This window comes from Lampetra planeri, chromosome 34 (genome assembly GCF_965212315.1).
Source record: "Lampetra planeri chromosome 34, kcLamPlan1.2.h2, whole genome shotgun sequence".
NCBI classification, from domain to species: Eukaryota; Metazoa; Chordata; class Hyperoartia; order Petromyzontiformes; family Petromyzontidae; genus Lampetra; species Lampetra planeri.
In genome coordinates, this window is record NC_136140.1 from 10,640,165 (window position 1) to 10,762,060 (window position 121,896).

Here is a 121,896-nt window from a genome sequence, read left to right on the forward strand (position 1 = left end):
GGTTGGACCTTGCACGGGAGGCTGATTGGGAATAGACGGTGCTGTAGAGTTGGGGCCAGATGCGGGGGGTGACCAGAAGATTCAAGCGTAGCCATGCGTTCCCAAATATATCTGCGTGTGTAAAGCAGAGAGAGTGGTGGGTTTATTGCGGGGTTTCCGCGGATTCCTCCCCACAATAAACAAATCAAATTATTATTGGGATTGGACAAAACATCCCAAACTTAGCAGGATCCTCATTGAGGCGTTGCTATTATTGCGTTGTGCTTAACACGCGAAGGCGATATCGTTATTCTTAGTGAGTGTTGTCAATCTAGAATTATTGAATGAAGTCTGCCTCACACGATGTGGGTCATGGGTGTTGTTTGACCATACTTCACCAAGCTGAGTAGTCCAAGTCTGGTGAATGCGGTCCTTTCCCTTTGACCCCGCGGGATATTTGCCAGGTTTGGGGTTTCGCGCCCTCGTGACCTATGCACGGTGGTGACGCGAAAACTATGAACATTATTTCTTCATACTCTTTGGTTCTTTCGGTAAAGTCACGTAGGTATGAAATAAAATAAAAACGTTTCGGGCGTAACACAAGCGTCCGTCATCAGGACGCTAAAATAAAATAAAAATAGTATAAAATAAAATAAATCACGACGTTTCGGGCGCAACACAAGCGTCCTGATGACGGACGTGATTTATTGTATTTTCTACCTACGTGACTTTACCGAAAGAAGCAAAGAGTATGGATTCCTGCAGTCACGCAAGCTTCAAATCAAGATAATTTCTTCTTTTGACCTGGAGTAAGGCCGACTGAGCTATACGGCTCTTTTTTCAGAGCGCGGCCTGGCTATCACAAATGAAACAGCTTATCATCATCACGTGGAAATGTATAGCAGCAGCCAAAGACTCTAAATTCGTGATGTTGATTCTCAATGTGGAGGGGGAAAAACCGAGGATCCCGAGAGAATCCACGCGGCCAGGGAGAGAAGAGATACGTCAACTCCAAATATACAACACGTGTCGGGTCGGGGTCGAACCCACGACCTCCTTTTATGAAAAATAAGAATAGGTGTTACCCTTTCTGGCGATACAAAAGGTGTTAAGATGTTCAAACACCAAATAGATACATTTTGCAAGGCATTGCGTCTACATTAACCACACGTACTTGTGACAAGATATGCAAACAAAGTGCTCTGATAATAAATGCATTGTCTTTGAAATTGACTGGCCTCCACCAAAGACATCCTTCCGTGTGGCCTTGTCTGACCAGCAGTGTCAGCCCAGAGAACCCCTGAAGGCGAACAAGTACAAAAGACAATGAAAGCATCAGAACACGTAAAGCTCCGGTCGAGCTGTTATATTAATAGGATACCTTTTTTTTGCCAGAATCTAAAATTATGAAAAATAAATATGCTCTCTGTGTCGGGGCGCCGCAACGGGGGCTGCCGCTTGCCGACAGAGCGAGGTGTCACCGTGCAGCACCTGTCACGGAACAGACGACGCCACCGCCAGAGCAGATGCAGCCAGGGACGCGCGCGTGCACGTGCGCGTGGAACAATCAGAGCGGCCGGGAAGGGCGAGTTCAACGGCCGAGGGAGAGTTTAATGTTTCTGTTGCTCGATGCTATTTATGTTTGTTCGCGACCACGTGGAGCGTGCGACCAACGCTTGAATCGACGAACAGGTGGTCGAACGATTCGGGAGCGAACGACAGTGACGTAGTCTCAGAGTGGCTGACGGTGGCAACGACAGTCTCAGAGTGGCTGATGGCAACGACAGTCTCAGAGTGACTGATGGTGGCAACAGTCTCAGCTGCTCGTTCGTGCCGCGCTGCTACTTGGCAGGGACACGTAGCAACCCGCGCCACCACCACCATCAGCAGCAGCAGCAACAGCAGCATCCTCCCCCGGGGCGCCCAGCCAGTCGCGCTCCCTGCTTCGTTCTCCATCACCACCACCATCACCACCATCACCACCACCATCACCACCGCCGCTTTCTTTGCCCCCCCCGTCCGGCTCCACGGCGCTCGCAGCAACGCGCCCCCCCCCCGTCCTCCCTTTCGCCGTGCCCACCCTCGTTTTGCCGCTCGACCCGCGGCTCTTCTCTCGTCGCTCGGTATTTTTCCACTGCCCGACGTCACGGCGTAATCTGCGAGCGCGGGGATAAAAGCGGCGGCGGAGCAGCGCCTGCGCACTCGGCGCTGCGTCTGCTCGAGAGCAGGAGGAGAGAGGAGCGAGCGAGCGAGCGGCATTTCTTCGTTGCGCGCGTGTCCCTCCGCCTCCTCCTCCTCGCTCCCGCGACTCACTTCGCGTCGTCGGCTCGAACGATCTCGTCCCTCCGTCAACATGGCGTGCGGCGAGGGCAAGGCGTGCCCCGACGGTGGTGGCCTTGCCCCTCCGTCAAGCTGCCCCGCGTCGTGTTCCCCAGCTCCGACGTCTGTTCCGCACTGCCCTGGAGTCCCGTCCGCCGGACCCACCGCAGCAGCCGTCGTCCTGCTCCCCCGCGAGAAGTGGGGGAGCCGCGTGGAGTTTATGCTGTCCGTGGCCGGAGGTTTCATCGGCCTGGGGAACGTGTGGCGCTTTCCCTACCTGTGCTACAAGAACGGAGGCGGTGAGCGGCACCTTGCCATTCTCGCCCTCTCACGCAATCCGCTTTCTACTCTCGCCTTAATCCGCTCCAGTCTCGCCCCCCACCTCCTCTATCTCGCCACTCGCTTCTGTCCACCTCTGCCCCCCCTCCCCAATGGAAGCCTTTTGGCAGCTATGCTCACGAAGTGCTCGACGTCGTTCCACCTGGCATTTAGCGGGGAGGCGGTCACCGGGCACCCGATTTTATTGTTTTGCTTCAACAAGTGCCGCTTATTCGACCCCCCAAATAAAAAAAAAAAGATTTCAGAAAATGCCTAAGTCAGATTTAAACAAATGAAGTAATTGCACCTCTTTTGAAACGTATCGAAATCAGAACACTCACGTGACCTTATAAACGAACGTGCTTTGACAATGCAGTTGACCATCGATCGGAAGGACACTTTTATTCGTGCGTGAAATCAACGGCGCCTGTTCCAATTCGTAAACCCAGGCGCAGTGTGGCGTGGCCGCGCTGCGACTAACCAGCCTCGCGCTCGCACCTGCTCTCTCAATCACATTACTCCCTCGCTCGCTCTGCCATAGTGGGGGGGGGGGGGGGGTCCAGAGACGATCGCCGCCGTCGTCTCTCTCCGTGCGCGCCCGCCGATGGGTCGTGGAGATGCCAAAGTAGCGGCTGTCACCGGCTGCGCGGCGACGATGCCAATACTTAACTTTCTAGGAAATCTCGCGAGCTCTGCTTACATTTCACGCTCCAAGGGGGTCGCCTCGTTCGTCGTTCCTCGCCACGAGGGCGCGCGCTGACGCGTGCGGGGCGATTGGCGGTGAACGAGACGCGCAGCTGCTGCAGCTGCTTCTGCAGCTGCTGCTGCTGTGCGGGTGGTGATCCACGACGGAGAGTAACACGGAGGAGCAACGTTGTGCCCTAGTTTAGAATCAGAATAGATGTTTTTTAGAATAAATGTTTTACACTGGAGGAACCCGATGAGCTATAAAGCTCTTTTTCACAGATGTCGCGTCGGTTACTGTGGATCACTCACCACTTGGGTGGGGGGGGGGTTTATTGATCTCGCGATTTAAGAATCGGTTACTTATCGTCATGGTGGCTCATTAAGAATGTAGTCGCATGCGATGATTCGTGTGTCTTGTCTCGTCTGCCCTGCCTCTTTCACCCCGACCTTGACCCTTCTCCACTGTCCCCTGCCTCTCACGCTCACGCAAAGTCCGCGAGTGTTCGCATGGAATGTATCGTATCGTCGCTGGCAGTAGCGGGGGCAGTAGGAACAGCAGCCGCGGGGTCCTCGCTCGAGCCGCGATCCCCGAGTCTCCCTCCTGTTCCTGTCGACAAGTTCGCGTTGACGGGGAAGACGAGGGGCTCCCTCCGCCACACTGACAGCGCTCCGATTGTGTCGCAATCACACGTTCGGAATTACATTTCCCGCAATGGATGCTCTGCCGGGCATCGCTCTGCTCGTTTCATTTTAATTCGCAGTTTTCGTCCGGCCACTTTTTATTCGCTCCATATATATAATCACGCGCGTGTATAGTTCTAATTTCACTTGCACGTAATTTACATGCATCGCAAATAACAGACCATCACCGCATGTGTGCAATCAGTTGTAAACTACGTATCGCTACGTGCTGGTTAAACATCGTTACAAAGGACTGTGACTGCGCTGGAAAGTCCAGTGCTTGCCACGAAGTGTAAAGGATACGCCAAGCTTAAAACCGCGAGGCGCTTGGCAGCATCCGTCTCTTAGCAACGGGCCCAGGAGGTCTTGTTGTCCGTTGCATATATCCTGATGGACTGTAAACAACAACAACAACAACAATTAGAAACGAGTGCATAATGCGAAACGTCCATTCATGAATACATCACCGAGTGAGCGTTGCGCGTGTTTGGTTCATTTGGCAGCGTGGCCACTCTGAGGCTCCGTGCTCGTTCCCGAGTGACAAAAGCACTCGGAATTCCTGTCGGGAGGTGGCCACGTGTCCCCCCCCCTCCTCCCAGCATCCTTTCGGTGCTTGGCATTTTAACAAACGCACGCGGTTGTGATGGCTGCGTCGCTAGTGGTGCATAGGTACGCGTGGTTTAATACAATCGGCCACGTCTCACGGTTATTGCAACTTGCACGATATCATGGGACCTTTTTGCCAGTATCAAAGTATGAAAAATAAGAAGAGGTTTTACTCTTTCTGACAACTTGCGCGAGAATAATGACCTCCGGCACTGATTACACGGATATAATAACCTTCGGTGGAATAATTTTTCGGGGAAATTAAACTTGTCCGTGAAGAGAAAATGCTTCTTTTGTTGTTGAAGGAGGTTGCCTCGTTTGTTGTGTTTAGTTTGTTGTGCTTCCCCCGCACCTCTAATTAGCACGGTTGGATACGGTGCAGAAGAAGTTCAACCTTTCATACGTACGTAGGCCAATCAGTTTCAAAGGCAGCGTATATTTATCAGAGCATTTTTGTTTGCATGTTTGACCACAAGCATGGGTGGTCAATGCAGACTTGATCATGCTATGAAACAGGTGTGTGTCCATTTGGTGTTTGAACATCTTCACACAACTCATGTGGTATTGCCAGAAAGGGTAAAATCAATTCTTATTTTTTCTTTATAATTTTAATATATTCATTTCTTATTCACTCAATCTCTCTGGCCTCTCTATGGGCTCTGGATAAAAGTCATTGCCCCGGTGGCTAGATGTTAACTACCTCGCCTGGTGTGCAGGAGGTCGTGGGTTCGTTCCCGACCCTGACGCCTGCTGCTGTATATTTGGAGTTTGCGTGTCTCTCTCCACGTGGTCGCGTGGATTTTTTCCCGCGTCATCCAGTTTTTCCCTCCACATTTAGAAACTTGCGTTTTAGAGTGTGTGGCTGCTATAAATGTCCACATCATGATAATGCACTTGGTTTATCTGTCATTTTTGATAGCCAGGTCGCTTCTGAAAAGAGATATATTGCTCAGTTGGGCCTTAACTGCTAAAATAAAAAAAATATATTTTTAGTTTTAATTCAATATGAAGTGGAGCCATCCAGGACTTCAACAACAAAAAACATCTAACCGGACGCGCAGGATCTGGAGGAAATGCACTGCGATGAGAACGGCGCGCATCTACTCCAGAGGAGGCGCAATCGGAACCAACGTGGCCTCTTAAGGAAACGGCAAGGATAGTGATTAAATATCACAGCAGAGAGGCAACAGCATCATGGGACAGCCGTAGAGATGGAACGCAACCGGTGCGCACGTGGGAAGGAGACGCATTGCATCAGCAGTGGAAAGAGACACCCTGGCAACTGAGCATCGAGTAGTTTTTTATTTAAACCAATTTCTCAGCAAAGGCCCCAAAAACGCCAAGGGTTCGGCAACAAACAGCGCTATCGCAGGTTGTAAAAGGCTAGAGATAACACGTGCCTTGAATTGAGCAAGGTTATTCTAAGCGCTTGTGAAAAATATACAATGGGGGGAGGGAGAATATTTTTTTCTAACGTGGAGCAGTGCCAGGGAAAAAGCAGAGAGAGGAAGAATTGTCGTGACTTGCAGGGCAGGTGTGTGTGCAAAGCGTCCTCAAACAATCGTTCTCAGGGCGCTGGGAGACCGATTCCTCCACATGCAAAGAGGAATCGACGAGTAACGTTCACCGCAACAGTCACCACGATAGAAGCGATAGAAGAATGATAGGGAGACGACTGACCCGCGACGAGACGGTGGACTCGGGCGGGTCATCAATCAGCCCGCCCACTGCTCTCCGTTGATCGCGGGGGGGGGGGGACGCGAGGTTGGGAATTTGCGTTGAGTAGCGGCGCCATGCGCTTAGCGCGGGCGTGTGCCAGCCCCCAGTTCCCCACGCCGTGACCTCGCCGACTCGCCCCCACGCCTCTAGCCGCGGCTCGACCGCTAATCTCCCGAGCACCAGGCGAGTGTTTACTGCCCCGAGCAGCACGCAGACTAAATGGGAACAGCAGCGATTAGCAATGTTCCCGCGGAGGGATGCCGCGCACATTTTCGAAGCTTTCCATAATCTTCGCATCTCTCCCCTGTGCGAAGACGCGTGGACTACGAAGGAGTTATTGACAAACATATGGGTCACGTCTGTGTATTACTGTGTTTGAGTATCCGTTGTCCGAATTAGCGCGCGTCTACTGCAGTCACAGGTGTCCCACACGCGCCGGTTCCCCTCTTACAGGTCTCATCCCAGTCCCACCGACACATCCCAGTCCCACCGACACATCCCCCCCTGTGGTGGCCGAGTGCTAGTCTCTCCTCGCAACGGTGGTCCGAGCCTTGCACGCCCAGGGACAGATTTGGCCAACGCGCAAAGAACTGCAGACTCCAGACAACGAGACCTATATTACATAACGGTCCATATGTTTATCCGGCCAGGTTGGTCATCGGTGGAGTTGGTGGCTCGCGATTGGATAGTCTCGTGTTCAAATTCCTGGTTCGGTGGGGGTGGGGGGGGGTCACTTAGCCCACCATGACTCTGAGGTCGATAAAATAAAAAAAACACTTCTGGGGAATTGAACGTTGGTTGCCCTCGCCATAGAAAAGTGGAATTTCCACCAGCGGCTCATGGATATAAATCGGATCTGTTCATTTGAGCAGGAAATCGCCTTGTGATTTATGGAAAATGTATGCATTTAAATGAGATAGCAACAAGATTAGTCATACAACATGACTAAAACAGTACACGTGTGTTTTTCTAATGGGTCTGTTCGTATTGAAGTGTCCATTCAACTTAAGAATGGTAACCCATTTGATAAGGGCAATGCATGCAAATACCTTGGCATTTTCATTGACGAGAAGCGACATTTTTAGCCTCATTGAACACATTCATCTTAAGTTGAGGCCAGCATCTTGGCTTTTGGTACAGAGAACGACGAGTTGGTCACGGCTCGTGCAGGGAGGAGGAGGCATCGTCTACTCAAGGCAGTGACACTCACAGTCCTTGACGATTGCGATATATTATATCAATGCGCCTCAGTCAGGGCCTTGGAGAGTTTAAATGTTGTTACTTTTTGTTCTTTCCTCCGTTTTTATCTCCGATGCCAGCTACTTCACTCGACGAAGCATCCGAATAAACGCGCTCAATGACATTTACTAGACACAGATCGAAGGAAAATGAACTCTCTTCTGTTCATACACAAGATTTTCTTAAATGTAAAAAAAATTGTTGTATATTCTGAAGGGACAATTTACCTTCAGTATTCTCGCCCACATCGATGGCGTACAGGCCACTTGGGCTGCTGTTAAATTAGAAACATCATTCAGCTGGTTCTCACCGTGTTTTAAATAAAATTGTAAAATAAGATCAGCCGTATTGGGCATTGCAACATCAGCGCCCCGCCTATTCTGAGGACCATTGATGAGATTTTAAGTGGGAAAATTGATTTATTATGTAATGGTATGTATGTTTATATTATGTATGTTGTTTGTCTCTTAACTGTGATTATTATATGTGTTATTGTTAGTGTTTAATGTCATGTTAGAAACACTGAGTTTGTACGGCTCTAAAATTACCTGGGTAAAAAGTGGTGGGCTAAATGTTTGCCCACTCCTGGCCAGATGGCTCAACAACTTAATGTCTGTGTAGTGGATTTGTACCCACCACAGAAGCTTATCATGGGATACCTTTTTTGGCAGTTTCAAAGTATGAAAAATAAGAATAGGTTTAACCTTTCTGGCAATACAACAGGTGCTCACATTTTCAAACACCAAATGGATACCTACAAACAGACATGCTCTTATTTTATATGGAATTGTCTTTGAAACTGATTGGCCTACAACAGAGACAGCCTTCTTTATGACCTATTCTCATAAGTGTCAGATCAGAAAACGCCAAAAGACGAATTGTTCATATTTCCATTAATTAATGATGTATATTGAACTTCTTTCGCACCGTACGTAACCAACCGTGGCTAATGGTAGATGCATGAATAAAATACAATACAAATATCCATCAAAATAGATAGGCGAGATTATTCATAATCCTGACTTTAACTTAGAGGAAATACTGTGCATACATTTATGATAAATACGAAAGACATCATAGTCCGGTCAATGTATTCAGATAAAATCGAAACGATAGAGGAGAGATGAATAGAATAACAATATCATCCTACAAGATATGAGGAGAGATAAAATCTGGATAAAATCAACAAAATAGATACATCATTGACAGAACAGAGACGCACGCAGAGTGGATGCGGGGATAGAGCGAGGGGATGAGGCCAGGGCAGTGAGGGCAGCCCGCGCCAGGCCCCCTCGCTGGCCCCCCGTGCTCAAGGTCCCCCCCCCACATCCTCCCCACCCCCCCGTGCGTCTCCCCCACTCGGCACCACCCCTACGCGTTGCCTATATCCTTCCACATTTGTTGAAAGTCATTTCGTTAGCGTAAATAATTTAGTCTGATCGCTGGCAAAAGGGCCTTTCTCAACAATAGCTGTAATCATGCCGGGAGCCGAATCAAATTAACTTGTGAACCACGTGTGTGACAGCACTGCTCGGACACATCCCTGACATATCACTGGAACACGCATCACTGACGCATCTCTCTGGAATATCCTCGTCCCTCCGACACATTTCTCCACCGTGCTCTTTACCCTCCCACGCGTCTTAAGGGACACAGGCGATCGCGCGCCCCCCTGTGCTTTGAGTAAATAGACCAGAGCCATGAGCTTGTATTCGATGAGACGACTGCATGCAGGCTACGCGTCCCGTCCCTTGCTCTCCGGGGGCCCCTCGGAGCCGTTTCGTCACCTCGTCGCTGGCGAACGTCTGCCTAATATCCAGCCGCGTTGCCTGGACACCGCCTGTTTACCGCCAACTCTGTTGAAATAGGGACGATGGTGAGCGAGCGTACACGTTGTGCGGCCGCAGAACAATGTTTCTCGTCGGCTTGGACATTTGCAGCGTTGTGCCCAGTAACATGTGGAATGGTGAGCCAAAGTTGTAGTCAACCGGTTCCAAACGCATGCCAACGTCGAGGACAACGTTGCATGTGTACTGGGTGTGGTGTGTTAGTGGTCAAATTCAGTTTGTTCATTCAGTTTAACCAGGTGAGAACGCAAGAGGCCAGGGTAGTTACGTTGGCCGTCAAGTGGATCCGCTGTGCTTGTTGTGATCACGAAGTTTCCTGCGTGGATGCGATCATGCGGAATGATTCACTGCGTGGTCTCGAGTAATGTCCGCTCCACACAAAGGCGACTCAAATGAGTCATGTTCTGACACACAAACAAACCGCGTTTCTGATTTTTCTAATTGTCTCATGCTTCACGGTACTCCCCACTTGTGAGTTTCACAACATAGTTAATTGCAGAGTAATTGAATCAAAAATAATAATTTAACTTTGCCTATCAGCTGTAACTTAGGTGAAAGAAATTCGTAGACGAGTGGGTCCCAATGCTTTTGGAACTGTGAATCAATTGTCAATCCTCAATATATATTTTCTCCACCAACATTTTTTTAAATGAATTAAAAGTAATCTAATTCGTGTTCTTTTTATCTAGAATAAAAAAAAAGCCATGCCAAACGATTAACGTTTTTTTTATTGATTTAAATGCATGAGATAGCTGGTCGTCCTTCAAGCGACTATTGCTTCGAGATAAATCAAAGTACACGCCATAGTTTCGCGGGCGATCCGTGGTCCGCCGACCCCACGCTTCGCGAACCACAGAGCTCGAGGTGAACGCGAGTTTGCTCCGCCCGTGCCGCAGCCTCTGGGAGAGCGGGGACCTGACCGCACATTCTGGCACCAGGGCAACTTCTCATTTGGTGTCCTCCTTTTTAGGACCCCCCCCCTCCCCAGTGGAAATTTCCAGGACCAGAGTGAGCCGCTTGCAGTTAAGCCTGCAGTGACACGGAGCGGCGGCGCGGGGGGCAATGACATATATGCAGTGGATTTAATACCTGCTGCTGTCAGCCACATCGCTGCTAATCCACCAAATGCGCTATTCTAGGGATCGGCCACCCGCGACTTGCGAGCTGCGTGCGGTGGCTTCCACCTCCGTCTTGAGGTTCTTCGGCTGCCTCCTATGCGGGGCAGCCGATTTTTTTTTAATAGAAAAAAACCCCTTACATTTTGTAACGTAACTTAACGTAAATATAATGAGCAATTATATTTAATTGATACGGCAGGGAATGAGTCACCATTGGATGTCTTGGTGAAGACAAAATGTACAACAGTCAAAGTGTAGTGTTCAAGAATAACTCTGGGGAAAAACAAAATAAACGCAATTTATTCCATCGCCTATTTTGTTTATTTAAGTCTGAATGTGTCGTTGTTGTCATCTGCTGTATACCCGCTGCTGTGTGTTTGTGTACTCTGTGTGTGATGCGGCTCTCGAACAATTTTAATCAAGGCAAAAGCCGCAACGAATTTTTTTTATTTTATTCATTGAAAGGTTGCCGACCATCTGCGCTATTCTATAAGCCCAGCAACGACCCAGTGGGCAAAGCAAGGCTGAAGTGTGGCACATGCGCGCGCTGTAATTCACGTGGGGAGTGGGTGGGGGTGGAGATTTCCCCTGCCCCTGGCTCGTGCCCTGAAACATTGCAGGAGGGAGTGGCTGCAAGGTCCATCGCGAGACGTCACACGACGATGGCGGCGGCGGCGCTCGAGTCGGCGGCGTCCTGAGCGGAGCGCTGGCCGACACTGTCCCCCTCCTCTGTACGCGACATCCCCCCTCTCAGATTCGTGCCGCTGGCTCTGGCCGCCAAATGAGCCACGCCGCGTGTGTTGTGAACGCGCTGCCAGGAGCATTCCTGATCCCCTACTTCATGTTCCTGTTCGGAGGGGGCCTGCCCATCTTCTTCATGGAGGTGGCACTCGGGCAGTTCACGTCGGAGGGTGGCATCACCAGCTGGCAGAAGCTGTGCCCGCTCTTCACCGGTATGCGCATCTCTGCGGCCGGGGGGGGGGGGGCATTGGTTGTGGTGATAACTGTGTTTTGTCGCATTTAAATTGTTCCATTCAGAGTGGCGTCTGTATGCACCAGGAATTATATGCGCCGCTGGGCCAATGCTCAGAAGCGCAAGACGGTTGTTAACTTAATGATTGCTCTTAGGTTGTGTATTCCTTCACAGACTAAACATGTGAATTGAATCTTGATTTCAAGCTTTCGTGACTGCAGGAATCCATACTCGGTGGTTCTTTCGGTAAAGGCACATAGTTCAAAATAAAAAAAAACGTCGTGATTTGTTTTATTTCATTTTATTTATGACTACGTGACTTTACCAAAAGAACCAACGAGTATGTGAATAACAAGTAACCAAAAATACTTTCATGCTAATGTTGGAGGTCGACTTCTTATTTTGCATGGTCACAGTGACATTTGTAACGTTTTTTGTGTGGGTGTCAAGTTGATTAGGTCATTCGATAGCCCCTGTGGAAATCTGACGTTCAGTGTGTTGCCCTGCTTCTCTGTGTTTAGTGTGCTGCCCTTCCCCGCTCCTCCCGATTAGCACAGTTGGCTATGTAGGCTGCGAAAGACGTTCAACATACATACACATACATTGTCGGTGATATTGCACGCAGTCACATTGGGGACTTCTTCATTATCACTTGATGAAGGAGGTGACCGCATGCGCCATGCCCTGTTCTGTAAGGGTTTAGGGCTGACCACTGTGTGTCCTGGGTTAGGGGTCGAACCCTGGGGAGTTTTCGGGTGGGGTCGATCGCAAGCTCCTGGTCCGTGATACGGTGGCGGAGTGGCGGGGGGGGGGTGAGAGCCTCCGAAAGGATCGGTAGCTCCGGGTACATTCCGGCAGGTCTCGGCTAGACAATCACCTTCAATGCTCGTGCTGACGAACGAGATAAATGCCTTGACACCAGAAGAACACATGCATCTTGCAGTGCAGCACGTGTAGACACGCCTGTTTGACTTTCTCCTCCACAATAGCAGGCTGGCTCACGTGGCATACAACTATATATATAGCATCACATTTAATAGCGCACACGTACTTAACTCAACTAACCGCGCGGTGATTTTACTCCAACAGTAACTCTGGTCTTCGGTCCAAAAATTCATAACAAACGTGAACTCTCCTCTAGAGTAAACACGCGAACAGGTGCACCCTCGCTCGGGCCGCAGAGCTGCTTCAGCGTGAGCGGCGCAGTGGAGGCTACGCACGAGGCCGGCTGTAATTCAGCACGGCTTGGAGGTCGGCGAGTGGGTTGGTGGCTCGAACAAAATAACTAAAAAACGTTGTGAAGCTCCAGTCCCGTGGGCATCGAGGAGGCGCCATAGCCCAGGGCTTTCCAGCAGAACGGAGTACGGCAAAAATGTGGACTGATTTCCGTCCGTCCCATCTGTTAGGGATCGAGTGTTGCCCCCTCGCACGCGTGGGTTTTATCCCGATGCTCTTGATTCATCCCACGTGTAGAGAAGCTCACTAATTGGCTGAAAACAACTCAATATGTAGAGAATTACAGAGTAATTGTCGGTGTCGGCTGACCGCCTGGCAGCCTTCCAGCTCGGTCTCTGGTTCCTACTCAGCGACTGTGAGAGATGACGTTTTCACGAACTGTGACGCTCTCATGAACGTCATCGTTAGATTGTAGTTTTGTTTAGCGGAACGGTCTCCGAGGTTTACCGAAACGTGTCGCCAGGCATATTTCAGCAAATAACTCACTGGGCAGAACATCTGCAGCTGTTACGGCTGGAGAATAGCCCATGCGAACTGGTGGTGGTGTACACATTAGAATTATTCACGCATATATATATTGGTGTGTGTTCACAAATTATCCAAGGCGCTTTACACAGAATGTAACATTAGTACTACGTGTGGATGTAGCGGTGGAGATGAGGTGAATGAAATGGATGAGAGGAAGCGACCGGGGGAAAATCTGTAATGATCCTTGAAATCGGTGAGAGCGAAATTGATGACAATAAATGATGATGATGATGATGAATGGATCGAATTAATGGGGTTAATGAGTGATAGCCATACAAGGAGAATACGAAGAGGGAGAAGTAACGGTGGCGGTTATGAGGGGAGATGAAGGGCGGGAGGGGGGGGGGTGAGCTTGGGAACAATGAGTGAGTTTTGAGTGCGGAGGGGAAATTAGTGAGCGTTTGTGTACGCGTCATTTACGCGTTTACTATATCCGCCCGTGTGTGAGTGAGTGAGTGGGTAGGTATGAGTGAGTGTATGTATGTGGGTGAGTGTGCATGGGTGGGTGAGTGTATGTATGAGAATGTGGGTGAGTGTGAAGGGGTGGTTGAGTGTATGTATGTGGGTGAGTGTGAAGGGGTGGTTGAGTGTATGTATGTGGGTGAGTGTGCATGAGTGGGTGAGTGTATGTATGAGTATGTGGGTGAGTGTGAAGGGGTGGTTGAGTGTATGTATGTGGGTGAGTGTGAAGGGGTGGTTGAGTGTATGTATGTGGGTGAGTGTGAATGGGTGGGTGAGTGTATGTATGTGGGTGAGTGTGAATGAGTGAGTGAGTGTATGTGCGAGTAGGTGGGTGACTGTATCCTTGCGATGAGACCTATTTCCATCTCGAGTCATTGTCCAAACGAATGAATTTTAATAATAAAAAATGAAGACACCGCTGTGCCGAGCCGGGTGGGTAGGGACGCCGTGCTGTGGCGTGGCGCTGTGTGCGCTCTGCGATGTGTAGGCATCGGCTACGCGTCCGTGGTCATCGTGTCGCTGCTCAACATTTACTACATCGTCATCCTGGCGTGGGGCCTCTACTACCTGGGGTACGCCCTCACGGGAACGGTGCCGTGGGCGACCTGCGGGCACGAGTGGAACTCGGACTTGTGCGTGGAGGACGGCCTGCGCAGGAACCTCACGGCTGCCGCGGCCGCCGACAACGCGAGCGGCACTCCCGGGGTCACTTTCACGTCGCCCGTCACGGAGTTCTGGGAGTAGGTCCCCCCCACCTCATGCCCCCCTCCATGCCCCCCCCCCCCATGTCTCTCTTCTATGCCCTTCCCCCCTCCATGCCCCCCCCCACGCCCCCCCTCATGCCACCCCCATGTCCCCCATGACTCCCCCATGCCCCCTTCAATGCTCCCCCATACCCTCCTCCATGCCTCCCCCCCATGATTGAGGTAATAACAATGGGAACGGGTATTCATTCTGCAGGGTGTGCCGCGGTGATCAGCTCGACTGTTGCTGCTGTATAGAGGGGCTGCATAAGCCAGAGAGAAAGACAGGAATGGGTGGCTGCGTGTTGCTGTCACTGATGATGCTGCTGCTGCTGTTGATTGCATGGATACTGCGGCTGATGTTATTGATGGTGCTAGGTGCGGGGATGATGGCGATGTTGTTGCGAAACGTGCGCAATTGACGATCTGCTTTTGGAAACTGTTTGTTCATGAAAAACGGTGGCTGTGGTCTGGTGTTTGGGGGCCGCTGTCAAAACGGTCGCAGTGGATTCCTGCTCCACATTGAGGCAGTCCTCCTCGTCTCTTCGCAGACCCGAGTCAGTGGTGTGAATTCCACATTCCTATGGGGGGGGAGGGAAGGTCCCAGAGTCACTTTTAATCCTAGATTTGAAGCTTTCGTGACTGCAAGGATTCATATTCTTAGGTTTTTTCGGTAAAGTCACGTAGGTAAAAAATTAAAATTTATAAAATTAAAATGAAAAATAAAATAAAAATCACAACGTTTCGGAGGCAACACAAGCTTCCGTCTTCAGGTGGAATCGTCACAGCACGATTGCTGTATCAAGTAAGAGAAATTCAAAGAAAACCGTCCTTATATATAAGATGGTAGAGGGTGGGAGGAGCCAAGGCAAGCCCCTGGATATTATTATTATTGTGAAGTTGGTGCAGCTAAAGCTTTTAATCTACAACATGTGATGCACATATTCGTGGTTCTTTCGGTAAAGTCACGTAGATAGAAAATAAATTACATGAAAATTTACAAATTATAAATAAAAATAATAATCTTGACTTAAAGCTTTCGTGACTGCAGGAATTCATATTCTTTGGGTCTTTCGGCAAAGCCACGTAGATAACAAAAACATACAAATATCACGACGTTTCGATCGCAAGACAAGCAATCGTCATCAGGTGAACAAATATAGCGGGAGAGCTACTGAGGCAGGTAAAAATATAGCGGGAGAGCTGCTGAGGCAGGATGTTATAAAGGTTTGAGATGGGTGTATCCCAATAGTCATAAGCGAAGTGGGCGGGGCTAGAGATGAAATTTGCATGTAAATGTAAGATCGGAGAGCTGGGATACCTCCACGACGACGAAGCTGTGGAGGTGGCCATTGTATTGTGAGAGATTTGCATGTCAATGTAAGAGAATCGAGAGCCACCGCCACATCGAGGAAAACGAGCAACGGTGGCTGTGTTAGTGAGACATTTGAATTTTATTGTACTATTTTTATTTTTTATTGTGGTTTTTTGTTTTTATTATTTTCTATTTATTATTTTTATTTGTTTATTTTTTATTTTAAAAAATATTCAAAATGTTTGTTTTCTATTTACGTGACTTAACCGAAAGAACCAAGAATATGAATTCCTGCAGTCACGAAAGTTTTAAGTCAAAATGTGAGGCACACACAATCTCGCGAGATCTGTGGACCTCGAGCGCTAATCCTCGTGGCCCAGTCGGCTCCCAATGGTGTACCGACCAACGGGACACACACACTCAGACACAAGCGACTCCTTTGTTTGTCATTGAAAGCGCTCAGACTCTCTGTTCATAAAAGCTGAGCCCACGGACAACGATTGGGCTGCACGGTTTGACCTCGGCTTCGAGATAATCATTTCCAGTTCAGAAATCTGCATTTGCTGCCGGTTAATCAGTGAGGAGTCAATTGGAAAAAGCACAACCGCAACTCAATAACTACAGTAGTGTGTGTGTAGTTACGCATTGGTTTAAACCAGGGGTCGGCAAACTGCGGCTCCGTGTCTTCCCCCCTTTGCGAGCAAACACAACTTAATGCAAAGACAATCAACAATGTATTACAAATGACAAGGAATGGGTCACTGTTGAATGCTCTTGGTGATGACAAAATGTACGACAGTCAAACTGTCGTGTTAAAGAATAACCAAGGATAACAAAAACGAAATAGGCGCAGTTTATTCCATCACCTGCAGTATTTTGTTGATTTAAGTCAGACTTTGTTATCTGCTGTATACCCGCTGCTCTGTGTTGTGTACAAGTGGCTCTGCGTGTGATGCCGGTCTCGGAATATTTTGGTCGAAGATAAAAGCCTCCCCAAAATGTCTCTTCTTTGAAAGGTTTCTGACCCCTGGTCTCAACGTAAATGTAGAAGCGTCACTACGAACCCCATTAGTGCTGCAGTTTATGCTCGCTGCCGGTTTCTCTATGCGGAATCATCATGGCAAGAGGACCCTCTCTGTAAAGTGTCCGTTTCTAAAAAGGTGCTGGTGTGGGCTAACCGTCCTATAACGTCCCATTTCCAGCGCTGTATTATATCGTGTATGGTACAAGATGTTCTGCAGTTGACCAATTCCTTTCCAGTTAAGATTTTGTTTACGAGATGGAATGAAGTAATTCAGAAGTGGGATTTAAAATGAAGCCTCAGAAAAAAAACCTCCGATGTTAGCCGGAATACGAGAAGCCAGAGTGGCAGCAGTGGCTGTGTTAACAACTGACTTGGAAAACATCTCAACAAATGTTGTTTTGGCTGCGACACGAACTGCGCGTCACCACGAAGTGACTCGCGGACTTTTGTGGTTTGCTGTGGTGGGACAGACGCAAGGTGCTGGGGCTGTCGAGTGGCATCCAAGAGCTGGGCGCGCTCAAGTGGGACCTCACGCTCTGTCTCTTTGCCGTCTGGGTCATTTGCTTCTTCTGTATCTGGAAGGGAGTCAAGTCCACAGGCAAGGTGTGTGTGTGTGCGCGCGCGCGTGCGGTACTCAGAGAGGCGGTGCAGTGGTGAGCGCGCTGCACTGACGAACCCCAACCACCCGAGTTCGATTCCCGCTCACGGCCAACATCAGTGACGATTATCTGAACCGTTAGGTCTGAGTGGGTGAGTGTGAGTGTATGGGTGAGTGTGAATGTATGATTGAGTCGGTGTGTGGGTAAGTGTGAGTTGGGTGCGATGTGTGAGCATCGCCACTAAGGAGACAAAGGCGGCCGGGCGTGGTGTTGGCCACCCACCTACTCGTGTCCCGTGCCCACCTTCATAAGTGCTCGCTAACAGCACTTGTCCCAACAGTCGGTTAAGGCTATATGGGGGATCTTTGCCTTTGTTGGGTGGGTGAATGTGAGTGTATGAGTGGGTGAGTGAGTGTGTGTGTATGAGTGTGTGGGTTTGTGAGTATTAGTGTGTGGGTGGGTGAGTGAGTGTATGAGTGGGTGGGTGAGTTGGTCAGTGGGTGATTGTGAGTGGGTGGGTGAGTGCGAGTGTATGAGTGGGTGAGTGTGAGTGGGTGGGGTGGTGAGTGTATGAGTGGGTGAGTATGAGTGTATAAGTGGGTGGGTGAGTATATGAGTGGGTGAGTGAGTGTGAGTATATGAGTGGGTGAGTGAGTGCGAGTGTATTAGTGGGTGGGTGTGAGTAGTCAGGCAAAAACAACCTCCTACCTACTCGTTGGTGCCGGACGGCATCGCTGTGGTGAGCAGTGCTGTGGGGGGAGGGCCAATTTAGATTGGCCATTCCCCTCACAGCATTTATAACCACCACAGCGGCCAAATGGGGGCTCTGGATGGGTGCAAGGGGTGGTAACCCATCCACCTTCAATGAATTACCACTAAACCACGATTTAAAACTTTAATTAAGCTTATGCCGGAGGCCCCGGGGGGACAGGCGTCTATGACGTCTCCTGTCCAAACCCCATTTGGCAGAGCCAGGAGACTAAATCCTTACCCTCGGGGCTCCTCCAGATACAACAAAAAGCCACTTCGTATGGCCACGTGGAATTTTCGAATGCTTACTGCGGAGGAGAGGCTGCCACTCCTCTGCCGAGAGCTGGATCGGTACCGCCCGGATCTCTGTAGTATTCAGGAGGTCCGGTGGACCGGCTCTGGCTCCTCCCACCATGAGGGGGGGACAGTCCTCTACTCGGGGCAGGAGACTGTCAAACAACAGGGAGTGGCTCTTCTCCTGAACAAAATAATGAAGGGGGCGTGGGAGTGTGGCGTTGAGGTGTGGGAAGCTGTAACCCCCAGGCTACTTTTGGCTCGCATTTCCATCAACCATAGGCGAGGAGTGGTGGTCATGTTTACTTATGCCCCCACCGAAGACGAACGTCCGTGGAGGGATGCAGGCAAGGCCGATGAGTCAGATGCCTTCTATGACCTCCAGTCACAGGTGCTGGCTAAAGTGAACCCTCGGGATAAAGTCATCTTGTTGTGTGACTTAAATGCCCGAGTTGGTCATGGTGCTAGCACATGGTCTGGAGTGATTGGAAGACACGGACCAGATCAGCTCAATAACAATGGTAGGAGGCTGCTATATTTTTTGTGCAGCCCATGGGCTTGTAATTACAAATACGCTGTTCCGGCATCGGCGCATCCACACAACATCATGGATGCATGCTGGGTCGAAGCAAGAACATCTGCTGGACTACATAGTGACGGAACAGCGAATGTGGGCCCATGTCCTTGAAACATGGACCTACCGTGGAGCTGATATGCCCACTGACCATCGACTTGTCATCTCTAAGATGCGCCTGCCATTCTTCCACTCCGGTGGTGGGTGTACACCTAGGGCCCCATTCAAATCCATAGTGGCATGGTGTCGGCTAGCTGATTAAAGTTGCAAGCGAGAATTTCACCATCACTTGCAGCTGGGGTTGGCATCGTCCCCCACTCCTCCTGATGTCGAGGGGAAATGGGCGAGGCTTAGGACTGTTGCTCATGCAGCTGCAATTGCTGCTCTGGGTACACGATCCAGACCTCCTCAGAGACCCTGGCTGACAGAGGAGGTGTTCAGGCTGGCAGGAAAACAGCGACAGGCCCACTCTCATCGTCTACAGCATCCCACGTCAGAGAATGAGGAGGCTTACCGCAGCTTTCGCTCGGAGGTTCGGAGAGCTGTGAGGCGCTGCAAGGATGGTTGGTGGTCGCGGGTTGCTGAGGAGATGGAGTCTGCCTCAATGGCCCGCGATCACAAATCGCTCTTTAATTCCATCCAAAAGATAACCTGCATCGCCACACCTATTACCATCATTAGGGGAAAGAACGGTGATCCAATCTCCGACCCCCAGGAACAGGTTTACAGATTTGCTGAGCATTTCTGTGAGGTCCTGGGGGAGGGTAAACCCCTCAGCCTGGAAAACATCGTGGGGACAAAGTGGGGGTGACCCTGCTGAGGCTGCGGTGCCTCAAATATTGGAAGGAGTCACCTCCTGTGAATGGCTGGGTGAGGTGCCATCTGTTGAAGAAGTACTGAAGGTGATCCAGAGTCTGAGACCAGTCAAGGCACCAGGCAGAGATGATCTCCCAAACGACATCATAACAACATTCTGGACCACTGTACGGGTTCTGCACGATTGTAAGGATGCCCTGGTGGTCCCCCTCTTTAAGAAGGTGGACCGCACAGACTGTAACAACTACAGGGGCATCTCACTCCTCAGTGTGCCGGAAAAGGTTCTGGCAAGGATTATTCAACATTGCCTTGCCAGACACGCTGAGGAGAAGCTTGCGGAGCCCCAATGCGGTTTAAGGAAAGGGCGGTCCGGCACAGATGCCCTATTTTCTGTCCGTCTGCTACAGCAGAGGTGTAGGGAATTCCAACAAGACCTACATCTCTGCTTTGTTGACCTGGTCAAGGCCTATGATACCATCAGTAGGCCTGCGCTCTGGGTTGTTCTCATGCTTTCGGATTCCCTGACCCGCTGCTCACGATGATTAAGGACCTTCATGATGGTGAGCGGGCCCAGGTAAAACTACGTTGCCGGGAGTCTGAGCCATTCCCTGTTAAATTTGGGGTGCGACAAAGATGTCCTCTAGCTCCGACATTATTTCACATCTATTTCGACATAGTTCGTGAAGCCTTCAATAGCTGCACCGGAGGAATTTTCCATCTGGTACAGATGCAATGGGAGACTGATCGATGTCCGGGTGCAGTCAAGGGATGGCTCCCTATTGCTCAATGATGTTATGTATGCCGATGATCTGGTAATTGCTGCTCAGTCAGAGGAGGAGTTGGAGGCGCTGCTGATGAATCTGGAGCTTGCTACTAAGAGGTGGGGATTTACCATCAGCACCACCAAAACTAAGCACCTGCCTCGGTATTTTGTGCCATCAGAGACTCCACCCCCACAACTCCCATTTGGTGATAGGGCAGTTGTGGAGAGAGTGGAGAGCTTCCCATACCTAGGCAGTGTGCTCATGATTGGCTCCGGTTTGACAGCAGAGGTCTCACTCTGAATCAATCGAGCGGCACTATCTTTTCATCGGTTGCGTAACGCTGTGTGGAAACTACCTGGTCTGTCACTCTGCACGAAGCTTCAGGTCTTCTCGGCCACAGTCATTCCCTCCCTTCTCTACACTTGCGAAACGTGGACCCCCCCTAATGGAACATCTTCGCTGGTTAGAAACATTTAGGCTGGCCTGCCTAGGTCCATCTTGGGTTTAACCAGGCTAGATTGTGTGAGGAGCTCACATATCCTTAAAAGATCTGGACAAAGTTCCATCGGTGAGCTCCTCCAGCAGGCAAGGCTGTGTTGGCTGGGTCATGTAGCCCGTATGCCCAGCCACTGCGTGCCTAAACAGCTTTTGTTCGGCCGGATCGAGGGGCTAAGCGGGCACACGGTACGGGCTAGAGAAGAGATGGAGTGATGTGGTACAGGAAGATGTGGAACTGAGTGGACTTGCTAATAACTGGTACCAGCGATATCAAGATTGGCCTCTATGGAGGAGGCTCGTGAAGGACGCTACGGGGCAGTTGGAGGCAGTTTCCCTCCAATGACAACGGAGGGCGGAGGAGAGATGCTCACAATAACGAGCAGAGCGCCGGGTGGCTAAAGCACAGCAAGTTGGCACAGTAGCGGGCACAGGTGGTGCATCAGCCAGTCATCTCAGTCAGTCGACCCGTGGCACCTGGGTCTGCCGCGTGACCTCCTGCCAGCGGGCGTTCGACACTTCATGTGGACTCAAGGTGCACATAGCCTGCCACAAGCGTCGTGGTGACGTCACTGCCACTTAGTGGCGAATGGCGGTTGTTGCTGTAGTTGGGTGTGAGTATATCAGTGGGTGGGTGAGTGTATGAATGGGTGAGTGGGTGGGCGAGAGTATGAATGGGTGGGTGTGAGTATATGAGTGGGTGGGTCAATGTGTGACTGTATACATGGGTGAGTGTGAGCTGGTGAGTGTGAGTGAGTGGGTGAGTGAGTGTATGAGTGGGTGGGTGAGTGTTTGAGTGAGTGGATGGGTGTGGTGTGTTGTGACCTGCATTGTGGTTGTAGAACACAGTGTGGATGAGACGTAACAGTCTGGTCGTTGATATATGAACCGGCCAACTTGGCCTCGAATGGGTTCATGGCGCAGTGTGTAAACACAACTGCCCTTGGGAGACAAAGGCGGCCGGGTATGGTTTCCACCCACATCACCCCCGCATGTTGTGCCATGGCCTTAATAGGTGCTCAGTAACAGCACGTGTAAGTGCTTGCATCATGATCATCGCTGTGGTAATTTTAATTATCGGAACAGCGTGTGCAGATTGTGCAAGGGGGTATTTGTGTGTATGTGCCTATGCCAATGTTTCATGCGTACGGTCTCAGTGGTGAACACTGTTTGTGTGAACCACACAAGTTTTACGTAAGTCAGGTGCCACGGCCAAAGAGACATTTACTTCTGGCACACAACAAATACAATTGAAGCTCAATTCAAACGGCAAGGGTTTAAGTTGTCGTGAATAGATCGGGTAACCTTAGTCGCAATGCCTTGCCAACTTCGAGCAGCATGAATCTCTCCGTATCGATGGGGAGGGAAGGTAGCCAGCCCCAATATCATCCATAATATAAGTTGTTTGGGTTAGATCGCGTAAATATATAAATGTGTCGTTAAAACCCGCCACCACCCGACACAGCTAACTAGTAAGGGTTGTCACGTAAACAGAATGTGGCCAATTCGTCACGAGTACAGCACTAACCGGTATGTTGGAGAGCCAAGCCACAACATTTACAATCCGAGTACAACGTTTCGCCAGTAATTACAACTAGCTTCATCAGGCGACAGCCAGATTTGTGGAGAAGTCTAACTGTTTTGTTCCTTATATAGAGGCGTAGATGTGGTGACCACCCTTATACGCTCTTGTGCCAAGTGGCGGGGGGGGGGGTGTTACTTGGCGCAAGAGCGCAGATGTGTGGTCACCACATCTACGCCTCTATATAAGTGTAATAAAGGTCGTGGAAGCGACTTCTGGAATCCGGTCTTTATTTGTCTTTCGTTCACAACACTCCTATCTTACTCCTTCACGCTGCTGACAGACAGCGTGAGAGGGAGAGAGAGAGACACGCGCGGCCACGTGGCAGCCTGGACCCCGCTCCAGCGTGGCCTCACCCTCCGTTCGTTCAAGATCTGACCACGTGTTGTCTGTCTCTACTCCTTTTAATATCCGGGTCATGTGGTACCTTTCCACCAATCCTGGTTAACCTCTGTAAAATCTTCTAGACTCCATTGTAAGTTCCCAGGACCGCGCCCCTGACTCGTCCCCCCATTGGCTGTGGCTAAAGCCAGCAGAACCAATCCTCTACTTACAGATGTCACCTTCCCATTACGTCAGGGCCATGCCCCTAGACTTCCCCCCATTGGCTATGGGCCAGGACCGGTAGAGCCAATCATCGTAACGAGGTGTGATCCATCAGCAACCCGGATATATCCTCACATTACATAAGGAACAAAACAATTAGGCTTCTCCACAAATCTGGCTGTCGCCTGATCAAGCTAGTTCTAATTACTGGCGAAACGTCATACTCAGATTGTAAATGGTGTGGCTTTGCTCTCCCAACACACCGGTGTGATGTACTAGTGATGAATTGGCATGTTCTGTTTACGTGACAACCTTTACTAGTTGGCTGTGTCGGGTGGTGGTGGTTTTAACGACATATGTTTTTATTTACGCGATCTAACCCAAAAAACCGCTATTATGGATGATATTGGTTGCAAAAGCCTACTTGTTAAAGCCCCAATCTTGCCTTCGCGACGGCAGGGAGCAGCATATTTTGCCAAGAATGTGCCCATTGCGTGCGAGCACACAGCCGCGATGCGAGGCATCCACGGGACAGCGTGACGCGGTGAGACTTGGCGTGGCGCGGTGAGAATTGGCGTGGTGCAGGGTGGTGGGCATTGGCGTGGCGCGGTGAGACTTGGTGTGGCGTGGTGAGACTTGGCGTGGCGCGGTGAGAATTGGCGTGGCGTGGGGTGGTGGGGCATTGGCGTGGCGCGGTGAGACTTGGCGTGGCGCGGTGAGACTTGGCGTGGCGCGGTGAGACTTGGCGTGGCGCGGGGTGGTGAGGCATTGGCGTGGCGCTGTGAGACGTGGCGTAGCGCGGTGAGACTTGGCGTAGCGCGGTAAGGCTTGGTGCGGGGCGGTGAAGCCTGGCGTGTGCCGGTGGGGGTGCTGCCAGGTGGTGTACTTCACGGCCACCTTCCCCTTCGCCATGCTGATCGTGCTGCTGGTGCGTGGGGTCACTCTACCCGGCGCTGCTGACGGCATCGCCTTTTACCTCTACCCGGACCTCACGCGGCTCACCGACCCACAGGTACCCGCTCTGGTCTCTTCATCTAACGCCTTACACTCGTTGAGCCCGAGGCCCGAAAACGCCCGGCGGCCATCAACAAACAGCACTCAACGTCACATTGAGAGCAGTGGCGTGGGGAAGCGGTGCCAAAGAGAAGCGTCCGGTGGCCTGCAGTCTGGCGACTGAACGCCGCGTGGTCTCCCTCAGTGCTTGGCACCACTGCGATGAGAACGCGGGTCCGTGACACCTTCACCTGCATGCGCTCGGCACTCCCGTGGCTTCTCGTGCGATGTCACAGGCAGAGACAGCGAGCACTTTCCTGCCCGCAGGGGCATTGAGGGAGGTGCTCATCAGCTAATGCACCGCCCCTGAGCCAGTGGTGGGAAATTCTACGTGAATATGCCGGGGCCGAGCCTGTGGCACGCTACTCATTACTACGACCCCAGAGGAATGATGGCGCTGTGCCTACCCTCAACCAGGATTTGAACTCGCATCCTTCGAGGCCACCTGACAGGACCGCTCCTTAGCCATGTGCTCGTCTGCTAATCTACACGAGGCAGGGCTGAGATTCAGTTGAACGCAGCACTAGCCACGCCCTCATGCTCACACACACACACACACACCTGTGTGCCTCCCTGAACCCTGAACTTCGTGCCCAGGTGTGGATCGACGCAGGGACACAGATCTTCTTTTCCTACGCCATCTGCATAGGCGCCATGACATCCCTGGGCAGCTATAACCACTACAAGTACAACTGCTACAGGTAAGCGGCATATGGAATGTTCCCTCCTCCCTCGATGCAAGCCTCGTGGGAGAATGCCGGTGCTGAATGGGCCGCGTGAGTGGCGCTTTGGTTGTTCTTTCGAACGTCGTATCTCTCTCTCTCACACATACGGCCAGCTCTGTCGTGCACTTCGAGTGAGGTTGGGTGGATGAAGCGGTGCCTCGTAGCGAGACGGAATTGTTGCGTGCTGCCGTGGCGTGAGTCGCGGGAGCGATGCTGCGACAGGGTTCATCGGAGGGGGGGGGGCATGGTTGCGTGACAGCACCGTCAGGTTTGTTCATTTATTTTTTTCGAGCGAATGCTTTGCACAGCGAGGGCACTGGGCACGCAAGGGGTAAATGAATAAGTAACGCACACGCATGTCGATGTTTATTGTCAGCGCGACGTAGCCACAGCACCATGCGACGGCCTTCTGCTCCAGCACGTGCAGGGCAACGACTACAACCAGTACCGCCCTGACGGACTTCAGAGCCGGAGACGATGTCTGTGCGCCACGGTTTCTTGGCACCCGCATTCACACAGCGGGGCTGACGCGTAGTAGGAGTAGTCGTACGATGCCACGTCGATGTTCGGAAGCGGCACACACAAACACACACCCTATCCCACGTCACACTGCGAGCGGTTCAACGGAACCCAACTGGCGCCTAGGGAGGTCGAAGCGAGTGGGCAATCCGGACAGACAGGTCCTTATTAGGCAACGTCCACGCCTCTCCATGACTAGCCCCAGGCAGTGCGGGTTATCCCGCAAACTCGGAGTCTTTGGGCTGTGGTGGTGCTGGGCGAGCTTGCGATCATCTTCGGTCGGTCACAGGACGGGCTCAGCGCATTCCTTGCCCCAGCCTAGTCCGTCTCTTCCCCATCGCAGCCCACAACCACATCCACAGAGGGGGCTGCTTCGTTCGTCCAGCGTGGGCTGCTGTTGCTCATTCAGAGGCTCGAGTTAAAGGGGAGCCGGCGAGCCGGCGGGCGTTTCGCCTTCGCGTCTGCAGCTCCGCGCGCTGTCGAGTGCACTCGCCTCCCCGATCCGCATTCGCCAAGTCCTTTCCACTAATTAATGTGCCATCTAAACACCTGGTTGTTTCATAACCTGGTTGTTTCTCTACATCGGTGCTTGTGTGCCTTGCGAGGTGCAATATTCTTGCTTTTTATTTTATTTTGTTTTCATTTCTGTTCTGTCTTATACAGCCGTTGTCAGATGCAGTTTTGCATGAGCAACGCCATATACGCATCGTTATTAGTATTAACTCCACGCACACCCGTGTGATAAAGCGCTTTCTAAATAAAGGAATCATATTTTTGGCAACGCCGCTGCTGCTGCTGCTTCTGCTTCTTTGCCAACGGTGCATAAATAACGAAACTCAACACATTCGTCAATAACACCGTGGCCTTAAAAATAAAAATAACAAACATATAACTGGGTAAGGCTCACTGAACTGTGTTGCTCTCTTTCAGAAGCGACCTGGTCACAAATGGTAGGTCAACGAAGTGGCTTATCACGTGGAAATTTATAGCAGCCAAGTATTCAAAACGCATGTTTCTAAATGTGGAGGGAAAAACCGGAGGACACGGGAGAGACACCGCAAACTCCAAATATACAGCAGCAGGCGTCAGGGTCGGGAACGAACACACGACCTCCTGTATACCAGGCGAGGTAGTTAACATCTCTCCACCATAGCACGTTTCGGGCAATGACTCTTATCCAGAGCCCATAGAGAGACCAGAGCGATTGAGCGAATAAGAGATGGAGGCTTCCCTATTCTATCTATTGGACATTTGTTTTGCCAGTATTAAAATTATATATGTAAAAAAATAAGAATTGGTTTTACCCTTTCTGGCAATACCACAGGAGTTGTGTTAAGATGTTCAAACACCAAATGGACACACACCTGTTTCATAGCATTATCAAGTCTGCATTGACCACCCATGCTTGTGGTCAAACATGTAAACAAAAATGTTCTGATAAATATACGCAGCCTTTGAAACTGATTGGCCTACGTACGTGTAATAAAGGACTCGATCCTGGGTCTGTCTCCGTTGTCCTTTATTCGGGTTCTTACACTTTTCCCACACGGCCCTCGCTCAGAGCTCTCCCCTTGGCAGCTCCATAGCTGCCCTCGCTCCCGTAGCCTCCACACCTCTGCAGCTCCGCTGCAGATCCCCTGTGCAGTCCTCCGGCTGCCCTCACTGCAGCTCCACCGCTGCCCTCACTGCAGCTCCACCGCTGCCGTCGTTTCCCCGCGCTTGGTCACCGCTGGCCGACGGTGCCAAGTCTTACTCTCGTGTGTGTGTGGCGATCTCGCCACTCCTCGACCTCCGCCCTGCGTGGCCTCACTCTAACTCTATCTCCCACACTCTCCCGTCTCTTCCGGTATCTCTCCCTTAAGACCTCACCCCTCTCTCACACGTGACCTAACTCCTCCCCCCCATGACGTCATATCCGCGAAGCCGTTTACGCCCGCATTACACCACCCTCCCCCGTAGAGAAAATCCAGCCGACCTCGGCTGAACAATAACGAGACAAGTAATGCGAGCGAACACAACCATCACACATTCAAGGACAACGAAGCATACAATAAATATAACAACAACAACAAAACACAACAGTAGAATTCAATGAAATGGAAGGGACTTTGAGCACGTTCGGGTCGCCGGTCTGTCCCGGACGGGCGGCGGCCCTCCTGCAGACCGGGAACGTGACGGGGTTTTAGGAGCGACAGGATGAAGTCCTCCTGTCACTATTGGAGGCCCGTCAACGTCCCGGTCCCGTGTCCCTGAAGGCCCAGCGTCTGCGACGGGGTCGGAAGGGCGGCGGGGCTCGGAGTCCCCGCAGCCGTGGTAGGCACACCCCGAGCAGAGTCTCCTGTCTCCAGCAATGTCACGGCCGGCTTGTCTGTAAAAGGCACGACAGGCGCTCTTGCAAGGTCAACAGGCACAGGCAAGGATGAGTCGGCAGCCACAGACCCCGGCAAGGCAACATCGGGAGATGACGCATCGTCTCGAGGGGCCACATATGGTTTCAAGCGCGACGTGTGAACGAACCAACGCCGAGATTCAAACCGAACACGTGCAGACTGTGGGTTGGGAACTTCGATGAGGCGGACCGGCCCTTGCCATGGTTTGTGTAATTTAGGAGAGGTACCTGGCCGCACCTGCGGGCAATGGAGCCAGGCCATGTCCCCCACCTTCCAGGGGCACTCCCCCTTCGAGCGTCGAGCACACCGCTCGTTCCGGGCCTGGGCTTTGGCAGTAGCCATGCGGGCCCCCTCCCGTGCCTCAGTAACCCGGCGAACGGTATCCCGAATGTAATCAGGAAGAGGCTTAGCAGGTCCCCTCACTCCAATTCCCAACTGCACATCCATTGGCGGCACGTTCTCGCGATCGTACATAAGGAAAAACGGTGAATATCCTGTAGCCGCATGCAGCGTCATTCGGTATGCCGAAAGTACCCCAGGGATATGCAAATCCCAATCCGATTGTTTTTCACTCACGGTGTGACACAACATGGCGGACAATGTCCGATTTAGCCGTTCGACCATACCATCCGTTTGTGGATGGTAGGGAGATGTCCGTATCTTTTTAGTTCCAAGAGCCGCGCACACCTCCCCCAACAATTTAGAAGAAAAATTACGGCCTTGGTCTGTGAGGAGCCTCTCCGGCGCCCCCTTGTCCATAACGTACCCGAATAGAAAGGCGTCTGTGATAGACGCCGCTGACTGGTCAGGCAAAGGCCAGGCCATCGGCCAGCGGGAGAGGTACTCCACCCCAACTAGCAAGTATTTATTTCCCTTAGCGGATGGTGGGAAGGGTCCCAAAATGTCCAACGCCACCAATTCGTTAACTCTAGACACCTGAATAGACTGTATGGGCGGCACATATGGTTGTTTAGGTGGTTTTCGCCGGGCACAATCGGGACACGCGCGAACGTGACCGACGACATCCGTTGTCATGCCGTGCCAAAAATAGTCTCACTGCAGCGTCAATAGGGTCTTCTGCACCCCCAGATGTAAAAGCGTGTCCCCATGCAGAGTCCTAATCAACTCGTACCGCAAGGATGCCGGTACAACCAGACGCCAGCGTTCCTGTAACCCTTCCCTCCACATCAGCAGACCATCGCGGAGAGCGGTTTCTGGCAGTCCCCCACTCTTCTTCGCAGTCCGATTCCGTAACGAGACCAATGAACCATCCAACATTTGTTCCCGAATCCACACAGCCCTTGGAAGATTCAGAATCCCATCAGCCGGTCCCGGCTGCTTTGGAGCTTCAGGCATGTCGACCGCCAACGCAACAGGCTGAGGGGGTTGCTGAATTGGCGCACATCTATGCGTCCCCGACGCGCACGCGCAAGGGGATCGCTGCGGCAACCTAGAAAGCGCGTCCGCATTCACGTGACGCACACCCTTCCAATGGTGAATTTGGAAGGAAAATTCTTGCAGCGTGTCCAACCACCGCGTCAACTGGCCGGATGGTTGGTCCATCTTAAGAGCATACTGCAAGGCCGCATGATCCGTGCGAACAATAAACGAACGACCATAGAGATACGGTCGAAATTGGCGGAGAAAGAAAACAATAGCCAAAAGTTCCCTGCGTGTGACGCAGTAGCGAGTTTCTACGGGAGACAAAACCCGGCTACCATACGCCACCACGCGTTCCACACCACCTTTTGATTGAGACAACACGGCCCCAATGCCCGTGTCACTCGCATCTGTATCCAGAATGAAGGGGTGATCGAAATCAGGATAATCTAACGTCGGTGCCATAGCCAGTCGATCGCGCAGGCCCTGAAACGCCGCCTCTTCCGGTGGTCCCCAAGCAAATTTCCTTCCTTTACCCGTAAGGAGGTGCAAGGGCCTCGCGATCGTCGCGAAATCCAGAACAAACCTCCGATAGTATGAGGCAAACCCCAAAAAGCGACGTACATGCCCCACCGTGGCCGGGGTTGGCCAGTCACTGACGCATGCTGTCTTGTCCGGATCCGTGGCCACCCCGTCCGCACTTACGATATGCCCCAAATAGCGCACGGACCGTTGCAGTAGGTGACATTTCTTAGGCTTAAATTTCAAATTTGCGGAACGCATCCTGGCGAACACCGCCTCCAACCGCAGTAAATGCTCATCAAATGTGCGGCTGAAGACGATAATATCATCTAAATATATCAGACATGTCTCCCACTGCAACCCCGTTAACACCAACTCCATCAACCTTTGAAATGTAGCAAGGGCAGCATCCAGCCCCATCGGAAGACAATTAAATTGGAATAACCCCTGCGGCGTACGGAAAGCAGTCTTCTCCCGCGAGGGCTCGTCAAGGGGAAGCTGCCAGAATCCGAAGAGAGATCTAGCGTTGAAAAGAACTTCGCCCCCGACAAGGCATCGAGGGAGTCGTCCATACGCGGCAGGGGGTACGCATCTGCCACAGACACTTTATTCAATTTCCGAAAGTCGACACAAAATCGCAATTTGCCATCCTTTTTTTTAACCAAAACAACAGGCGCGCCCCATGGGCTGTTAGATGGAGATATTATGTCCGCAGCCAACATGTCATCCACTGCCCCTCGAACCTGATCTCGCTCTGCCGGACTCATCCGATGCGAGTTCAACCGAATAGGGGCAGCGTCCCCTGTGTCAATATGATGGTAAAGCAACGAGGTGCGTCCCAAGTCCAAATCGTCAGAGCTAAACACATCAGAATAACTCAACAATAATTTACGAAGCGCACAACGTTGTTCACCGGAAAGGGAAGAATTTTCCCCACACAATTCGGCGATCCAGCGATCATCAGCGGCACCAGGACCTGAAACACCACCAACCACGACCTGGCTGCCCAGATGATCTTGTGCCGTAAACGCCGTAGTGGCATGTGCCACAACCGTACCAGCCGGCACACACACATTTTAGGTACTTGCATTAAGCACCTGCAGAAACGGCTGCTGGTCAGGCCGGATAATAGTTTGCGCCCCAACGAGCGCCGTTCCGCCCGTTATAGTGGCGGACGGCGACAGCAAAATCCCAATTGCACCCTGACGACCAGGTACAGGCTTCCGATATCGCAAGGGGATAAGCATCTGTGAGCCAGGTGGAATATCAACAGATACCTCGGACAGCGCCTGCACCTGAGCGACCGGGGCAGGTCGCCCCCAGGGCGACGGTAGAAATGTAATTTTTCGCCCACCCGGTAATTCAATGCAGTTTTGATTAATTCGAATTAGAATGGGCATCTTGGCCAGGAAGTCAGTTCCCAACAAGCAAGGAACCGCGAGGGACCTCGAAATTAACACAATTCCCGAGGCCGACACACCCCCGATAGATATTGTAGCGTCCACCTGGCCCACAATGCCCATGCTACTCCCGTTGGCAGCGACGCAGGAATCGTAAACCGGACGCACGGCCTCAGGTGGGATGTTCAACAGATGGAAAATGACATCCGATATAATGGTCGCGGACGCCCTTGAATCCACTAACACACGTACGTCCACCCCTTGTATAGAACCAGGTACAGTGGACGAACCAGTAGCGGCCGCGACGACCCGCCGTGCCAATTTACGCCACTGCGTTACTGAGCGACGTGGCCCAGTCGATGGCCTCCCCCCATTATTAACAACACCGGGATCGCACGACAACGGTGATGAGTGAGGTGTCAAGCCTTGCCGGGTGTCTGGTACGCACCGACTTGCCTGTCCTGGAGGATCCTTCCGTGGCACGTCCGCTGACAAGGCCTCCTGCTGGGGCGGACCCGGGACGTGGGCCCAGCAGTTCCTGGCGTAATGGCCTTTACGGCCGCAGCGGAAGCAGTCGATGTTGTTGCGCCGCGCCGCAGGCACCCCGTCCCGACGCTCCCGTGGCGGTGGCGCAGATCGCGGCCCCGGCGTACTGCGGGCCGACCACTGAGCAGAGGCGGCTGTCAGCTCCTGCGGGCCCCCCCCGTCAGGAACGTACACCGCCTTCTTGGGATCCCATCCCGCGGCACCTCCATCGACGATGGGCCCCCCCGTCCACGCCGTGACTTGCTTCCAACGGCGCAGGTTGAACTGGGCATCAAGACATTTAGCGGCCGCCCGGGACGTAAGCTTTTCGTGGCCACACACCGGCATAGGAATCCCCAAATCCTGGGACAGCTCGAGCATCTTACCCAAGATGAGAGGTTCGAGCAGGTCAGGCTCCGTCTCCGGGTATGCAGCCATGGCCAACTCCAATACCGCACTCCTGTATGCCACCGGCGACTCCTCGGGTGCTCGCTGACGTTGAACAAACCGGCGATGAGCATCATCCGGTGGCTCATATGCATCTGCAATCTCGTCGAAAACTCCTCTCAATGTTTTCTTCTTCTCGGCCTTTATGGAGCAGAAGAATCTCACCGACTCGTCATCGAGAAGAGTGGTAAAACCTCCAATACCTCAGCGTCTGTCCACCTTGCTGAGCGTACCGCCGCCAGAAATCTGCAGGCGAAAGCACTCCAATCGCCGCCCATGGAGAATTCTTTGACGGTCGTGAGATGACGACTGCGACTCCTTGTTGCACCGTCCTCAGCCGATGACTCACCAGGCGGCATATTCAAAATGGCGTCGCATCGCAACGTGTTCAAGATGGCGGCCTCTCGCCATGGAGAGCGCAAGATGGCGGCTTCCCGCCGTTCTTCTCCTGCCACGCCCAAGATGGCGTCTTCTTGCCGCGTGGCCAATGGCGCCGACAGCGAAGGCAAGGCAGCGACCTGCGGACCTCCATCGGCTCTCTCCAACGCCGTCCTCGAAGTGACGAGCTCGCACAATTGCGCGAGCACGATTTTCAGTGTCTCCAGCTGCGCCGCCATCTGCCTCCATCGCCAATCCGCGTCCTCTGGTGCAGACAGGTCCACCGACGTGGCGACATCTTGGACTCCCGGACCCGCACTTGTTCCCGCACGGATCTCCTCCTCCATCGCAGGCAGGTCGACCGCCCGAGGAAGGTCGTCGTCGTCGGATGATGTAGCGGATGATGGCGCAGGAATATTCTTTCTTCTGAGCTGTTTTGACATGCCGTTTCACTTCTGACACCAGTGTAATAAAGGACTCGATCCTGGGTCTGTCTCCGTTGTCCTTTATTCGGGTTCTTACACTTTTCCCACACAGCCCTCGCTCAGAGCTCTCCCCTTGGCAGCTCCATAGCTGCCCTCGCTCCCGTAGCCTCCACACCTCTGCAGCTCCGCTGCAGATCCCCTGTGCAGTCCTCCGGCTGCCCTCACTGCAGCTCCACCGCTGCCCTCACTGCAGCTCCACCGCTGCCGTCGTTTCCCCGCGCTTGGTCACCGCTGGCCGACGGTGCCAAGTCTTACTCTCGTGTGTGTGTGGCGATCTCGCCACTCCTCGACCTCCGCCCTGCGTGGCCTCACTCTAACTCTATCTCCCAAACTCTCCCGTCTCTTCCGGTATCTCTCCCTTAAGACCTCACCCCTCTCTCACACGTGACCTAACTCCTCCCCCCCATGACGTCATATCCGCGAAGCCGTTTACGCCCGCATTACATACGTATGAAAGGTTGAACTTCTTCTGCACCGTAGCCAACCGTGCTAATTGGAGGTGCGGGGGAAGCACAACCAACTAAACACAACAAACGAGACAACCTCCTTTAAGGCCTTCCCTCTGATAAAAAAAAGTCTGAAGTGGCCGTAACAACGGGTAGCCACGATTGGCTTCCGAGGAGGAGATGCACCGTACGCGAAAGTTGTGTGCACACTTATCCGAGAACGGCTGACACATTGCGTCCGTGTCGCAGTTTGGCGTTTGTGTCTTTTTTGGAACGAGCTGTTTGAAGCGCCTAATTATCGACGCATCCTCTCGCGTAGATTCGACGACGGGGGGTTAAATGACAAGGCACGAAAGGGATGCTCCTGATGCGTTGTTCACAGCGCACTTCAGGCTGCCGACAAAGCTCAACGTTTTTATTGGTGGCCGTTAATGCATTGCAGAGGCCGAGCTGGTAAGATGACCCAGCGAGCTTAACGCGGGTGTCACGCAGAGGGTTCGTGTCTTTGTGATGCGGCAGGGTTTAATTGGTGGTGGCGGGGGTGGGGTGTGGGGGGGGGTCTCTGGGGCAGACACGGGGCGGTGTGGGGCGAGCGTCGTCTGCTTGGGTCGTATTGGAGCGGGCCCACGTGGTCGGGTACACGGGAGGACCTGCTGACGCCAGCTGAGTGAACGTTATCCCCCCCTCACTCCACTGGTGTCTGGGTGGCATTGAGATCGGCGGCCTCTTTGTGGAAGGGGACTCAGGAAAGGATGCTACCTGGCAGTCACTGGCAGCCGACTTGCACGAGCAGTGGGCGAAGAGGAGACGCGGTTGATCACAGCACTGAGGAGGGCGTTCGGTGCCTAGAAACACCTCGGTGAGCTGTCACAGGTGGCGGCTCTGCTGCTCTCCCTCGTGTATGAACCCGTGGGCATGTGTATCAAGGTGCACCCAGGATGGCATTATAGGCGAGGTCACTGCCCCTTCATGAGAAGTGTTGGTTGGGGTTGTGTTGGTGGTGGTGGTGTGTGGACAGGACACGGCCTCAAATGATTACCCTGGTGCGGTGTGTAAAATAATCGCCACTGGGGAGACAAAGGCGGTCGGGCGTGGTGCGGGCCACCCCACCCCTTCGTGTATTGTCCGGGCCGTCAGAGGCGCTCGCCAACAGCACTTTCCCCAACAGTCTGTTCCAGGCTATACGGGGACAGAGGGTCCTTTGTCTTTGTGAACAGCACCGTCCTCAACAGCGCCTGTGGCGGCTATCAAGAGGATATCTGTGTCTGTGTGTGCCCGTGTGTGTCTGTGTGTGTGCCCGTGTGTGTGCCCGTGTGTGTGCACGGTAGGGACTGCCTCATTCTGGGCTGCCTCAACAGCGGCACGAGCTTCATCTCCGGCTTCGCCATCTTTTCGGTGCTGGGCTTCATGGCGCAGGAGCAAGGCCTCCCCATCGCAGACGTGGCTGAGTCAGGTGCCGACACGGCCACACGGCACGCACGGCCAAAGTGGCACACGGCCAGATTCACTTGTAATCGCGTAATTACAAATGTGTCGTTAACCCCTCCACCACCCGACACAGCCAATTACAGGGACTCCTCTGCTTACGAAGATTCAACTGACGAATTTTCAGAGATACGAACGAACCTGTCCCCATGTCCAGTTGCTGTTTGGGCTGAGAGTCGTAAGTTCAACTGCTACGCAATAGATGGCAGTGATGGCATCTACATCTGTAGAACATGAAGAACCAGTGGCATCTACATCTGCAGAACGTGAAGAACCAGTGGCATTTACATCTGCAGAACGTGAAGAACCAGTGGCATCTACATCTGCAGAACGTGAAGAACCAGTGGCATCTACATCTGTAGAACATGAAGAACCAGTGGCATCTGCATCTATGGGAGATTATACAACTTTTAAAGCCATTACAACACGTTTAGAATCGACAGGAGTAAAGTTGAACTTACGAACAAATCGACTTACGAACAGACCTCTGAAACCTAACTCGTTCAGAAGGAGAGGAGTCCCTGTATAGTAACGTCTGTCACAGAAACACAAAACGTGCCTATTAGTGTTTTACTTCAACACACGAGCTGCGTGTTGGGAGCGTAAACCCGCAGCGTTTACAATCTGAGTACCATGACGTTTCCGCTGGTGGTTTATGACGACCGCCTACATGGGGCGACTTGTCAGAATCATGTAGCGGTTGCTGGGCTGCAGTTCCATGCTGACGGCTTGTAAACGACCACGATGATGACGACGACGACAATGACGACGACAACGACGGTGGGTCTGGCGGTGCTGACGTCGATGGCGCTTGCGCTCTTTCTCTCGTGTGCGCAGGCCCCGGGCTGGCGTTCATCGCCTACCCAAAGGCTGTCTCCATGATGCCTTTCCCCACCTTCTGGGCCGTGCTCTTTTTCGTGATGCTCATCCTCCTCGGCCTCGATAGCCAGGTCAGAGTCCCGGTCACGGGGTTCACCGTGCGGCTCCAACGGCACAATTGTGGGGGGGGGGGGGGGGTGTCTCCGATTACTTCGTTCGGTGCTTTACATAGCGTGTTTAGAAATGTGCCGTTTGTCTTCTGCACGCGTTCACGTGGGGGGCTGGGCTAACGCGTAGCCGTGCGTTCCCGTGTAGTTTGTCGAGGTTGAGGGCCAGGTGACGTCACTGGTCGACCTCAATCCGGCGTTCCTCCGCCGGGGCCATCGCCGGGAAATATTCATCGCCCTCATCTGCTTTGCCAGCTTCCTGCTTGGCCTGCCAATGGTCACAGAGGTGAAGGCGCCGGGGGTTTTATAATATCGTTTTGTTGTTGTTGTTGGGTGAGATGGCGTAAATATGAATGTGTTGTTAAACCCGCCACCACCCGACACAGCCAATTAGTAAGGTTTGTCACGTACACAGAATATGCCAATTTGTTACTAGTACAGCACACCGGTGTGTTGGAGAGCCAAGCCACAACATTTACAATCTGAGTACTTTGGCGTTCACTTGACACTGCACACCCGCTTGCTGCGCACGACCACGGCGTTTCATTGAAGGCGGCACGCCGGGCGCGGTTCTACTCTGACACGCGTCCTTGCTGCCCTCGTCCTAGGGGGGCATGTACGTGTTCCAGCTCTTCGATTACTATGCGGCGAGCGGCGTGTGTCTGCTCTGGGTGGCCTTCTTCGAATGTGCAGCTGTGGCCTGGGTCTACGGTGCGGCTGCCCTCACGCATCATCACGCACTACACACACCACCACGACCCACACGCACAAACACGCACCACACACACTACACGCACCGCATGCTCCACCACGCACCACTACGACCCACACGCACAAACACGCACCACACACACTACACGGACCGCATGCACCACACACACCACCACGACCCACACGCACAAACACGCACCACACACACTGCACGGACCGCATACACCACACACACCACCACGACCCACACGCACCACACACACCGCATGCACCACCACGCACCACACACACAACACACAAACAACACGCACTGCATGCACCACCACGTACCACACACACAAGACGCACCCACACACACAACACGCACCGCATGCACCACCACGCACCACACATACAACACGAACCACACACACAACACGTACTGCATGCGCCATACACACCACCACGTACCAGACGCACCACACACACAACACGCACCACACACACGAGACGCGAGTGCGTTGGCACACGCGCCACGCCTGCGTGGCACTGAACACACCAAGACGGAGCGTGCGGGGTTAAGGATACCCACCCAGCACACGACGGTACCTCTAAACACATCACCAAAGTAGTTAGAAGTATATATTTTTTTACCAGGTAAGGCCCATTGAGCTATGTAGCTCTTTTTCAGATGCGACGTGGCCACAAATGATATCTCAACAAAGTGTCTTATCACGTGGACATTTTTAGCAGCCAAATACTCTGAACGTGTGTTTTTACATGTGGAGGGAAAACCGCAGGACCCGGAGAAATATCCACGCGACCACAGGAAGAGAGACAGCGGCAATTCCCAAAACAATTGACAACAGGCGGGCAGGGATGGGATCGAACCTACGACCTCCTGTATATCAGGCGAGGTAGTTAACATCTCCTAGCGACGGGGAGAAGGAGACGCAGACTGCACATATACAGTAGCAGGCATTGTCAGGGTCGGGATCGAACCCACGACCTTCTGTATACCAGGAGAGGTAGTTAACATCTCCTAGCCACGGCGAGAGAGAGACGCAGACTGCACATATACAGTAGCAGGCATTGTCAGGGTCGGGAATGAACCCACGACCTCCTGTATACCAGGCGAGGTAGTTAACATCTCCTAGCCAACCGTGGCGATATATCGATGGGCAAATGTGCTTGAAATCAACAGCGCAAGAGCGACAGTTTCCCAGAACTCGTTGGGAGACGCTTCTTCGCATCAATGGAGCAATGCAGTGCCTCTCCATCGTCGTGATAATGGCAGCCCCCCCCCCCTGTCCCCCAACCCCAAACACACAACGAAGGAGGGTTACTCAGGCTGCACGCAACGCGTGGAGAAAACAACCCAAACCACTCGTCCAACCTTGAGTCAACGCGGCGCTCATAAGGCATTCGAACCAAGTTGTGCATTGGTGTGTGTCTTGCGTGAGTAAGCCATCTGCTTCACATTATGTATCGGTGCAGTTTGTGTTGGTAAGGCAAGTGTTTCACATTGTGTAATGTCTTAGGTAAGGCATTCGTTCCACGTGGTCTATCAGTGTGGTTTATGTAAGGCACGTCGCGTTTAACATTGCGTATGAGTGTAACGTCACTGCCAAATTTGTAATATTATCTGCAGACTACACAATATGGGATTACACGCAGCAGCAGCATCGCCCCTCCGGCCACGGCCGGATCACGGTTCTTGTAGGCCCGAGGCACTTCTGTTTCGTCGGCCTTCAGCGATAACTTATCAACAGTTGGGACTGCTGCTGCTGCTGCCCCGTGTCACTAGTGCCGCCGCTGTCACTCCGCTTGTCTCACGCGGTACTTCGTCCAGCCGCTGGGCAGATGTCGTTACTCCTGATGCGTTCATTGTTCAGCCTGTGCCCTCAACCGATGGGAGCGCGCTGTGTGCCGCAGATAGGCTGATTTAATTTCAAACACTGTGCCCATCCTTGCTATATATGAATACATTTATTCAAGAATATATCTTGGTTACAATTTTTTCAAATCATGCAAAAAAAAAACACGGTCAAATTTAGTTTTCGTTTGCCCTCGGCACTGTGCCTATTGGATAATAGGGCCCTGCGCCCGGTGACACCACTGCAGACCGTGCCTGTGCCACACAGCAGCGCCTTTGCGGCGACAGCACCCGCGCTCGCTATGAAAAAAGCGCAAATGTGAAGCGTGTCATTCATCCCGAATTGCACGCGCGCGCGTTCATGCGTCGTGGACTCAAGTCGCCTCGGGTCCGCGCGTGCGTCTGCGCGTTGCGCGCAGGTGCCGACCGCTTCTACGACGTGGTGGAGGACATGATCGGGTACCGGCCGAACCCGTGGATGCGGATCAGCTGGTCCGTCATCACGCCCATCCTGTGCGTGGTGAGGTTCCCGCACGCTCGCTCGCTCGCGGGGCCCCAGCGCCTCGTGTAGCATGTCCACGAGCGCCTCCCGGGAACTCCGCAGGCGAATCGTAAACATTCGTGAAAGTCTGCAGCCAAAACATTGGCGACGCCATCTCCTGGCTTGCCCAGGGTATGGCAATTCAGCGAGGAAGTTCATATCCACCGGTGTTGTATCTCTTTGCGATTGATTGTTACCCCTCCTCCTTACACGAGTGCCCAGTGCCGAGCGGCGACTTCGCCGATCCAGACGCAACGGCCGCGCGGATCTCTGTGCGCCTGAAATGAGTACCTGGTGCGGTGTGTAAACATCGCCACTGGGGATACAAAGGCGGTCGGGCGTGGTGCTGGCCACCCACCCCCTCGTGTACCGTTCCGGCCTTCATAGGTGCTCGCTAACAGCACTTACCCCAACAGTCTGTTACGGCTATACGTGGGGATCTTTGTGTGCGTGTGTGTGCCTGTGTGCGCATGTGTGTGCGCGTCTGTGTGCGTGTGTGTGCGCGCCTGTGTGTGTGTGCATGTGTGTGCGTGCCTGTGTACGTGCGTGTGCGTCTGTGTGTGTGCGTGCCTGTGTGTGGGTAAGCGGTAGTGTAGCAGCTAGCGCGCTGAACCCGGTGTCCCTGGTTCGATTCCTGCTCACGACTAACACCGGTGACGATTATCCGAACCGGTCCTGGGCATCCGCTAGGTCGACTCAGACTCAAATGAGTTTCTGGTACGGTGTGCAAACATCGCCACTGGGGAGACAAAGCCGGCTGGGCGTGGTGTCGGCCCCGCTAACAGCACTTGCTCCGACAGTCTGTTAAAGGCTGTACGTGGGATCTTTGTATTTGCGTGTGTGTGTGTGCGCACTTGCCCCGACAGTCTGTTAAAGGCTACACACGGGGTACTCTTCGTCCTTGCGCGCACGTGTGTAGGCTTGCTTCGTGTTCTCGCTGGTGAAGTACACCCCGCTCACCTACAACAAGACGTACCTGTACCCTGACTGGGCTCAGGGCTTAGGCTGGGCCATGGCCCTCTCGTCGATGCTCTGCATCCCGGGGTTCTTCATTGTGCAGGTCCTGCTCTCCGAGGGCCCGCTCGTAAAGGTCAGAGGGTGGCGCACGCTCCGACCCGTCGTGCCGACCGTGGCGCACGCGCGCAAACGATAACATGCTGTTGATTCTCTCTTCAGCACACCGGTGGGCTAAAGAAGTGAATTATTTTGTCCTTTGAAAAACGTGATACATTTTTACTGTTTGGCCGTGTCGGGTGGTGGAGGGTTACGACACATTTATAAATAACGCGATCTGACCCAAAAAGCTATATTATGAATAATATTGGTCTACGTGTTAAATTAAACGATAAACGCGCTGCGCCACGATTTCCATCTTCACGGAATGGTCCAATCGCGTCGCTTTGATGATTCATTCCCCCCCCCCCCTTGTTGGTAATGGAGGCATTAGCTGCGTGTGTACGTACACACCATCAGCTGTGCCATGTGTACCCACACGTCATGACCCGTTCCATGTTTACCTGCACATCCTGACCTGTGCTATGTGTATCCAGACACCATGACCCGTGCCGTGTGGTACCAGTGACGTGCGGTGAGGTCAATGGCTGGGGAGGCACTGGCTAGTGTCAGAGCCAGATTCACACACTGAGGGGGGCGTGGTCTCACGGAGGGGGGCGTGGTCTCACGGAGGGGGCGTGGCCTCACTAAGGGGGCGTGTCCTCACTGATGGGAGCGTGTTAAACACGCCCCCCTCAATGAGGCAGATGTGATGGCTGCCTCCCCTGGTGCATTTTCATTGCAGTTTCATGACGAGACCAGCGAGCCTAAATATCTTTATACACATACGTGAAATAAGCTACCTAGAGTATGGAAGGCGAGGACATGAAATGAGGGGGTCTACAAACATTACATTGGTGACATACTCAGATAGTAACAGGCACGCGCTTATTGCCCGCGCTCCATCCAGTTAATGAGGGGTTGCACAATCAGAGGGGAGGCTGAGCTCGTCGCTGCCGCACCTCTCGTCTCTTCCTGTATTTGCAGCGGAGCTCCGCAAATTTGGCGATTTTGACGATAAAAATGATTGGAAGCGTACAGAAAGAACATTTATAACACAGATCAGTGGATAAAAAAAAACCTTAAAATTTATTTTATTATTCTTTCTTTTTTATTTTTCGTAACAGCTATTTTCATTGGAGTATGACAGGTGCTCTGCCTCCCCTGCCTCCCCTGACCGCACGTCCCTGGTGTGTACCCGCATATCATGGGCCTGTAAACTCGCACCGTATGCATGACGGATGTGCATATGCCGTTCTCTCTCTCTCTATCTCTGTCCGTCATCACGCTGATCTCGGTGTTACGAATGCGCTGTTCACAGCGGATTAAGCTGCTGATGGTGGCGCGCGTGGAGAAGCGAGGGGGCGATCCCGGAGCGGAGGAGGAGGCGCTCTGTGGGAGCCTGGGACCGCTGAGCAGCCCAGACTCCATGCTTCAGGACAAGGCGGGCATCATGCTCACCGCCCTCTGACCCGCGTCTCTCCCAGGGCGCCGGAACACACGCGGTCGTGTGAGAGACCCTGGGTGGTGATGTGAAGCAGAGGAGGAGGCAATCTCGAGTTGTATCCACTCCACACCAACACAAATTCCCAGATGAATATACAGAATAAGAATATGAATATACAGTCATTCCACATCAATTCTCATATCCCCTTTGACCACTAAACCCTCCACTCACTTAATCTCCACTCCCATAACTCACTCTCCTCTACCATCACTCACTCTTCACTCCCATCACTCACTCTCCACTACCATCACTCACTCTCCACTCCCATCACTCACTCTCCACTACCATCACTCACTCTCCTCCACCATCACTCACTCTCCACTACCATCACTCACTCTCCTCCACCATCACTCACTCTCCTCCACCATCACTCACTCTCCTCCACCATCACTCACTCTCCACTACCATCACTCACTCTCCACTCCCATCACTCAATGTCCACTCCCATCACTTACTCTCCACTCCCATCACTCACACTCCCCACTACCATCACTCACTCTCCTCTACCATCACTCACTCTCCACTACCATCACTCACTCTCCACTCCCATCACTCACTCTCCACTATCATCACTTACTCTCCACTCCCATCACTCACTCTCCACTCCCATCACTCACTCTACACTACCATCACTCACTCTCCACTCCCATCACTCACTCTCCTCCACCATCACTTACTCTCCTCCACCATCACTCACTCTCCACTACCATCACTTACTCTCCACTCCCATCACTCACTCTCCACTCCCATCAATCACTCTCCTCCACCATCACTTACTCTCCTCTACCATCACTTACTCTCCACTACCATCACTTACTCTCCACTACCATCACTCACTCTCCACTACCATCACTCACTCTCCACTACCATCACTTACTCTCCACTACCATCACTTACTCTCACTACCATCACTTACTCTCCTCCACCATCCCTCACTCTCCACTACCATCACTCACTCTCCTCTACCATCACTTACTCTCCACTACCATCACTCACTCTCCTCCACCATCACTCACTCTCCACTACCATCACTCACTCTCCTCCACCATCACTCACTCTCCACTACCATCACTCACTCTCCTCTACCATCACTCACTCTCCACTACCATCACTCACTCTCCTCTACCATCACTCACTCTCCACTCCCATCACTTACTCTCCTGTACCATCACTTACTCTCCTCCACCATCACTCACTCTCCTCCACCATCACTCACTCTCCTCCACCATCACTCACTCTCCCATCACTAAACACCCAACTCGCTTCACTCGCCTTCCGCCCATATCCTTCTCTCACAAATGACACTTCTCTGGTATTTGCAGCCCAGTTGGTAACTTCATGAAGGGTATCATTCACATCTCGATCACCATATTTGACCAAAACGTCGTCATCAAAATTGAGCGACTTTGCCCTTCCAATTGGCCGTTCCGGTCCTCCACAGATTGCCTAAAGGCCGTCGTCCAGTTGAGGTCGCATGGCAGCCCGGCCCCTCACGTAGCCCTCGCAGATGCGAACCAGCTGGAGGTTTGTGCAGTGATTGGAATCTTCGCAGTCCCCCTCCCCCCCCAGTATGACCCACGTTGACCTTTCCAACCCTTGGAGAGGCACCGAGCCTGTGGAGGAGGAGGGTTGACTTCGGGTTTGCTCCGGAAGAAATGCATTCGCGTCTTTCCCGGCGTCACCTTCGTCGGAGAGACGATCGCACGCGCATCTTAATGAAATGCCCTGCAATGCAATGGTTTACGAAGTGACATTTCTTACTTATATATGTTTAGCGTTACAACCAATGCTTCATTTTATATTAAAAAAAATAACGGCAAAAATAGACGTAATAATCTTACTAAAATAGACAGTTGCAGATGCAACAACAATAACAGCAATGTAACGACAGCAGTAATAATAACAAAAGCAGTAGGAACTTATGATAAACAGTTATAATACCTGCTGCACCTGAATATCCTGTATTTGTTGGACCACTTGGGACATGTGGAATGAAAGTGCTGCACAGTACACCTAGAAAACTGCACAATTAAGGCAGTGACCCACTTTCTATACCACCCTACTTATATAAAACCACAATCCCCGCGTGACCTATCGACTATCAGGTGGCATTAGAGCAGTGGCGAGGTCTAACCCCCTGTAGCCCAGAGGCATACAGCGTTTGTGTGTGTGCAGTGTGCACCTAGCGTGGCATATGTGTTGTGGTGGTGGTGATGTCACCATTACTTAGTGGCAAGATTGGCGGCTGTTGTTGTTGTCAAACAATGTTATTCCAGCCAAAGATGTTACAGAATCGTTGTCTGCCCCTCCGGGCTACGCGAAAGCTTCCCCCCTGCGATTCCGTCCACGGGAAGCGTGAGATCGCCAGGTCCTCACTGCCCCACTCTTAGCCGTGCCCGCTCTCTGTTGTTCGTCGGCAATGGCCGGGCTTTTGGAATCTGCAGCTGAAACTGGAAACCCACGGGAATCTGCCGGCTCCCAAGCTGAGCCCGACTGCGTTCACCCCGAGACCGGACCCCGCAAATCCACAATGACGCGCCTGGCCCGCGGCTTTTACTGCTCCAGCGTCTGCGGTTGGGTGACGACATTCGGCCGAGAGAAAAGGGCTTGAAAAGGAAGTGGGCCATCTCCGTCAAATATCTGACAAATCTTCGCTTTCAATCGAGATTTAGAATGATACCCTGACCCTTAACCTTCGCCCACCAGGTTCACTGTCACGTCACCACACATGCAGGGCGACTTGCTCTGTGGACGTTACGCGGGTTATTTGCCACTGCTGCTGCTGCAGTGGTGCACAGGCGGCAACTAGCAACACCACAACTCTACACGTTGGTCAATAACACCGTGGCCTATAAGGGACAAAATATATATAATCGGGGACGTCCCAGGCAATGGTTCCTATTCATAGAGGCAACGATATATGCGCGCGAATGGCGATTTGCTAATTGTGTGCTGTGAAGAAGGACCGCTGCTCGAAACGTCGCCTATCATTTCCTTTCAAGGGCGCTGTGTTAATGACAGACCGACAGAGGATGCCCCGTTCTCTCTGATTGGTCCCTTGAGGGACGCTCGACTTCTTCGCCCTGCGGGCACCGCACACGAGACCATTTTCATTCGCACAATGTCTATAAGCGCCACCGGAGGTGCTGGTAAAACCTGGGCCCACGATGCTGCCAGCCTCCACGGCGTGCGTAAGTTTGTCCCAGAAGACTGACGGGGCGGCTGGTTGATTGGATCCGGTGCCATCCCACCACGACTCTCGCTCTCTGCTCCTCTCTCTCCACACTCTTCTCTCTCTTCTGTACCTGGTGTCCAAACCCCAGGAGGGGCTCCATCACTGGGCTAGCGGTCTCGGTGAGGTCATGGGATCAGCGGTCGGAAAGCAATGTTCTATAAACGTACCTTCGGGAAAAGTGTTGGTTCGTTAAGTTGGCCTATATTTTGTTATTGTTGATAATTAACCGGTATTCTTTGTGGCATTTTAACCGTTTAGTTTTTACACAAACACAGTTTGGTTTTTGATTGAGGATGACTGCTGGGAGCTCGCAGTGAATTGTCCATGGTTTCCGAGGGCTATGGGCCTAGTGTGTGGGGTGACTTGGACCCACTTGTAAAGCTTTTGGGACTCGCAGAACTCGGATGGAACCAGCGTGGCCAGGATCTGGCATTAAATGTCCTGTGGAAATGAGGCAGGAGCTTGCAGGCCCCCAAGTCTCCAGACCCATGCCCACCGTGAGCTGGCGCTGCAACCCTCCCAGCCCAAGTCTCACATTCCACTGTGTGTAGCCGCTACTGTAGGTGAGGTCTGTAGATGACTGCGTGCATTTCTTTAGCAGTGTTATATTTGTCTAGGTGTTTCAAATTAAAAAAAAAGTATTTTCTGTGGCAGGTATGTCATTACATAATATGCAAAATGCATACATATTACCTTCATGTTTATATCGTTAGCTTCAGATACAAACAGAAAATCAACCAACAAAACCTTTAGTGACAAGGTACGGGTGCACTCCAGACCGGTCATTGAGCGACAACGCATGGGTAGCAGTGGAGCAAAAACCACAGCCCAGATCCACACCTTGAAGGTCCCGCTGAATACCACACACACACGGCTCTGCATCAAAGGCATTAACATACTACTTTGTAACCCATCGATTCGACGTGACATCTACAGTTGCTGTAGAATGCGAATTTTGTCACTCACCAAGGTGGCTCCGAATCATCACCGTCCACCATCACCATCGTGAACTCGACTCCCCTAGTCACGGCTGCAGCGTTCGCTGCCCCTTCAGCGTCTTGAAAACTTCCAAACTGTGAAGCCTTCCGTCCAACTCAAGTTGCAGAGAAGCCTCGCGTGGCGTGTCCCTGTCGGTGGTTTTGTTGCACGACCCCCACGTGCTTTAAGTGGGATGCGTGCTAAGTCGTCTCGCAGGGTGTCCCATGTGTCCTGGTGTCGTGCTTGTTGGCGAGTGTGTGGGGCGCGTCGTTTATGATGGTGTCGTGTGCGAAATGTGTGTGGCCTGGCTTTGTCACGGGGCGTGTGTGACCTGTGGATGGGGTGCACTTTAGTGGTTTTAATGGGGGTATGATGGGGATTGGTTATGTGTGAGCTCACGTGTACCGTAGTTATGGCTACCTGAGATGTAATCCACACCAATTGCACTTTGTCCTGGCGTGCTCCTCGATAGACTTTGCACATCGCTGCAGTTGAGCTGCAGCTTCATGTCGGCGTGGGTGTTAAGCAGCGTGGATACGAGAAATGCAAATGAGCCAAAAGAAGAAAAAAAACACATTAGACATTCTGGGGACACAAAAAAAACTATTCAATCAATGACAATGCATTTATAAAAGAAACAAATATTTTACTATGATATTTTCTTAATTTAAATAAAATGTCAATTCTAAATTCACGTTGATTTCAAAACCGTTTGTGCGTGGACTTTCTTCTGCGCGAGGCAACCGGGTTTGCTGTGAGCCAACTCAAGGCCCCGGAAGGTGGAGAAGGTCGATCCCCATTAGACTCTTTCCCTCCATCCCTCGTTTTTTGTTGGTTTGCTTTTGTGCCCCTTTTTTAAATCGAAGATATCACACGGGTTTCCCGTGAAACATGAATCCCATTGTGTGCGACTGTGTTCATAGACATCAGCAAGAAAATTGCAACCTCTAAAACCCATTACCAGATCCCCTGCATTCGTCACATTACACAAATCACACTCGGTAGTCCCACGTGTCAAGAAATATGCGACACCTCCGTCGACTGAGCGTACCGAAATTCCAGCCAAATTCTGGTAGAAACCAGGGCCTTCAAGATGCGACAGTGGCTGGATAGGCCACTTCTTAAATTGCGCATTTTCTGGCCATATAGATAGCCAGTTTGGCATTGTTCATCTTTGGTACCCTCGTTCCCCCTATATCCATAAACAAGAATCCCTCCCTCCTTCTCCGCCTCCTTCACTTCCCCCGTGTCACCTCGAAATCAGATCTGATGTCGGCAGCGGCGTCCTCATCCATCCCCACCCCTGTTTCCGGCCACCTGGAGGAATTGTCTCTGTTGCTTTTGCATAACATCTCCAGGCGAGGTGCCACTTCCTGCGGGTAAGTTCATGAGTGGCAACCATGCGCCCGGGCGTCAGTGGCCGGACGTGCGTTGTCCAGCACTGGTGGAAGAGACGGAGATGGTCGGTGGATGGCACGAATGTTGTGAAACGTTTAACACATAGTAGACTTTCGCGACCAATATCATCCATAACGTTAAACACATGGTAGGCTTTCACGACCAATATCATCCGTAATGTTTAACACGTAGGCTTTCACGACCAATATCATCCGTAATGTTTAACACGTAGGCTTTCACGACCAATATCATCCATAATAGAGGTTTTTTGAGTTAGATCGCGTAAATATATGAATGTGTCGTTAAAATCCGCCGCCACCCGCCACAGCCAACTAGTAAGGTTTGTCACGTGAACAGAACGTGCCAATTCGTCACTAGTACATCACACCGGTGTGTTTGAGAGCCAAGCCACAACATTTACAATCTGAATACGACGTTTCGCCAGTAATTACAGCCAGATTTGTGGAGAAGTCTTATTGTTTCGTTCCTTATATAGAGGCGTAGATGTGTTGGCCACCCTTCTGCGCTCTTGTACAAAAATGGGGGGGGGGGGGGGAGGCGGGATTACTGAAGCAACGTACATTATGCATGTGCATTATGCTAGCCCTTTGAACTTGTCCTTTCTGTCTATTGTGTTTATTAAAATAGACCTACCAACGGTAATCCCTAATGAAGTACGCTGCCGTTTGTAGGCATGCATTTAAATAATGTATGATTTAATCTTGATTTGAAGCTTTCATGACTGCAGGAATCCAAACTCTTTGGTTATTTCAGTAAAGTCACGTAGAGTGAGGGAAAAAAGTATTTGATCCCCTGCTGATTTTGTACGTTTGCCCACTGACAAAGAAATTATCAGTCTATAATTTTAATGGTAGGTTTATTTGAACAGTGAGAGACAGAATAACAACAACAAAATCCTAAAAACGAATGTCAAAAATGTTATAAATTGATTTGCATTTTAATGAGGGAAATAAATATTTGACCCCTCTGCAAAACATGACTTAGTACTTGGTGGTAAAACCCTTGTTGGCAATCACAGAGGTCAGACGTTTCTTGTAGTTGGCCACCAGCTTTGCACACATCTCAGGAGGGATTTTGTCCCATTCCTCTTTGCAGATCTTCTCCAAGTCATTAAGGTTTCGAGGCTGACGTATGGCAACTCGAACCTTCAACTCCCTTCACATATATTCTATGGGATGAAGGTCTGGAGACTGGCTAGGCCACTCCAGGACCTTAATGTGCTTCTTCTTGAGCCACTCCTTTGTTGCCTTGGCCGTGTGTTTTGGGTCATTGTCATGCTGGAATACCCATCCACGACCCATTTTCAATGCCCTGGCTGAGAGAAGGAGGTTCTCACCCAAGATTTGACGATACATGGCCCCGTCCATCGTCCCTTTGATGCGGTGAAGTTGTCCTGTCCCCTTAGCAGCAAAACACCCCCAAAGCATTATGTTTTCACCTCCATGTTTGATGGAGGGGATGGTGTTCTTGAGGTCATAGGCAGCATTCCTCCTCCTCCAAACACGGCGAGTTGAGTTGATGCCAAAGAGCTCCATTTTGATCTCATCTGACCACAACACTTTCACCCAATTGTCCTCTGAATCATTCAGATGTTCATTGGCAAAGTTCAGACGGGCATGTATATGTGCTTTCTTGAGCAGAGGGGCCTTTAAATCGAAAAAAGAAAAAAACAGGGGGACCTTGCGGGCGCTGCAGGATTTCAGTCCTTCACAGCGTAGTGTGTTACCAACTGTTTTCTTGGTGACTATGGTCCCAGCTGCTTTGAGATCATTGACAAGATCCTACCCGTGTAGTTCTGGGCTGATTCCTCACCGTTCTCATGATCATTGCAACTCTACGAGGTGAGATCTTGCATGGAGCCCCAGGCCGAGGAAGATTGACCGTTCTTTGGTGTTTCTTTCATTTGCGAATAATCGCACCAACTGTTGTCACCTTCTCACCAAGCCGCTTGGCGATGGTCTTGTAGCCCATTCCAGTATTGTGTAGGTCTACAATCTTGTCCCTGACATCCTTGGAGAGCTCTTTGGTCTTGGCCATGGTGGAGAGTTTGTAATCTGATTGATTGATTGATTGCTTCTATGAACAGATGTCTTTTACACAGCTAACAAGCTGAGATTAGGAGCACTCCCTTTAAGAGTGTGCTCCTAATCTCAGCTCTTTACCTGTATAAAAGACACCTGGGAGCCAGAAATATTTCTCCTTGAAAGGGGGTCAAATACTTATTTCCCTCATTAAAATGCAAATCAATTTATAACATTTTTTACATGCGTTTTTCTGGATTTTTTTGTTGTTATTCTGTCTCTCACTGTTCAAATAAACCTATTATATAGTCGTAGGTTTTTACCCTTTTAAATTGTTTGCTTTTTTGACTACTTGTGTTGTGGTTATTGCAAACATGATGCCTTGAATAAAGATGTCAGTTTTGTACCAGTTTAAAAGGGTAAAAACCTACGACTATATTTTGCCACTGGTAAAAGAGATCTCATAGTGTAAATGCTTACCCCGAGCCCTCAATACTGTGATATTGCACTGTGTTTGAGTTGTACGCCTTCTGGTGTCATCTGGTCCAACACCAATGGGGACTAGGCTCTAAAGAAAGCCGTCTCGGGTGTGGACCAATCAACTTCAAGGACAGTGCATTTTTGGAAGATCATACAATCTGCGTGGTCTAGCAGCAGAAGGTTTTAGGGAGAGCCGCTTGAATGGTTCGATTAGAGAAGTCGATTTGTTGATGATATTGTTGGTTTTTGTGGCCAGGCGGTTGGTAGGATCTTAGTTAATTTTGGTGTAACTGCCATCATTAAGAAGGTCCTGGATTTTATTGTTATATGTGGTTTTATCCATGATGACAGCAGCATTGCCCTTGTCGGCTGAGAGGATGGCTATGTCCTCTCTTTTTTTCAATTTGGCGAGTTCAGAGCACTCGTATTTGCTAATGTTACTAATGGGTTTCTTAGCATTTTTAAGGATGGCGGCAATTCAGATCTTCCACGTCAGCTGGGATGTGTCCCAAGCCTTTGAGGGCTACATCTACCTCGGCAATTAAATCATCCACTGGGATGTGTTTGGGGGTGACAGCAACATTCAGCCCTCTAGCTAGTACCGATTTTAGGCTATCGGAGATTGTGCTGCTACTCTGATTGATAACAGTCTTGTTAACATCCAGCTTTCTAATGTGTGGCACTAGTTTCTTTTTTGACAAGTTGTTGATTTTAGCAATAAGGTAAACCTTGCATTTGGAGGACATTGTTGCGGCAGAAGAAGCAGTCATGTTATCTACAAGGTTCCAATCAAATGTGTACATTTTTTCTGTTAATGTTAGGTGTGATCATAGGAGACATTTGTCTAAATTATCAAGTTCAAGACGAAGTAGTCTTATCCTCTCTCAGATTAGAGATAGGCTAGCTCTGAATAAGATCCGTTTAGAGTTAGGAGAAGTGACAGACGCAGATGTCAGTGTAAATGTGGTCGGTATTACCTTGTTGTCGCGGCATCTCTTCAGAAAGATGAGAGATTCGATCATGTGAGATTTCTTGTCTCGTAGTCTGTTAAAAGCTCTAACAGATGTGTGAAACCCTTCCCCGTAGAGGTGGTTCAATCTTGATTTGAAGCTTTCGTGACTGCAGGAATCCATAGTCTTTGGTTCTTTCGGTAAAGTCACATAGGTAGGGGGGGCTAGCAGTAAACCGGTACGATGGAAACAACAACAACAACAAGTTAAGGCATTACCTGGTTGATAACATCCTTCCAACATGGACTGAATCATGATGTACCAACTTTGGTTAGGCCCTGCCTTACCAACACTTACTTCACCTGGAATGGTACTTTCTACCCCCATGGGTTCCCCCTTATCACCAGTGATAGCGAATATTTTCATTGAGAAATTTGAAACAGATGCCATCCAGACATCCACCCTACGTCCTTCCTTGTGGAAGAGATACGTAGATGACACTTTCGTCATTTGGCCACATGGCCTGCCAGCATCGAACCAATTTCTCAACAGCATAAATTCCATACACTCATCCATCAACTTCACCATTGAAGTGGAGGATGGTAAGCTACCATTCCTGGATGTTCTGTTTGAGAAGAGGCCTGACGTTTCGTTGGGACACTCTGTCCACAGGAAAAGCCACCCACACAGATTCATATGTAAAACCTGATTCCCACCACCATCCGGCACAGAACAATTCTCTCATCAAAACACTGCACCATAGGACCCACTGCATCTCGGACCAACACCACCTAGCCAGTGAACTGGAACACGTACACCAAGCCCTCAAGATGAATGGGTACTCGGACCGCATTATTTGCAAAGCTGTTTCTCCAATCATGGAGAAACAATCTCCCGAGAATCCAATCAAAACCATCATTTTACCATACATAGCAGGTGTTACCAAAAATATTTCCAAAATCTTAAACAAACACAAGATCCAGGTCCGATTGAATACAGTACACAAAATCCGTGATCTAATCCCATCTGTGAAGGAGGTCATTCCTGACATGCAATACCCTGGAGTCTACAAACTAAGTTGTACCTGCGGTAGCAGTTACATTGGGGAAATGAAACGACATGTCTTTGACCGTGTTCGCGAACATAAGGCAGATCTGAAACATGGCAGAACCAATACCTCTGCCGTAGCTGACCATTGTTATAACGCTGTGGGCTCACATGATATTGTTTTTTCCGAGACCAAGGTACTCTGCAAACCTTCGGGCTACTATCAGAGGTTTGTTCATGAAGCCATCCAGATATATAAACATAGACAACACTTCAACCGAGAAGATGGATACAAATTGAACAATCATTGGAAGGATGTCATCAACCAGGTAATACCTTAACTTGTTGTTGTTGTTTCCATCGTACCTGCCGGTTTACTGCTAGCCCCGCCCACGTCCCCCCCAGCCTCACGTCCTCTTTCGCATCTTCCACCACCTTCCTACTTCTAGCCCCGCCCACTTTCCCCACCCCAACCTCACGTCCTTTTCCTCTAGCGCTCACGCGGCCCCCCCTTCCCCTACCCCACACTCTCCTCTCTCTCTCTCCCCCCTTGCCTCCTCCCTCCTATCTTACCTATATAGCCTCTTGCCACGGCAACTCTCTCGCCGACTTCAGCATTGTCTTGCTGTGGTTGTCCCACCTGATGAAGTTCGCTTGTGTTGTGATCGAAATGTCGTGATTTATTTTATTTCATTTCTACCTACGTGATTTTACTGAAAGAACCAAAGAATATGAATGTCTTATTTGATGATTCGCTTCCACGCAGCACTAAGACGGTAGCTATCCGAACGGTTGAAGTTATTTTGATTTCTTTCAATTTCGATAGATTCTCTAATTCGTGTTGGCCAGTAGTAGCTACTTTTTGGTTATTTCAGTAAAGTCACATAAAAAGAAATTAAATAATTGCATACGACGTTTCGATTGCAACACAAGCAATCATCATCAGGTACAAATGAAAGAGAAAACAAACCTAGTAAACTTAGAAATAAAATGCAATGCAACACACAGAGTCGGCTAATATAACAGTCAACACCCTCCCTGGTTGATTACATCCTTCCAAAGATTGCTAAATTTGAGAGAGAGACAAAACACAGACACGGAAACACATAGACAGACACATAAGCAGAGAGAGATGACATAGAGAGAGACACACACATAACGCCTCTGTGTCGAGGCCTTAAATAGAGAGAGAGGGGGGCAGAGAGAGGGGGGGGTAGAGAAATTAGCATGTCAATGAAAGATTTGGAGCTTTTGTGACTGCAGAAAATACTTGAGCGACAACCCGAAGACACAGAGAGAAAGAGAGAGAGAACACACTTCATTAAACAAACTTAGTAAAATTTGGAAATGTAATGCAATGCAACACAGAGAGTCGGTCAACACACAATTAACGCATAGCCTGGTTGATTAAGTTCTTCCAAAGATTGCTAAATTAGAAGTTAAGTGTGAAATTTGAGAGAGAGACAAGACACAGACACGGAGACACAAAGACAGACACACACGCAGAGAGAGACAACACAGATAGAGAGAGAAAACAAACTTAAAACCTCCCTCTAGAGGTGGTTCAAACTTGATTTGGAGCTTTTGTGACTGCAGGAATTACTCTTTGGTTCTTTCGGTAAAGTCACATGGGGCTATCACCTATCTATTATTTTTCAGTTCTGATGCCAGATGTAGTGGGTTCCATGGACACACACACGACTTTGGAGGCAATACGTTTATTCTAATATCCCAACAGGGTAACTATATACATGTACGGGATAAAAACATAGGTGGTAACTACCACGGTTAACTAGACCACAACTGGGTAACTACATAACTGGGTTAGGTCAGTAACATCCTGCCTGACCCACAATGCCGAACGTGACGACCGAAGACCGAAGAGACGTAGCACGGCGGGTTGATTCCAGAAGACAGCCCGGATCGGCTCTTGGGACCCTCTCTTTTATGCCCTTGAGCGTGGCCTGGCTTTGCCCTTGGCCACGCCCTCTTCTAGATCTTACTCGAAGGTTCTGGGCCATACATCACATGTCCCTCTCGCCACCTTTTGGCCCCCCTCATTATCTTGTCCTGGTCACGTGCCCTCTCGGGTTCACTTAGTCTGCCACGTCCTTAACTGGCCTCTCTCTGACTATCACCAGAACCATGCCCCCTAGGGCCCCCTTCCATGCCATACATACTCTGGTGCCAGAGAGATGCTCTAACACTCACAGTACCACTCTTATATCAGTAGCTGGCGCTAAACGCCGTAGTGACTCAATATACATCGCTACACTAGTACAGCACACCAGTGTATTGGAGAGAAAATCTGCCCATCACCTGATGAAGCTAGTTGTAATCACTGGCGAAACGTTGAACTCAGATTTTAAATGTTGTGGATTTGCTCTCCAACACACCGGTGTGCTGTACTAGTAACAAATTGGCATGTTCTGTTTACGTGACAAACCTTACTAATTGGCTGTGTCGGGTGGTAGCGGGTTTAACGACACATTTCTATTTACGCAATCTAAAAAACAAACAATTAAACTATAATATGTTGTGGAACGTCTCCGTTATTGTGGGCCTTGATGAGGTGCCCATGCCTTGGGTTTGCCAGGAGAATGCAGTACAACAACAACAAAAAATTGACTCCGCACCTGTTCCATCATTTACGCGGGAAAAAAAGTGTTACCGCGTCGAACGAGTGGAGGTTTTCTCCGGGTGCTCCAGTTTCCTAATTGCCAAAATGCCACTTTGATGTATAGAGGACCGCAGAGCTCGGGCAATTGTTGGCGCCAGCTCCTCGCTGCGTGGCTGCTGCTGCTGCCCCCTTGCCGCTCGTCCGTGGTGCCTCCTCTCGCCTCTGAGTCGTTCTCTGTCTTGGAGAGCGAGCGAATACTGTGATGTGGCACGTTGCAAAATTGAATTCCTTACCACGAGATCGGTGCCATAGGTAATCACTACAAGCTGGTCTGGAAATCTGTCAGCCTCTGGAATGGAGATCATAGTGTGGGTGTGTGGGTCGGAGTGATGGTTTGGACCTAATTGGAGGGCTGGGTATGGTGTGTGTTGATGATGCGTGGTGGGGGATGTTGTGGAAGTGGTGTGGATTTGTGATTGGAGTGATGGGGAGCGGTAATGCAGCGGCCAACATTGTGACGATTATTAAAACTGGTCATTGGCCTCCACCGAAACGCTTAAAAATGAGTACCTGGTGCAGTGTGTAAACATTGCCAATAGGGAGAGAAAGGATGCCAGGCGTGGTGCTGGCCACCTGTCCCCTCGTGTGCCATACCGGCCTTCATAGGTGCTCGCTAACAACACTTGCCCCAACAGCCTGTTAAGGCTATAGTTTGGATCTTTGTCTTTCGGGTGCGTGTGGTTGAAGTGGTGAAGTGGTGTTGTGTGGATGGCCTGGTGGGGTTCCGCAGGATTGGAAGGATTCCGTAGTGGTCTCCGTAAAAAACGAGGACCTCACGGACTGTAACTACTACAGGAGCATCTCCCTCCTCAGTGTGCGGGGACAAGGTCCTGGAAGAGATTATTCAACATCGCCCCATTGTGGTTTCAGGCCATGGTGGTCCTGCATTATTGGCCAGGTATAGGCCAATGATACCATTGTAGTGGTGATAACTATTCGCTGTTCGCAAACTGTGAGAGAGCAGTTAGTAAACAAGGTTTTCCCGCTCAATCAAACGGTTAGGGTCAAATGGGGTGAGGTAGGATCCAAACGCCAGATTGGGAAGGACCAATCGGAGGGGTCCACGAGGTGGCCGGGGATTGGTCAACCCGGCCATGAACAGGTATGAAAGCCCGAGCGCTGAGAGCTCTTGGGGTTTTGCTACACGAAGACCCAAGTCGGCTGAAGACAGCTAGGACCCTGGACCAAGCCTTCCAGCCCTTGTCAGGGCTGGGGCTCAGTGTAACCAGTGGTCAGGGGAGATAGGTCCTGGATAGGACCCTGGCTCCCAGCCTTCCCGCCCTTGTGAGGGTGAAGGTCTTGAGCGACCAGAGGTCGGGGACCCGCCGGGCCAGCGGCGGGTCAGTGTGCCTCCCCTAGGTCCCAGCCGGAGGACGCTAGGCTAGCGAGGAGATCAGATAGCCGGCAAGTCCGGAGGTTGTAGCTCCTTAGAATAGGAGCGAAGTGTGAGTGTGAGCTGTGCTGGGTCGGAGGCTGTACCTCCTCAGGTTAACGGGTAAGGGGTCCGTATACCCCTTGTGTGTTAGGGACTGTGTAAATAAGACAATAAATTGTGTGTGCCATAAAGAAGTTATTAGTCCATCCTTTACAACACTACAACTGGCGTCAGAAGATGGAAACAAGACGAACGAACCGCACGTGAAGTCCCGACGACGCAAGCTCCAACTCACCCGTGGGTGCTGAGGGTGGCGCTGAAGATGCTGGCGTGCCAACAGCCGCCCCACCACCAGCGGTTCAGCCGATCACCGCGAGCGGGGGCATCCAGGCTGCTCACGCCTGTATCGCTTAGATACTGCATGCTGCAGCAGCCATCCTCGAAGAAATTACCTTGGGGGCTGTGGGTGGAGCGGAGCGACCGACGGCGGACATTCCCGCCATCACAAACCCGGAAGAAGTCGACTTTCCCGCCGATGGGTCACGTGGTTCCGCCGGAAGCGGAAGCCACGTGCATGCTGGGAACTCCGGCGGCCAATCACGGCACACCGCGTCATCAGAGCGCGATGCTGCCTCCGCAAGATGCTCCAGCAACGCCACGTCATCACGGCTGCGACGCCGTACAGTAAATGTCGTGGATCAAGCGATCGCCGCGTTCGGGACCGAGTCCGACCTGGACGAAGAGGACGACACAGCTGCTCTACAGCAACGCCTGCCCATCTTCCGTGAATTCTCGTCCACAGAGGGCGACTGGGCGGCGTTTCAACGCCGCTTCCTCAGCCATCAGGAGATGGTGGGCTGGTCAGATGCACAGGCGCTACGTGCACTACCAGCGACCTTGGATGACGACTCCCTCGCTGCGCTCATCTCCATTCCCAAGCAGCAAAGAGCGACACTACAAGCGGCACTTCGGCGGCTGTCCGATGTCTATGGACCTCCTTCCACCACGCGTCACCAGTTTTACGAGAAACGGTGCAAGCCAAGAGAGTCGCCATTGGCGTTCCGCACTGCGCTACTCGCCATGGCAAGAGCGGCTTACCCCCGCATGGATGATGAGGCCATCGACGCTCTCGTCCTACAGAAGCTGGTGGAGATGGCGCGGGGACTGCGCTTTGTCATCCAAGCTGTGGATGATGAAGATATGTGTTCGCTGCGAGCTGCCCGGAGCATCCATGCCCACTTGATGCTCGACCGGGACGAGCCCATCACCGCATCGGCTACGACATCAGGGCCTGCCAGCAGGGAAGACGATCGCTCTCCAGATCGGGTCTTCTCCACGTCCAGGGCGACAGGCCGGCGATCACCGGATCGCACCAGACGCCGCGACGACCAGGAGCGGGGACGGGCCTTCCCCCACAACAACGTGACGTGCTTCAACTGTGGCTGCCGAGGCCACATCTCTTTCGACTGCCGTGCACCTCGTCGGCGCTCCTTCAGATCCCGAGACCGGGACCACAGGCGAGTCGCGGCACTCCTCACGCTCGGCCCTCACTCACACCTTACACACCACAACGCACCGTTGACTTCGCTCGGAATTCGGCATATGACGAACGGTGTTCAGGCGACTCTTCACGGTCACTCCGACCTGGGCAGTGGTCAGAGCTGGCCCATAGAGTGGTCGCAGCGACAGCGGGTTCCTCCGTGGTTGTTGGTTCCATCGAGGGTATAGAGTTTCGTGTGCTTGTCGATACCGGTGCATCTGCCACTATCATTTCCGATTTGATTAATAACATACTGCCGGTGCGATGTCGACCATTGAAAAAGGTCTCTGTTCCCTGTTTTGCCGCAAATGGAAATTCTCTGGGAATTATAGGGCAAATTCGGGCGCAATTGGCGGGTCCTGTTTTGGTCTCTTCTTCCCTCGCGGTGCCGTGCCTCCTGGGAACTGATTTTCTTGCCAAAATGCCCATTAAAATCCTTATCGACCAGGGATGTATTGAACTACCGTCGGGCCGCCGGATGGCATTTTTGCCCGCAACAACGCATTCACGGACGGCCAATGCCTCCGTGCAGGCTTTTGCGGCCTGCGCTGTACGCATTCCGGCAGGTGCACAAATGCTTGTACCCTTGCGGTTAAAGAAACCGCTCGCTCCCACCGCCTCGGGAAACGGTATTCTGTTGGGGCCCTCCAACACAGCAGTTAAGGGCCTATCATTGGTGGCCGCACAGACTCTCGTAGCGGCCGACAGGGAGCCAATTCTGCAGGTTTTGAATGTTGGTCTGTCCGAAACCGTCGTTCCACAGGGGACAGTGCTCGCTCATGCGACGGTGGCACCCCTGGGGACCGGGGTTGTCGGACACGTATCTAACAGTCAGCAGCCTCACCCTCCTCCTGAGTTAGATGAGGGATGGATAGACGCTCTCTGCACTGACGCCGGTGATTTATCCGTGTCACAGCAGATTAAACTGCGGGCTCTTTTGCGGGAATTCTCAGATGTGTTCAGCAAATAAAAATTTGATATTGGCTGCACCAAGCTGCTGCGTCACCACATTGATACTGGTGACGCTGCCCCTATCCGTCAAAACCCATTTCGGCTCAGCCCGGGGGAGAAACAGCATGTCAAATGGGCAGTTGACGACATGCTGGCAGCTGATATAATTTCTCCTTCAACCAGCCCCTGGGGTGCTCCAATAGTGCTGGTCAAAAAGCATGATGGCAGTCTTCGGTTCTGTGTCGATTTTCGGCGCCTAAATAAAATTTCCGTGGCTGACGCGTATCCTCTTCCACGTATGGATGAGTCATTGGATGCTTTGGCAGGGGCGCGTTATTTTTCCACTTTAGACCTTCTGTCGGGGTTTTGGCAACTTCCCCTCTACGAAGCGTCAAAACAAAAGACTGCTTTTCGGACACCACAGGGCCTTTTCGAGTTTAATAGATTGCCCATGGGTCTCCACTCGGCCCCAGCGACGTTTCAGAGGCTCATGGAGCTGGTCCTCGCTGGGCTCCAGTGGGACTCGTGTCTCATCTATCTTGACGACGTTATCGTCTTTGGCCGCACGTTCGTCGAACACATTGAACGGTTGCGCGCTGTTTTCGAAAAGATGCGGGCTGCTAACCTGAAATTCAAACCGCAGAAGTGCCACCTTCTGCGTGAGTCTGTGCGCTATCTGGGCCACATAGTCAGCCACTCAGGAATTTCCACCGACCCTGAAAAGACAAAATGTGTCAGCCAGTGGCCAACCCCCACCTCTGCGGGGAACGTTTGCAGCTTTATCAGCTTCGCGTCGTATTACCGACGTTTTGTGGCTGGTTTCGCAACAATCGCCAAGGGTACACAGCACAATAATGCTGACGTGCTGTCTCGTCTTCCGCCAGAAAAAAAATGCGCGTGCTTTACGGGTTCTGGCCGGTGCAAGCCGCAAATGGTACAGCCGGTTGCACCTCCTGAAACATTTTCTGCCGCGTTTCCCTCCGATTCTGTGCCGGAGGCGGACCACGAAAGTCCGCCAGTGAGTGACGACTTGCTGGGGATAACGCTGGATGAATGGGGTCAGCACCAAATGAACGACGCGTCATTGTTGTCTCTGCGTCATCGCGCATGTGATACGGCCTCACGTTCTGGTAAATTGAACTCTTTCGTTCTGCGGCGGGGTCTGCTCATGCATTGGGATGCGGATTCCTGCCATTACAAAATTGGATTGCCTTCGGCTTTGCGATGTACAGCCGTGTGCGCGGCACACGAGCGATTGTCGCACCTGGGTGTGCACAAAACCATGGGGTTGCTAAGATTGCAATTTTACTGGCCGGGCATGCTTCGCGACGTGACTGATATTTTAATGGGCTGCACCCAATGTGCGCAACGAAAACCGCCAGTGAAGCCGGCATGCCCACCACTGCAGCCCATCTCGGTATCCCGTGTAAACGAGCTGGTTGCTCTTGACATTTTGGGGCCTTTCCCTACTACGCCTCGTGGTAACAAGTACCTTCTGGTTGGGGTTGAGTATTTTACACGGTGGCCTATGGCCTGGGCCCTCCCCAACCAGTCGGCAGCGGCTGTCGTGGACGCCTTTGTTCAAGGCTATGTGTTGGACAAGGGCGCTCCAGAACGGCAGCTGACCGATCAGGGAAGAAATTTTTCGAGTACCCTGTTGAGCGAGGTATTCCGCCTGTTGGGCACTAAGAAGGTGCGCACTTCGCCCTATCACCCCCAAACAGATGGCATGGTGGAGCGGCTGCATTGAACCCTCACCTCTATGCTATGCCATCAGGTTGATGAATCCCACGTAGACTGGGACTTGCAGATCCCAGGGGTCCTCGCTGCTTACTGCATGGCGCCACATGCAGCGACAGGGTTCTCCCCATTTTTCCTAATGTATGGCAGGGAGGCCATTCTCCCCACTGACGTTCGGCTTGGGATAGAGCAGCTTCCACGGTCATCGAAGCTCGCTGATCATTTACGCTTCAATATCCGGAAGCTGTCTGAGGCACGTGATGCGGCGATTGAAAATTCCGCCTCCCGCCAGCGGGCCAATTCGAGGTTGCAAGCCCCTCGCACCTCCGTGCATCAGTGGGCTCCAGGTGATAAGGCATGGCTTCATTGCCCCCAGGTGCCGGTGTCTACATCGGCAAAGCTCCTTAAACCATGGCGAGGTCCGGTTGAGGTGGTCGAGATTGTGCGACCACAATGTATTAAAATTCGTTGGGGACGGTGTCGCTGGTTTGTGCACCCTTCTCGCCTGAAGCCATTTGTTGCTCCGCGCGGCTCTGCGTCAAACTCACAACACGAGGGCCGAGCGTGTGATGTGTCCGACGAGCCGGATGTCGCCCCGTTGATACCTAATCCACGGCGCAGACATGTCATTCCTCCCGCAGATGACGCGGGACTGATGGAGTCGTGCGAGCCACGTTCTGCCGCTGGGAACTGGGGGGCGACACGAGTCTCTGCTGAGAGGCCTCTGGGCCCACCCAACATTTGTGTCAGGATGCCTGACCTACCCGACATTTTTGCCAGGCTGCCTCACCCGTCTGCACCAAGAGTCTCTGCAGAGAGGCCTCCTGTCCCTACCGACATTTTTGCCAGGCTGCCTGACCAGCCTGCAACCCGGATGAGGACACCCGTCCCCTACGATGGGCCCGCGAAATATACGCGGGCTAAATCGCGTCGGTTTTCATGATTGGCCATCGTTTTTTTCTGCAGCGTAACGCTGCATGGTTTGTTGCATCGCGAATGTCGTTATTGGTGATTGTCTCTCACCGTGTACATATGTTGCATTATTGGGGGGGTATTTATATTGGGTGTTGTTCTTGTTGTTCTTGTGGTTCTTGTGGTTCTTGTTGTTTTTGGCACACACATCGGTTCATTGATGGGGGGTTTTTCTGTTTGTAACAGCCGGGATGGCTGAGGCTTCCGAAGGGGGGGGGGGGGGGGTGATGTAGTGGTGATAACTACTCGCTGTTCGCAAGCTGTGAGAGAGCAGTTAGTAAACAAGGTTTTTCCGCTCAATCAAACAGTTAGGGTCAAATGTGGTGAGGTAGGATCCAAACGCCAGATTGGGAAGGACCAATCGGAGGGGTCCACGAGGTGGCCGAGGATTGGTCAACCCGGCCACGAACAGGTATAAAAGCCGGAGCGCTGAGAGCTCTTGGGGTTCTGCTACACGAAGACCCAAGTCGGCTGAAGACAGCTAGGACCCTGGACCAAGCCTTCCAGCCCTTGTCAGGGCTGGGGCTCAGTGTAACCAGTGGTCAGGGGAGATAGGTCCTGGATAGGACCCTGGCTCCCAGCCTTCCCGCCCTTGTGAGAGTGAAGGTCTTGAGCGACCAGAGGTCAGGGACCCGCTGGGCCAGCGGCGGGTCAGTGTGCCTCCCCTAGGTCCCAGCCGGAGGACGCTAGGCTAGCGAGGAGATCAGATAGCCGGCAAGTCTGGAGGTTGTAGCTCCTTAGAATAGGAGCGAAGTGTGAGTGTGAGCTGTGCAGGGTCTGAGGCTGTACCTCCTCAGGTTAACGGGTAAGGGGACCGTATACCCCTTGTGTGTTAGGGACTGTGTAATTAAGACAATAAACTGTGTGTGCCATAAAGAAGTTATTAGTCCGTCCTTTACAACACTACACCATCAATAGGCCTGGTCTATGGGTTGCTTTTCGTGCTTTCGTCGTCCCTGACTCTCTGCTCACAATCATTAAGGACTGTGATGATGGTGGGCAGAGCCAGGTCAGAGCCATTCCGTGTTTACCTTGGGGTGCAAAAGGAATGTCCTCTAGCACCTACATTATTTAACCGTTTTTGGACCACATAGTTCGAGAATCCTTCCATGGCTATACCGGAGGAATCTCCATCTGGTACAGATACAACAGGAGGCTGATTGATGCCCAGGTCGCAGGATGCCTCCCTATTGATCGATCATGTTATGAAAGCTGATGATCTGGTGATTGCTACTCACTCAGAGAAGGAGTTGGCGCTGCTGCTGAACCTGGAGCGTGCTACTAAGAGGTTGGGCCTTACAATAAGCCATTCCAAAACTAAGCACCTGTCTGGATATTTTGTGTGATCAAACCCCCTCAACTCCCATTGGTGACGGGGCAGTTATGGAGAGAGTGGAGATGTTTCCATATATGGGCAGTGTGGCTATTACCAGCTCCGGTTTGACAGCAGAGATCTCATCTCGAATCAGTCGAGCGGCATTATCTTTGCATTGGCTGCTATTTGGTCTTTCGTTCGACACGAGGCTTCCGGTCTTCTCGGCCATTGTCATGCCGTTCCTTCTCCATGCTTGCAAAACATGGACCGTCCTAATGGAACATCTTCGCCGGTTAGAAACATTAAGGCTGGCCTGCCTATGATCTATCCTCGGTTCAACCAGGCTGGATTGTGTGAGGAGCTCACAAATCCTCTAAAGATCTGGATGGGACCATCAGTGAGCTCCTCCGGCAGGCAAGGCTGCGTTGGCTGGGTCATGTAGCCCGCATGCCCAGCCACAGCATGCCTAAACAGCGTTTGGTCGGCCGGATAGCGGGGCTAGATGGGCGCGGCACGGTGTAGAGAAGAGATGGAGTGATGTGGAACAAGAAGATGTGGAGCTGAATGGGCTTGCCGATGACTGGTACCAGCGGTGTCAAGATAGGCCTCCGTGGAGGAGGCTCATGAAGGACTCTGCTCAGTAGTTGGAGGCAATCGCCCTCTAACAACAACGGAGGGCAGAGCATCGATGCTCACAACAATGAGTGGAGCGTGGAGTGGCTAAAACACCCCAAATTGGCAAAGTAGGGGGCACGGGTGGTGCATCGGCCAGTCATTTCAGTCAGTCGACCCATGGCACCTGGGTCTGTCTAGTGACCTCCTGCCAGCGAACGGTCGACACATAATGTGGCCTGAACGTGCACATAGCCTGGCACAAGCGTCGTGGTGACGTCACCGCCACTTATTGGTGAATGGCGGTTCTTGTTGTTGTTGGGGTCAGTGTGGTGGGAGTTGTGATGTGGGGTGTGGTTGGAGTGGTGGGATGGCGGTGGGTGGAGTGGTGGGGTGGGTGTGGTTGTGGTGGTGGGGTTGGTGTGGGTGGAGTGGTGGGGTGGGTGTGGGTGGAGTGGTGGTATCAGTGTGAGTGGAGTGGTGGAGTGGTGTGTGGGTGGAATGGTGGGGTTGGTGTAGGTGGAGTGGGTGTGGGTGGAGTGGTGGGGTGAGTTTAGTTGGAGTGGTGGGGTGGATGTGGTTGGACAGGAACACAACCTACGTGACTTTTCCGAAAGAACCAAAGAGTATGGATTCCTGCAGTCACGAAAGCTTCAAATCAAGAAGAACACGACCCTCGCCACCCTGGACGGGAACACGACCCTGACCATCCTCGACGTTCCACGGCAGCGAGGCGCACGATGCTGAGGAGAGAAACCTCACCTGGTCCCTCGCTCCTTCTGTGCTCACGCTCCGCACACGTGGAATATCATCGCTTCTCAAACCGACTCGGCTAGCCCTCCTCACGTCCAGCCATACTTGACGCGTGTCCCTGTGCGCTTACGCACGGGCGCGTGAGTCAATTTCCCTCCGTTTGATGTTCACATATTTTTTTATTAGCTCAGTGTTGTGCTGCCGCGATCCGGCTGAGGGCGATCTGCCCGAGCCGTTTGTGCGTGGCGGGGAATCGTGCGTGTGACATTTTAAATTTCTTGTTTGATTTTCTTTTCTTTAAAAAAATCGGTTGTTTTTTTTGTCAACTTTCCGACGAGCCCAGAGGTCGAGACCCACCCATCGTAGCCTCTTGGCGCCTCACCCCGGGGTCAACTCGAACGGGCGGCCCGTGGAAAGGCTTTGCCCCGGGGGTCGGTGCCCCCCGTTCTGATCGCGAACGCCCGCGACGGACGTTCGCTCGCTGATGACGCCAGCGCATGGGGAGGGCATTGCGAGAGCGACTCCGCGTCTCGGGGGCACAAACAGGATGTGGGCCGTCCCATCGGCCGGGGCGGCTGCCCAAAGGAAACGCGCGACGTTTGCTTTGAGCGCGGTTGGCTACGTACGGCGCGAACGGAAGGATGGGGAGGTGAATGGCCACATGGGATGTGGCATGACATGTCCACGAGGGAAGGCGATGGCGGGGGAAGGCCTTCACCCAGCAGTAGACAGACCAAGGCTGCTGCTATTTCTGATTGTGTATTTAGTTTATTGTCCTCCCCCTCCGCACCTCCGATTAGCGCAGTTGGCCACATACGGTGTGAAATAAGTTCAACATACATACACATACATCGGTGGATGTCGGTGATGTTGCCCGAAAATCAGCGGTGTGGGCAGTGCTGCGTCATGCGACCCGAGGTCTGATGATCACTCGCGGGCACATGATCCCTGATCCTGGATGTGTCTCTTGCCACGCGTCGACTTTCACCGCAGGTCCCTTCCGAAGCGGCTACGAACCCCCAACTCTGTCGCTCCCATCCACACGCGAGGCTCCGGCGGGGTCGTTCAGCTCCAGTGGAATGAATGTTTGAAGAGCGGTTGGTTAAAAATATCAACTTTGGGTTGGTCCAGAGCAGGGCTCGGCAACCACAATAACAAGGAGAGTAACTTTTGTTCGAATTCGGTAAAGAAATAACCTCTCTCAATATTTAAAGAGCCGCCATGCACTGTGTGGTGAATACGAGGCGGTGGGTCCTTAATAAATGAGCAATCTCACACGCACTGCAGTGTTTTTAATATTCTGAGAGTTCAAGACACATACAGGGACTCCTCTACTTACGAACGTTCGACTTACGAACTTTCAGAGATACGAACAAACTTGTTCGTATCTCTGAGTTGCCTGTTTGGACCGAGATTCGTAAGTTCAACCGCCGCGCAATAGATGCCAGTGGTGGCATCTATAGAACGTGAAGAACCAGTGGCATCTACATCTACAGAACATGAAGGACCAGTGGCATCTACATCTGCAGAACGTGAAGAACCTGTGACATCTACATCTGCAGAACGTGAATAACCAGTGGCATCTACAGAACATGAATAATCAGTGGCATCTACATCTACAGGAGATTATACAACTTGTAAAGCCATTCCTCGTGTTTAGTGTACATGCCGTACAACATGTTTGGAATCTAAAGGAGTAAAGTTGGACTGACGAACAAATCGACTTACGAACAGACCTCTGGAACCTAATTCGTTCGTAAGTGGAGGAGTCCCTGTACGTACACACGAAGACAAAATATCTCCCGTATAGCCTTAATAGACTGTTGGGGCAAGTGCTGTTAGCGAGAACCTATGAAGGCCGCCACCGCACACGAGGGGGTAGGTGGACAACACCACGCCCGGTCGCCTTTGTCTCTCCAGTGGCGATGTATACACACCGTACCAGGTACTCATTTGAGGCTGAGTCGACCTAGGGGAGGCCCACGACGGGTTCAAATAATCGTGAAAAGTGTTGGCCGCGAGCGGGAATCTAACTCGGGTCGCCGGGTTCGTAGCTCAGCGCGCTAACCGCTACGCCACCGCTCCCCACAGTACAGAAACACACACGCATAGGTCGACTTGTTGACACGTGTCACGCTACCAGACAGATTCGGGCGGTTGCTGGGAGGGCCCGGTGGCCAGACGCGGCGGCCACCACGTGCACGCGACCTGAGACGAGCCGCGCGCGTGGCGTGGCACGCGGAGCTGCGCCTGTTCCCCGTTCGCGTTCACAGCGAAGCGCTTCCACGACCCCACAGAGAGGGCTGTCGATCGCCACTGCTGGGAGCGTGCGGGGGAGTGGATGCGGGGGGGGAGAGGCGGGGGGTCACCGCGCCCTCCCGTGGGAGTGCGGCTCCTACCCGGGATGTCGGTGGAGGTGGGGGGGGGGCTCACATACAGCCTCCCACCCCCCGGGATTTTGGAGGTGGCGGGGGGGGGAGGTGGGGCACCCAGTGTGCGCCCACATCGCTCGGAGCCGGGTGTGGATGCCAACGTGGGGGTTGCCGGTGAACGCCCGCGGCGTGCGGCGACGTCCGTGGCTGTGTCGAGCGCGGGGCCTCTGCGCTGCGCCCCGCGCCTCAAAACAACAAAACCAGGGGGGGGGGGCCCGGTGGCCCCATTGTGTTGTCGCGTCGGCGGCGGCGGTGGCGGCGCAGAGCTCTCGGGGAAACCGCGCCGCGCATTGTGGCCGCGCCGCGCGCCGCTTCCTGAGCCGTTTTCCTGCCAGAGGCGGCCCCCACCCCGGGGTCGAGCCTCCGGGCCCCTTTCCGTTTCGTCTTCTCGCGGCGGCGGCGTCGGCGGAGTCCGAGTGAGGACGCGGCGAGGGTGCGGGGGGGTTTGGTGCGCGCGCGCGCGCGTGCAGGAGGAGCGCGCGCGAGCGAGGGCTTCTGTGCGTCAAGGTGCGTGCGTGTGTCTCTGACGATGAGAGCGGCGTGTGGCTGTGTGTGTACGTGTGTCTGTGTGTGTACGTGTGGCTGTGTGTGCACGTGTGTACGTGTGTCTGTGTGTGTACGTGTCTGTGTGTGTATGTGTGTGTGCGTGTGTGTGTCTGTGTGTGTGCGCGTGTCTGTGTGTGTACGTGCGTGCGTACGTGTGTCTGTGTGTAAGTGCATGTGTTGCGCGCGCGAAGATGAGCGAGTGTGGGGTCCGCGCGTCACCGTGTGTGTAAATATGAGCGTGGATTATGGTGACAGTGTGTGAAGGTGTATGGTTTATGTGTGAAGTTCTATGTGTGTCGGGTGTGTGGTGTGCCGTATATGTGGTGTGCGTAGAGGTATGTGTGTGGTATGTGTGTGTGGTGTGTTTGATGTCTGTGTGGTGTGTGTTGTGTGCGTGTTGTGTGTGTTGTGTGCGTGTGGTGTGTGTGTGTCGTGTGGTGTGTTTGATGTCTGTGTGGTGTGTGTTGTGTGAGTTTGATGTGTGTGTGTAGTTTGTGTGAAGCTCTGTGAGTGTGGTGTGTGTGTTAATGTGGGGAGCGGTGGCGTAGCGGTTAGCGCGCTGCGTTACGAACCTGGGAACCCGAGTTCGATTCCCGTAACAATTATCTCAACCGGTCCTGGGCCTCCCCTAGGTCGACTCAGCCTCTCATATTTACCTAGTGCGGTGTGTAAATATCGCCACTCAGGAGACAAAGGCGGTCGGGCGTGGTTCTGCCTCCCACCCCCTCGTGTGCCGTGCCGGCCTTCATAGGTGCTTCTCGCTAACAGGACTTGGTCCTGGGGTCTAAGGCTATACGTGTCTGTGTGTGCGTGCTGTGTGTGGTGTGTGTGTGGTGTGTGTTGTGAGTGTTTGATGTGCGTCGTGTGAGTGTGGTGTGAGTTTGATGTTTGTGTGTGTGGTGTGAGTGTGTTGTGATGTGTTGTGATGTGTGGTGTAAGTTTGATGTTTGTCTGTGGTGTGTTTGATGGATGTCGGGTGAGTGTGGTGAGTGTGGTGTGAATGTGGTGTCAGTGTGGTGTGTGTGTTTAATGTGTATAGTGTGTGTGGTGTGTGAGTGTGGTGTTTGTGTGGTGAGCGTGATGTTTGTGTGTGTAGTATGTGTGTGGTGAATGTGAAGGTGTGTATGTGTGTGGGTGTGTGTGTGATGTGTGTCGTGTGGTGTGTGATGTGTGTCAAGTGTGTGGTGTGAGTTTGAAGTGTGTGTGTGTGGTGTGTGTAACTGTCTCTGTGTGTGTGGTGTATCGTATGTGTGTGGTGTGTGATATGTGTCATGTGTGTGGTGTGAGTGTGGTGTGAGTTTGATGTTTGTGTGTGTGGGGGGTGTGTGAAGGCCTACGTGTGGTGTGTGTGGTGTGTATGGAGGTGGGGAGAGGTGGGGTAGCAGTTAGCGCCCTGCGCTACAAACCCAGGGACCCAACTTCGATCCCCGTGACGATTATCTCAACCGGTCCTGGACCTCCCCTAGGTCGACTCGGACTCAAATTTGTACCTGGTGGGCAGGAGTAGCGGGGACACACGCCGACGACACGCGCAGCTCACTCAGGAGACAAAGGCGGCCGGGCGTGGCGCTGTATCCATCCCCCTCGTGTGCCTTGCCGGCCTTCATAGGTGCTCGCTAACAGCACTTTCTCCTACAGTCTAAGGCTATACGGTGGATCTATGCCTTTGGAGTGTGTGTGGTGAGCGTGTGGTGTGTGTGTGTGTTGTGTGTTTGATGTGTGTGTGTGGAGTGAGTGTGTTTTGAGTGTTTGATGTGTGTCGTTTGTGTTTGGTGTGTGTGGTGTGCGTGTGGTGTGAGTTTGATGTGTGTGTGGTGTGAGTATGGTGTGTGTGTGTATGTGAAGGGGGATGTGTGTGTGTGTGTGGCGTGTGTGTGAAGGGGTCTGTTCGCGTATCCGCTACCGTGGCGATGAAGACGCGAGCGCTGTACGAGCGGCGCACGTGAGCGCGGATCTGCGGACATGGAAGATGGTAAGGGCGTCTCTCTCTCTCTCTCTCCACCCGCACAACCCCTCGACCTAGCGAGGAACGCGCACTGCGCTCCCTCGAGCTGCGCGTGTCGGTCGGCGCGTGTGCCCGCGTGGCGTAGAATGCGCACGCGCCTGTCCCCGCTACTCCTGCGCGTGTTACACACAGACCGGTTGACGCATTTCACAGACGCGCACGGGAAGGCTGGGGGGCATCACAAGCCGTGGCTGGAGTTGGGCATCCCTTGACCTGTGCCTCAAAAGTGCCCCCCCCCGTTGCCTGTAACCAGCGCCCTGTCGACGGCTCGCAGCGAGATGAGGAGGGGACGCGCATTGCGTGCATCGCTATTAACAGGACGGCGGCGAGATGTTAGCTACCTCGCCTGGTATGCAGGGGATAGTGGGGTCGATCCCGACCCTGACGCCTCCTGTAGATTTGTATTTTGCGGTGTCTCTTTGCAAAACCGACATGAGAGAGAGACACATGCAAAACAGGAGGACACCGGGAATCTTTCCCCAGGTCCCCTCCACATTAAGAATCACGCGTTTAGAGCATTGGGCTGCGAGAAATGTCCACGTGAATGATCCACTCCGTTGAGCTGTCATTTGTGATAGCCAGGTCGCTTCTAAAAAAAGGGCCATATAACTCAGTGGTACTCATGTGGTAAAATAAATAAAATTTGTTTCGTTTAGTTAGCGCAACTATCAGCGTCGTGGAATGGCCGAGGCGTCACGCCGACTCTTTGCGCTGTTGCTGCCGGGCTCTGTGCCCCCCCCCATGACCCCCCCCCCCTGCCCCCTACCCAGGCGCCCCTCTGCGCGCCACAGTAGCCGGGGAGCCCAACCGCGGCGCGACCTCCGTCTCCGCCGCCCTTCGAGTCGCCTCCAAGCCGCCACTGGCGCCCAAGCCGCAGCTCTCGAGACCCGCGCTCGCGAGCGAGCTTCGACTGCTCGCGAGCCCCGACGGGAACGCGTGCGTCTCGTCGGACAGCAGCAGCAGCAACAACAACAGCAGCAGAAGCAGCAACAGCAGCCGAAGCAGCAGCAGCAGCTTCAGTCACGGCGGCGACGACGGTCGGGGAGAGCCCGCGGGCGAGAGCGCGACCGCTCCCGTCGGACGCTTGTCCGATGATCGCCCCGACATCATCAGCACGGGCCACGTGACGCCCTGCTCGTGTCCCGCTCACGACAAGCGCGCGCCCGGCGAGCTCCGCATGCCCGAGTTCGTGCCCCACCACGGGGGCCCTGCTCAGCGGAGCCTCTCCTACTCGTGGCCCGAGGGGGCCCTGACGGCGCGCTCGTCGCTCGCGATGGAGGAGGCGGCGTCTCTGTGCCAAGCGCGCTCGCGAGTTCGCTCGCTGGGCCCCGGGATCGGCTGCGCGGGCGGGGGCACGGGGCCGAGGCGCGCGCGGCCATTGTTCTTCAGTCACTTTCACGACGGGGACGCACGCGGAGACCTTCACCTGTGGGAGCTTCATCTGTCCCACGCCAGCGCGACGCAGCGCGCGGTCAGAGCCGCCCAGGGAGCTGATAACGATCATGACGATGATGATGAACACGTCGATGGCGAAGATTGCGACGATGGCGACGATGATGATGATGGCCAGAAAGGCCTTGCAAATGTCAGCGACGGCTTTGTCGAGGCGCGGCAGCGCGCGGACGAGGCGAGCGGGGAGGCGTGTGTGGTGACGGCGTCTCCGGAGGACGCGAGCGTGGCGCATTGCAGCGGGCCGCACGAGGAGACGGAGCGCGTGACCCCAGCTCCTCACTCCGCGGACGAGACTGAAGCCGCGCGGCCACTGGACGAGGGCGCCTCACGTTCTGCACGAGAAGGTGCCGATTCCGAGATTGCGACTGAGAATGCAGATTCACTTGCGGAGCGGCAGCAGCAGCAGGAGGAGGAGGACGAGGAGGCTCGTGCTCCCCCCACAGGCGGGGGCGAAGCTGCGTCCCAGCACTCCGTTGTCGAGGCCTCTCCTCTCGCCAAGTCGCAGCCGGGCACCGCGAGCGGACAGGAGGATGACCACTACTGCGAGGTGGACTCCCTTGTGTCCCTCGCGGCGGAGGAGAGCTCCGACGGGCTCTACTCGGAAATCCATGGCATCAAGGACTGGATCAGCAGCCTCTCGCTCAGCCCGGAGCGCAGGGGCCTCCTCTCGCGAGTTAAGTCCCTCACGGGAAGCTCGCTGTTCCACAGGGCGATGGCCGACGACAGCGACACGCACTCCGACACGTGCTCCGAGGGCTCCTTCACGGGCACGCCGCGCAGCCTCAGCTGCGGCAGCCGCCTCGTCAAGGAGCGCTCCTGCGAGCAGGTGGCGAGGAACAGGGTCGGGGGGGGCGCCCCCCCCACCCTCCACCAGCTCCCCTCGGGCGAGGGGGGGCCAGGACCTCCAGCACGCACCGCCTCGCCACGGCGCCGTGATGATGTCGCCCTTGGAGCGGAGGAAGCGCCCCGAGTTCTCGCCGCCGTCGCCCCTCGCGGCGAGGGGGCCCCGCGGGGGCGCGCGCGCCCCGCCGCCGTGGGGGTCCAACCCGGGCGCCTCTTCCGTCGGGGACATCCCGCCGCCCTTCGAGCTGGCGCCCATCACGAAGAAGCCGCTCGCCAAGAGCTCGCCGTCTATCCTCATGACGCTGGAGCCCCAGGACAAGCACGCGTCGAAGCGCGCGTCCAAAAAGAAGAGCTCCCTCAAGCGGCTGCTGCCCTTCAAGATCTCGGTGAGGAAGAAGCACGCGGAGCAGCCCAAGCGGCCGTCGGAGAGCGCGGGGCTCCACGCGCGCGGCGCCGAGGCGGAGGAGCGCAGGCACAAGGGGCCGCGCGCTTCCCCGGGGATCCAGCGGGTCGTGGCTCTCGGGGCGCGCGGCTCCAAGGAGCACGGCAACAGCAGCGGCGGCAGCGGCAGCAGGCACAACTACAGTGGCAGCAGCGGCGGCAGCGGCAGCAGCAGCAGCAGCAGGATGATCTGCCGGGTGGAATCGTTTGAGAGTCGCCCACGACCGCCGCACGCGCCCCATCCGCTGACCAAGCCGCGCTCCATCTCGTTCCCCAACCCGAGTCCCTGCACGGAGTACGAGAACGTGCCGGTGGGCAACAGCGACTACGAGAACATGACGCCTCCCGTGCGCAAGAGCAGCAAGCGGTTCGCGGCCAAGGCGAGTCAGCCCAGGGGCTTCTTCGGGGACGAGGCGGGCGCGCGGGGAACCGGCGGCGGCGGGCAGAGTTGCAGAGGGGTCCCGCGCAGGGACGCGGAGGGCAGGGGGTCCGGGGAACGCGGGAGCGACACGGACGGATACGTGGACATGAGCAACTTCCCGTGTCTGGAGGCGCGGCGAGCTCCGAGCTGCTCGTCCAGGAGGTGGGTCCCGCGGCCGAGAGATGGACGCGGTGGTCGTGTCGATGAGACGACGCACGATAGGTGTAGGTCGGTATTCTGCGTTGGGAGGCTCGCGGGCCGCTGGCTGCTCCTGGAGGTGTCTGTGAGAGAAACAACACCCCATCATCACCATCATCATCGTGATGCTGTCAAACCCCAATTGGGTTCAAATGTGTGGCGGCCCTCACGCTGATGATGTCTCATCGGCGAAAGTGTCCCCCGCCCTTCCCCTCTGAAAATGAACGAAGGACGCTGCTGTAGACAGAAGATGCATTCGAAAGTGTAAGAAGGCATAGAAGGGATGTATTGACACGATAATGATTAGACATCGATGATTGGAGATATTCATTAAGGGGAGCAATATATTATGGAGAAAGACAGAAGAGAGTTTATTCAGCTCAGCATGCCTCCGGGTGGGGGGTGGGGGTCACTTTGTAGGGAAGTCAGCGGCGCGTCCGTGTCCTTCTGAACAGACTCGGCCCCGCCATAGGAATGCGGATTTCCACCATCTGCTCGGGAGCTTGTAAACAGGAGATGAGCGCCTGCCTCGATGGTCATTTGAGCAGGAAACGGCGTGGGGCTTTTGTTTTCGCGACTCGCCGTGCAGGAGCGACGCGACACCGGGGGGCAGGGCGGGGACCTACGGAGCGGACGCGCCGTCCGAGGATGACGACGAGGAGGAGGAGGCGGGCGGTGCGGGCGCAAGGCTCCACCACCACCACCCCCACCACCACCACCACCCCAGCGCTCCACGCGCCGCTCAGGTCCCAAAGCTGCACGCGTGGACAGACGGCGCGGGCTCTCGCACAGGGGGGCGTCCATAAATGACGTCACGCTCCTGGGGGGGGGGTGGGGGTCAGACATTTGTGACGATGTGTGACGAGGGGGGGGGGGTTTGAGAAATGTGACGTTACATCAAAATGCGCAACTTTAAATAAATATAGGCAACACGTTCTACTTAATTAAATCGACTTTTTAATAAATGTTTTCTCCTACAACATCAGAGTGCAGCGCCACATTAAATACGCACTACAATGACAATAGTTTAAAGCGATTTGAAGCATGTTTTATTTTCAATATGGAAATATGGTTTGGGGGGGGGGCAGAGCTTTGTGACGTCATATTTGAGGGGGTGGGCTGACTTTTTGTGACGCCGTGTGACGAAGGGGGGGGGGTCGAAAATTGTCCAAAATCGCGTGACGCGATTTTGGCCCCTAGGCGCTCGCATCGCATCAACACAAAAACAACCAATACCGACACCACGGCGCCCGTGCCAGGCCAGGTGCACTTTGAGGATATCACGTGAAGTGTCGAAGGCTCGCTGCTGGCAGGAGGAGGTCTCGGGATAGACCCAGCAGGTGCCATGCGTTGGGTGACTGAGATGACCGGTAGATGCACCACCAGCTGTACCCCCTACTGTGCCAACTTGCTGTATTTTAGCCGCCCGGCACTCCGTTGTGAGCGTAACAAAACCAACACACATACACGTCACACACGTCACACGCACGTGCTCTTGCTTCCTCAACTACGCACTGCCACCTCCCTGCAGAGGATGCTGGGTCACCGCTCCCCATCGGCCGCTGCCCAACCCCCCCCCCCCCCCCCTTGGCTAAGCCGCCGTATTCCTAACGCCAGCCCTCGTTTCTGTGGGGCGCTGCCCCCCCCCCCAAGCCATCACCACCCCGGCAGAGAGAGGGGGGCGGTCGTGGGGAAGGTGTCGCAGTCGCGTCACGAGCGTGGGGCAGTCACGTGGTGCCTTGCCCCCCCCCCACCCGCCTTGTGGCCAAAGCTGCGAGTTGAGCCCTCCCCCTTGGCAACCACCGTGAGATTCGATTTCAACAACAGCGTTAAAGAGCAACAACACCTTCTGTCAAACGCTGTTAACATTCATGAATCTTTTTGAATGAAAATGCCTTCACATTGAACTCCGTTTTTGGGAGATTTATTTCACTAAATACGCGTCAATTATATTGCAAAGAAGGCAACCACGACTATGGAGCTGAAGTGGCTGCATTTTGCGAAGACGGAACGCCCCTGCAGCGTGGAAAGCAAAGTTTGTGGGGAATAATACCCATTTTCTATACTTTGAGGCATAAGCAAAGAAAAAAATAACACTACCCAGGAACAAAAATCGTGTTACATTGTGATATAATGTAGTCACTACTCCACTGGTAATGTAGTCACTATGCCACTGATAATGTAGTTACTACATCACTGATAATGTAGTTACTACGCCACTGATAATGTAGTTACTACGTCACTGATAATGTAGTTACTACACCACTGATAATGTAGTTACTACATCACTGATAATGTAGTTACTACGCCACTGATAATGTAGTTACTACGTCACTGATAATGTAGTTACTACACCACTAATAATGTAGTTACTACATCACTGATAATATAGTTACTACATCACTGATAATGTAGTTACTACGCCACTAATAATGTAGTTACTACGCCACTGATAATGTAGTTAATACGCCACTGATAATGTAGTTACTACGCCACTGATAATGTAGTTACTACGCCACTGATAATGTAGTTACTACGCCACTGATAATGTAGTTACTACACCACTGATAATGTAGTTACTACACCACTGATAATGTAGTGACTACGCCACTGATAATGTAGTTACTATGCCACTGATAATGTAGTTACTACACCACTGATAATGTAGTCACTACACCACTGATAATGTAGTCACTACGCCACTGATAATGTAGTTACTACACCACTGATAATGTAGTTACTACGCCACTGATAATGTAGTCACTATGCCACTGATAATGTAGTTTACTACACCACTGATAATATAGTTACTCTACCACTGATAATGTAGTTTACTACACCACTGATAATGTAGTTACTACACCACTGATAATGTAGTTTACTTCACCACTGATAATATAGTTACTCCACCACTGATAATGTATTTTACTACACCACTGATAATGTAGTTACTACGCCACTGATAATGTAGTCACTATGCCACTGATAATGTAGTTACTACACCACTGATAATGTAGTTACTACGTCACTGATAATGTAGTTACTACGCCACTGATAATGTTGTTACTACACCACTGATAATGTAGTTACTACGCCAATGATAATGTAGTTACTACGGCCACGACATTTCCGACATCCAATCCGGCTTTCGTGCTGCCAGTTCCCCGCTGATCGAGGCGCCTTCCACGCGGCTCAATGCCTCCTCGTTCCCTTGCAGTCTTCGCTGGGACGTTCCTCTATGATCAAGCGAACAACACTCCTTACTCGGTCATCTCCCTCGAGTTGCATCCAACGCACACTGCGGGACCCTGTGGGCTCGATGCTGCGGCAACTGGGCGGCTCGCGGGGAGCCCGGGTCGCATCCCAATTCTCCAGCTCACCTCGTTGCACGCGTTTGTACCTTCACGTAGACAGAGGGCTGGCGTGCCTCCTGCACATTCCATCGGCCGCACCTCTGCCTCGTGCGAGTGCAAACAAAACGTTTATTTGGACGCGCATTTACACCGGATACAACTTCTGTGAAGTGCGAACGATTTTGGTTTTCCGCATGAATCTCATGCATCGTGACGAGTCTGAGTGGCCCGCATGCTTTGAGGGAACATGCAGGAGTTAGTCCTTAGCGCCACCAAATGCGGACCGTTCCAAACAGAGCCGTCAGCATTAACCGTCACATTAACACACGTGGCCCCTTACCGACACGAGCATCGTTTAACAACTAAAGTACCGTCACGTGGTCATTCCCATGCGGTACCTTCCACGCGTTAGGTGGCTGTCCATAAATGACGTCACGCACCTAGGGAGGGGGGGCGGTAAGACATTTGTGACGATGTGTGACGAGGGGTGGGGTTTTTGAGAAATGTGGCGTCACATGAAAATGCGCAACTTTAAATAAATATAGACAACACGTTCTACGTAATTAAATAGACTTTTTAATAAATTCTAGATTTGAAGCTTTCGTGACTGCAAGGATTCATATTCTTAGGTTTTTTCGGTAAAGTCACGTAGGTAACATTTTTAAATTAATAAAAGTAAAATAAAATAAAAATCACGACGTTTCGGAGGCAACACAAGCTTCCGTCTTCAGGTGGAACCGTCACAGCCACGACAGCTGTATCAAGTAAATGAGAGATTACAAGAGCTACCACTCCGTATATATAATGGTTGAAGAGGGGAAGGGCCAAGTACGGCACACTTTTTATTAATATGGTAAGGTGAGGCTTAAGCCTTAAGCCTCACTTTTTATTAATATGGTAAGGTGAGGCTTAAACCTTAAGCCTCACTTTTTATTAATATGATAAGGTGAGGCTTAAGCCTTAAGCCTCACCTTACCATATTACATGGCCCTTCCCCTCTTCAACCATTATATATACGGAGTGGTAGCTCTTGTAATCTCTCATTTACTTGATACAGCTGTCGTGGCTGTGACGGTTCCACCTGAAGACGGAAGCTTGTGTTGCCTCCGAAACGTCGTGATTTTTATTTTATTTTTATTTTTTAATAAATGTTTTCTCCTACAACATCAGAGTGCAGCGTCACATTATAAACGCACTACAATGGCAATAGTTTAAAGCGATTTGAAGCATGTTTTATTTTTTGTGGGGGGGGGGGGTGGGAGAGCTTTGTGACGTCATATTTGAGGGCGGGTCTGACATTTTGTGACGCCGTGTGACGATGAGGGGGGGGGGGGTCAAAAATCTCCAAAATCGCGTGACGTCATTTATGGACGGCCCCTTATACATTTTGACAAACGCCGTATGCAACTTAATATCGTGTGCAAGGCTTCAAAGTCGTGCCCAGCTGCCCCCCCCCCCCCCACCTTACAAGGGTCCCATTGGTTAGAGCGCGTTGCGTGGGATCATAGATCCCCCGCAGCCCCACCCCCCCCCCCCCCTTGGCGGTACGGGGTACCCTTGCAGATGGACCTCGTCTACCACTGCTGGTAAGCGTGGCCCATCTACGGCACTACACATATATAGAAACAAGTTGTCGATGGACCGGTTAGCGACATGCAATGTCTCATCAGAAGAGTCAGGTTTGCTTAAACTGGTGAACTTCCAGATGTTCATATGTAACAGAGGCCCATTGCCTATAAACATCAGGCACTAAGCGAGTCTGACTGTGCTGATGCGACAAATGAATGTCGAAACCGGTCCAGAGTTTAATTCTATTGAACCAAAGCTGCTGGAATAATAAACTGCCAGAAGGCCGTGTGGCTGATGGGACGTGCGCCACAACGTTTATTTGGAGAGACAGCTATGGAAGGTAGGCGTGTCCGTCCGCATGTTTCTTGAGGGATATAAGATTACATTCGTGATGTCCGAAGCGCAAGGCGTAAAGTATTTCCTTACAGACAGAAAGGTATAAGCTTCTTTCTTATGCCGTCGTTCCATGCGACACATCTTGGGTCACGTGTCCACGTACAGACCAGCTGGTGCTAGGGAGATGATGATCTCGGGCCACGTGTCCGCGCACAGACCACCTGGTGCACAGGCGTCGACGATTCTCAACTCGGGCACCTCGTGAGTTCATGCCACGCTGCGTCACCCCGCGTGGGAACTCGCATCCAGGGCTGAGTCGTAGAGTAGCTGGGGGGAAAAACGAGGTGCACAACATTGAAACGATATTGAACTGTGAGCTAGCACGAGTCCTTGTTTTTTTGCTCACTACTTGTACCGGAATGATTGTGATGTCAGACAGAGGAGGAGAAGCGGAGCCGTGCATTTGAAATTGCTCGAGAAATCATGCGCTCGGAGAAAAGGTGAGAAAACATCAATATCCCGTTTAGCCTCTAACGACTTTTGGGCCAAGTGCCGAGCAGCACCTATTAAGGTCGGCATGGCACACGATGGGGTGGGTGGCCAGCACCATCCCTGGCCGCCTTTCTCTAACCCAGTGGCGTCGTTTACACACCACACCCGATACTAATTTGAGGCTTAGTCAACCTAGGGGAGGCCCTGGACTGGTGCAGATAATCGTGACTTGTGTTTGCCCGTGAGCGGGAATCTAAGTCGGTTCGCCGGGTTCGTAGCGCACCGCGTTAACCGCTGTGCCACCGCTCAGTGTACACAATGCACACATGCACGTGCCCTCGCGATGCGTTGCTGTGGGGGGTGGGGGGCAGATGCGACGTGAATTATTTCTAGTAAGGAAGCGTGCGTTTGTGTTTTTTTGGTATTTTACAGCTTTGTTGAGTCTATCAAGTTGCTCCATTTGGTAAGAGCGCACACACCCACACACACTCACTTCCATAAGGCTCATCATCATCGTCGTCATCACAAAACACCCTCTCATCAATAACACTGCCTTGCAAAGGAAACGTATATAATGGGCAATATTTTGGGCCATAGCCTCTCACAGCACAGATATGTCTACCTTCATGGCATCTCTATGTACTGTGAAGAAGGGTCATTGTCTGAAACGTCGCCTATTATATACTCTTATCAAGTCAGCCTGCTCGACAATACATCGTTTTGCGTTATAAGAAGTCTGTTGTTGTTGTTGAGCCGCTCAACTTTTGCGGTGACTACATTATTTTCGTTCAGCCGCCAACCACATTTGGATTGAAGGCTTTCGAAACGCACACCTCATGGCGAGGGCTCCACTGTGATGAGTCTTTCCCGAGCCTTAACGGGTCCACCCCTCGAACGAAAACACAACGCTTGCAACGGCGCGCGTGCCCGATATGTAATGATTCGCGATGTTTGGTTGTTTCTTTATTTTTAAATGAACTGATGGCGGAATGCGTGAAGCGGGATGCGTTTCAGTTTCAATGTCATGTATTAGGTATAACCCTGTGATACCATGCGGCTCTTGACTCGGGTGCAACCGCAACAAAACAAAAACATGAACAAGAAACATCTTAAAGTGACTACATGCAACAGAAAAATCCTGGGAAAAACAGCAAAGTATTCTGTGTGCAAAAATCCCAGTGGGATGCAAGTCAAACAATAACAACCATGAGACAATGTAGATTAAAGTTATCAGGCTAACTCTGTACTACAACAAACAAACATGGCTAAACCAAAACGTTTTCAAAATCACCAAAATAAAGCTATAAAAACTATGTAACAGTGATCATAGGAACTGTGATTCAAATTTAACAATAAACTATATGCATAACATGTACGACCAAACTTTGCAGCCATAGTTGGCTGCATGAGTCACTCCATAACAGCTGGAGTATCAGTAGAAGAATCAAACATTTTCAATACACCTTTAAAGATCAGCAAACTATAATCAAAACTCAAGATCATACTTTGCAGCGGTCATCCGGAATGATACATTTGATTTCAGGCCACTCTGAATAGCAGTGGCAGCTAGGGGTGTACAACTCCTCTAGAGCAGTTTTGAGTGAAGATCTCACAGGTAGTGTTCCAAGTTGCAGTTTATTGGCGACAGCATTCCAGACCCTGGGGGTATCAATAGCAAAGGCCCTTCCTCCAGTATTTGGACGGCAATAAGGAATGTGAAGCTGGTAAATGAGCGAAGACCTCAGGTCACATTTATCCTTCGAAACAGTGAGGAGATTCAGCAGGTAGTCTGCTGATTTTTTTGTAAGTACATCGTGAATAAATAATATCTGATGCACAAGCCGTCGATCATTAAGAGAAATTAAGTTTGACCCAATGTAGAGATCGCAGTGGTGGGTCCTATATGGGCAGTTCAATGCAAATCTTAAGTCCGAGTGATACATTGAGTCAAGCTTCTTCAGTACAGTACTGGGGGCTGATTCATAAACGATGTCACAGTAATCAAGTAGAGGCAGTATGGTAGCATTGATCAATTCCAAGCGGAACGTAGGGGGGAAGCAGTGCTTGTGTCGATACAGGAAACCAATTTTTTATTTTGTCTTTTTACCAATATAATCAATGTGATCTTTAAAATTTCAGTTTTGAATCAGCGTGAAACGGGACGCGTGAAGTGGGATGCGTGAAGTGACCGCCGTGCCTGGTGTGAGCCAGAGGGGCCATGCTGCTGCGTCTGTTGCTGTCGCTCGCAGGAGTTCCGCGACGCGGTGGCGCACGCGGGCCACGCGCAGGGCTGGCCCGTGCTGGAGGACCGCGCGCTCGGCCAGATCCTCTCCTACCTGCCGCAGCTCTACGCGCTCAACCGCGAGCTGCTGCGAGACTTCGTGGAGCGCGTCTCACGCTGGTGCGAGCGCACGCATTGCCCCCCCCCCCCAAGACCCCCCTCCTACCCCCCTATTACACCCCTTATCACCCCCCTATTACCCCCCACCCACTCACTGCGCTCACTGCTCGCTCAACACGGGTGGCGCGGGGTGCCGGCGAGTGGCATATATCGGGTAGGGGGGTGGGGATGGGTGGTCATGGGTGGGGGGAGTGGGTGGGGATGTATGGGTGGGTGGGGGGAGAAAAGGGAGTGGGTGGGTGGGGATGAGTGGAGGGAATGGGTGGGGATAAGTGGTGGTAAGGAGGCATGGATAGGTGGGGGGGGTTAAAATAATTCAAAGTAATTAATTTCTGGAATGAGGCGATGGGCAAAGATGTTGGGGAACGAGAGGGAACTCCCGAGTTGGAGCAGTGCCGTGGGCAAGCAGCGCCAGAGACGCGTCCCGTGGCCTGCAGTCTGCCGACAGAACGCCGCGCGGTCTCCCTCGGCGCCTGACACCGCTGCGATGAGAACGCGGGTTCGTGACGCCTTCGCCTGCGTGCGCTCGGCCGCTCCCGTGGCTTCTCGTGCGATGTCACAGTCGGAGAGAGAGCGCAAGCACTTTCTTGCCCGCAGGGGCATTGAGGGAGGGATGCTCATCAGCTAATGCACTGCCGCTGAGCCATTGGTGGGAATTTACACGTTAATATGGCGGGGACGAGCCTGTTCATCGGACGACCTACAAAGCGGTGCCTATTTCATCGACCTCGAAAGGTTGAGATGAGTCTTGAAGACCCACGGTCAAGATGTGAACTTGCAAGTGTCCGATTGCGAGTAGCGCTTCCCACTGAGTCAACTGGCCGGAGGCGGCTGTGGGGGGGGGGGGTGCCGGTGGTCGAGGAGTGGAGGCCGCCCATAGCCACGAGGCGGACATTCGGTAGCGCACGAGGTCCTCGTGCACGCCGATAGTGGAGCACAATGGCAGATAACACAACAGCAACAACACGAGCTAAGACAATGATATCGCCATTCAAGATTAATATATTATTACGGGTGCCGCTTCATAGCACGTGGGAGGGGTCAGTGACCCCCCCCCTCTGCCCACACCCCTGGGATTCTTAGACCACTGCTGCGAAACTTGTTGGACGTCTGTGAACAAGATCTTCATACTCTATGGCAGGGGTCGGCAACCTACGGCTCCGGAGCCGCATGCGGCTCTTTACGGGCTGCTTCTTGACGATATGTACGTATGTACAGTATGTACTCAGATGCATTGCGGCTCTTGAAATACTGAATTTTGTACCGAATTGGAAAGAAATGGCTCTTCTTGTTATTTTGGTTGCCGACCCCTGCTCTATGGGAACCTCATTTGCCAGTAAAAATATGATCATTGGTTTTTTACCCTTCTATCTGGCAACAAAACTGACACCTTTTTACAAGGAGTCATGTTTGCATAGACCGCAATACCTGCAGTCATAATACAAACAAAAGACATAACTCTGATAATGTACACTGTCCTTGAAGTTGATTGGTCCACACCCGAGACAGCTTTCCTTTTAGCGTCATCTGGTCCAACCCATGTGAGACTAGGCTCTAAGGAAAGCTGTCTCGGGTGTGGACCAATCAACTTCAAGGACAGTGCACATTATCAGAGTTATGTCTTTTGTTTGTATTATGACTGCAGGTATTGCGGTCTATGCAAACATGACTCCTTGTAAAAAGGTGTCAGTTTTGTTGCCAGATAGAAGGGTAAAAAAACAATTATCAAGATCTTCATAGCTCATCGGATTCCCGCAGTATACTTGCTTGCTCTGATTCTGTTATACGCCATGAACCATTTGAATCTCTCTCGGACTGAATCTCACTCGGACTGAATCTCACTCGCACTGAATCTCTCCCCCACTGAATCTCACTCGGACTGAATCTCACTCAGACTGAATCTCACTCGTACTGAACGCTCAACTGGGAGATCGCTAGGGTGAACTTCACGTGAACAGGCCGAGTGCGCCACTGATTGACACACGCGCATTTAATGATTCACGCATTTGGTTCGGTGTAATTTCCATTGCGTTATTACCGTATCAGTTATAGATTTAAAACACTGTGTGTTGATTACGGGACATTACGTGCGTGCTACGTAAGCCAAACGAGGATGCTCCATCGAAAGGGGGGTTTCCCCCCCCCAAGTGAAATGTCTGACCTAGTGGCTCTTAACCTGAGGTGCACGCACCCCAGGGGGTGCGAGGCATGGCCAGATTATTTTTCAAAGTTAAATCATCGCAACACACAAATTAAGCATGAGCACGTTAAGTACAAATACTTCGTTTCGTCAAACCTGTGTATTCGTTAACATTATTTATTGTTTAACGGTGGAGATCCAAGGGGGTGCAAGGCTGCAGTGAAGGTTAAGAAGCACTGCGCTCGACAGACACAGATATAATGACAACGCAATGGGCGTGGAGACAATTGTGCCCCCACCGTCTCTAACCACGCCCCTGTCTCTAACCCCGCCCCCCGTCTCTAACCACGCCCCCATCTCTAACCACGCCCCCTTCTCTAACCACGCCCCCCGTCTCTGACCTCGCCCCACCCCCCGTCTATAACCACGCCCCCGTCTCTAACCACGCCCCTTCTCTAACCACGCCCCCTTCTCTAAACACGCCCCCCACCGTCTCTGACCTCGCCCCCCTCCCGTCTCTGAACTCGCCCCCCCCCCTCCGTCTCTGACCTTCCCCCCCCCGTGCAGGGAGGAGAGTCCCCGCATAGCGGACGTGTTCGTGCGCAAGGGCCCTTACCTGAAGCTCTACTCGGCCTACGTGCGCGAGTTCGACAACAACATCGCCGTGCTGGACGAGAGTTGCCGTGCCATCCCGGCCTTCGCAGCGCTCGTGCGGGAGTTCGAGGCGAGTGCGCCCTCACCGCCAGGGGCGGTTTCTTCATTAGGGCGATTGGGCGACGCACCACCAAAGTGTGAAAGGGACTTTTTCAATCACATTCACAATCTCATTCAACCACAGAGTTACGCTAGCCGTCACTGTGCCTCTGGATATAGTCCAATCAGCGTCATGTCACGTTCTGTGGAGTACCGCCTCTTTTTGGGCGATTTCACTCTGGCTGAGAATCGCCCAGAGTGTTCCCATAGACTTACATTCAAAGATGTTTTTTTTCGAACGGCAGGCGCTGCAATGCATTCTCTATGGCTTCCGGGAGGGCTCGCACTAACGTGCTTACGTCATCAAACGTAAGAACGTTTCAGTCAACAATATTATTTGTCGCCACCTAGTGGAATTTCGATTTAAAGCTTTCGTGACTACATGGATTCATCTTCTTGGTTCTTTCGGTAAAGTCACGTAGAAGGGAAGTAACAAAATAATTAAAAACATAATAAAATAATTCTCACGACGTTTCGGCTACAACGCAAGTAGCCGTCCTTAGGTGAAAACCAGGTCTGTCGAGGCGACAGCGTCTGAATGAAACAGCACACGTGCTTGGAGCATGTATATAAGCTGGGTTGGAAGGGGGGAAGAAAGGGGGAGCCTTAACAAAAGAATATGCATATCAAGAGAAATTTAGCATATTTATGGGAAATGTAGGTATGTGATTAGTACTGCATATGCCCGTGCATTATGCAGGATTAGCAGCATCAAAGGGAGGGGATATGGGAAATGCAGGTATGTGATATGGGAAATGCAGGTATGTGAATAGTACTATTTATGCCCGTGCATTATGCAGGATTAGCAGCATCAAAGGGAGGGGAAAAGGGTAGCATTAATGAAGGGAAGGAGTGTTAATAGTATGTAGCTGCAGTAACTAAAACCACCACGTAAACAACTAAAGTATAAACTACATATTATCATCAGTATACTAAATATACTCTACAATACGCTGAGTTACTAACAGTAAGTAATACATTACAATTCTACGTCGTAAAAATATATATGATATGCTTCCATCTAAACTTTATTCCCTTACATCACACGAGTCTACACCCTACTATATACTGCCATAGACAAACCCAACATTAAATTATATACTGTATTGCACACCAAAAAAAGGTTCTCCTTTACCGACCACCTTGTAAGTGCCACGCTGCTACAAGGAGAGATGTTTCAACAGCATGGCCATACATTCCCTGCTGAGGCTCTGAACATCACTGTCAGGGCATACCCTATGTTAAATAAGGCGAAGCTGAAGACTGAACTGTCTGTCATTTATGAGAGTCCAGAATTCAAGGGCTGCTGTGGTGCACTAGCGCTGTACCAGGTTTTGCTGAAGTACAACCTCCAGGATACTTTTTCAGAGACTGTTGCTCTGTTGAACATCCTCATAACCACTCCCATGACAACTGCTGAAGCTGAGAGGTGTTTCTCAACCTTAAAGAGAATCAAGACATTCCTGAGAAATGTAATGGGACAGGAACGTCTGAATGCAATGGCTATGCTTTCCATGGAGAGGGAACTAGTCAGGAACATGCCTGCTTTCAATGAGAGAGTAATTGATCACTTTGCTACTTTGAAAGAGAGAAGAGCAAAATTTCAGTATAAGTAAGTAGTGTATTAAGCGAGTAATGTGATGTAAGCAGTGTAATAATAGTGAGTATAGAAACAAACAAGGAGATGTATTGTAAGAGTCACTTTATTTTTCATTAATATTAAAGAAGTGAAGTTGCCTTTACATGCTTAAGCTGTTAATTTATCCATTGCATGGGTGGACCTTATCCTTATCAATCATCCAAACATTTGCCCCCCCTGAGAGATTTTGCAGGAGCCGCCACTGCTCACCGCCCTCACCAAACCCTCACCGCTCTCACCGCTCTCACCGCACTCACTCCCCTCACTGTCCTCACCGCCTCACCAAACCCTCACCACTCTCACAGTTCTCACCGCACTCACTCCCCTCACCGCCCTCACCGCACTCACCGCACTCACTCCCCTCACCGCACTCACCGCACTCACTCCCCTCACCGCCCTCACCGCACTCACTCCCCTCACTGCCCTCCGGCTACGCCCGCTCGTTTGCCGCCGTCAAACTATTAAACTACACTACTAAAACTATATATTTTTATTTTACCAAGTAAGGCCCGCTGAGCTACCGAGCTATTTTACAGAAGCGACCCGGCTATCAACTTAGTGGCATATCATCACGTGGACATTCATAGCAGCCAAACACTCTAAATGCGCGATGTTCATTTTAAACGTGGAGGGAAAACCGGAGGACCCGGAGACAAATCCACGCCACCACGGGGAGAGAGAGACACGCAAACTCGAAATATACAGCAGCAGGTGTCAGGGTCGGTATCGAACCCATGACCTCCTGTATACCAGGCGAGGTAGTTAACATCTCGCCACCGTGATGCCTTAATTGTGACCCCCCCCCCCTCACCACCCTGGGCCCGTGCCTGCAGAGGAGAACGTGCTGCGGAAACCTTCCGCTGAAACACTTCTTGCTGAAGCCCGTGCAGAGGATCCCGCAGTACAAGTGGCTCCTGACCGGTGAGAGCCCTCTTACGAAAATACTCACCACCACTCACCACCACTCACCTCCAACTCACCACCACTCACTACCACTCACTTTCAACTCACCTCCACTCACCACCACTCACCACCACTCACCTCCACTCACCACCACTCACCTGCAACTCACCACCACTCACTACCACTCACCTGCAACTCACCACCACTCACTACCACTCACCTCCAACTCACCTCCACTCACCACCACTCACAACCACTCACCTCCACTCACCTCCAACTCACCACCACTCACCACCACTCACCTCCACTCACCACCACTCACCACCACTCACCTCCACTCACCACCACTCACCTGCAACTCACCACCACTCACCACCACTCACCTCTAACTCACCTCCACTCACCACCACTCACCACAACTCACCACCACTCACCACCACTCACCTCCACTGACCACCACTCACCACCACTCACCTCCAACTCACCTCCAACTCACCACCACTCACCTCCAACTCACCACCACTCACCATCACTCACCTCCACTCACCACCACTCACCTCCAACTCACCACCACTTACCACCACTCACCTCCAACTCACCTCCACACATCCAAGCACACACCTGCTCCTCCTCTCCACTCTTCACCGTCACGTGCTCGCGCACGGCCTCCACATCGAGGTGACCCGGTCTTCCGTTCTCGTCTACGACCGTGTTCAACCACCACATTGCAAGTCACGACAACAACAACAACCCACTCACTCACCAACTCACTCACTCACCCACTCACCAACCCACCCACTCACTGACTCACCCACCTGCTCACACAACAACAACCGCTATTCGCCCCTAAGTGGCGGTGACGTCACCACAACGCTTGTGCCAGGCCATGTGCACCTTGAGGCCACGTGAAGTGTTGAACGCCCGCTGGCAGGTCACGGGGCAGACCCAGGTGCCACGGGTCGACTGACTGAGACGACTGGCTGATGCACCACCTGTGCCCCCTATTGTACCAACACACACTCACTCACTCACCCACTCACTCACTTACCCACTCACTCACCCACTCACTCGTTCACTCATCCACTCGCTCACTCACCCACTCGCTCACTCACCCACTCGCTCACTCACCCACCCGCTAACACACGCACTCACACACGCACTCGCCCACCCACTCACCCACCCACTCACTCACCCACTCACTCACTCGCCCACGCACTCACACACGCACTCGTTCACCCACTCGCCCACCCACTCACTCACCCACCCAATCACGTTACCTCTTTACATCCGTTCCACGTCCACGAGGCGCCATGAGCCCCGGGTTGGCTGACTATACTCAGGGTGACGGTTGAACGCGCGGAGCAACAACTCACATGAACCAGCGCTGCCTCAGTTCGCTGAGAGGCGTCGATCAACAATTAGGCACGAGGAAAATGCAGACAACTTTAGCTGAACATGAACGGATGTGATTTCGTAATATCTGCCGTGCTGTGTCTCAGTGGTAACACTTGTGCCTCACAGCATTACATACCTGGGTTCAATTCCTGACTCGAGTGTATGTTCTCCCTCCGTTCTGCATGGGTGTCCTCAGCGTACTGCACAAACCCACCGCCCATAGACACACAAACGCACGATGTCACGATGTCACGGTGGTGGCCAAACATGCCATTGTCGCGGGACCCTCCTTCAACAAATATTCTTCAGCGTGGCTTTCCTGGGTAAATATAAATGATGTTCATTATTATTGCTGCTCCTGTTACTATCTCCTACGACGTGGGCTGATGGTCCTGGGCTTTTCCTAGGTCGACTCAGCCTCAAATGAGTACCTGGTGCGATGTGTAAACATCAGCACTGGGGAGACAAAGGCGGCCGGGCGTGGTGTTGGCCACCCACCCCCTTGTGTGCCGTGCCAGCCTTTGTAGGTGGTCATGACAGCACTTGCCCCAATGGTCTATTAAGGCTTCACAGGGGATCTTTGTCTCTGTGTGTGTGCCAGATTACTTGAGGCATCTGTCCCCGGACTCCGCAGACTACGCGGACACGCAGGGTGAGCAAGCACAGAGCACGCATCACGCTCACCCCACTCGCCATGCTCACGTGTGCAGAGTGCTGGGTGCGGGGACGGTGCGTGATGAGGTTGTTTGCACGAGTGTGGTGGTGAGCCGACATCTGAACATCTCCTGATCTAACCGCTTTGCACTCAGTGTCACTCAGCTCCCCGGACGATGGTCTGCTATGCAGTGAGTCGTGGGTTCGATTCTGACCCTGACGCCTGCTGTGTGTTTGGAGTTTGCGGTGTCTCTCTCTCTCCCTATGGTCACGCGGATTTTTTTCTCCGGGTCCTCCGGGTTTCCTCTCCACATTTTTAAACACCGCATCTAGATTATTGCGATGATTTCGCTGCTGTGGATTTTCACGTGATGATGATAAGACACGTCGTTGAGCTATCATTTGTGACAAAGTCGCTTCTGAAAAATAAACTAATGGCTCAGTGGGCCTAAAAATAGTTTAGTTTAATTTGTATAATTTTTTTTAGTGATTTGTTTAACCTTGCCTATAATTTGCACTATTGTCGTGTTTTTGTGTTAGTTGTTGTAACGTTCTAACCTGCCCCTACTAGGAACATTTATGCCTAATCTTGCACTTGATTTTTATTCCTTAATTAGGTGTAACTTTCTCAACGATAACATTTTATATTTGAAATAATGTATCTTACCTATTTTTTTATTGATTTATTTTTCTATGATATGTTTACATCACGGAAAGGGTGTCTTGTTATTGATGAACCCCAAGTAAATAGTTTTTATTAGCTCACAGGGTACTTCAAAATAAACTGAATTGCTCTGTGAAAACAGAGCTTCATAGCTCATAGAATGCCTCCCAGGATAAGTAAATAATCTGATTCCGAAGTGGGGATGTGTTTGTCGGGGGTGCTAGGGGACAGAGTCTGGCTCCCAGTGGGGGACACAACCGGAGCCCACGGTCGAAGTTTAACTTTTGACTTGGAAATGTCACCTGGAAAATGTGCAACATTTACAACAACCGCCGTGTTGACGTTTGCATGCACAATCAACCTGAGACTTCAAATGCAGACGCCACATTTTGACCCCTCCCGTATCTCGCTCCTTACAATGGAGGTGCAGGGTGAGGGAGTGGGGGGTGGTGGTGCAGGGTGAGGGAGTGGGGGGTGGTTTTGTAGGGTGAGGGAGTGGGGGTGGTGGTGCAGGGTGAGGGAGTGGGGGGGTGGTGGTGAGGGGGTGGGGGTGGTGGTGAGGGGGTGGGGGGGTGGTGGTGCAGGGTGGGGGAGTGGGGGGTGGTGGTGAGGGGGTGGGGGGTGGTGGTGCAGGGTGGGGGAGTGGGGGGTGGTGGTGCAGGGTGAGGGAGTGGGGGGTGGTGGTGCAGGGTGAGGGAGTGGGGGGTGGTGGTGATGGTGGTGAGGGGGTGGGGGGTGGTGGTGCAGGGTGAGGGAGTGGGGGTGGTGGTGCAGGGTGAGGGAGTGGGGGTGGTGGTGCAGGATGAGGGAGTGGGGGGTGGTGGGGCAGGGTGAGGGAGTCGGGGGTGGTGGTGAGGAGGTGGGGGGTGGTGGTGAGGAGGTGGGGGAGTGGGGGTGGTGGTGAGGGGGTGGGGAGTGGGGGTGGTTGTGCAGGGTGAGGGAGTGGGGGGTGGTGGTGCAGGGTGAGGGAGTGGGAGGTGGTGGTGCAGGGTGGGGGAGTGGGGGATGGTTTCTGATTTCAGTGTCTGATGAACTCTCGCTTAGTGAGTCGCTCATGGACTGCCCGGGTTCTCTTTGCAGCGGCCATCGCCATCATCAGTGAAGTGGCTTCTCACACCAACGACTGCATGCGCCAAGGGGTGAGGCGGCACGCCATGAGCCACCACACACGCACACAAAGACAAAGATCACCCGTATAGCCTGACACAGACTGTTGGGCCAAGTGCTGTTAGCGAATCGCACTTTTGAAGGCCTGAACGGTACACAAGCGGGTGTGGGCTTGGCCAGCACCACGCTCCAGGCACCCATTTTGAGGCCGAGTCGACCTAGGGGAGGTCCAGGACGATGTTAAGATGTTCCTCAACGGTCGTTGGCCGTGAGCGTGAATCGAACTCGGGTCGCCGGGTTCGTAGCGCAGCGCGCTAACCACTACACCACCGCTCCCCACACACGCCCATGTACGTTTCGTACATGCACATGGTATCCAGAGTTTGAAATGTGACTACCTTCCTGTGTATTATGATTATTATCCGAAATTGTTCATCCTTGTGCGATGCTCTGGATCTCACAAACGGATCGTGGGAGGCAGGCGTGCATGGCACTGGCAAACGAAATTGTTCCTGGGAAAGAAAGATCATGAATACTGTGCAATTGTTACATAGCGTCCCGTTAATGCTGCACTTCAAATGAACGTGCCGAACACGTGCTTTGTATCGTTTGTTGCTGTAACGATTTTGCCCCGTGCCCCGTATTGGACATCTTTAAAAGAAAGTGCTTTATTGCTCATCGGATTCTTCCTGCAGTCTAAATACAAGATTCTGATATTTTTGAAAAATGAAAAATAGGTTTATAATTTCTATCAATACAACAGGAGCTGTGTTAAGATGGTGAAATCAACAGATACCATCTGCAAGACATCACGTCCGCATTCACCACACCTACATGCGGTGAACATGCAAACATGACAGCCTTCTTTATGGCCTAGTCTCACCGGTGTTAGACTCAGGGGCCGTCCATAAATGACGTCACGCGAGTTTGGACGATTTTCGACCCCCCCCCTCGTCACACGGCGTCACAAAAAGTCAGACCCCCCTAAAATATGACGTCACAAAGCTCTGCCCCCGCCCCTAGGTGCGTGACGTCATTTATGGACGGACCCTAAGACGATGCCATATATTATCAGAGCATGTTTGTTTGCATGCTCTTTACAAGCAGCGTGTGTGGTTAACGCAGTAATTGATTCCTTGCGCAAGGCATTTTCTTGTTGTTTGAACGTCTCAACACAACTCCTGTTACGTTGCCAGAACGGCTACAAACCTATTCTTACTTTTCACACTTTTCTACTGGCCAAAAGAAGGACCTGTGGAATGTTTATTTGTCAATCACATGGTTGCGTCCACAGTCCCCCCCCGCTCCCTCCTTCACGCCCAGGCTCTGCCTCCCTTGGTATGGTCCAAATGTGAGGTAGGTGGCACGTGGCCGTAGTAATCACGGATGTGTTGCAGAAATATTTCCCCGGGTCACCGACCCCGAGAATCATCGACCGGAAGAATCCGATGAGCTCTGAAGTTCCCCCCCCCCCCACGGATGTCCAGAGAGACGCGGCTCAAGCGAATTGTCATGACGTTGGCCGCGAGGCCAATGAACGTGCGTGAGAACGAGGGGGGTTGGTGATGGATGTCAATGATGCTGCTGTTGCTGCTTTCGTGACTTGGTGGCAGGATAACTTCCAGAAGTTGCTGCAGATCCAGCAGAGTCTGCAGGGCAGCCCCGAGGTGGTGCAGCCAGGACGCGTGAGTAGCGCCCCGCGCGGCTGCTGAAGTCACCGAGAGTAGCTGTTGGGGGGTGGGGGGTGATTGCGTGCCTGCCTGTGTGTGTGCATGGCTGTTTGTGAGACTGGGAGATTGAGTGCCTGGCTGTTTGTGAGACTGGATGCTTGCATCACTGGCGGTTTGTGTGACTGGTGTGTGTGAAACTGCCTATTTGTGCCCCTGGCCGTTTGTGTGCCTGGCTGTGTGTGTGACTGGCTGTGTGTGTGACTGGCTGTGTGTGTGACTGGCTGTGTGTGTGACTGGCTGTGTGTGTGACTGGCTGTGTGTGTGACTGGCTGTGTGTGAGACTGGCTGTGTGTGTGACTGGCTGAGTGTGAGACTGGCTGTGTGTGAGACTGGCTGTGTGTGTGACTGGCTGTGTGTGTGACTGGCTGTGTGTGAAACTGGCTGTGTGTGACTGGATGTGTGTGTGATTGGCTGTGTGTGTGACTGGCTGTTTGTGTGACTGGCTGTTTATGAAACTGGCTGTGATACTGGCCGTCAGTGTGACTGGCTGTTTGTGTGACTGGCTGTGTGTGTGACTGGTTGTTTGTGTGACTGTCTGTGTGTGAGCCTGGCTGGTCGTGTGACTGGCTGTGTGGGAGACTGGCTGTGTGTGTGACTGGCTGTGTGTGAGACTGGCTGTGTGTGTGACTGGCTGTGTGTGTGACTGGCTGTGTGGGAGACTGGCTGTGTGTGAGACTGGCTGTGTGTGTGACTGGCTGTGTGGGAGACTGGCTGTGTGTGAGACTGGCTGTGTGTGTGACTGGCTGTGTGTGAGACTGGCTGTGTGTGTGACTGGCTGTGTGGGAGACTGGCTGTGTGTGAGACTGGCTGTGTGTGTGACTGGCTGTGTGTGTGACTGGCTGTGTGTGTGACTGGCTGTGTGTGTGACTGGCTATGAGTGTGACTGGCTGTGTGTGAGACTGGCTGTGTGTGTGACTGGCTGTTTGTGTTACTGGCTGTGTGTGTGACTGGCTGTGTGTGTGACTGGCTGTGTGTCTGATTGGCTGTGTGTGAGACTGGCTGTGTGTGTGACTGGCTGGGTGTGACTGGCTGTGTGTGAGACTGGCTGTGTGTGAGACTGTATGTGTGTGAGACTGGCTGTGTGTGTGACTGGCTGTGTGTGTGACTGTCTGTGTGTGTGACTGGCTGTGTGTGTGACTGGCTGTGTGTGTGACTGGCTGTTTGTGTGACTGGCTGTTTGTGTGACTGGCTGTGTGTGTGACTGGCTGTGTGTGTGACTGGCTGTATGTGTGACTGTCTGTGTGTGAGACTGGCTGTGTGTGTGACTGGCTGTTTGTGTGACTGGCTGTGTGTGTGACTGGCTGTGTGTGAGATTGGCTGTGTGTGAGACTGGCTGTGTGTGTGACTGGCTGTTTGTGTGACTGGCTGTGTGTGAGACTGGCTGTGTGTGTGACTGGCTGTGTGTGAGACTGGCTGTGTGTGAGACTGGCTGTTTGTGTGGCTGGCTGTGTGTGAGACTGGTTGTGTGTGTGACTGGCTGTGTGTGTGACTGTCTGTGTGTGAGACTGGTTGTGTGTGTGACTGGCTGTGTGTGTGACTGGCTGTTTGTGTAACTGGCTGTGTGTGAGACTGGCTGTGTGTGTGACTGGCTGTTTGTGTGACTGGCTGTGTGTGTGACTGGCTGTTTGTGTAACTGGCTGTGTGTGAGACTGGCTGTGTGTTTGACTGCCTGTGTGTGTGACTGGCTGTTTGTGTGACTGGTTGTGTGTGTGACTGGCTGCGTGTGTGACTGGCTGTGTGTGTGACTGGCTGTGTGTGTGACTGGCTGTTTGTGAGACTGGCTGTGTGTGTGACTGGCTGCGTGTGTGACTGGCTGTGTGTGACTGGCTGTGTGTGAGACTGGCTGTTTGTATGACTGGCTGTGTGTTAGACTGGCTGTGTGTGTGACTGGCTATGTGTGTGACTGGCTGTGTGTGACTGGCTGTGTGTGAGACTGGCTGTTTGTATGACTGGCTGTGTGTCAGACTGGCTGTGTGTGTGACTGGCTATGTGTGTGACTGGCTGTGTGTGAGACTGGCTGTGTGCGTGACTGGCTGTGTGTGTGACTGGCTGTGTGTGTGACTGTCTGTTGTGTGTGACTGGCTGTGTGTGTGACTGGCTGTGTGTGTGACTGGCTGTGTGTGAGACTGGCTGTGTGTGTGACTGGCTGTGTGTGTGACTGGCTGTGTGTGTGACTGACTGTTTGTGAGACTGGCTGTTTGTGTGAGTGGCTGTGTGTGAGACTGGCTGTGTGTGTGACTGGCTGTGTGTGTGACTGGCTGTGTGTGACTGGCTGTGTGTGACTGGCTGTGTGTGAGACTGGCTGTTTGTATGACTGGCTGTGTGTCAGACTGGCTGTGTGTGTGACTGGCTATGTGTGTGACTGGCTGTGTGTGAGACTGGCTGTGTGCGTGACTGACTGTGTGTGTGACTGGCTGTGTGTGTGACTGTCTGTTGTGTGTGACTGGCTGTGTGTGTGACTGGCTGTGTGTGTGACTGGCTGTGTGTGAGACTGGCTGTGTGTGTGACTGGCTGTGTGTGAGACTGGCTGTGTGTGTGACTGGCTGTTTGTGTTACTGGCTGTGTGTGTGACTGGCTGTGTGTGACTGGCTGTGTGTCTGACTGGCTGTGTGTGAGACTGGCTGTGTGTGTGACTGGCTGTGTGTGACTGGCTGTGTGTGTGACTGGCTGTTTGTGTGACTGGCTGTGTGTGAGACTGGCTGTGTGTGTGACTGGCTGTGTGTGACTGGCTGTGTGTGTGACTGGCTGTGTGTGTGACTGCCTGTGTGTGTGACTGGCTGTGTGTGTGAGACTGGCTGTGTGTGTGAGACTGGTGTGTGTGAGACTGGCTGTGTGTGTGACTGGCTGTGTGTGTGACTGGATGTGTGCGTGCCTGGTTGTTTGTGTGACTGGCTGTGTGTGTGACTGTCTGTGTGACTGTCTGTGTGTGTGACTGGCTGTTTGTGTGACTGGCTGTGTGTGTGACTGGCTGTTTGTGTGACTGGCTGTGTGTGTGACTGGCTGTTTGTGTGACTGGCTGTTTGTGGGACTGGCTGTGTGTGTGACTGGCTGTGTCTGAGACTGGCTGTTTGTGTAACTGGCTGTGTGTGTGACTGGCTGTGTGTGTGACTGTCTGTGTGTGAGACTGGCTGTGTGTGTGACTGGCTGTGTGTGTGACTGGCTGTGTGTTTGACTGGCTGTTTGTGTAACTGGCTGTGTGTGTGACTGGCTGTGTGTGTGACTGGCTGTGTGTGTGACTGGCTGTTTGTGTGACTGGCTGTGTGTATGACTGGCTGTGTGTGACTGGCTGTGTGTGTGACTGTCTGTGTGACTGGCTGTGTGTGTGACTGCTGTGTGTGTGACTGGCTGTTTGTGTGACTGGCTGTGTGTGAGACTGGCTGTGTGCGTGACTGGCTGTGTGTGTGACTGGCTGTGTGTGTGACTGTCTGTTGTGTGTGACTGGCTGTGTGTGTGACTGGCTGTGTGTGTGACTGGCTGTGTGTGAGACTGGTTGTGTGTGTGACTGGCTGTGTGTGAGACTGGCTGTGTGTGTGACTGGCTGTTTGTGTTACTGGCTGTGTGTGTGACTGGCTGTGTGTGACTGGCTGTGTGTCTGACTGGCTGTGTGTGAGACTGGCTGTGTGTGTGACTGGCTGTGTGTGACTGGCTGTGTGTGTGACTGGCTGTTTGTGTGACTGGCTGTGTGTGAGACTGGCTGTGTGTGTGACTGGCTGTGTGTGTGACTGGCTGTGTGTGTGACTGGCTGTGTGTGTGACTGCCTGTGTGTGTGACTGGCTGTGTGTGTGAGACTGGCTGTGTGTGTGAGACTGGTGTGTGTGAGACTGGCTGTGTGTGTGACTGGCTGTGTGTGTGACTGGATGTGTGCGTGCCTGGTTGTTTGTGTGACTGGCTGTGTGTGTGACTGTCTGTGTGACTGTCTGTGTGTGTGACTGGCTGTTTGTGTGACTGGCTGTGTGTGTGACTGGCTGTTTGTGTGACTGGCTGTGTGTGTGACTGGCTGTTTGTGTGACTGGCTGTTTGTGGGACTGGCTGTGTGTGTGACTGGCTGTGTCTGAGACTGGCTGTTTGTGTAACTGGCTGTGTGTGTGACTGGCTGTGTGTGTGACTGTCTGTGTGTGAGACTGGCTGTGTGTGTGACTGGCTGTGTGTGTGACTGGCTGTGTGTTTGACTGGCTGTTTGTGTAACTGGCTGTGTGTGTGACTGGCTGTGTGTGTGACTGGCTGTGTGTGTGACTGGCTGTTTGTGTGACTGGCTGTGTGTATGACTGGCTGTGTGTGACTGGCTGTGTGTGTGACTGTCTGTGTGACTGGCTGTGTGTGTGACTGCTGTGTGTGTGACTGGCTGTTTGTGTGACTGGCTGTATGTGAGACTGGCTGTGTGTGTGACTGGCTGTGTGTGTGACTGGCTGTGTGTGTGACTGGCTGTGTGTGAGACTGGCTGTGTGTTTGACTGGCTGTGTGTGAGACTGGCTGTGTGTGACTGGCTGTGTGTGAGACTGGCTGTGTGTGTGACTGGCTGTGTGTGTGACTGCTGTGTGTGTGACTGGCTGTTTGTGTGACTGGCTGTATGTGAGACTGGCTGTGTGTGTGACTGGCTGTGTGTTTGACTGGCTGTGTGTGAGACTGGCTGTGTGTATGACTGGCTGTGTGTGACTGGCTTAGTGTGAGACTGGCTGTGTGTGTGACTGGCTGTGTGTGTGACTGCTATGTGTGTGACTGGCTGTTTGTGTGACTGGCTGTATGTGAGACTGGCTGTGTGTGTGACTGGCTGTGTGTGTGACTGGCTGTGTGTGTGACTGGCTGTGTGTGAGACTGGCTGTGTGTGAGACTGGCTGTGTGTGTGACTGGCTGTGTGTGTGACTGACTGTTTGTGAGACTGGCTGTTTGTGTGAGTGGCTGTGTGTGAGACTGGCTGTGTGTGTGACTGGCTGTGTGTGTGACTGGCTGTGTGTCAGACTGGCTGTGTGTGTGACTGGCTATGTGTGTGACTGGCTGTGTGTGAGACTGGCTGTGTGCGTGACTGGCTGTGTGTGTGACTGGCTGTGTGTGTGACTGTCTGTTGTGTGTGACTGGCTGTGTGTGTGACTGGCTGTGTGTGTGACTGGCTGTGTGTGAGACTGGCTGTGTGTGTGACTGGCTGTGTGTGAGACTGGCTGTGTGTGTGACTGGCTGTTTGTGTTACTGGCTGTGTGTGTGACTGGCTGTGTGTGACTGGCTGTGTGTCTGACTGGCTGTGTGTGAGACTGGCTGTGTGTGTGACTGGCTGTGTGTGACTGGCTGTGTGTGTGACTGGCTGTGTGTGAGACTGGCTGTGTGTGTGACTGGCTGTTTGTGTGACTGGCTGTGTGTGTGACTGGCTGTGTGTGTGACTGCCTGTGTGTGTGACTGGCTGTGTGTGTGAGACTGGCTGTGTGTGTGAGACTGGTGTGTGTGAGACTGGCTGTGTGTGTGACTGGCTGTGTGTGTGACTGGATGTGTGCGTGCCTGGTTGTTTGTGTGACTGGCTGTGTGTGTGACTGTCTGTGTGACTGTCTGTGTGTGTGACTGGCTGTTTGTGTGACTGGCTGTGTGTGTGACTGGCTGTTTGTGTGACTGGCTGTGTGTGTGACTGGCTGTTTGTGTGACTGGCTGTTTGTGGGACTGGCTGTGTGTGTGACTGGCTGTGTCTGAGACTGGCTGTTTGTGTAACTGGCTGTGTGTGTGACTGGCTGTGTGTGTGACTGTCTGTGTGTGAGACTGGCTGTGTGTGTGACTGGCTGTGTGTGTGACTGGCTGTGTGTTTGACTGGCTGTTTGTGTAACTGGCTGTGTGTGTGACTGGCTGTGTGTGTGACTGGCTGTGTGTGTGACTGGCTGTTTGTGTGACTGGCTGTGTGTATGACTGGCTGTGTGTGAGACTGGCTGTGTGTGTGACTGGCTGTGTGTGACTGGCTGTGTGTGTGACTGGCTGTTTGTGTGACTGGCTGTGTGTGAGACTGGCTGTGTGTGTGACTGGCTGTGTGTGACTGGCTGTGTGTGTGACTGGCTGTGTGTGTGACTGCCTGTGTGTGTGACTGGCTGTGTGTGTGAGACTGGCTGTGTGTGTGAGACTGGTGTGTGTGAGACTGGCTGTGTGTGTGACTGGCTGTGTGTGTGACTGGATGTGTGCGTGCCTGGTTGTTTGTGTGACTGGCTGTGTGTGTGACTGTCTGTGTGACTGTCTGTGTGTGTGACTGGCTGTTTGTGTGACTGGCTGTGTGTGTGACTGGCTGTTTGTGTGACTGGCTGTGTGTGTGACTGGCTGTTTGTGTGACTGGCTGTTTGTGGGACTGGCTGTGTGTGTGACTGGCTGTGTCTGAGACTGGCTGTTTGTGTAACTGGCTGTGTGTGTGACTGGCTGTGTGTGTGACTGTCTGGGTGTGAGACTGGCTGTGTGTGTGACTGGCTGTGTGTGTGACTGGCTGTGTGTTTGACTGGCTGTTTGTGTAACTGGCTGTGTGTGTGACTGGCTGTGTGTGTGACTGGCTGTGTGTGTGACTGGCTGTTTGTGTGACTGGCTGTGTGTATGACTGGCTGTGTGTGACTGGCTGTGTGTGTGACTGTCTGTGTGACTGGCTGTGTGTGTGACTGCTGTGTGTGTGACTGGCTGTTTGTGTGACTGGCTGTGTGTGAGACTGGCTGTGTGCGTGACTGGCTGTGTGTGTGACTGGCTGTGTGTGTGACTGTCTGTTGTGTGTGACTGGCTGTGTGTGTGACTGGCTGTGTGTGTGACTGGCTGTGTGTGAGACTGGTTGTGTGTGTGACTGGCTGTGTGTGAGACTGGCTGTGTGTGTGACTGGCTGTTTGTGTTACTGGCTGTGTGTGTGACTGGCTGTGTGTGACTGGCTGTGTGTCTGACTGGCTGTGTGTGAGACTGGCTGTGTGTGTGACTGGCTGTGTGTGACTGGCTGTGTGTGTGACTGGCTGTGTGTGAGACTGGCTGTGTGTGTGACTGGCTGTGTGTGTGACTGGCTGTGTGTGTGACTGGCTGTGTGTGTGACTGCCTGTGTGTGTGACTGGCTGTGTGTGTGAGACTGGCTGTGTGTGTGAGACTGGTGTGTGTGAGACTGGCTGTGTGTGTGACTGGCTGTGTGTGTGACTGGATGTGTGCGTGCCTGGTTGTTTGTGTGACTGGCTGTGTGTGTGACTGTCTGTGTGACTGTCTGTGTGTGTGACTGGCTGTTTGTGTGACTGGCTGTGTGTGTGACTGGCTGTTTGTGTGACTGGCTGTGTGTGTGACTGGCTGTTTGTGTGACTGGCTGTTTGTGGGACTGGCTGTGTGTGTGACTGGCTGTGTCTGAGACTGGCTGTTTGTGTAACTGGCTGTGTGTGTGACTGCTGTGTGTGTGACTGGCTGTTTGTGTGACTGGCTGTATGTGAGACTGGCTGTGTGTGTGACTGGCTGTGTGTGTGACTGGCTGTGTGTGAGACTGGCTGTGTGTTTGACTGGCTGTGTGTGAGACTGGCTGTGTGTATGACTGGCTGTGTGTGACTTGCTTAGTGTGAGACTGGCTGTGTGTGTGACTGGCTGTGTGTGTGACTGCTATGTGTGTGACTGGCTGTTTGTGTGACTGGCTGTATGTGAGACTGGCTGTGTGTGTGACTGGCTGTGTGTGTGACTGGCTGTGTGTGTGACTGGCTGTGTGTGAGACTGGCTGTGTGTGAGACTGGCTGTGTGTGTGACTGGCTGTGTGTGTGACTGGCTGTGTGTGAGACTGGCTGTGTGTGAGACTGGCTGTGTGTGTGACTGGCTGTGTGTGTGACTGGCTGTGTGTGTGACTGGCTGTGTGTGTGACTGGATGTGTGTGTGACTGGCTGTGTGTGTGACTGGCTGTGTGTGTGACTGGATGTGTGTGTGACTGGCTGTGTGTGAGACTGGCTGTGTGTGAGACTGGCTGTGTGTGAGACTGGCTGTGTGTGTGACTGGCTGTGTGTGTGACTGGCTGTGTGTGTGACTGGATGTGTGTGTGACTGGCTGTGTGTGTGACTGGCTGTGTGTGTGACTGGCTGTGTGTGTGACTGCTGTGTGTGTGACTGGCTGTTTGTGTGACTGGCTGTATGTGAGACTGGCTGTGTGTGTGACTGGCTGTGTGTGTGACTGGCTGTGTGTGTGACTGGATGTGTGTGTGACTGGCTGTGTGTGAGACTGGCTGTGTGTGAGACTGGCTGTGTGTGTGACTGGCTGTGTGTGTGACTGGCTGTGTGTGAGACTGGCTGTGTGTGAGACTGGCTGTGTGTGACTGGCTGTGTGTGTGACTGGCTGTGTGTGTGACTGGCTGTGTGTGTGACTGGCTGTGTGTGAGACTGGCTGTGTGTGAGACTGGCTGTGTGTGAGACTGGCTGTGTGTGTGACTGGCTGTGTGTGTGACTGGCTGTGTGTGTGACTGGATGTGTGTGTGACTGACTGTGTGTGTGACTGGCTGTGTGTGTGACTGGCTGTTTGTGTGACTGGCTGTTTGTGTGACTGGCTGTGTGTGTGACTGGCTGTTTGTGAGACTGGCTGTTTGTGTGGTTGGATCTGCTGCCCGTGTCCCACGCCTTCTCTTTGTTTCAGGTTTTTCTCAAGGAAGGAACTCTGTTTAAGCTGTGCCGGAAAGCGCTCCAGTCTCGCATGTTTTTCTTGGTAACGCCCAGCTTCCCCTGCACATACACACACACAGATACACGCACACACACATACGTGAGCTCATATACACAAACATATAGAGATACACGCACACACATATGCACGCGTGAGCTCATATACAAAAACGCAGATACACGCACACACACGTGTGATCCCATATACACAAACACACAGTGAGACATGCACAGACTCACACACTTTTGGTGCTTACACGCACGCACACATGAACCGATACCCCAAAGCCTTGCCGTTGTTTTTAAAGATAGGAGCTGAGATCTGCACCCCAATCTCCACTGTAAATTTCATTGCAACAGCCCTGTCAGCTTTAAAACCCTCCGTGTTGCGTCGTTACTCTGTGTCGTTACTCTGTGTGGTGTCGTTACTCTGTGTCACTCGTTACTTTGCGTCACTCGTTACTCTGTGTCACTTGTTACTCTGTGTCACTCGTTACTCTGTGTCACTTGTTACTCTGTGTCACTCGTTACTCTGTGTCGTTACTCTGTGACACTCGTTACTTTGTGTCACTCGCTACTCTGTGTCGTTACTCTGTGTCACTCGTTACTCTGTGTCGTTACTCTGTGTCACTCGTTACTCTGTGTCAATCTTTACTCTGTGTCACTCGTTACTCTGTGTCACTCGTTAATCTGTGTCGTTACTCTGTGACACTCGTTACTCTGTGTCGTTACCCTGTGACACTCGTTACTCTGTGTCACTCGCTACTCTGTATCGTTACTCTGTGACACTCGTTACTCTGTGTCGTTACTCTGTGACACTCGTTACTCTGTGTCACTCGTTACTCTGTGTCACTCGTTACTCTGTGTCACGCGTTACTCTGTGTCGTTATTCTGTGTCACTCGTTTCTCTGTTTCACTCGTTACTCTGTGTCACTCGTTACTCTGTGTCACTCGTTACTCTGTGTCGTGGCGTTACTTTGTGTCACGCGTTACTCTGTGTCACTCGTTACTCGGTGTCGTTACTCTGTGTCGTTACTCTGTGTCATTCGTTACTCTGTGTCGTTACTCTGTGTCACTCGTTACTCTGTGTCGTGTGTGCTGGATTGGTGCTTCATTACATTTCACACATTTTGGGTTCAGCTGCATTTACCAGTCATGCGGAATACTATGCAGTAGACTCTGCAAAAGTGTGTACAGTAACATCGTGCACCATACCTTGTTGTGTTGGACAGGGCGCTCTCGTGAAGAGGGAGGGCTCTTGCCAATACCACTGTGTCCGACAACCCGGCAGCATTTTGTTTCAAAATCCTGAATGCTGATGAGACCCAAAATGTCAAAACAAATCCTGTTGCGTAACGTACCTTAAACATACGATTGGTTGAGCGATGCCTGCTCAACCAGTAACCGTTCTCAGAATTGAACGCCGGTTGCGAAGGCCACGTCGATGCGTTGACATTCCGAGTCGTGAACGTTGAATCCGTTGGTTCACGCGACCTCTCCAGCCAAAAAACTCACCTCCATATTCACGGCGGTGTAAATCAGAACCCGCTCTTGAACTGCCCCTTGAACCCTGAATGACGTCACAACAATTCAATAACTGGATGGGGGAGGTGATTCGTCACAATTCCACTTGGTGCCATCATAGACAACATCTGTAAACATATTTTATTCATTTGCATTCCATATAAATCATCATCATCATCATCATCAGGAGCAGCAGCATGTGCTGCATTAGCTGAGTGCTCTTGTAGACTGATGTAGGTACGGCCGCTGAACTCTTTTGTTATGCTGGAGGGGGGGTGCACCAGTGACGTGCGGTGAGGTCAATTGCTGGGGAGGCACTGGCTCGTGTCAGAGCCAGATTCACACACCGAGGGGGGCGTGTCCTCACTGAAGGGGGCGTGTCCTCACTGAGGGGGGCGGGTTAGACACGTCCCCCTCAGTGAGGCAGATGTGATAGCTGCCTCGACTGGTGCTTTTTCATTGCAGTTTCATGACGAGACCAGCGAGCCTAAATCTCTTTATACACATACGTGAAATAAGTTACCTGGAGTATGGAAGGCGAGGACATGAAATGAAGGGGTCTACAAACATTACATTGGTGACATACTCAGATAGTAACAGGCACGCGCAGTTCCTGAGGGGTTGCGCAATCAGAGGGGAGGCTGAGCTCGTCGCCGCCTCACCTCTCGTCTCTTCCTGTATTTGCAGCGGAGATCCGCAAATTTGGTGATTTTGACTATAAAAATGATTGGAATCGTACAGAAATGACATTCATAACACAGATCAGTGGAAATATCTTAAGTGTTATTTGATTTTATTATTATGTTTTCTTACTTTTCGTAAAATCTACTTCTATTGGAGTATGACAGGTGAGGGAGGCTCTGCCTGCCCTGCCTCCCCTGACCGCACGTCCCTGGTGTGCACTGCTGGGCCTTGACTCTAACCGCATGCCCCCCACCCCCTTCAACTTCTACCCCCTGCTCTCGCCGCCCTCCCCCCACCATGGCACGGTGCCGAGCAGATGAACGACGCTCTTCTGTACGCCACAGCCCAGCCGAGCGGGCGCGTGAAACTCAACAGCGAGATCTGCCTGGGCAGCCTGCAGGTGTGGCCGGCGCTCACAACCGGGGCTTTTAACACCGAGGGCCATCGTCGATCAGCTACGGTCCGGCCGTGTCCGTCCAGTGCTCGCCGAGCTGCATTGGCTTCGGGCTACTGAACGAATACGTTCTAGGGTTGCACTCATTACACGTAAAGTGCTTGTCACAAAGGAACCCAAATGCCTCGCGGATCTCGTCAAGGAGCACGAACCATCACGAGAACTACGGTCATCCTCGCGTCAGCGGGTTTTGGCTCACCGCATCGCGCACTCTTTTGATGCGCTTCTGCGGCCGTCTGGAACGCTCTTCCTTCTGATATTAGGAAGCCACCGGGGCTATGCACTTTTTCTTATCTAGATTGAAAAGTCATTTCTTTAAAAATGCTTTTTGTGTTTAGTTTGTTGTTCTTCCCCGGCACCTCCAATAAGCGCGGTCGGCTACGTCCCATTTGTAAGAAGTTAAACACGCATACAGACGTACGTCTATCCACTTGTGGACGGAGGCCTCTCCACACTTGTCGCTCTCCTTCACGGTCCTGCGATGCCACAATTCATCGGCTGCACGTGAGGGCTGATTTCATTGGTGCAAATCCACGGTCGTTGTTGTCACGGACTCGTTCTCTCTCTCTCTCTCCCTTTCTCTCCTCGTGTTGTAATGTCATCACCGGTCTTATCCATCGACCGTCATCCCTTCTCGAGACTTGGATCCGGCCCTAATGCGGTAAAACTCCGTTCGGGGGGGGGGGGGGTGAAGGGTGGGTGGAGGGGGGGGTCCTATTTTTACCATCCACGGGTTCCGTTGCAGGGCCCTCTTGTGTGAATTGAGGGAAAGTTGACCCTCTTGCTCCCTCCACCTCCAAGTGCAGCACAGTTTGCTGCATGGTCACGGTACAGCACGGGCGTGGAGAGAGCGCTAGCGCTCATTGTGTGTGCGCGTGTGTACGTTGAACTTCTTTTGCACGGTACGTAGCCGACCGTGCTAATCGGAGGTGCGGAGAGGGCATGCGTCGGGGCGTTGCGGTGCGCGCGCACACCGAACTCGAGCGAACGCGTGCCTGCGTGCTTGCGTGCCTGCATGCGTGCCTGCGTGCGTGCCTGCATGTGTGCGTGCGTGCCTGCTTGCGTGTGTGCCTGCGTGTGTGCGTGCCTGCGTGTGTGCCTGCGTGTGTGCTTGCCTGCGTGCCTGCGTGCCTGCGTGTGTGAATGCAGGCGAGCAAGCCAGCAGTGGAGACGCTCGCCAACGAGCTCCACTTTACGACTCCCGAGAAGACGTTCATTCTGTCGGCAAGGTGGGCACGTGCCGCCAGGACCGGCCATCACGTCCACGACGATCGAACTCCACCCACGCTCTGCACGTATCATCGATGACTAAATATTACAGGCAGACGTTGCAGGCAGCGGCACCTTTATTTCAGGCTGGAGAGAAGACGATAAAACAACACTGACTTTTTACTTTTGAACGTTTTTATTGCGACGAAACGCAAGCCCGGTACAATATGTGCCGATCAATATTGGAGAGTTTGGCGTGAAGACATCGTATGTACGGGGGGGGGGGGGGACAAGATATACTGACGATTGCTTGTGTTGCGATCGAAACGTCGTGATCTATTATTTTTCTACCTATGTGACTTTACCGAAAGAACCAAAGCGTATGGATTCCTGCAGTCACGAAAGTTTCAAATCAAGAAAGAGACACTGAAGTTGAATTATGATTGTGTTGATTGCTGTGTGCATGTGACTTTGTATGTGGGGAGCGGTAGTGCAGCGTTTAGCGCGCTGCGCTCTGAAATCGGTCACCCGGGTTTGATTCCCGCTCACAGCTTCCACCGGTGACGATTATCTGAACCGGTCCTGGGCCTCCCTTAGGTCGACTCAGCCTTCAATGAGTACCTGGTGCGGTGTGTGAACATCGCCACTGGGGAGACAAAGGAGATCGGGCATGGTGCTGGCCACCCACCCCCTCGTGTGCCATTATGGCCTTCGTAGATGCTCGCTAACAGCACTTGCCCCTTCGGTCTGTTAAGGCTATGCGGGGGACCTTTGTCTTTGTGTGTGTGTGTGTGTGAGCAGCTCTCCGGAGGAGCGGGACGCATGGCTCGACGTCGTGTCTCTCGCCGTGGAGGACTTCAAGCGTAAGCGCTCGACGCTCCGCAGCGTGGGGCAGGTGAGAGCTCCTGCACGTGCTGCTGCTCACCTCAGCAACAAACTAAACTCAAACTACTTGTTCATTTTACCAGGTAAGGCCCACTGAGCTGTGTAGATTATTTTCCAGAAGCGACAAAGTGGCTTATCGAGTGGAAGTTCACGGCGGACAAATACTCCGAACGCGTGATGTTGATTCTAAATGTGGAGGAAAAAAACGGAGGACCCAGAGCAAATCCACGCGACCACGGGGAGAGAGAGACACGCAAACTCCACATATACAGCAGCAGGCGTCAGGTTCGCGATCGAACGCAAGCCCTCCTGCATACCAGGCGAGGTAGTTAACGTCTCGCCACCGTGGCACCTAAGGGTGCAGCCGATGGCTCGCGGTTCGTAATTAGACTGTCCTCGTGCGCGACCTCGTCACCGGTCGTGTCTCAGCAACAGCAGCAGCAGCACGACAACTCCAGCAACAGTAAAAACACACAGCAGCAGCACGACAACTCCAGCAACAGTAGCACACACGGCAGCAGCACGACCACTCCAGCAACAGTAGCACACACGGCAGCAGCACGCACAGCAGCAGCAGCACGACAACTCCAGCAATAGCAGCAGCACGACCACTCCAGCAACAGCAGAACACACGACAACTCCAGCAACAGCAGAACACACAGCAGCAGAAGCACGACCACTCCAGCAACAGCAGAATCCACAGCATCCGCAACAGCAGCAGCACGACAACTCCAGCAACAGCAGCACACACAACAGCAGCAGCAGTACGACCACTCCAGCAACAGCAGAACACACAGCAGCAGCACGCACAGCAGTAGCAGCACGACCACTCCAGCAACAGCAGAACACACGACAACTCCAACAACAGCAGTACGACCACTCCAGAGAGAGGAAAATGCGCAGCAGCAACAGTCCAGGTTACACATCTTGATATGGTATCAGATTTTCCAGATATACTCCCGGCTTTTTCAGGCATAGTAGGGTTTACACGAATATATGGTGCTACGGTTGGCGATATGTGAACTACCTTGCCTGCTATGAAGGACGTGGGTTCGATCCCGATCCCGACACCTGCGTGTCTCTCTCTCTCTCCCCATGATCGCATGGATTTTTCTCCGGGTCCTGCGGTTTTTCCCTCTACGTTTAGAATCAACATCACTCGTTTAGAGTATTTGGCTGCTATACATTTCCACATGATAAGCCACATCCTGGAGCTATCATTTGTGGCCAAGTAACTTCTGAAAAAGAGCCACATTGCTCAGTGGGGCCTTGATAAAAATCAAAAGAGTTTACGTATGCATGTTGGACTTCTTTCGCACCAGACGCAGCCAACCATGTTAGCGGTAACATTTACCACCCACGTCACCTTCCCACTCCTCATTTGTCGTTCGCAACGAACTGGCGACGATGTAAAGTTACGTACAGAGGTTACTTTCTTTTAAACTACGACGTTTCGATCACAACACAAGCGACCGCCTCCTTTTTTCTCCAGCTGATGACGACCGCTTGTGTTGCGATCGAAACGTCGTTGTTTTTTGTAATTTTTTGAACCTATCTACGTGACTTTACCGAAAGACCCAAAGAATATGAATTCCTGCAGTCAGGAAAGCTTTAAGTCGTGAAATATCTATTTTTTACGAAAATTTTTTCATTGAGGTACGTGCACACAAATCCGCTAGAATGTGCCGGGGCTTTCAGGGGAGGAGGGGGGGGAGACAGAAAAACCGCGAGGGGGAAGGAGACGAGGGGGGGGGGGGCTTTCCAGCGCTTGCACAGATCTAGGGATGTGGGAACAAATTCCTGGGTGCTCACCCAGAGCGGTGGGGGGGGGGGGTGGTCACTGGTGGGGCAGGGGGGGTTTGATTATGGGGGGGGAAGGGGGACGGACAATCACCAACATTCTAGGGATAGATCGTGTGTGGGGAGGGGGTGACGAATGGACACACGACACATCATATTACATGCACGCGGCTTCATGAGATGGGGTTACAGACCTGTCCGCCATCCCGGGCCCATCCGCTCTCAACTGAAACGTGAATATAAACCTCTAAACGCAAAACGAAGCTCTTCCGATTGCCGCCGACGACGAACGTCGGGCGACGGAGTCCACGGAGGCGTAACGAGAGCGACACGCGACACATGACACGGCGACACGGCGACACATGACACGGCGACACATGACACGGCGACACATGACACGGCGACACGGCGACACATGACACGGCGACACGGCGACACATGACACGGCGACACGGCGACACATGACACGGTTGTCCGTGTGCCCAGAGCGCAGGCGAGGAGGGTGGCGAGGCCCGGGAGGGGGAGCCGGGCTCCCCGCTCGGCGCCCAAGCCCCGCCGTGGATCCCCGACGCCCGGGTGCCGCTCTGCATGATCTGCCTCTCCAGCTTCTCCCTGACGTGGCGGCGCTACCACTGCCGCGCGTGCGGGAAGGTGGGTCCCGCGCGCTACGCGCACGCACACACGCACACACACACGCACGCACACACGCACGCACACACACACACGCACGCGCGCTGGTTTTCTCGGTTCCGTGTGCAGTTTGTTCTCCCGGAATGCGTGTTGTTGTTGTTGTTTCCATCACGCGAATTGGATGTAGAACGCGATGAGCGTGTGAGGGAACACCACATCTTTCTTTATAACGCGGAAGCGAATTGGATATAACGCGATCGAGCGAATGCAACTGCGTCGCGGCGCGAGTAGGAATAAGCGGTCGTACGGCTGCATCATCATCATCATCACACGAGGCATTGGGATGCTGCTGGATGCTTCTAGATGCTACCCACAAGCCTCAGTCTTTGTTCGGCCTGCATAAGCATCTCACGTGTCATCGCAGACCGTGCTTTAGCCTACATTATATATGATTTATTAGAACGGAATTTTTCCATAACATGGTGTTCGTCTACCGTGTTACAGGAGAACGCACGGTATCTGTATTTACTGCTTATTTGGTATTTATGTCTCTGTTGGGGGCCGTGATTGAGAGACCCGAGGGTGATGTTGCTGATGTTGTTGAGGTTGCGAGTGTACACACCCGTCGTGTATTGTGTAATGTTATGGGGATTATGTAGATGATTTGGCTGCTCGAAATGTTTCTGAGGCAGAGCGAGCGGCTCCCAATTAGAAGGGAGCGAGTTGAAGTTCACGTTTGGGGGGTTGACTCGACCCATCATCCCACCAGGGTCTATAAAATAAGTGACGCTTTGTGGGGAAGTCAACAGTAGCTGTCCTATTGATCGACTCGATTCCAACCTAAGAATATGGAATGTCCACTCCTGGCCCAGGGTGGTGAACAGGAGGTGAGCACCGACTCAGTGCTCATTTGAGCAGGAAGTAGTACTAGTAGGTAGTACGGGTAGGTAGTGCTGCTAGAGGTGGGGGATGGTGGATCATAAGGTGGCACAGAGAGAGGATACGGAGTAACCCATTCCGCATCTATATACTGCGTGGATTATTGAGCGTATGTTATTGATGTATTCAGATATATTACCTTGTCTATTATACTGTATGTGTTATTATTAGTTGACGATAATATACAAACCGTTTGTATTTGTCGCCATAAATACGGTATGTCAGGGAGATAATTTTTTTTCGTAGAGTACACATGACAGAGACTGTAGCCAGTCTGGGACGCTGTCGCTCGGGCACCTCACGACATCTGGCCATGAATGTTCTCCGTGGAATAAAACAAAAACAACAAAAACACGGGCGGAACGCTTAAGTTCTTAAATCTCGAGTACGCTATGGCGAGGCACACGGTGCGTTAAAACGGGACTGGGTATCAATACATCGAGTACGTCGCAGCGAAAGTACGTACAGCGGGGTGTTACTTATTGATGAATGGGCTTGAAGCTCGGCCCGGTATCCTGAGTCACGGTCTCCTCTCTCGCCTGCGGGAGTCGTCGCGCGCGTTGGCTCCTCCAGTGCGGCGCAGATCGACGTGAGTGGTGTTGACGCCGTATTAGTGCACGTGCCAGTCACGTGGCAGCCACGTGACTGGCAGTGAGCCGGGGCTGGCGGCTTTGGCGAACGACGGCGCCGTCGCGGAAACATCACATTTACCCCCGCGATGTGAGATCGAAACAGCGGGAGGATTTCTCTACAATTGTGGATGTCGACTGATGATGCGGTTGTTGCTGTAATTACCGGCGAAATGTCACCGTACTCGAATTGTAATTGTTGTAGTGGGTTTACCCTCCAACACACAAGCGGTGTGCTAAGCTAGTGACTAATTGGCACGTTGTGTTTACGTAACAAACCCTTACTCATTAGCTGTGTCGGGTGGTGGCGGGTTTAGCGACACATTTATATTTACGCGATCTAACGCAAAAAAAACCCTCTGTTGTGGACAATATTGGTCATGCAAGCCCTGCTGCTCGGTGTTAAAGTGCCGATCTCTGAAGAAGCGTAGGCACGGTCTGCCCGTGCCTGTAGACAGTCCAGCTCTCTCTCTCCCCATCAGACGACAGCTGCAGCTGTGAACCCATACTACGGTTTACGCCGTATTCTTGTACAGGGACACTGAGTTTTCAGGTCCATACGGCGTACAGCCGTTTCAATACGGCAAAACATGTTTTTTGTCTATTTGTTTGTGTTTCTCCCTCGTGATGGGACTTTGTAGGATGAACGTTGAGATTTATAAGGGCACGGGGTGACCAACAAGGCCTGCATTGGTCTGTCATAAGGTAGGGCACTGATAAGGGGTTGACAGGTATGCAGCTGAACGACACGTATCTTCACCGTGATGGTCGTCCACGGACCCGCAATTATAGAGTCACTCTTTAGCTCGTGTTGATCACGGCTTGTGACTGGATTGGCAAAGTTCAGTGCAGGTAGCGTTCTCTGCTCTGTCTCTTCAGTTCACAATCAGAATTTTAATTCTTAACCGCAGGAGCGCTATACACGTTATTTTTCACAGATGTCCAGGAGGGGCACGGGCTCAGAACGTTACAACAGCAAACAACACAACAACATGATAGGAGTTCAACGTATAGGAAAGGTAAACAAATCACTTTAAAAAGTATACAAATAAAAATAAACTATTTTCATGTTACCAGGTGTAGTGGGCTCAAACGGAGACTCAAACGTACTGTTTGGAGGCAACACATTTATGAATACCAACACCAAACACAAAGGGGTAACTGCCCCTTCACCAGTTAACAACCTATGGTGGTGGTCCACCAGGCTAACGACACCAACTACACCGGGGGTAGCTACGAGGGACGGGACCCCAGCTTTGGGCCAGGTCCCGTGTCGGTCTTGTCTTCGCACGTAGGCGTAGAACGTCGGTTCTTGAGGATCACAACAGCAGTCGGTCCCACTGGGAGACCGGCTTTTATCCCCCGTGGCGGCGCTCGCTCCGCCCCTCGTCGCGACCCCCTTCTCGAACCATCGACGAGGATCTCTTCTGGACACGTGGTCCCCCCAGCCCCCCTTTTGGGGGTCCCCGGGCAGACGCCCCCGGTCACGTGTCCTCCGGGGTCAACCAGAGTGCCGTGGCCCCGTGGAACTACGTTCCCGAAGCGGCACCTCCCCAGCACCATATCCTGTAGGGGCTGGCACTGCACCCAGCGCAGGGTGCCACTGGTTGCTGTCAGTCCGTGCTCCTCGAGCCCTGCTAGGGCTGGTAACTGCGTCCGCCTTCGGTGGTGTTTGCGATGTCAGTACATCGCTTCACACAGTGACATGCAACGATGTCTCTACACGCGTAAAGCCCAACTGAGCTATTCGCTTTATAAGAAGCGAACTGGCTATCGCAAATGATCGCTTATCGAAGGGGCTTATCACGTGGAAATGTATAGCAGCCAAATACTCTCAGTAATATAGATGCACGTTGATTCTAAATGTGGAGGGAAAAAATCCACGCGACTCTACAGGCTCACTCTTCAACAACGACTCTCTACACCCTCACTCTCCAACAACGGCACATCTTCACATCTCCTTTAAACACCGCTGCATCACTTCAGCCTAGCAACTCCTGGAGCTCCCCTGCCGCACGTGACCACCGCGATTCCAGATTTAATTCGTTTCTCATCCGATCGTTGCCATGGTGGTGCCGTTTTACTTTTTTTGTTACGTTACGACCATTTCAGGCACTTGAGCGTGAAAGGCGCGACATGAAATAGAGGTTATTTCTGATTTCCGTTGTTATTTTTGCGCGGCGATGAGAGACCTTGCCAGTGTAATTGCACCTCGTCAGCTTGGCCGTCAATCTATTGATCCTCCCCTCTTTCACAGACAAAGGTGGTTTGTGTTTTGTTTGGGCCTCTTGTTGTATGCCTGGCGTGGCGCAGCTGATCGCCACAATGAGCACCTGGAGAAGGCGATGTCTCTGGCACGTTATGGGGCTCACGGTGTTTGAGAAGTTAGACTCCTGTCGGAGAAGTTACATTCAATTTTAAAAACGTCTGAATAACAAACATCATGCGAGGCAACCACAGCAACTCAACGCATGATTATTCTCTAATAATGTGCAACGGCAAACCCACGACACAACAGCATCTCGGCGGTGCTGCCCGCCGTCTCTGACCTCTGGCGCCACTCAGCCACCTCCATGGGTCACACTTCTGAGTCACCGCGGGGAGCATTCGTCACCACAAACACCACAGGGACTCACTCGTAACCACAAACATCGCAGGAACTCACTCGGGCGGCGGCCGTGCGCGTGGTGTGGGCTAGTGAGCGGCGCCGCGAGTCTCCGTGACCTATGAGCCCGGCCACCCAAGTTCGATTCCCGCTCATGGCAAACACCCGCGACAATAATTTGAACTGGATCCTCCGGTTCCTCTCCTAGGTCGACTCACCTTCAAACCTGGTGTGGTGTGTAAACATCGCCACGGGGGAGACAAAGGCGATCGGGCGTGGTGCTGGCCACCCACCCTCGTGTGCCATGCCGGCCTTCATTGGTGCTCGTTAACGGCACTTGCCCCGACAGTCTGTGAAGGCTACACGGGGGATCGTTGTCTTTGTGCGGGCTCCCCACAGATCGTGTGCCGCGCTTGCTCCGCTCACAAGTTCCCGCTCAAGCACCTCCGGGACAAGCCGGCCAAGGTGTGCGACCCGTGCTACAGCTCGCTGCACGGCGCCTGTGAGTACAGCCCCAGGGTCACGGACTACCACACACTATCGTGTGCTGCCGTGCACTACCACACACGAACGCGTGCTGCCGTGCACTACCATACACTACCACGTGCTGCCGTGCACTACCACGTGCTGCCGTGCACTACCACACACTATCGCGTGCTGCCGTGCACTGCCATGGACTACCACACATTGCCGTGCACTACCACACTACCGCGTGCTGCCGTGCACTACCACACACTACCGCGTGCTGCCGTGCACTGCCATGGACTACCACACATTTCCGTGCACTATCCCACACTACCACGCGCTGCCGTGCACTACCATGGATTACCGCGCATTGCCGTGCACTACCACACACTACCGCGTGCTGCTATGCACTACCGCGTGCTGCCGTGTACTGTCGTGTGGATCACCTAATATCTGAAACAGATTGGAAATGTTGAAATTCAAACCTCATCCCTACGAGGCACGCATGTAGCATGTCAGAACCATTCAGTATTGTTGGTCCAAAATCATGATGCCATCCTGGCAAAAGCCTTAACTGACAAGTTATATTAGCGAGTAGCACCTGTCAAGGTCGGCACGGCACACGAGGGGGTGGGTGGCCAGCACCACGCCCGACCGCCTTTGTCTCCCCAGTGGCGATGTTTACACACCGCACCAGGTACTCATTTGAGGCTTCGTCAGTTCAGATAATCGTCACTGGTGTTGGCCGTGAGCTGGAATCGAACTCGGGCAGCCGAGTTCGTAGCGCAGCGCGCTTTACCGCTACACTACCGCCACGACCAGCACCGCACGTCGCCAAAGCCCTCTCCCCTACCATCAGATTCCGCAGCTGCTGCAGAGGAGATGAGCAGGGACATCTCCGAGGTCTGCCCTGAGAGTCTCCCACCGTCTGATCTTAGGTCTTCCCTTCCTACGGGTGGCCGGGCTCGTCTCATCGCCCCCACCCAGTGCAGCCGTTTTTGCCGGATAACGTGGGCACGCCGCTCGCACGCCCGTGCCCTCTACCGGACTCCCGCACTGCTTCTTCCGCTGTCTCGGTCACAACGTTCCCAACCTCCATCTCGGACACCCCCCGGGGCTCAATGCCAGCAGCTTGTTTTCGAGCTGCTTTGTAGTCGCGAGCCGTGTTCCTGTAACATCGCGAGCTCAGCGCACGCGCGCCAGTGAGTGAGTGAGGGGTTCAACGATCGATTCCCACATTCACGTGCGCGTCCCCCCCCGCCCCACCCCCCCCCCACCCCGCGTGGCGTTTCTTGCAGCGGAGATTGGCTCGCCGAACGTCCCCTCTCCACGCCTCCCTGAGCGTCGCCACAAGGAGCGGCTGCAGCACGGCCCGCGAAAGGTGAGCGACCGCCCATCCGCTCCCTCTGCCAGGCATCCTCATCCCGGTGGCGCGGGGGTGTTGCGGGCGGTGCGGGCGGTGCCGTCAGCGTCATTTCAACTCCGAAGTGGTGGAAATAACGCCACTCGAAGCAACGCGACTCTAAATAACGCGACTCTAAATAACGCCACTCGTTCACGTTGCCCCGCGGCGTTTGTGTTCGAGTTTAGCCGCCGTGTTCCGAACGGGGTATTCATCGTCTGTGCAGTGGCTACAGCTGGCGTTGTCGCAGTTGAGCCTATTCCTACGTAAATAAAGTCCCTCGGTTAACAGTGCCATTGGTTAACGGTTTTTTGCGGTTAATATTTCGCCTCCCATAGGACCCCATAAATGACGTCACGCGATTTTGGACGCTGTTTGACCCCCCCCCTCGTCACAAGGCGTCACAAAAGTCAGACTCCCCCTCAAATATGACGTCACAAAGCTCTGCCCCCCTCCCCCGAAAACATTCTTCAAATCGCTTTAAACTATTGTCATTGTAGTGCGTATTTAATGTGGCGCTGCACTCTGATGTTGTAGGAGAAACCAATTATTAAAAAGTCTATTTAATTAAGTAGAACGTGTTGTCTATATTTATTTAAAGTTGCGCATTTTGATGTGACGTCACATTTCTCAACCCCCACCCCCCTCGTCACACATCGTCACAAATGCCTGACCCCCCTCCCCCTAGGTGCGTGACGTCATTTATGGACGGCCCCTTAGACTGACATTGCAAATGTTGATGTGACGGTAATGTGCTGACGTTATTCACGCGGGCGCCAATTTCAGCCAATCCGAGCGCTCAGAAGTGGGGCTGATCACATGCTCTCAAACAATCTGCGAAGCTCATTTATGAGCGTTCTTCGACTAGCTTTCTTTACATTAAGGATTAATGCTTTCAACATAGAATTCCTATATTCGGTCAACGGTATTATTTCGGCTAACGGTAGTTGTCGTGGAACGGATTATACACGGTTAACCGCGGGACCACGACCTAACCAATCGCTGCCTCCTCGATCTCTTTCATCAAAAGCTATCGATCGGTGCCACCCGTGCACTCGCTTAACCGATGCCCGTGCCGTGGTGCGTGGTGCGTGGTGTGTGCTTGGCATGTGCTTGGCATGTGCTTGGCATGTGTGCGGGGGCGCAACTCCACGCAGGCCGCTGAGCCCAGCGCGATGAGCGGGCCCCTGGAGCGGATGCGCGGCGGCAAGAAGCACTGGAAGTGCCTGTGGTTCGTGGTGCGGGACCGCGTGCTCTACACCTACCGCACCAGCCAGGTGCGTGGGGGGGGGGCGACGTGGGGGACAACGTGAGGCTTGCTTCGAGAGTCACCTTTATTTACCGTTTTACTATTTTACTCACCCGTAACACCACCGAGTTCATTTTGTTTAACCGCAGGGTGAGAACTCAAGAGACCAGGGTGCACAATGGAATTCAGTGCAAAAGCAAACAAATGATACTAAACTACAAAGCGTGTTTTACCAGGCAAGAAGGCCCATGTATAGCTCTTTGTAACGAGCGACCTGCCTAGTGGCTTATCGTGTGGAAATGTCGTGCAGCCGAACACTGAACGCGTGATGTTGATTCTAAATGTGGAGGGGGAAAATCGGAGGACCCGGAGAAAATTCTACACGAGAGAGACACAAACTCCAAATATCCAGCAGCAGCAGCAGGCATCGTCAGGGTTAGCATCGAACCCACGACTTCCTGTATACCAGGCGAGGTAGTTAACATCTCATAGCGACCTGGGTCACCGAAATAACGCAAGCGAAAAAAGACCATCCCATTAACAGAATAAATTGTAAATGCCGTACAAGCATAGGCATGGTAGCACATTGGTAACACGTGCGTCTCACAGCAAGGTCGACCTGAGTTCGACTCCTGACTCTGTGTGGAGTTTGTATGTTCTCTCTCTCTCCTTGTGTTCTGCGCGGGTTTCGTGTGGGCTCGCCGGCTCACTCCCTGTAGCTCATCATGAAATATCGCCACCGGTGGCCACGCTTCAAAAGTAGCGGGACCCTGCTGATAAAATAGTTTAAATACTCAGCTCGGCTTTCCTGGGTAAGTAAATAATTGACCATTAAGTAAATACACAATTTCTGCAAGCAGTTACTTAAAACAAAATCATTTAATAGAAACATTAAGTCATGTTAACGTCACACGAGGCTATATGTGTGTCCCATATCATCGCAAGTGAAGTTATCGGACTGGATGGAGAGGTCGGAGTTCAAGTTTCATTTATTAGGTATAGCCCTGTGAGCCATGCGGCTCTTGAGTCGGGTGCAACCGCAACAAACAAAATATGAACAGAGAACATCTTAAAGCGACGACGCGCAAAATAAACATCCTGGAGAGACCAGCAAATCTTCCAGAAAACAAAGTAGAGGGGAAAGCAAGCGGGGGACTCGCTTGAAGCAACCGAATCCCTGGCTCCGGCTCCGGCGTGACGCTTGCCCCACCGTGCCGGGCGGTGTGGTGGGGCTTGTACCGCGGTGGGGCACGCGTCCCGCCGCACCGCCCGTCGCTGACGAGCGTTCTGCTCGCAGGACGCGGCGCCGTGTGAGACGCTGCCGCTGGACGAGCTCACGGTGACGGTGCCGGTGCTGCCCCCGGCGCCGCACGCGGCTCACCCGACGTTCCAGCTGCTGCAGCGCGGACGCGCCGTGTTCACGTTCCGGGCGCCCGACACCGACACGGCGCAGAGGTGCACCACCACTACCACCACCACCACCATCACCCACCCCACCACCATCCACTCCACCGCCACCCACTCCACACCCCACCACAACCCACTCCACCACCACCACCCACCCCACCACCATCCACTCCACCACCACCACCACCGCCACCCACCCCACACTCCACCAACCACGCCACCACCAACCACTGCATCGCCACCCACCCCATCACCCACGCCACCACCACCCAATCCCATCACCACCCACTATCACCACCCACTATCATCACCCACTATCACCACCCACGCCATCGCCACCCACTATCACCACCACCCACCACCAACGCCACCTCCATCCACTCACACCACCACCCACTATCACCACCACCCACTATCACCACCACCCACTCCCATCACCACCCACTCCATCAAAACCCACGCCACCACCACCCACGCCAACCACTCCAACACCATCCACCCCACCACCACCCACTCCATCACCACCTACCCACCCCACCCCCACCCACTCGGCCGCTACCCCACTTATGCTATGCATTGTCAGGATTGCATGCAAGATTCAATTACCTTTGTCCTGTTTGTGTAGCCCGTGTCACGCGCTCTCGCTTGTGATGCCTGCTTGGCACGTTCACGTTCGCTACACTTTCTCTCTATCTTATCTGCACTCGCTTGCGCCATAACATCGTGCGCTGCCTCTCAAAATACACACAGCCCCAGTGCATATTCCACAGGCTGTATATGTCGTGCCGATTGGAAGGGAAACCAACAGTGATTGTCCCGTCTTGATCTGAAGCTTTCGTGACTGCAGGAATCCATACTCTTTGGTTCTTTCGGTAAAGTCACGTGGGTAGAAAATAAAATAAATCACGACGTTTCGGGCGCAACACAAGCATCCGTCATCAGGTGGGAAAGCATGCGTTCAGACGCTTGTGTTGCGCCCGAAATGTCGTGATTTATTTTATTTTATACCTACGTGACTTTACCGAAAGAACCAATGAGTACTGATTGTCCTGTGGACGGGCTCACTCCCACCCCTGCCGTAGGAATGTGGAATTTCCGCCACTGGCTTAGGGCTGTAAACAGGAGATGAGCACCGCCTCAATGCTCATCTGAGCAGGGATCACTTTGTTGTTGTTGTCGTCGTGTGCTTTATACTTTCTCGTTTGTAGCCAACCGTGGCTAATGCGAGGTGAGGCCGGGGGAAGACAGCAAACTAAATGCAAAAAGCAGCTCTAATGTAATTAGTTTTCAATCTAGATGATGATTTCAAAGTGCATAACTTCAGTGGGCTTCTTAATATCAGAAGGAAGAGCGTTCCAGACGGCCGCAGAAGCGCACCTGAAAGCGCGCGCGATGCAGTGACCGCCTGTGTTCGATGGCCAGCCAAAGCCGCCGCTCACGGCCAACAACCAGTGACGATTATCTGAACCTGTCCTGGGCTTTCTCTAGGTCGACTCAGCCTTAAATGAGTACTTGGTGCGATGTGTAAATATCGCCACTGGGGAGACAAACTCGGCCGGGCGTGGTGCTGGCCACCCCACCCCCTCTTGTGTCGTGCCGGCCCTCAATAGGTGCTGCTCGTTCACAGCACGTGCCGCCAACACTCTGTTAAGGCTACGCGTCGTTTTTTTTTAACACGTGACCACTCTGCGTCTCCTCTCTTCCATGACGCGGGCGCGAGGCTGCATGACGCAGTCCCCGAGTGGGGGGGGGGGCACGGGATTGTCTCGCTTGGCCCTGCGTGACCGACAGCGCCAGCTGTGTCCTCCGGGCACCGCTCTGCCCCTGGCCATGTGTGGCTGTGTGCCCGATGGCGGGCGTGCCGCCATGGTGAAGCATTATGATAATGTGTCACTACAGACGTATAATGGTGACGTGGCCACGCCTGCTACGATCGCGTGTAATTATAGACTCGCGGTTGTAGCGTACGCCGCGCAGCTGGGCAAGTCGATGAATGTGCGGCTACTGCATGAATTGTGCATCGGTGTCAATGCCTGTGCAGCTGTGACGTAGATTTGCAGATACGATGAAGTGTGATTATAGACAACGATGTGCAGGGATGACAATCCACTGCCGGATGAAGGCCTCGCCAAGCCACCGCAGTGTCTCACGGTGCTGCGATTTTATAAATCCACCTCGCACCTGAACACGAGCTGATTCCATCGCTCCATCTCTGCAGCAGACGTGCTGTCAGATGCGCTCCATTCCTTTGGCTGCCACTGTAGTTAAACTACTAAAACTAAACCATTTTTTAGCAGGTAAGGCCCACTGAGCAATATCGCTCTTTTTCAGAAGCGACCTGGCCTCAAGTGATAGCCCAACGAAGTGGGTTATCACGTGTACATTTATAGCAGCCAAATACTCTAAACGCACGTTTCTAAATGTGTGATGGAAAAACTGGAGGACCCGGAGAAAAATCGACGCCACCACAGGGAGAGAGACATGCAAACTTCTAATTTCCAGGCTTTCGGGTCGAGATCGAACCGACGACATCCTGCACACCAGGCGAGGGAGTTAACATTTCGCCCACCGGCTATCATCCCTCTCAGGCCACGTGTTCTGCCCGAGATCAACTTTTCTTAACAGTCGCAACTACGTCTGAACGCGCGCGTGTTCTCAAATCCGCGGGTTCCTCTCTTTGTTTCTGTTCACGCTTCCTACTGCGCTTTTGATCTTTGGTTTCCATCTCCATCATCAGTTGCCACGTGACCGATCCGCACGACATCGCGGGTGATTACGCACTGCCCGACCGCAAACGTTCGTCTTTGAGATGCGTTCGCACTGCAAAGTCCCGCTTCCAACATCTCCGCTCAACCTGCTGTCACCCACCTCCGTTTCATCATGTTATGGCGCCACGGTGGCTGTGAGATGTTAACTACCTCGCCTCGTCTACAGGAGGTCGGAGGTTCGATCCTGACGCTGACGCCTGTTGTATATTTGGAGTTTGGGGCCGTCCATAAATGACGTCACGCACCTGGGGGGGGGGGCAGAGCTTTGTGACGTCATCTTTGAGGGGGGGTCTGACTTTTTGTGACGCCGTGTGACGAGGGGGGGGGGGTTCAAAAATCGTCCAAAATCGCGTGACGTCATTTATGGACGGCTCCTTTACTAAAAAAAATCACATACAACGAGTTTGCTGATCAATCGAGGACGTCTGTTGGAGAGACACAACTGGAAGAGAGGAACGCGCCGGGAGCGTCACTCACAGAGTCGCGGCGGCCCGCAGCTCGCGACTCTGTGCCGACAGCTCGCTGTTACAGCGGGTGGCTGTGCTGCAGCAGCAGGCTGGTTCCAGGAAGCCTGACCTGTGTCTATGTGTGTACCTAGGGCAGTCGTTGTAACAGCGGGCCCCAGAACGTGAGCAGATCGCTCCAATCGCACGTAACGTATTTCGCACGCGCGACGCACCGCCAGAAGAAGACGCGCTTGTGCTCTCGCCTGTGTCCCCTAGGTGGGTGGAGGCCCTGCAGGAGGAGTTCCTGTAGCTAACGCCCGCACCACCGCCCCCGCACCACCGCCCCCGCACCACCGCCGGCACCACCGCCCGCACCACCGCCCGCACCACCGCCCGCACCACCGCCGGCACCACCGCCGGCACAACCGCCCGCACCACCGCCCGCACCACCGCCCGCACCACCGCCGGCACCACCGCCGGCACCACCGCCGGCACAACCGCCGGCACAACCGCCGGCACAACCGCCCGCACCACCGCCGGCACCACCGCCGGCACCACCGCCGGCACCACCGCCGGCACCACCGCCCGCACCACCGCCCGCACCACTGCCGGCACCACCGCCGGCACCACCGCCCGCACCACAGCCGGCACCACCACCGCCCGCACCACCGCCCGCACCACCGCCGGCACCACCGCCCGCACCACCGCCCGCACCACCGCCGGCACCACCGCCCGCACCACCGCCGGCACCACCGCCGGCACCACCGCCCGCACCACCGCCCGCACCACCGCCGGCACCACCGCCCGCACCACCGCCGGCACCACCGCCGGCACCACCTCCCGCACCACCGCCCGCATCACCGCCGGCACCACCGCCCGCACCACCGCCGGCACCACCGCCGGCACCACCGCCGGCACCACCGCCCGCACCACCGCCGGCACCACCGCCGGCACCACCGCCGGCACCACCGCCCGCACCACCGCCGGCACCACCGCCCGCACCACCGCCGGCACAACCGCCGGCACCACCGCCCGCACCACCGCCGGCACCACCGCCCGCACCATCGCCGGCACCACCGCCCGCACCACCGCCGGCACCACCGCCCGCACCATCGCCGGCACCACGGCCCGCACCATCGCCGGCACCACCGCCCGCACCACCGCCGGCACCACCGCCGGCACCACCGCCCGCACCATCGCCGACACCACCGCCGGCACCACCGCCGGCACCACCGCCCGCACCACCGCCGGCACAACCGCCGGCACCACCGCTGGCACCGCAGTCACCGCCCGGGGCTCCACTCTCGCCGCCGTCTGTACGGCTACCGGCGCGTTCCACTGCGACCAGGGGGCTCTCACAGGCCTGCGGTCGTTTTTGACGGTTTTGATTTAACCGCGAGCGTTTTAAAGACCTGCCCCTTGCGCCACGGCGGCCATCAAGAGGAGGGAGGTGTTGACGGCGCGCGATGTCACCGGCCCTGCGTTTGTCAATAAAGATTGTCGCAGAGCGCCACGCGGGGACTCCGCTTTTGTTGAACGACGGCGACGGCGTAGAGAGTGCCGCGGTTCTCAATCGCCCCCCACCCACCCCCCATGCACCACCGCCACCCCTCTCGACCATACTTCAGCTGCAATACAGAGAGGGAACACGTGCACACACTCGTCAACACGTGTTAGTGAGGCATCTGTTTCACGTTGTGTGTGAGTGTGATTTGTGTTTGTAAGGCACAACAAACTAAACACAAAAAGCAGTTTTAATGAAATGTAAAACTCCATTTTTCTTCACCTGCCTCCCGTGTTTTCTTTAGTCAACACCACGGCGAGAAGCCGCCGAACGGGCCCCGCAGTGTCCCCGCGGTGTCCCCACGGTGTTTCCTCACGTGAACAAACTCTCCGCTGTGCCCCCCTCCCCTCTCTCTCTATGCACAGCGGTAGCCACAGTTGAACCTTATGGCGGGACCCTGGGGTCCCGAATAAACGGAAGTCAAAATCGTAATTTTTATTTTATTTATTTTTGGCGACTCCGTCTCACCGCGCACATAAACGCCGCGACCCGCCTGGCGCGAATCATTCTGTTGTGTCACGTCCAAGCGCAGCAGCGAGGACGAATGCGCAGAAGAAAAAAAAACTTTTAAACTTTGATTAGCGCATCGTGTCGAGCTCGTCGAGAGAAATAGATCCCCGTATTGTTCGCCTTCAACAGACATAGAATGACGTCGCAACGCAGTTGATGCGAGAGCCGGGGGCTCATGGGACCCCTGGGTCCCGCCATGAGGTTCAGTTGGCAGCGGTGGCTGTGGTCGGGAGGGGGGGGGGGCCTGGTGGGGGCGGGGCGGGGGGTTGTGTGGCATCGACGGAGGTGGCCGAGTGGGTCAGAGGTCAGAGCGCTGAGTCGGCACCGTCTGGTGACCCCGGGGTGCTAATGCAGGTGACGGTCGGCGTTCTGTCATCACACCGGGTTCTCGCAGGAGCAGTGAGCCGATGGGTCTCGGCCTGATCAACAATGACTGCACACAAACAAACAAAAACACATCACTGAGGAAATGGGAATTGACAATATCAGCTTGATTGGCACGTGCCACGGGCATCATCACGTGCACGGCGCCACGTTGGCTAGGAGATGTTAACTACCTCGCCCGGTATACAGGAGGTCGTGGGTTCGATTTGAACCCGAACGCCTATTATATATTTGGAGTTTACGTGTTCTCTCTGAGGACCCGGATTTTTCTCCGGGTTCTCAGGATTTTCTCTCCACACTTATAAACACGCGTTTAGAGTTATTTGGCTGCTTTACATTTCCACATGATGATGACGAGCCACTTCGTTGAGCAATCACTTGTGGCCAGGTCGTTTCTGAAATAAAAGAGCTAGACAGCTCAGTGGGCTTTACCTGGTAAAATAAAAAAAATACATCGTTTAAATATACTGCGCAGAGAAAATGTTGTTCTGCACCTCTCCGGGAATTGACAATATGAGCTTGACTGGCACGTGACGAGCATCCAATTGCCAATGGGAGAGTGGGTGGGAGAGAAAGAGTGC

General features: G+C 52.9%; 2 protein-coding genes across 3 annotated transcripts; both read left to right on the forward strand.

Moving 5' to 3' along the window:
* The first annotated feature begins 2,193 nt into the window (after positions 1 to 2,193).
* Positions 2,194 to 46,543, forward strand: LOC144730143 (sodium- and chloride-dependent taurine transporter-like). 2 transcript variants are annotated; one of them, XM_078610727.1, is made up of 13 exons: positions 2,194 to 2,597; positions 11,332 to 11,466; positions 14,200 to 14,452; positions 17,265 to 17,397; positions 24,092 to 24,226; positions 24,865 to 24,968; positions 34,813 to 34,937; positions 35,807 to 35,919; positions 36,104 to 36,241; positions 36,564 to 36,666; positions 38,941 to 39,041; positions 39,982 to 40,152; positions 41,437 to 46,543. In XM_078610727.1, the coding sequence occupies exons 1-13, from the start codon at positions 2,333 to 2,335 to the stop codon at positions 41,584 to 41,586; spliced, it is 1,926 nt and encodes a 641-aa protein (XP_078466853.1). In that variant the 5' UTR covers positions 2,194 to 2,332; the 3' UTR covers positions 41,587 to 46,543. The 2 variants fall into 2 exon arrangements, with proteins under 2 accessions (XP_078466853.1, XP_078466852.1); XM_078610726.1 differs by lacking the exons at positions 38,941 to 39,041; positions 39,982 to 40,152; positions 41,437 to 46,543 and having other exon boundaries at positions 36,564 to 38,865.
* An 8,983-nt stretch (positions 46,544 to 55,526) lies between these two features.
* LOC144729960 (uncharacterized) lies at positions 55,527 to 120,365 on the forward strand. The gene is made up of 27 exons (XM_078610388.1): positions 55,527 to 55,534; positions 56,449 to 57,278; positions 65,964 to 66,106; positions 66,387 to 66,538; positions 68,585 to 68,640; positions 69,444 to 69,609; positions 69,787 to 70,966; positions 71,025 to 71,992; positions 72,618 to 72,774; positions 77,722 to 77,786; positions 78,211 to 78,241; positions 80,028 to 80,179; positions 82,887 to 83,043; positions 85,545 to 85,632; positions 87,611 to 87,661; positions 89,408 to 89,466; positions 91,048 to 91,119; positions 99,736 to 99,804; positions 102,286 to 102,369; positions 103,573 to 103,652; positions 104,434 to 104,527; positions 106,804 to 106,968; positions 111,520 to 111,622; positions 112,884 to 112,966; positions 114,145 to 114,264; positions 115,534 to 115,691; positions 119,134 to 120,365. Exons 1-27 carry the CDS (start codon positions 55,527 to 55,529, stop codon positions 119,165 to 119,167), a joined length of 5,325 nt encoding a protein of 1,774 aa, XP_078466514.1. The 3' UTR covers positions 119,168 to 120,365.
* The last annotated feature ends 1,531 nt before the right edge of the window (positions 120,366 to 121,896 follow it).

Excerpts from the sequence above, each read along its gene's own strand:
- LOC144729960 (XM_078610388.1), top strand. Across the intron at positions 91,120-99,735 it reads AGGTGGTGCAGCCAGGACGC|GTTTTTCTCAAGGAAGGAAC; the intron begins GTGAGTAGCGCC and ends TCTTTGTTTCAG. Across the intron at positions 114,265-115,533 it reads ACACCTACCGCACCAGCCAG|GACGCGGCGCCGTGTGAGAC; the intron begins GTGCGTGGGGGG and ends TTCTGCTCGCAG.
- LOC144730143 (XM_078610726.1), top strand. The coding sequence starts at position 2,333 with ATGGCGTGCGGCGAGGGCAAGGCGTGCCCCGACGGTGGTGGCCTTGCC. Across the intron at positions 17,398-24,091 it reads GAGTCAAGTCCACAGGCAAG|GTGGTGTACTTCACGGCCAC; the intron begins GTGTGTGTGTGT and ends GGGTGCTGCCAG. Across the intron at positions 34,938-35,806 it reads CGCAGACGTGGCTGAGTCAG|GCCCCGGGCTGGCGTTCATC; the intron begins GTGCCGACACGG and ends TCGTGTGCGCAG.